At 41.4% G+C, this 133,847-nt stretch overlaps 1 protein-coding gene and 2 long non-coding RNA genes across 14 annotated transcripts; 1 reads left to right on the top strand and 2 right to left on the bottom strand.

Moving 5' to 3' along the window:
- Positions 1 to 17,720: 17,720 nt before the first annotated feature.
- On the bottom strand, positions 17,721 to 26,095 carry LOC132823799 (uncharacterized). The gene is made up of 2 exons (XR_009645591.1): positions 26,013 to 26,095; positions 17,721 to 20,090 (listed from the first exon to the last, which is right to left on the bottom strand). It is a non-coding gene; the product is annotated as an uncharacterized LOC132823799 (long non-coding RNA).
- Positions 26,096 to 26,598: 503 nt separating this feature from the next.
- LOC132824020 (uncharacterized) lies at positions 26,599 to 41,521 on the top strand. 3 transcript variants are annotated; one of them, XR_009645627.1, is made up of 8 exons: positions 26,599 to 26,689; positions 27,240 to 27,306; positions 27,416 to 27,468; positions 29,034 to 29,183; positions 32,761 to 32,885; positions 37,393 to 37,542; positions 39,303 to 39,347; positions 41,280 to 41,521. It is a non-coding gene; the product is annotated as an uncharacterized LOC132824020 (long non-coding RNA). The 3 variants fall into 3 exon arrangements; XR_009645629.1 differs by having other exon boundaries at positions 39,300 to 39,347; XR_009645628.1 differs by lacking the exon at positions 27,240 to 27,306.
- A 411-nt stretch (positions 41,522 to 41,932) lies between these two features.
- On the bottom strand, positions 41,933 to 103,366 carry LOC132824018 (anillin-like). Of its 10 annotated transcripts, none has more exons than XM_060838251.1 (26): positions 103,318 to 103,366; positions 96,961 to 97,092; positions 92,963 to 93,166; positions 92,252 to 92,352; positions 89,724 to 89,790; positions 87,881 to 88,059; positions 82,251 to 82,358; positions 80,749 to 80,865; positions 79,627 to 79,771; positions 78,848 to 78,988; positions 77,153 to 77,490; positions 72,608 to 72,750; positions 63,488 to 63,629; positions 62,620 to 62,755; positions 61,575 to 61,757; positions 58,667 to 58,793; positions 57,777 to 57,825; positions 57,633 to 57,686; positions 55,105 to 55,140; positions 54,816 to 54,837; positions 51,046 to 51,155; positions 47,510 to 47,563; positions 45,882 to 45,968; positions 45,563 to 45,670; positions 44,094 to 44,266; positions 41,933 to 42,761 (listed from the first exon to the last, which is right to left on the bottom strand). In XM_060838251.1, exons 2-26 carry the CDS (start codon positions 97,046 to 97,048, stop codon positions 42,635 to 42,637), a joined length of 3,039 nt encoding a protein of 1,012 aa, XP_060694234.1. In that variant the 5' UTR covers positions 97,049 to 97,092; positions 103,318 to 103,366; the 3' UTR covers positions 41,933 to 42,634. The 10 variants fall into 10 exon arrangements, with proteins under 10 accessions (XP_060694234.1, XP_060694233.1, XP_060694235.1 ...); XM_060838250.1 differs by having other exon boundaries at positions 103,247 to 103,327; XM_060838252.1 differs by lacking the exon at positions 103,318 to 103,366 and adding an exon at positions 103,253 to 103,314.
- Between the last annotated feature and the right edge of the window lie 30,481 nt (positions 103,367 to 133,847).

Genomic DNA, 133,847 nt, shown 5'->3' with positions numbered 1-133,847 from the left:
ATGAGTTGGGCCAAAATGTTTGTTTCCATGCTGTCTTCCAGCTGCTGAAGTTATACATGAGACAATCTATTTTACTGAACTTGCTTTTGCCAAGGGTGTGTTTATAGGATTACTGTCTTGGAACAGTCACTCTTTAGTAGTAAAATAATCCATTATTCTGTTAAGTTTTCCAATAAAGTTGTTATTCCAATTTCTTGTTTCTTTTGTTGAATGTTAATATAGTATATGAATAAAGTGTGTTTTGCTTCAAATCTGGTAGTTTGATTAATTGAATTACATCCAGAGTGCAAAGCTTAGCCCTTGTATTTAAAATAAGAAAAAGTTACCGTCTAGGCTATCTCCTTAATATATCTTGAGGGGATTGATCTGGTCCATAACATCTCAGTGTCACGATGCAGCAATGAACTGCAAACACTGTGCCCTTTGAAAATGAATCATCCTTAAACCACCCAAGCCACTTGTTAATAATGTGTCCAAGAATAGGAGAACTGCTGTGAAACTCTAAATAGATTGAGTATCAGCATTTCAAACCCACCCGCCTGGACACACTGGAGGAAGCAATAACGGATTACTTTCAGACTTACATGGGTTGGCATTCTGAGATATTGAAAGGGATTTGAAACGGAATTGAAATTTAAAGTGATTCTAGGAAGAACAATAAAATGCACGAGTTACCATTAGCTCTGAAGAAGGGTAACTGAACTCTAAAACATGAACTCTCTCTCTATAGATGCTGCCAGCTGAGCTTCTCCAACTATTTCTGTCTTTCCAAATCAAAGCTGATGAATTGAACCCTGCAGCATTAGGTAATGAAACTCTATGGACATTGGTACTATGGAACGACATGCATTGAGTTTTATTTCATCTGTAGGGCATGAGGGGCTGAAAGGCCTACCTCCTGTTCCTATATTCCAATGTTCCTCACCAACAAGTTCCTGCCTCCTTCATTCATCCTGCACCTAGTAAGATATGCTTTGTGAAGGTTTGTGAGCCAGAGGTACCTTAGAATTGTACCTTAACTCTGCGTACTCCCCGTAGATGCTGCCAGACCTGCTGAGTTTCTCCGGCAATTTCTATTTTTATTTCTGATTCCTAGTCTGTGTCTGCCAACACTCTTAGGTTTGCTCCGCTCTATGCTGCTCAAACAAAACGCAGGGCTTGCAATTATCATAGAATCCCTATAGTGTGGAAACAGGCCATTTGGCCCAACAAGTCCACACCAACCCTCTGAAGAGAACCCACCCAGACCCATTACCTATTACTCTACATTTCCCCTGATTAATGTACCTAACCTGCACACCCCTGAACACTATGGGAAATTTAGCATGGCCAATTCACATATCTAGTACATGTTTGGACTGTAGGAAGAAACCGGAAGACCCGGAGGAAACCCTCGCAGACATTGGGAGAATGTGCAAACTCCACACAGACAGTCGCCTGAGGCTGGAATCAAAACCAGGTCCCTGCCACTGTGAGGCAGCAGTGCTAACCACTTAGCCACCATGATGCAATACTACTATTCATAACCTCGTGGCATTCTGAAGTGTTTCACAGCAATTAAATGGCTTTAAATTATAATCACTGCTGACTACATGTTTCCTGCATTATGGGCAACAATGACAAAAATGCCATTTGCGATTAGTCAGTGTCCACTAAAAGCAAATGGAGACTGCATTTGAGAATGTAATTAGCCTTAGCTGTGATGCCAAGTTTAAAAGTTTGGCTGTTTAAATCCACGTGTGATGAGAGGCACAGTGGAACCGTTAGACCAGAGGGTCAGAAGTACCTGTAGAACTCTGTCCCAGCGAGAGTCATTGATTCAAGAGAAAAGGGCTAGAGTTCAATCAGCAGCATTCTATGACTGGGTGTGAAGTATTATAAATTAGCCTAATTATAAAATGCCATATTCAATATCAAAGATGTATCCTTGACTTATCCTGCACTTTTAGGTTATAATACCAATCTTTAAACATGAAGTCATACACATGTAAGATGCACGATTTCCAATTGGCGGAAATAAATTGATGGCAACTGGAACAGTGTTATGAAGAAATACTCATTTAGAATGTGTCATGTGAATTGAGGATTAAATGCAATCTAATACAGGCCATGACTGTCACTTTAATCCTGCTCGCCCTAATTAAAGTATGAATGGATTTTCATGTTGCACATTTTTTGTTGCAATGAAGGAATGTTTTTGGAATGTAGAGATTGTAACAATGTATAAATATCTACACACAACAGTGAGAGTCATGCGGTGCCTGACCGCAGAGCTGAACTATCACTCACTAGGGAATGACAGCCATACACTCTTTCTAAACAGGGACATCCATTTTGATGTATGGCTCTCCTGTTTTAATGTGCTGTTATTTGTCTGAGTCTTGTGCATCTCAGGTCTGTCCTTTGTTTTCATAATGTTTGGAGCGAACGTGCAAGTTAGGTTAATATGTTTTCATTTCACAAGGGGTGACTGGGTTAAACAATTCAATTCCCGAATTTGAAGGGGAGAGGATTGAAAATCAAAATTGTCTGGTTCTGGTTCATGAACTAATACATATTTTATGAAGCCAGCAGTAGAGAAACAGATTCTGCCAGAAAACTGTGACCTTTTAAGTACTTATGCCACTTGCCATTCAATGGCATTACCATCACTGAACATCCTACTATCAATATCCAGTGTGGCTGGATGGGCCATCTGAAATAATGAACCTATAATGGACAACAATAAACTTACCATGAAGTTACAAAAGATGGACAATGATTAAAGCATGCTGGGAAATAAAATCCAGCCTTGACTAAAGTGACTGTGTTAATCCACATAGGCTGCAGCTGCCCACAGACGGATTGCAAACAAACTTGACAGCTGCAGACCCTGTAATACACGCCTGAAGTTGGATTTGAATGGGACAACGGAATGTGGCCCTCGGGACAATCAGGAGCAGTGAGTTAATTTGCTAGACATGGAGGTGCCTTGCACTCTGATTTGGAGGTGGATACGTGCATCCAGCACATATCATAATGGACACTTCAGGGCCACTCTGCCATCAATGTGTCAACATGTGGGTAATCAAACCTGATCAACCCATTGGCAGATCCTCAAGACCCTTCCAAAAGATCATGAAGACTTGCAAAGATAAGAATTGCTGCAATTGCAGTAACTAAAGAATAACCACCCAAAGAAAAAACACCCCCAAAACTCTCAGAAGAAGAAGAAGAAGAAGAAGACACCACTAAGTGGAGCCTGACAGGTTCTAGTGTGGTGCGAAATGATCATACAAAGTTAAGTAAAAGCATAAGCATTTTGTTAGTTTGTAGTATATTTTATTGTTTTAATATTAGTTGTGTTCAATAAACAAATATTATTGTCTATAAGAATTGACTCAAGTTCTTTTGCAGAATATAAGAATTAAACACACCGTGTGGCAGGTACAACACCAGGACAAAGCTTGCTTAGTATTCTATTCATGACCTCCAATATTCTCCATTGAATGAAGTACAGTGATATCTTTAAGATGCACTGCTCTAACTCAGCAAGGTTACTTCAACATTGCCTTCCAAATCCATGACCTCAATTACCTGGAGGAACCAGGGCAAAAACATAGAAAGTCTTGCCTGTTTTCAATTGTGCCAAATCTCAAGGGAAACTAAATCTTCTCCATCTCTTCTTACTTTTTAAAAAATATGACAGAGTCATAGACTCATACAGCACAGAAACAGTCCACGCCAAACATAATCCCAAACCAAACTACTCCCACCTGCCTCCTCCTGGCCCATATCCTTCCAAACCTTTCCTATTTATGTATCTATCGAAATGTCTTTTAAACATTGTAATTGTACTCACTTCCATCATTTCCTCAGCAAGTTCATTCCACACCCAAATCATCCTCTATGTAAAACATTAGCCTTTTATGTCTTTTTTAAATCTCTCTCTTCTCACCTTAAGATTGAACCCGTCATCCTACAGAAAACTCAACTACCATTACTTCTATCTCTACCATTCATTATTTTATAAACATCTATCAGGTCACCTCTCAACCTCCCATGCTCCAGTGAAAACAGTCCCAGCCTATTCAGCCTTTCTCTATAACTCAAGCCTGCCATATCTGGCAACATTCTGGTAAATCTCTTCTGAACCCTCTCCAACTTAATAATATCCTTCTTAAAGCTGAATTGGACACAGTACTGCAGAAGCATTCTCACCAAAGTCCTGTACAACCTCATCATGACTTCCCAACTCTTACACTTAAAAGAATTATGCACCTGCACCCCTAGGACCCTCTGTTCGACAACACCACCCAAGGCCCCACCATTAATTGTATAAGCCCTACCCTTGTACGTTGAACCAAAGTGCAATATCGTGCTTTCAGAAATATCCTTCTCATTAAATCATCTGCAAGTGCATACAAAGGTTCTAAATCATACCTGAACTGTCTGCGTAAAGAAGATCAACAAATAAATTGATTGATTACAAAATCCAAATGATTTCTTGCTCAACAAAAGGTGTAACAAACACTGCTTTGGGAAATGTGTCTTTGTGATCTGGATCTTAGATTAGTTCCTCTAAATATTGTGCTGATCTTGTGTTTTGCCAATTTTCATCGTGTGTTTTAATAAAGACCGGTTGGTCTCATGTTGTTGGTTGGGAACTTACTGAAGAGAATTCGTAAGGAAAGGATTTACACGCATTTGGAAAAACATGACCTAATTAGAGACAGTCAGCATGGCATTGTGTGGGGCACGCCAAGTCTTACTAACTTGACTGAATTTTTCGAGGAGGTGATGAAGATGATTGATGAGGGTAGAACAGTGGATATTGTCCACATGAATTTTAATTGGGCTTTCGACAAGGTCCCTCATGGTAGGCTCATACAGAATATTAAGATGCATGGGAACTGCAGTGACTTGGCCACATGGATTCAGAATTGGCTTGACCATAGAACAACAGTGGGTAGTGGTGGAAGGGTCTTTTTCAGGCTGGAGGTCCATGGCCAGTGGTGTTCTGTATGGATCCGTTTTGGGACCTCTGCTGATTGTGATATATAGAAATGACTTGGATATAAATGTAGACAGATGGATCAGTAAGTCTGCAGACGACACAAAGATCAGTGGAGTTGTGAGTAGTGTAGAAGGTTGTCAAAAGATACAGCAGGATATAGATCAGTTGCAGATATGGGCAGAGAACTGGCAGATGGAGTTTAATCCTGGTAAGTATGAGGTATTGTACATTGGGGAGATCAAATGTTAAGGAAAAGTATACAGTTAATGGCAGGACTCTGAACAGCATTGATGTATAGAGGAATCTTGGGGTTCAAGTCCCTAGCTTCCTGAAAGTGGCCACACAAGTAGATAGGATGACAAAGAAGATGTATGGCATGTTTGCCTTTATTGGTTGGGGAATTGAGTACAAAAGTCAGGATGTCATGTTACAGTTTTACAAGAATTTGGTTAGGCCACTTAGATTATTGCATGCATTCCTGATCGCACATTACAGGAAAGATATGAAGGCTTTGGAGAGGGTGTAGAAGAGATTTACCAGGGTGCTGCCTGGATTAGAGGGTATGAGCTACAAGGAGAGGCAAGAAAAACTTGGGTTGTTCTCTCTAAAGGGGCAAAGGCCGAGGGGAGACTTGATAGAGTCTGTAAAATTATGAAATGCATCGATAGGGTTGACAGCCAGAATCCTTTTCCTAGAGTTAAAATGTCTAATACACGGGTAAGCATTTAAGGTGAGAGGGGGGAAATTCAAAGGAGATGTGAGGGGGAAGCTTTTTACCCAGAGAGAGGTAGGAGTCTGGAACGTGCTGCCAGGGATAGTGGTGGAGGTATGTACAACTGGGGAATTAAAGGGACTTTTAGACAAGGACATGAATGTGCAAGGAATGGAGGGATATGGACCAAGTTGAAAATGACCAAGGGCAGGCAGAAGGGATTAGTTTAATTTAATCTCATGTTCGGCACAACACTGTGGACTAAAAGGCCCATTCCTGTGCTGTACTGTTCTATGTTCTACAGTGTTGGAATCGTGGGCGTTGATTTATTGTAATTGTAAAATATGCGCACGGTGACAGATACACTGTATGCATAAATAACGTGCAGGCTTTAATTCCAAAAGGACATGTGTAATGTGGTATGTAATATTTTCTTATAACCTGAGATCACAACACTTGCTTAAAAGTGGCCACAAACAGAAGATAAGGAGTAGCCAGAATTTTGACAGTTTGTGCAACTCCTCTTTGTCAACAGTTTCTGACATGACCCTGTGTTAGTTTCCAATGGTCACTCACTTTATTTGAACATTGCAGGTTTTGACTTGCAATGAACTAACCATAGTCGAGACTGTGACGCTGGAGAAGCTCAGCAGGTCAGGCAGCATCCGAGGAGCAGGAGGATTAAACATTTCGGGCATAAGCCCTTCATCAGGAATCCTGAACTAACCATGAACAAATCGTAGCTAAAAAATGCAAAGTTTACAATTAATTTCTGAAGGGGGATAGCAGATAATCAACCAAAATGAGCAGTTGGTCAAAGTCGTTTTGTGTGGCATTCTTCATAATTTTCTCAGCTTCAATTAAATATTAATGCATGATTTGCATGATTCCAAACAATAGGACCCTCCTTACTGGTGCCTCGCATCAGCAGGTTGAATTACTGGTATCAGTAGGCTGCACAGTGATGACAACAATGTGGGTTCAACTCCCACAATGCTGAGGTCACCATGAAGGACTCTCCTTCTCAACCTCTCCCCTCGCCTGAGGCATAGTAGGAGAAAATGAGGACTGCAGATGCTGGAGACCAGAGTTGAAAAGTGTGGTGCTGGAAAAGCGCAGCAGGCCAGGCAGCATCCGAGAAGCAGGAGAATCGACATTTCGGGCATAAGCCCTTCTTCAGGAATGAGGCTGGTGTGCCAAGTGGGCTGAGATAAAAGGTGGGGGGATGGGGGGATTTCGGGTAGGGGTGCTGGGAATACGCTAGGTGGAAGGAGGTGAGGGTGAGGGTGATAGGCCGGAAAGGGGGGGGGGGGCGGAGAGGTCGGGAAGAAGATTGCAGGTCAAGAGGACGGTGCTGAATCTAGGGTTTGGGACTGAGATAAGGTGAGGGGAGGGGATATTCACCACCTAGACTGAAGAGTAGTCATCAGGATGAGATTTCATTGGGTTATTAGGAACCACGTATGAACTGGCCTGTTCAGGAGAAAATGACGGGAAAATAGAGAAGAACATTAGTGCAAAGAAATGACAGGGGAGTGGTACAAAGGTTGGAATAAGTCTCCATCAAGCCTAGGAATCCAAAACAAGCTTTGCGAGGTGGTCTCTCTTTCAGCTTTGAGAAAAATGTTGGGTATCTACCAGTAATTACATCATAGATGATACTACCATTTTAGTTAGAATTCTAATCTTACTTGAGAACTATTTTTGGCAAAATAAATAATTAGTTATGAAACAACAATTTGCCTTGACCCTAAAAAATGACCTATGCTGGAGGCAAAGAATTCTTCCAGCGCCAAAGAAGCTCACTTTCAGACAGATATCCTCAAGGTCAATAAAACAACAGACCTTAAGGAGTGATTTAAAGAAGGAAAGAGGAATGGTGAGGAAGGGGGACTTAGTGAAAGAATTTCAGAGCTGAGAGTGTCGACAACAGACCTTGAGTCATCTGCTGGAAGAATCAAAGATTAAAGGAGAAATCAGAGCCACAAATGGCAACTGCGTCAATCATTTTGACGCAAGGTCCAGCACAATTTTACACTTATTAACATATACATTTATAAGTACCTGAATCTGGACTTTTTGCGGACCTGTGTTCCAATTAACCTTCCAGTGGAAGTGTGTCACTTTGGCACAGCACAATCATTTTAGACGTTGTGTAGCTTTACATTTACAATTATTCTCCATGCAGGGAAGAATGCTAAATGTTTCCTCATGAGCAGGATATTTTAAACATGTGCTGTGGATTGAAGGTACCTGCTCATGGGTCTGCTATTGGGCGTGGTCAGGCTGGTTATAAACAGGCCCAATCAGCTTGCTATGGAGGCAGTCATCTCCACCGACTGCCCGTCTCTCTTCCATTGTTACATTCGAGCCTGGGTGTCCTTGGAGACGGAGAATATGGTGCCCATTAACGCTCTTGATGCCTTTCAAGAGAGATGGGCATCACAGGGATTCAATGCTTTATTTCCCCCTTCAACTCCATTTTGGTTTAGTCCTTTCCCTCACTTTTGATTGTTTGCATTGGTCATAATGGATTTGCATGTAAATATTGAATTGGCCACACAGATGTTTCATTGATGATGGTTTGTGTTTATGAAGGAAATAAACAAAATAAAAAGTAACACAATGATTGTGGTGGTGAGAAAGTCACTCAGTTTTGTGTGATAGCATTGCTAGATATAGAGAAAGGAAATGTGCACTGGGTTCGTGATCTTCAGTCTCACTAGACAGCCTCTCAGTTTGGTAGCAAGTGTCAAAAGCCATTTGTGGACAATTTGTACTTGTCAAAGGCGACCTTAGCTCTGGTTTGTGAACTGTTCCTGTGCCCATTCAAATAGATGCTCTCGCGTATAATTCAACCAACTGAGGCTTTTGCCTTCTGTGCAATATTTTCCCGGGTAGAACCTACTCATTCACATTCAGCCTGAAACCTGTGACCCATTGATAGTCTCTCGTTGTAGCGTGCAGGCCATTGCTTTTCACACTGTCAGTGTGGGTCACTGTGGCATCACAGTTTGTGCCTGATTCTTGTGCATTGCATACTCAACCAGACCTTAGCAGGGGGCCGAGAGTATGGTGTTGGAAAAGCACAGCGGATCAGGTAGCATCCTAGAAACAGGAAAATCGACGCTTTGGGCAAAATCCCCAATGTATCAAGATTCCTGATGAAGGGCTTTTGCTCGAAACGTCGATTGTCCTGCACCTCAGATGCTGCCTGACCTGCTGTGCTTTTCCAGCACTACACTCTCGACCCTAATCTCCAGCACCTGCAGTACTCACTTTGCCTGCCCAGACTTTCACAGGGTCCTGCTTCAGTCACATAAAGAGATGTTGGAGCATGCTGTTTGTTCTCCCTGCTCTTTCCAGAAGTAGGATGAGCTAATACATTCACAGCATGAATAAAGTTCTCCTAAAACCATACAGGAATGTAACAGCGAAGAGGTGTGGAGAGTTGAGTCTGGTTATGCTGATGTACAACGTGCTGTAAAACTGGCATTGCCCATTTTGCTCACACAGAGTTGCTGATCTTGCCTGGGACACAACAAGAGGAAAGAAAAATCTGTCATTCAGGTCGCTGTAGGGAGAGGCAGCAGTAAAATAAAGAGGAAGAAAACATTTTAAATAAAAAAGGAATAAATGGAGATGCAAATATCTATTACTAGAAAATGCTTTTAAAATTCTTTGTCACTCTCTCTCTGTTGTCCACGCATTTTCTCCACCTCGCCATCTCTTTCTGGGACTCTCTACCATTCCTCACACCCTATCTCTTTGTGTTTCTCCCCCTCTTCCTTTCTTTCTTTCTTTCTCTCTGTCTCCCTCCCTCTCTCTCTCTGTGCTTTCTCCTTCTACTTTTCTCCCCTGCCTGTCTGTCTCCTGACTCTTTCTCTGTGCCTTTCCCTGTCTTTCTCTCCCTCACCCCTTGCTCTTTCTCCCCCTCCTTCTCTCTGTGCCTTTCCCTTTTATTCTCTCCCTCACCCCTTGCTCTTTCTCCCCCTCCTTCTCTCTGTGCCTTTCTCTTTCATTCTCTCCCTCACCCCTTGCTCTTTCTCCCCCTCCTTCTCTCTGTGCCTTTCTCTTTCATTCTCTCCCTTGCCCCTTGCTCTTTCTCCCCCACTTTCTCTCTGTGCCTTTCCCTGTCTTTCTCTCCCTCTCTGCCTTGCCCCTCGATCGTTCTCTCCAGGCCACTCCCTTTCTCTATTTTCTTCCACTCCCTCTCCGTCTTTCTTCTCTCTATTGCCCCTTTTTCTTTCTTCCTGTCACCTTTTCTTTCCCCATTCTCCTTTGTTTTCTCCCTCTCTTTCTCTGGTCTTGTTTTTCTCTCGCTTCATCCCTCCCTCTTACTCACTTCAGCCTCTTTGTCTGTCTTATTTTGAGTCTCCCCCCTTTCCCTTTCTCTCCTTCACTCTCTCTCTCTCTCTCATGTTAGGTGTCTTCCATCTTTCTATCTCTTTCTGTCTCACTGTGGAGCTGCTGAACACTTTCTCTCATCAGCTCTCTATCCCTGCTGCATGTGCTTTGTGACTTGATCCCATTCATTGCCTCTCTCTCTCTGTCCTGCTGCAGGAAATGCTGAACCAGAGTAATTGACCAGATATTCCCTGTTGATAGATTCAGTTTCATCATTAGTCAGCTGGCAGCCTGCAGCTCAAGGCCCTAATACATGGACACACAACCAACCCCCCATCCATTTGCTGAAGTCCTGCCCGACTCTGGATCACTAGACAGGGACAAGGGCTTTAATTTCTCCTTCATTATCAATGGGTACAATATAACCTGTACCTGCTGACTTTTCCTCTGGGATAGAGTCAGCAGCTTTAGTACACCAGAATCACTGACATTTTCCTTCGTTAGCTTTAGCACATGATTCGGAGCTTTGTATATTTGTGTCCTTTAAAATTCAGAATCTGAAGTGAAAAGGCAGACAGTAAGGAGAAAAAGCAAACCACAATATTCTTTTCTTACAGGTGGCCAGGCGTCAAACTTCCCACTGAAAACTGGACCTGTTGACGAAGTTCTTCTGAAGTGTAAGCATTGTTCCAATGTGGGAACCATTACAGACAGTTTCCACAAATAGCGATGTGGCAAATAGGCATAATCCACTTCTATTCAGCCTCTCTCATTTTCCTTGGAGTCACCATAATGTAGATTGATTGCTCTTTTCCGTCTCCTCCTTTCAGTCACCCATTCCACTTCTAGTCCCATTGTCTTTAAGTCTCTCACTTCTTTTTCTCAGGCCTTCCTCTTCCCCACTTTCCTGGCAGCCCTCTCTCCAGCAAATACTCTCCCTCCCTCTCTCCAACACTCACCTCAGCAAATACTCTCCCTACTCACCTCAGCAAATACTCTCCCTCCCTCTCTCCAACACTCACCTCAGCAAACACTCTCCCCACTCACCTCAGGATATACTCTTCCACCCCTCTGTCTCTCCTCATCACTAACCTAACTGAACACACTTTCTTTCCACGACAGATGATCAGACTACTTCAATCTTTACTTTTAGATACTTTGCCTTTGGCAAATGTCTAAAATACAGAGCTTAATACCACTAGGGCCTTGCTTTCCCACTTGCAAGTAGAATGAGTTTAAACTTGCTCACCAGAAGCATCTTGGTCACTGAAAGCCGTCGCTTATTAATTCTTTACAGATTTTGAAGAACAAGACAAGTTGAGGATGCAATACACAGAAAAACAGACACAAACTATGACACAGTGACCCACACCGACAGTGTGAAAGATAATGGCCTGCACGCTACAATGAGAGAATATCAACGGGTCACAGGTTTCAGGCTGAATGTGAATGAGTAGGTTCTACCCGGGAAAATATTGCACAGAAGGCAAAAGCCTCAGTTTGTTGAACTATGCACGTGAAAAGCTGAATGTGAGAATGACAATGAGCAGCTATTTGAACTGGCACAGGAACAGTTCACAAACCAGTGCTAATGCCGACTTTGGCAAGCACAAATTGCTGACAAATGACTCTTGACTCTTGCTTCCGAACGGAGAGGTTGCTTAGTGAGACTCAAGATTAGGAACTCAGTGCACATTTCTCTTTTCTATACCCAGAATTGCTATCACACACAACTTTCCCACCACCAAAATCATTGTGGTTCTTTTGATTTTGTTTATTTCCTTCCTAAACACTAACCACCATCAATGAAACATCCGTGTAGCCAATTCAATAATTACATGCAAGGCCATTATGGGCAATATAAACTATCGAAGGTGAATGGGGTGGGAAGGACACACACGTAGAACCTACTCATTCACATTCAGCTTGAAACCTGTGACCCATTGATATTTTCTGATTGTAGCGTGCAGGCCATTATCTTTCACACTGTCAGTGTGGGCCACTGCGTCATTACAGTTTGTACCCTGTTTTCTGTGCATTGCATACTCAATTTCTCTTGTTGTTAAAAATCTGTAAAAAATTAATAAGTGACAGCTTTCACTGATGCTCCTGGTGAGCATGTTTAAAATCATCCCACTCCCAAATGGGAAAGCAGCATGGTGGCTCAGTGGTTAACACAGCTGCCTCACAGTGCCAGGGACGCGAGATCGAAACAAATCTTGGGCGACTGTCTGTGCGGAGTTTGCATGTTCACCACGTGTCTGCATGGGTTTCCTCCAGGTGCTCTGGTTTCCTCCCACAGTCCAAAGATGTGAGGTTTAGGTGAATTGGCCATGCTAAATTGCCCATAGTGTTTGGGGTTAGATGTAGGTGTAGGTTAGATGCATTAGTCAGGGAAAATATAGAAAATGTAGGGGAATGGGTCTGGGTGGGTTAATCTTCAGACGGTCAATGTGGATTTGTTGGGCCAAAATGGCCTGTCCCCACACTGTAGGGATTCTAGGAGAAATCAAAATGGAGTTGGAGGGGGATGTAAAGCCTTGTATTTCCCAAGGTGTGCTCCTCTCCCTAAGGGTGTCAAGAGCATTGATAGACACCGGGTGCTCCCTCCCCAGGGACACCTGGACATAAACGTAACTGCAGAAGAGGGGCATGAGTCAACAAAGTTGACTCCCTAGACAGCCCATTGCCTGGACCTGTTTACAACCAGCCTGGCCAGGGCCAGTAGCAGACTCATAAGCAGATCCCCCAATCTGCAGCACACATGTAAAATATTCTGTTCATGAGCAATCAGTAGCATGCTCTCCTGCATTGAGAATAATTGCAAATGTAAAGCAACATGACTGCACTTTTCCACTGGAAAGGTAATTGAAATACAGGAGCACAAGTTCGTAAAAAGTCCTAATCCGGATGCTTAGTCTACAAATGCATACTTTAACGGATAAAAATTTGTGCTGGAATTTGTATCAAATTGATTGAAACAGTTGTCATTTGTGACTCCCATTTTCTCCTTTCATCTTTGACTCATGGTCAGTTGTTAATGCTTTAAGTTCTGGAATTCTTTTACTAAACTCCTCTTCCTTAATATCTCTTTCCTTCCTTAAAACATTCCTTGATGTCTGTTGTTTTATTGACCATGAGGACATCTGTCTGAAAGTGAGCCACTTTGGCACTGTATAGAATTCTTTGTCTGCTGTTATGAAGTTGAAAGTGTGTACTGTACCTTTAAGAGAGAGTGAATGCTGTTCTGCACTGAGAGCTTCTAAGCAACTGTCACGTGACTAACTTGCAGTCTCAGAGCGAACTGGAAAATTGAAAGTACGTAACATTTGGCTGTGAAATGAATACCTGAGTTGGTTGCTGCTTTGACAGCAATTCAAATTTAACCAGTTTAAATTATGCCTCGGGATACTGAAACCCAATCAAATTTGAATGATTGGTTTGATGTTGGAAAAACAATGAGACGTTCCGATATTGGGAGTATAAAAAAAGCAGGCATTTTGAAAGTCAGACAGAGTAACTGCCATTGAGACAGACCTAAGACATTAGGATCACTCTCTATCAAAGGCATTTTTTTTACATGAAACATATTTGCAGTAAAAGAAAGATGATGACCCAGGGAGATCTTCAGCCGGAAGAAGAAAGACACCAAAGATGACAGCAGCTGTGGTTTTGAAATTAAGTTGATATAATTTTAAGAAGTATTTTATTGGAACAGTATACAGTTGTGGAGTTGGAGGCAGATAATAAGTAGTTAAGAGAAAGGGGGCGGCTTGGAGTTGTGAATACTTGTTGTTTAATGGTCACTTTTAGAGTCAAAGAAGAAATTATATTATTTTCTTTAGATAGTGGAATTTGGGAGTTCCATATCACTCATACTTTAACAGATTATAAGATGAGATCTGCTTTTCTGGGCTTTTTGTTCAACAGAAAGGTTCACCACCATGTCATAACACTTCAACATGGGACATCTTATTATTCTCAAGGCAAATTATTGTTTCAGAACATTCATAACAAATTATTTATTTTGTCAAGTAAGATTGGAAATCTAACTAAAATAGTTGATACCATCCACAATGGTTGATACCCAACGTATTTCTCAAAGCTACGAGTGGCCACCTAGCAAAGCTTGTTTTATATCACTGAGTTTGATGGAAGTTTACTCCCAAACTTTGCATCACTATGCCTGTCATTTCTTTGCCCCAATTTTCTTCTTTATTTTCCTATCGTTTTCTCCCAAATGGGCCAGCTCACATATGGCTCCTAATAACCCAATGAAACCTCAAGCTGGTAACTAATCTTCAGTCTAGATGGTGAATATCTCTATGATGTGGCCATGATAGGTAGCACCATGGACACAGACCTGAGTTGTACAACACTCCATTCTGGAAGGGCTACCAATGGGGAACCACAGCACGATTCAAGACCAAACTGCTTCATGATCTGGTAATAAGTCAAGAATATGTTGCAAAAAACAATTTGATGTGGATGGGGAAGATGTTTTGTAAAAGAAATTCCCTTTCCATTTGTCTAGTAATTGGTTGTAGAAAGTATACTGTAAAGACTGTTAGTTGATATTACTTTAGCTAACTTAGTGACTAATTAATCAATCAATAAATAAGGTTAGATAGACGTGATAGGGCTGGTGATGAGCTCTGGCTATAACATGCGGATATCTGTAGGAAATATTGCAATCTGCCACTACTATCTCCACAGCAAGTGTCTGTAGCTCCTCTTCTCACCCTCAAATTGTGCCTTGGAATTAAAGTTATGCATAAATTCTGACTTTGCAAAAATGTGCACATCCTTTCATTGGGTAGATTTATTTTTGAGAGACTTGTTTGAGGAAGGAATTCCAGAGCTGAGGACCTAGACCACTGCCAATGGAGAGGAAAGAAAGGAAGATGCACAAAACAAAGGCACAAATTCTCACAGGGTTGCTGGTCATTGCTAGATTCACTGGACTAATATCTTGAATGGACAGGTCGGCTTATGAAGAGAGGTATTTCAGGCTGGGTTTGTATCCATTAAACAGTAAGAGGCAACTTGACTGAAACATAAGATCCTAAGAAGACTTCAGAGTGAATGTGGAAAGGACATCACTTCTTCTAGAAAATCTAGAACTGGGGATCAGTGTTTCAAAATACAGCGTAGCCCATTTAAGACAGGGACAAGGAGAAATGTTTCTTCACAGAGTCATGTTACAGAACAATCTTGAAAAAAAGCAGAGCCCTTGAATATTTTAAAGACAGAGGTAGATTGATTCTCGATAAGCAAGGGGATGAAAGATCATCAGGAGTAAGCGGGAACATGCAGTAATCAGCTCTGCCGTGATCTTTTTGAATGGTAGCCCAGTCTTGAGTGGCCTCCTCCTCTCCCAATCCCTATGTCCATACGTTCATTACCAAGATATGTCAGCAATCCTCATTGCCAGAACTGACCAGTCAGCTGGAAAATTAGTCGCCCTGTAGGGATCTTGTTAGTAGGATTCTCCCAGTTTTGCATTATGTTCAAATCATGGCACAAGTGAGCAAGATGTTCCTGAACCGATTGGCATGGAACCAAAGGACAGATCTAAGATGTACAAGACTCAGATAGATGACAACACTTTCTTAAATCAGAGAGCCATACATTGAAATAGGTGCCCTATTTAAAAGGCCTGTATGGCTGCCCCTCCCTAGTCAGTGACTGTTCAGCTCTGCCGTCAAGTACTCTCACTATTGTGTAGATAATTATACTTTGTTGCAATCTCCACATTCCAAAAACATTCCTACATTGCTACAAAACATATGCAACATGGAAACCCACTAATTATAATGAACAGGATTAAAGTGACACTCAAGTTTAATGAACTGCATTACATTGCATTTAATCCTTAATTCACATGATACGGTCCAAATTACTTGCTCTTCATAACATTGCTCACGTTTCCAATTGCCATCAATTTGTTTCCTCCAATTGGAAATCAAACATCTTACGTTTGCTTGACTTCATCTTTACAAGCTAAAAATGCAGATTGAGCTATAAGATTATCTCTGATGTATCAGTCAATTCATAACACTTCATACCTACTAATAAAGTGTTGCTATCATAAAGCCATAAGCACAGAAACAGATCCTTCGGTCCTACTCATCTGCGCTGACCAGACATATCAATCTGATCTAGTCCCATTTGCCAGCATTTGGCCCAATTCCCTCAAAATCCTTCTTATTCATATACCCATCCAGATGTCTTTTAAATGTTGTACATACCTCCACCACTCCCTCTATAAGCTTGTTCCATACATGCAACATTCCCTGTGTGAAAACGTTACTCCTCTGGTTCCTTTTAAGTCTTTCCCCTCTCATATTTGAAGGTATATCTGGCTCACAAGCCTTTACAAGGACATCTTACTAGGTGCAAGATGAACTAAAGAGGCAGGAATTCCGACATGAGGAACATTGGAATATAGGAACAGTAGTAGGCCATTCATCCCAATGGGTGAATAAAACCCAGTGCATACTGCTCCACAGTACCAATGCTTCAGTGTTCAGTTCATCGGCTTTAATTTGGAAAGATAGAAATAGCTGGAGAAACTCAGCAGTCTGACAGCATCTGTGGAGAGAGAAACAGTTGATGTTTTAAGTCTCATGACCCTTCTTCAGAACAAATAGCAGCTAGAAAAAGGTGGTATATAAGCTGGAAATGGGGCAGGGAGGGTTAAAGGAGTAAGCAAGCATGTGGAGATCGAACCGAGAGAGAGATAGGCAGGTCAGCCGTCAAAGGATGGATGATCGTCAGTCAGGGAAGGAGAAAAGCCAATAGTGGGAACCATAAATGAGAATGGGCTGGCTGTGCCCATTCCAAGACGGCTTGCTCACTTGTTAGCTCCCACATACAATCTAGGAATTCCTAGATTATTACGTTGTCCAATCTATATTCAGACTACAGTCACCCCTAATTACAGATGGTCCTTTACTGAGTGCATTTCTGATTTCCCATGTAAAACAATTAAGTCCCAGACATTTTATCTGTTTCACTTGTTGCCTGTCTCTGTCTGAGACAACAGTTAACATCAGTGGAAGTGTGTGTAGAAAGTATAAAACACATTTTAACTTAACCAATTCTCTCATTCTCAAAGTATCAAGAATATTACCAAATATAAATTGTAATTAATTAAGTGAAACTACACTAGTCACCCTTCTGCTAATTTAATAATGAACTTAATTGAAGCATTACCCAGGAATTGTCAGCTGGCCAGGCTGAACAGTTCCTTTGATGTCTTTGCCCTGCCTCCTGGAGAGGGTTGTTCAGGCGCTGTCATTCTCCAGCGGTATGCCACAGATTTCTGGTCACGCTCCAGTTTATCTGTGATCCTCTTATCGTCTTCTTCAAATCAAGTACCAGGTCTGCATTCCCTTTCCTTATTTGGTCTGAGTAGCAGCCACTGTATACATAAGTGTAACCACATTTATCTTTTAACACTTGTTCAACCTGTGAAACTCTCAGTTTCTCCATCAAACTTTTAACAAGTTCCAACCCTGGCCAACATCTCTGCCTTTTTGATCCAAAGATTTATCTGAGGATCATCATGCTACTCTTCAGCACAATACTAAGCCGCTGCGTGGCAACCGTTAGTTTTCTTTGTTAAAAAGCATCAGGAAATAATTTCCACTCGCATGTTAGTGCATTATTTAAAATGTCATTTTAATACCTTACATGAATTCAAAAACATTACTGGTATAGTACATGCATGGTTCATAATGCCATCTTAAACTTTCTCCTATTCACAATATTCTTTGGTATCTGATCCATTCCCATTCCTTTCCATTTCTTAGCTTTCCATCTTAGCACCAAGATAAAACTGTTACCACAATAAGTATAACAAATTGTAATATAACAACAATCACATAGACACATTCCTGATCCACGATAGACCGGAGCATTCATTCCCCAGTTCCAAAGTTTATTGGAGTCTGCAACATCTTGCTGGTCTTCTGCAAGGGCTTTGATTGGTTTCTCATGTACGGACCATTCATGAATAACTTCCTTGGCTTCTTTAATAATCTTTATCCAGTCTGTAGTGGGATGGGTAGAGGCTCTGTGGCTACAAACTGTCGCAAATCTTCATATTTGTCATTTTGACGAATAGACAGTTACATACAATTTCTCATTAGGTTCAGGTTTAAAGTTTGGTGGCCAATCTTTGAAAATCATGAATTGCCACATTATGTCCATTCAAAGTACACTATTTCCATCTCTTTTGATATCCTAAGGCTGGCATGGCCATGTAATATGTGCATCCTCCTAGGGCATACTTAAATGGTTTGTTATTCACTGGCAAAATAGATCATGAACAGATTTCCTAAGAGGCAAATCCGCCTCAAGCAAGTCTTCTCTGATCATTCCTTCAGACGTGCCCAGCAGTTCCTCCCAGGTGGCTTTGGGACAAATCCACTCTCTCCCCACCCCCACCCCTTCAAAAATTTTAGTGCGGATTGGTTCAATGACACCCAAGTCCCTTCACATTTACCCACAGTATGAACTTGCATTATAAGTCAGATTATCCCCATGTCTGTGTATATGAAGGACCACTCCAGCGTACAGAAGACATTTATCGTAAGTATTCAAAACCTGATTAGCGAGGATAAGGCTTCTGAGGTGGCAGAGGTGATTCTGCCTCTACCCATGTCCTTCGTTGCTCATTTGACACCCAGTCTGGTACTGAGTCTAACTGTAGCATGTTTGTACTGACCATAAACAGGAACCTATAGTATGTGTTGTCTCATTGGCCAAACTGTCTATGATCACAGTAGAGATATTTTGAAGGGGTTTCAACACATGGATTGCATTGAATACCAATGCTGCCTTCTCTTACTTGTTTTGTCTGGATTCTTGTATTCCTGGCCCACTATTATCTTTATCTTCTCCTACAGTGAATTTTAACGGCACATCCAATTCTGCTATGTCAAGGGTTTTGATAGTGACTGTGCCTGCTGCATAGCCTTCTCCTGATAATTCAATCAATGCTGTCTTCCTCCTTTTCCTTTCTGCTTCCAAGGAAATCCACTTTGATGAATCACACTATCTGGAGTAGGTGATCAAAGAGCTGCCAGACTGTACTATCACACCAAGATGGTATCTGTGCATCCACCAGGTTAAATACTATGTTTATATCCTGGTACCAGAGTAAGTTTCTTGCGTTTCTTCCAGAACTGACCAAATCCCCCTATATCTCTCTGGGAATCACTACATTGTGGCTCTGAAGTGGTACCAGGGGTCATAGTGACAGTAGGTTGAGCGGTGATAGAACCCTACAGTGTGGATGCAGGCGATTCAGCCCATCGCATCCATACTGACCCTCCAAAGAGCATCCCACCCAGACTCACTCCTCTGCCCTGTAATCTTGCATTTCCCATGGTTAATCCACATAGCCCGTACACCACAGCCAATTTTGCACGGCCAATTCATCTCAACCTTACATCTTTGGATTGTGGGAGGAAACCCATGCTGACATGGGGAGAGCATGTAAACTCCACGCAGACAGTTGCCCAAGGGTGGAACCGAACCCAGTCCTTGGTGTTGTGAGGCAGCAGTGCTAACCACCGAGCCACCGTGCTGCCCAACTGTAGTTGTCTAAATTGTCTTCGCTCTCTCTGAACTTTGGGAGAATCCTAGACCTATATTCTATCAAATTCGCAACTACAGACAATCTCAGACCCTTAGGGAATTTTTCCTTGAGCAGGTCCTCCAAGGATTAGTTTTGTCTCAGACTCTGTTCCAGATAATTCTTCCTTCTTGGTTGCTGGGGTAAAACTGGAAAGTAGGGTAGAAACTGCTCAGGGATAGGCCATGGTGATAAAAACCCACATCCCTTCCCCACATGCAACCATTACCGTGACACTTGTTCAGTTGTGTAATATGACCTGCTCAAACAACAGGTATTATCCCCTCCCATTTATAAAAAAAGTATCATGCTATTCACCGCAGAAGGTGCCGCCATTTCAAGAAAAACGCCAATAATGATTCTCCATGTTCTCCTGGTGATTCTTCTTCCTTCAAAACAAACACAAACACAATCTGTTCTTATTTACAGTCAAAATGATTTTATTCCAATGACAGATCCTGCATCTCAGGTTACTTGGGCACCTCTCTCGACCTCATCTTGTCCCAGTCTTCCCAAATACCTTCCCAAAACCAGTCCCCTGGGGGATCTTCCCATCCAGAAATTCCTTCAACTCCAAAGGATTCTAACATAACTTGCTGATAATAGTGATCCATATCGCATTGGTTCCCCCCACCACACCAAAAGGGTTTGAATTGATTTGTATGATACCACCCACTCTTGTTCGAGGCTGTTAGAAACTTGTATACAGAAGGGTAACTCGACTGTCTTTGCCTTCAAATTCAAATGTGTTTTACTTTGTTAATTCCTTTTTTCCAATGTTATTAGCTGCGACCTAATTAGCCTCCTTTATCCTTTCGATTAACCTTTGAACCCACTTATCCCTTGTTATGTTATCAACTTCCAGTTCTGAGAGATCCAACCCTAACAAGGGCTCTAATTCTCTCATTTGTTATTCGTCTGTAAGGAGTAAATCCAATGGAGGAAGACAGTGTTTATCATCATCGGGACATAAGACCCCTTGATGACAGTGCTTCCTTATGTGGCTGCACCATTTTGGCCAACATATTCCCCAAAGTGTGACTGATCTTTTCAACTATTCCACTGGATCGGGGCCTTTGGTCATGTGGAACCTTTGTTTTATCCCAAGTAATGACCTGACATTTTGCATCACTAGGGCCACGAGTTGCGTCCTTTGATCTGACTCAATATTCCTTGGTAAACTCCAATGTGAAAAGACTTTGTCTAACTGGACCCTGGCCATTTAATTAACGGTATCAGTTAGAGTGGAGAATACTCTACCTATTTGGTGAAGGTACCCACTATGAATAGGATATGCTTATATTCACCGGTAGTTGGGGAGTGGACTCAAGATCTATCTACAATTACGTGCAAGGTTCTTTCTTAACATTCCTATCAAGATTATGTTGTGCACGTATCAATCAGTCCTTGATATAATGTTCAACATCTCCTTTCATGTGCACCCACTAGGCACACTTAAGTCTTTTGAGGGTGTTCTGTTTCTGGATGCTCATGAATGTCATGATACCAGTACATCAAGTGGTGCTTTATCTTCTCAGGTACTACAAACTTGCTATCGCACAGGGCAACACCATCTGTCGCATAACCTAATGTCGCATAACATTTTGTTCAGCATAACCTAATTTCTCTCCTTTTAGAAAAACTTTTGTTATTCCATATCCTTCCTCTGTTCTCCTAAGTCTGCGGGGTCTTTTTCTCTTTTTGTGCACCTATTTCCTCAACCTGCAGCACCCATTCTTCTCCTGCTATTGTCCCTTGTTTAATCAATTCTTCTGCTTTTCTGCTTTCATCGCTCCACAATCTTTCCCCTTCGTCTTTTCAGTAATGGGGTGGACAGTAGGACCTTTCCATCTGCGGACAAACCCTCTTGCCTCCTGTAAGGTGATATATTCCATATTGCACTTATACTCTGAGTAGATAACAAATCCTGAAGGAAATTTCTCTGGGTGGCTCACTACGTATGCCATGGCTGCCAACTCAGCTGCTGGAGCACTCATCGTTGGCAGTTGGACCCACTCAACTGGGTCTTTGGCAGTTATAGGGCTATAGTATATTTCCTGTCCATTATTCTTCTCTACACGCAGGTCACATTCTGTCTTCCATTTCCCATCTGTACAGATGAAGATCTAGCAACAATTTTTGAAAGGGTGATTTTTCATTTTGTGTTAGCTTTACCAGTAATCCCTCCTTTGTATTTTCATACGAAAGGTCCCTTGAATCATTTGCTACCACCACGTGACATTCAGGGCGTGTCCCATGGTAAATTAAATTGTCTGCTAACATGGTGGCACTTCAAACCATTTTCACCTCTCTGTTCCTCCCTTGTAACAGCATCTATCTGGCAGTCTTATTCTGGCTCACTGCGCCATGATTAATACTTCCATCCAGCAGCATCCAAAAGGGTGCACTCTGGCAAAATTGTCAACGGGTCCAATTCTACAACACAAGTAAAATGTTGAACTGCCCAGACCACCAATAGAGCTGAAAATGTGTTGCTGGAAATGCGCAGCAGGTCAGGCAGCATCCAAGGAACAGGAGAATCGGCGTTTCAGGCATCAGGAATCCTGAAGAAGGGCTTATGCCCGAAATGTTGATTCTCCTGTTCCTTGGATGCTGCCTGGCCTGCTGCGCATTTCCAGCAACATGTTTTCAGCTCTGATCTCCAGCATCTGCAGTCCTCACTTTCTCCTCGAAGACCACCAATAGATGCCTATCACACATTATATACTCCTGCTCTACTGACATGAACATGTGCAAGGCATAGGCTGCTGGTCTCAACTGACCATGTATCTCTTGTAACAAGACTGCTGATATTGTGGAATGTGTTGCAGCCACCCCAAGGAGAGTAGTTCAGCTGAGTTTGGGATTTTTAGGTCAGGAACATACATCAAGCCTGTCCAAGCCCTATTTCGAAGCTATTATCGCTTCATGTGTTCTGGCTTCCATTCCCATAGAAATTTTTCTTTAATAATGTCATTAAGCCCAAAAATGATCTTAATCTGTTCACATCTGTGGTGATGGGAAGTCCAGCTGCTGCTCCAATTTGTTGTTTGTCTATTTGTTTTTTTTCCCTTTAGTTATCACCATTCCTAAATAATTCACTTCCTACCTCATTATCTGAACCTTTTTCAGAGTCATTTTCAGTTTAATAGTTGCAACACCGCATTCAGGAGTTGAGATTGCTCCTGTTCGGTTCCAGTTTGTAAGAGCAAATCATCAACCTTATTATATCAGACAGTCTGGCCTAGAAAAACTCCATAACCCATTGCTTAACCATTGATGAGATACTGTGGAATCCCTGTGGCAAAGCTGTCCATGTGTATTGCTGTCCTTTAAGAGGTAAATGCAAATTTATACTGACACTCCTCAGTCAAAGGGATTAAGCTAAATCTATTATTGATGCCTAATACTGTAAACCATTGTGCTAACTTGCTTTGTTTAATCATAGTTTTGGGACTAGCAGCTACTTTAGGGGCTGCCAGAGGCATGACCTTCTATTTAGTTCCCTGCAGTCACTGGTTAATTGTCAACTCCCGCCTGGCTTTTTAACTGGCCAAATTGGAGAATTATTGGTGGAGGCAACATTGCAGTGCTCTAAGTGACTAGACTCTGAATTACTTTCTCAATGTCTCCTTCAGTTTGTTTGGGAAACTCAGTTTGTTTCTGTGGCTTTGAGTCTGGTCCTTGGATGCAAGCTTCCCCCTACATTCTCCCACAATTGTGTTTGGTTTTGGTGAAAGCATTTTTATTCTGTTAGTATTGCCTAGGCTGTTGGATCCCAACTCATCTGTAGGACTGACCCACATGTCTCCCACGTGCAAACTCATTCCCTGTATGAACCAACTCGTACTTTAGCGACAGACTGTTCCTCACTCATCCCTGGCATTTGCCAGATCATACAGTTTACTGGGTCAAAACAAAGACCAACTCTTATGCTACTCCTGGGGTGGTTCTAGTAGGGCCACCCATTGCTGCAAGAGTAAAGGACTAGTTACCAGCCCAACGTGTGAATGTCCCGTAAACACAGTTAGAATAATGTCTGCTTCTGTTGTCCAGGTAAATTGAAGTAAAGTAGATGTGTTTAGTGGTTCCAGATCCCTTGTATCCCAAAGAAAAAAATTAATAGGACAGCCTCCAACATTACCATCCACCAAGGGTCTTCCCATTCCATTCCTCCCAGCATCACACATCCAAGTTGGAGGTCTGATATCGTCACTCAGCTGGGGTGCAACCTGCTCATTGGCTCTACATTGTTTTGTGGCATGAGCTGGGATCCCCTAGTGGCAAGGTTCAGGTCTGCGTTTGATTGTCTAACCCCTCGCAAAGGTAAGACCAATCTCCAGCGTAATGGCCCACTCCCTCAGACATAATACCGATTATCACTTCCCATGGTTCGTCCACTGCCAACTGCAGCGAGTGGATGTGCTCTTCCCCTGTACCTGACCCTGCCCCCCCAATCTGATATGGAAAGATTGGTCCATCAGCATGTTTTCTTTTCCTTCATTTTTCTAGGACCCCACAGCCCTGTTAGCCAGTGCGATTATCATGTTAGTCTTATTTGAATTTCCCCTTCCCATTTCAATGTTCTTGTCATCCGTCTTATCTATGCTTTCCTGTGGCCTGTCAGGTCAAACATGAGTTTTTTTTTTGGGAGTCCTCCATGATACTAAGGTCCATATCATAGATTGACAGAACTCATGAGTGAAACTAAGTCCAGCTCCGAAATATTCCAAAACACTGATCGGAGCAGGGGGAAGCAAAAGCTATCGTGTGTTCCCTCTTCTGCCTGCACTTAATGATTCCATAGGAATTTTATTAGTTCCCACGGCTGTTAAAACAGCCTCCTTTAACTTAATGAGGGCTCTCTGTCCATCTTCCTCTGTGTAGGGCCACGTGGGTGTAGGCACGTTAACAATAGACAAGGAGGAGGGGAAGAAATGAATCTATCAGTCTCTAGGAGTTTGTCTTTGCGAACACCTCCAGGGGATCATTTGTGATCTGACATACCCACAAATTTGACAATGTTGGTCAGTTGAGTTTCTTCCCCTGAGCTGTTTTATATACACATTCATAGCAGTCTTCAAATCATTGCATTGCTTTTTCCAACACCTTTTTCATCTCATGATCTTGTTTAAATGCCTTGTTTATTTTTCTCCCTTTCAAATTTCTTACGCGGGTGAAAAGTTTTTTTCTGCAAGCCCGTTTATGTCCCAAGGTCACCTATCTCGGCTCGCAGGTTCAGCTTTTCCGGTTGGTTTTCTGCCTTGCCCTGCCCTGATTTGGAGATGCTGGCGTTGGACGGGGATGTACAAAGTTAAAAATCACAACACCAGGTTTAATTGGAAGCACTAGCTTTCAAAGCGTTGCTCCTTCATCAAGTGGTTGTGGAGGACACAATTGTAATAGCAATTTTTACTATAAATTGCCTTACAATTGTGTCCTCCACAATCACCTGAAGGAGTGGCACTCCTAAAGCTAGTGTATCCAATTAAACCTATTTGAAGTGATTTTAACTCTGTCCTGTTCTCCAGCTGATTGCTACAGCCTTCTGTAACTTTTTAAAAGTTCCCATTCCTCATGTTATCCTTAGCTAAACTCCAAAAAGAAAAAAGCATCCCTGTGAGTCCCAGACTGAGTACCAGCCTTTCCAGGACATTCACCATATCTTGGTCACTTCTCAGTCACATATTGATGGAGAAATCCTCTCCAGTCAGAGCTCCCTGGACTCACCACCTTATAAAGAGCACCACTGACTTGAAAAGTCATGCTTTTGAGGATTGTTCAGTTTAGCTCCTTCCACTTTGAGGACCCCTCTTGGGCTGGACGTTTCCTATTTATGGGTTAGGAAGTAGGTCAGAACAGAGAGACTGGTGTTTGCCAACACCCACCCAGGGACGCCACACTCTGGTGCCTGTGTCTACCTGGAGGCAGCAGATAACCTCAGTGGAAGCGAGGTGCAGAGGGCTCAGCCAACTCACTCACACTATATTCCCAAATATAGAAGTCTGATTTGGAGATGCCAGTGTTGGACTGGGGTGTACAAAGTTAAAAATCACACAACACCAGGTTATAGTCCAACAGGTTTAATGGGAAAATGCAAATTTTCGCTATAAATTCTGTGTTAGGATCGAGCCCTCCACAACCACCTTATGAAGGAGCGTCGCTCCGAAAGCTTGTGCTTCCAATTAAACCTGTGTGACTATAACCTGGTGTTGTGTGATTTTTAACTTCCCAAATATAAAGCACCAACACTCCAGGAGAAACCACACGAGCCAAGCTTCTGCTAAGTTAATACCGCACCCACACATTACCCAGGGGCCAATCCCAACGGTCCCTCTCTGGCCTTGTCTTCGCTCCACGTCCTAGCAACGGCTCACCAATGCGCCTCTTCCTCTGGATGTGACACAACTTCCGGTGGCGCGCTCTTTTATACCCGATCATTGGCCCCGCCCCTCCATCCAATCAAAGACGCTAACGTCATGTTGCTGGGTGCCGGATTCTCCAGTCAGGTACCAGACGAGCGCACCCCATCCTTACTTGGGCGGGCACGTGACTGTTACCGCGTTCGCCATTGGGCACGCGTTCAGCTTGAGCCAAGCAGCGGTTCCTCTGTCCGAGTTTTAACCAATTTCTCCCCCCCGTCCCGCTACGTGGTTCTAATTTTATCCTGGCGAGTCAGCTTCTGTCCCCGTCTGGATGACTCTGGTTAATCGCAGCCTAAAGCTCGCTGGGGGCGCTGATTGTCTGTCTGCCTTCCTAGACCGCGCGCGTGCGCGCAAGCCTCCCGGGAGTTGTAGTTTCTCTCTCCACATTTCGGGGGAATAGAGCGCCGCCCGAGGGACTACAGCCCCCAGACAGCACTGCGCGCTGCGCATGCGCATTATGTGCAGGTTGCTCGGACGCATGGCGGCGGTTAGGTGAGGAGGGAGAGGTGGCTGCTCCCCTTCCCCTTCCCCTTCCCCTACCGCTCCCTGGAGTCGGTGAAATGGTAAGGAACCGAGTCATTAATGCGATAGGATAGTACAACGGCCTGTTCCGATTCTGGTGAGGGGGGATTTGTAAGGGCTGGGGCAGTTAAAATCAGGCGAACTTCAGCTTGGGCCTGGGCCTGGGCCTGTGACTGGAGCCAGGAGCCAGGGCATTGACTGGGCTTCCCCAATTCAGTTTGATGGTCATGTCCAATCCAATCCTCAATTGTGTTTTTACTGGCATTGGGAAATAACGAGGGGGCAAACTGTACAGGAGAACTGACCCAGGAGCTCTGGAGCTCCTCATTGAAGGGCAGCATGGCAGGCTGACACGTGGAGCTGCAGCTGGAAGTCAATGAGCTGCTGGGAAATTAATGAGCAGCACAACTTTGGAATCACCCCTAATATTAATTAGCAGCAATAACTAACTGAGTTGGGCATATTTATGCAGTTTTAAAATCTGATGAGGGGTAAAGTTCTCTTGTTTTGTGCAAGACTGTGTAACCTCTTGAAAATTTCGGTTTTATTTAGTGCATCACTGATCAATTTTTGAATTTTATTACATAACAGGTGTTGAAGAAAAGTAATTATTATTCGGATTGTGAAATTGGAAGATCAGTTGCAATTCAAATGTTATGTAAGCTAAGTAATATTTTAACTGTGACTAATGTTCTGATTTTACGGTCCTATTCTTGTAAGTGCCCATTAGTAGTGGTCTGATGTGATCTTAAATTTGTTATTCTCAGGGCATGAAATCTTTGATTCCTGAAGTTGAATGCCCTCATGGTCTAAATAAATGGTAAGTAAATGCTGTTTTCTGATGGTTTTTAATGCAGAGCCATAGAATTTTGCAGTACAAAAACAACTTAATTTTTTTTCCAGTGAGTTTATGATTTTAGGACAGCCCATAGTGCTTTATGGCCAATTAAATGTATTTAAAATGGTTGTTGTACTGTAGGAAGCAACTTTGATGCATTTGAGATCACATTTGAGGTAAATGAATAGCTAGTCTTTTTAAAATGTTGGTTGACCAATAAATATAGGTGAGGACACTGAAGGGATTTCCCTGCTCTTCAAACTAACACCGCAAGTTGTTCTGTATCCATCTGAGAGAGCAGGGGAATCTTAGTTTAACATTTCATTTTAAAGATGGTACATCAGACACCTCATCTGTGTCCGTTGCTCTTGACGTGGTCGTCTTTACAAAAGTGAGACAGGATACCAACTTGCTGAACGTTTCAAGGGACATTTCTGGTACACTCACCAGACAATCGCACCGCCCTGTGGCTGACCATTTCAACTTCCCCTTCCACTTTGCCAAGGGCATGCAAGTCCTGGGTGGCGTCCACCACCAAATCCAAGCCACCTGACGCCTGGAAGAAGAGCACTTCATCTTCCACCTTGGGACTGTTCAACCACATGGCATCAACACCGGCTTCATCAGTTTCCAAATCTGCCCTTACGTCACCTCATCCCAGATCCAAACCTCCAATTTGGCACCGCCCTCTTGAACTGTGCTACCTGTCCACCTTCCTTCCCACTTGTCCACTCCACCCTTCCCTCTGAAGTATCATCATCACCACCACCACCACCACCACCACCTGCATGTACCTATTACCTACCTGCTACCCCTCCCCAGTCTCATCCTCCTATTTATCTCCCAGCCTCCTTCCCCACATCCACATTCCTGATTAAGGGCTTATGCCCGAAACGTTTTATATGCTGCCTAACCAGTTGAGCTTTTCCAGCGCTACACTTTTCAACTTGATCTCCAACATCTGCAGTCCTTCCATCTGACAGTACTATTTCAATACTTTACTGGATTGTCAGTCTAGATTTATATCTTTGCAGCTCTCCTGTTGAGCTCAGACCTAAAAGCCTCTAACTCAGCAAGTGAGCTACTTATTGGCACTGCACAATGAAGCCATTCCCTCTACTATGTTTGCCTTGCTCCATACCCTTTCAAGTTTTGCTTTTGCAAGTGTTTAACACTTTACTGAGAGCCTGGTTAGTTATGATGATCTGGAGAACACTGCCTGAAATGATGGTGGAAGCAGCTTAATAACTGTGTGAACTGGAAATTGAATCAGGAACCAGAAAGTGGAACATTTGTAAGACTGAGCAGAAAGATCAGGGAAGTGCATCTAACTGGACCACACTTTTGAAGAGATACAGTGGGCTCCGTGGATTTATTCTGTGCTGCATCATTCCATGATGTGAAGGTCATCATTCTGCTGATGCACAGAAGATTTTCCCACTAACTTTGCATAGGATTTTGATAAAGACAGTCTTCACTATCACTTTCTTTTTGGTCCAAACATTAGTTTATTCACTGACAGTGTTCTTTTTTTTGTCTCTGAACAGTGCACTATTCGGTGTAATCATGAGACTGTTTGTGAGATTTACTTAGTCCTGTGATGGGAAGATACTGGTTTGAAATGATGAATCAGTGAGGATGCTGATGAACTTGTTGATCGAAGGAGCAAATGTCAGATGCAGGCACAACAACTTAAGGTACAGTCCTGTCTTTTGGAATTTTGAACAATGATTTGTAATCTTACCAAAGTTCTAACCTTCTGGAATAAATAGCTATCCAGTTAATGGGTTAACTACATTAATTATTTATTTAAAAACTGTATAAAAATACTGTGCAAAGGACTTAATATGAGGGGCTTATTTTAGAAAATTTAAATATCTAGTTCTATTTGTAGTTGAATAATACTTATTGTGGCATACAATATTTTTAATTTATCCTCAAAGTTCTTCTTTATTTCCTTTCTTCTACCCCATGCCCAAGTTGAATGATGAATGATGCTTGCATGTATTATCTGAACTGTCAGTGACGAATTTCGAAATCATTCTGAGAACTTGGGATCTTCCCTTCTTGAATTTCTGTAATGCTGGATTGCATATTTAGATTAGATTAGATTACTTACAGTGTGGAAACAGGCCCTTCGGCCCAACAAGTCCACACCGACCCGCCGATGAGCAACCCACCCAGACCCATTCCCCTATATTTACCCCTTCACCTAACACTATGGGCAATTTAGCATGGCCAATTCACCTAACCTGCACATCTTTGGACTTTGGGAAGAAACCAGAGCACCCGGAGGAAATCCCCGCAGATACAGGGTGAATGTGCGAACTTGACACAGACAGTTGCCCGAGCCAGGAATTGAACCTGGGTCTCTTGCACTGTGAGGCAGCAGTGCTAACCACTGTGCTGCCCATATGTAAGACCAAAGGTTTTCCATCTCTGCCTACTATGGAGTTGGACTTCATACAATGTGCAATTATATTTAAATGTAAAATAAATTTCCATCAAAGTGGTCTTGTTTCATAAGATTTTTGGAATACTCCTATAATATTTGCCAAGTCTGTTCACTAAGTATCACATTTGGACAGTTGACATTTTTCTGATAAGTAATCAAGTCACTTTGTTAAGAGACAGCACAGTTATGCAATTAAAACTAAGTTTTTGTAACTCTGGAATCTATGATCAGCATTGATCACGGGAGGTATTAGCACCAAATTGAAGCAGGAAAGATCCTTAAAAAGGAGAGTGTTTTCAGTGAATTGCGTGAAAGAGGACAGAGTATTTTCCTAATGCAGCGATATTTGAGTTGAGAATAACCTTCCAAAGAAATGATTTATTGTACTGTGTGGAGCTTTTATGTCAAACGCCTGAGCAAAAATTCAACTTCCTTTAGTTTGAACATTGCCCTCTGGTGTGATATTAAGGAATTGCTTTGGAAGAAGTTCTGAAGCTTTGTGTAAAGTATCCAGTTGAAACAAAGCATCGAACATTAGGTATTAAAGGAATCAAGTAAGAAGGGTACAGATATTAGGGGATGATCAGCATAACCATTATTGTTATTTTCATCATAGTTTTAAACACTATTCAGCACACTATAGGTTTGAACAGTGTTTAAAACCATGATGGAAATAGCAATTATGGGTATAAACTCAATTTAAAAGGGTTTTTCTCAGTTTGTAAATACTGTTAGTTTTCTGGTGTGATTCCTAGTTCCGTAATATGATGTTTGGCAGACATAAACTGAAATGATGACTGTTAAGCTGATAAGTCGGAGAGTTCAGGATATTTCCTTCCAGTTTGTAAATGTGTTTGTAGGTCATGTAATTCTGAACAGTAAAAGTATTCATAATTTTATGTGCATGAATGCTGAATGATACTGTAAAGGAAAGCTTGAACAATGTCTGCAATCCATTTTGTTTATTAAAACTGAGCTCCCAAATGAGCTTTAGTTTCTCCTAACCATCTCCCTACTCGCTCTCTGTACTTCCGTTGAAATGAACCACAGCTGTTGTGTGCTTCAAAGGGATTGAATTTAAAGCAGGATAGGCCCATTGTCACTTCTGTTGTTGAATGAGTTTCAGTTCCTCAACTAGGACTAAGAGCTCGTCATGTAGAGTGACACTCAGGCCTGCTATTGCTTTTTAGCCAACTAGTCTTTCAGCAGATGACAAAAAGAGAGATCAATGATGAGATCATCCTGTGTCAAAAAGCTGTACTTTTTCACAAAATAAATTGTGTTCTGAGCACTTGGTGCTGTATGGAAATAAAGATGTTATATGGAGGTGCAAATGCATCCTGTCAGCGGGCTCTTCATGGTCGTTTGAGTAGCACATTGTATTTAAGCTATGATCTTGCCATTTATAAAGGAATGTATGAATTGTAAGCACGAGTTGGCCCTCAAACCTGCTCTGCTGTTTCATAAAGTTGCGAATTTAATGTGCCCTGCCAACCCTAATACACCTCAGTGCTCTTGTTAGGCAAGAATATCTATACTTCTTCCTTACAAATACTCAATGACCCTGCCTCCTCTCTTTGGGGAGCAAGTATCTGAAAGACCTGTGCATCTTTAACAGAGAGAAATACTCCTTGACTCTGATAAATAGGAGTCACTTCTAAAAATTTGTGTCCTTTTCTACTTCCTTCCACAAAGCAAAGTATACTTTCCTGTCAAGTCCACTCAGGATCTTGTATATTTCAATAAGATCAGCTCTCTGAATGTGAATAGAAACAAGCCCAACATCTCCAATTTATAATAAGAGAACTCCTCATCCCAGGAATCAGTTGGGTGAATCTTCTCTGAAATGCTTCAATTCTGTTACCTCAATTCCTAAATAACGAGGTCAAAACTATAAATGTGACAGTAGGAGTGATCTGATCGATGCCCTGTAGGAAATAAAGTGCTTGATGACGTGCAGAGAGAATGGGCTCGAGGGCCTCTTTTGTGCTGTATAATTCTTGTATGTTTTTATGTTCCATTCCCTGTTTTAGAGTCTGAATTTAGTCCAGCCCAGATGGATGGTGAGAAGTGATTGATATAGAATAATACATTTGGGTGTTTTTCATTTAGTGCAAAATACGCTTGCACACATGGCATGATTTGCTACCAGTCTCATACAGATATGCATCCTCATGCAAAAGAGTCCACTTTATTTCAGGGAATTTGCAAGCCAAAAGGCAACATGAAGGGAGAAAATATGTGCAGAGAGTTATGATCTGGATGTGATAGGGCAAGTATTTTTGTGTACCACTTCATACTTTGAGTGTGTTGGCTGTCGTTTTGTTAATACGTAATTAGGTCAAAATCTTTCCCAATGAAGTGCAGTGGGAGTTTGGTAAACAGAGGCTTGCTGTTTATAGCCAGATCATCCCTTTGACTAAGTCAGTAATATTTCTTTGACATTAGAAGTTAATAAAATCCTGAAGGGCATGGATACGATGAATAACCAAGGTCTTTTCCTGGAGGTGGCGGAGTCCAAAACCAGAGGGTACAGGTTTAAGTTGAGTGGGGAAAGGTTTAAAAGGGATCTAGGGGACAACTTTTCACACAGGGTGGTGTGTGTATGGAATGAGCTGCCAGATGAAGTGGTGGAGGCTTGTACAATTACAACATTTTAGAGGCATCTGGTTGGGTGCATGAATAGGAAGGGTCCAGAGGGGTATGGGACTAGATTTATTTAGGATATCTGGTTGGCATGCACGAATTGGACAGAAGGGTCTGTTTCCTTGCTGTACATCTCTGTGACCCTTTTTGTCTTTTTCTTTGTTTGTGAACAGTGCACTATTCCACCTCATTTGCACGATTGGCTGGAAGTTTCCTAGTTCCATCATGTGAGGATCCTTCTTCGAAATGAAGAGTCGAAGAACAATTGATAACTGAGGTGCAAGTGCAAGAAGTGGAGGTACAATTCTGTATATTGGAATTTTGAACAAAACACGCAAACCTGTCAAAGTCGTAATCTTTCTGAATAAATAGAGATTATATAATGTATCAGAGCATCACGGACTTTCAGTTTTTCTGATTAATGCACTGGGAAAGTTTTAAGGTTACCCAGTTAGCAGGTGAACTGTATTGAGCACTTGCTGACTGATTAATCACTGTTTTAAAATGATGTAAAAAAAGAGTTAGTGCACTTTTAGATAACATGAACGTAATTATATGTAACAATTTCTTTTGGTCAAAATTAAATTTTGAAGTCTTTCTTGGAAAGTCCTCTTTTCCCACAGTGCTCAAGTTCAGTGATGAATGATATTTGCATGTATTATCTGAACTGCAGGTGACGAGCATTATATTATTCTGAGAGCTTGGGCCGTACTCTTATGTTGATTCTGTATACATTATCTCATAGGGGTAGTACTGGCATTTATAATACTCTCACAATGGTCATAGACTTCATACAACACATTATTTTCTCAGCTTATTTCTCTTACTCATCCATGACATCCAGGATTTCATACAGCAGATAATCCAATCCAGTCTGTAACAGCACAACAGATTTCCAGTGAAGTGGTCTTGTCTAAAGAGATTCTTGAAACGTTCTTGTTCCTATGCTGAATCTGACTGTCGGTCATTTTATTTGGACAGGGGAGGTTTTGATAGTGTATCTGCTTTACAAACTTGCTTTGTCCACACAGGAAAACTGTGCCAATGAAAGAATATTTTGGGGTGTTGAATGTATGGCTATGATAACTTTGAGGCTATAGGCAGTCTCATCAAACTGGAACAGAAAAGGCCAGTGTCCTTTTTCATGATTGTGCACTAGTTGATTGCTGTATTTTTAAAAAAAATTACGTTGATATCTGAAATTTGAATGATTTTCCATAAACTCTTTGCACCAATTTATCCCTCATATCGAAATCTCACTGGTTGAAAATTCATTTCGAAGTTTAACTTTCTTTACCTTTAACATTGTCAATTGGTGACATCTTCGGGAAATGGTTTGGGGGAATTATTCTCAACTCACATTGTGAAGATACCCAGTTAAATTGTTGTTAGAGCAACAGGGTGAGAAGTGTACAGAGTATAAAGGGTGTAATAGATATAAATGGTGACATGACATTTGAAATAGCAACCTATAAAGGTAAGATAAAATGTTTATACCCAGTTAGTCGCCTGAAACTATCATTAGAATATTTTGTATGCTGCTATTTTATTAGGATAACGTTTCCACTTTGGTTCCATAATGAAGATTATTTTGTGTCTATTAACTAAGCAGTAATGATGTCCGTTCAACTCCTAGCTCCAAGATTTTAGGTTATTTCTTCCAGTTTATGGAATTTCTTCCTGGGTCATATTATCCTATGAACAGTTCATGTATGTATAATATCAAGCTGGAGTGTCTAATAATACAATAAAGGGCAAATACGTCTGCCTACTCCCCCATTTGTTCATTTGCTAAAAGTGAAAGCCCTAAAATTAGTATTGGTTGGTTAGCTCAGTTGGCTGGACTGCTGGTTTGTGATGCAGTGTAAGGCCAACAGTATGGGGTCAGTTCTCCCACTGGCTGGGGTCACCATGAAGGTTCTGCTTTAATAGAACATAGAACATTCCAGCGCAGGACAGGCCCTTCAGTCCTCGATGCTGTGCTGACCTGTGGAACCAATCTGAAGGCCATCTAACCCACACCATTCCATTCTTGTCGATATGCCTATCTAATGAACATTTAATTGCCCTTAAAGTTGGCGAGTCCTCTACTGTTGGAAGCACTGCGTTCCATGCTCCTGTTAGTCTGACATCTGTCTGATTTCTATCACCCCTCTATTTAAAGCTACATCTCCTCATGGTAGCCATTGCCATCCGAGGAAAACGGCTGTCACGGTCCATCCTATCTAACCCTCTGATTATCTTATATGTCTCAATTAAGCCACCTTCTTCTCTCTAACGAAAACAGCCTCAAGTCCCTCAGCCTTTCCTCGTAAGACCTTCCCTCCATACCAGGCAACATCCTAGTAAAACTCCTCTGAACCCTTTCCATAGCTTCTACATCCTTCCTGTGATGCGGTGACTAGAACTGTACGCGACACTATAAATGTAGCCTCACCACAGCTGCGGCATGACCCAATGTTTTCGAAACTCAATCCCTCCACCAATGAAAGGTCATGCACCGTATGCAGCTGTAACAACCTGATCAATCTGGGTGGCAATTTTCAGGGATCTAAGTACCTGGACACAGATCTCTCTGTTAATCTACACTATCAAGAATCTTACCATTATCCCAGTACTTTTTTTTATTCCTTCCAAAGTGAATCACCTCATGCTCTGAATTAAACTCCATCGGCCAACTACAGCACCTCTGTAACCTACAACATCCTTTGTCACTCTCCTCAACTCTACTGACCTTTGTGTCATCTGTAAATTTACTAACCCATCCTTCTATGCCCTCATCCAGGTCATTTATAAAAATGACAAACAGCAGTGGACCGAAAACAGATCCTTGCGATAAACTAGTAAGTGAGCTCTAGGATGAATATTTCCCATCAACTACCACCCTCTGTCATTTTCAGCCAGCCAACGTCTGATCCAAACAGCTAAATCACCCTCAATCCCATGCCTCTGTATTTTGTGCAATAGCTTACCGTGGGGAACCTTATCAGTCACCTTTCTGAAATCCATATGTAGCACATCAACCACTGTAACCTCCTCCAGCTGTTTGCTCACCATCTCAAAGAACTCAATAAGGTTTGTGAGGCATGACCTATCCTTCACAAAGCCATGTTGACTATCCCTAATCAACGTATTCCTTTCTAGATGATGATACATCCTATTTCTTATAACCCTTTCCAACAGTGTACCCACAGCCGAAGTAGGGTTTATAATTGCCAGGGTTGTCTCTACTCCACTCCCCTTCTTGAACAAGGGGATACCATTTGCTATCCTCCAGTCTTCTGGCGCTAGTCTTGAGGACAATGATGACATAATCAAAGTCAAAGGCTCTGCAATCTTCTCTCTGGCTTCCCAGAGAATCCTGGGATAAATGCCAGGGGACTTATCTACTTTTACATTTTCCAGAATTGCTAACATCTTGTAAACCTCAATCTCATCTAGTCTAGTAGCCTGTATTTCAGTATTCTCCTTGACAACTGACTTTTTCTAGTGTGTGTACTGATGAAAAGTGTTCCCAGCCTGTCTCCTTGCCTGAGGCGTGGTGACCCTCAGGATAAACTCCGCTTTGCCTTGATCTCTGAGATTACAGATATGTTCATTTTCATAGGCCTCTGTTCTGTATAACTTTCTCCCTTTCGAATATAATGGGATTAAATGAAATTAGGCCCAAACTAATATTATTTCAAGAGGAATGTTTACCAATATAAGAGCTGGATAGGTTTCAATATCCCTTTCATAACTGTGCTCCTCATTAGTGAGTCCAGAGGCTGTAAGTATGATCTCTACTCCAGGATTGTAACTCAATGTAGACTTCCAATTTAGTAATTGATCTTTGTCACTTAACTAGATTGGTGTTTGATATCTTTGTGTCAACAAATTTCTCTATTTGGCTGTTTGTAATTATTTTTCAAATTAATTTTATGTCAAGCTCAATGGAAAGAACTGCATGCACCATGTCAGCATGCTATTTTAGTGGATTGGTGGCACAGTACTGAAGAATTGATCTTGGCATCTTGATGCCTACTTTCAATCTAGTCCAGAAAGATGGCTAAAACATGGCCAAGAGCAATGTGTTTGCATCGCCTCCTCTCAGTGAATTATGGATTTAGGTCTATGACACAAGGTTAACTCTCATTTAGTCCCAATTAGGACTGCCACTCAAGTCAACCTCCAGGATACCCAATGGGGAGTTTATTAAAGGGAGTTGGCAGAAGAACCCAAAGTAGACTGAAAGGGAAGAATTATATGAATCCAGTTATGATCTGGAATGTACAATTTGAAATAATTATTGAATAAGATTGAATAATTCAAAATTTAGGATTTGATCAATAATCGAAAGGCAAATGTGTTCAGATCATAGAATCCTTAGTGTGGAAAGAGGCTATTAGGCCCATCAAGTCCCCACTGACCCCCAAAGAGCATCGCATGCAGCCCCACAACTTCACACGTTACCGTGGCTAATCCATCCCTGTACACTCTGGGTAATTTCACATAGCCAATCCACCTAACCTCTGCATGTTTGAACTGATACTATGGAAGATTAGGAATCTGGGACTAATTCAATAACTCTTTAAAATAGGTAATATGGATGTAATGGGGCTGGATAGCTTTATAACATGTGTTGTTTCATTTTATAATTCACTGATGTGAAGGCTGCCGTTAGGTTGATGCAGAGATGGATCAGAACCTTTCCTAATTACGTTCCAGGGTGTTTGATGAAATAAGCCAGGGCTTGCAGCCGAAACATCGACTTAAACACGGACGTCTGTTAAGCTGTTAATGTTTCTTTCTTTGCCTCTGAACAGTGCATCGTGTTGGCATCAGTCTGAGACTATGTTTGGGAGGAGTTTCTTGGTCTCATTTTGTGAAGCTGTTTGAAGTGAAGAATTGAGAATGATAACTGCGCCAGTTAATAAAGGAAGAAGTACTGGGAGCTGCAGGCACATTTCTTGGAGGTACATTTCTATCTGTATTGAAACTTTGAACAACAGTTTGTGATTTTGTCAAAGCAGCAAACTTTCAGAATAAATAGCCTTTGGTGTTTCATATGAATATCTTCCTAAGGTTTTAGTTAATCATTTAGTGCCCTGCTTATTACATTTGAAAAACTACTCTGGTTAACAGATTGGCCATATTAAATACCAGTATAATAGATAATTGTATTAAAATAGAGATTTAGTGTAAATGCACCTTTCAGATGATGAGCTCATTGCTCCATGACTAAGACTAGCTTTCTGAATTTTCCCTGGGTTATGCCTTCTTTCCATCTCTTACTTTCTCCTCAAGGTTCAGTGATGAATAGTGGTTGCATGTATTATCTGAATACTGTGACGAACATTAAAATGATTCTGAGAGCTTGGGGTTTTCCTTCCTTTTATCCAATTGTACATACATGTTGTCTAATAGAGTTTTGATGTGTTCATAATACTGTTGTAATAGTTCTTGAGCGGAGCGGAGAAGGAGGCAGTGTGCAAATGTGGATATTCTGTTTTTAGGATTCTCTGCACTCTAGTTGGCTTCTTCAAAAAAGTGTTTGTGTAGTCTTTGGGTCATAATCTGTCTGAGCAAGCTTCCACTTATCAATTCAGTTTCCTTTAGTTTTAACTGTACTCTCCAGTGAAGCCATTGGGGATTGGTTGAGAGGTTAATGGTTGTACTGGTGTTAAATGAACTATGTGAAAGGCTTATGTAGTTGAGAGGGAACAAGCACTGACTGTAGATTTAAATGTGTTTAGGATATATCTTTTCAGTCTGTGGAAACTGTTCATAAGTCATGTTATCCTGCACAATAAAAATAGTAAAATCACTCTAATAAAGCTGCAAGGTGGAAATATGTCGACTGCTGTTTTATTCACAACTAAAATTGAAAGCTCTCAAATGTAATATAGGTTTCTGTTTTTCCTTTCCTGTTGCCCTACTGAGGGGAAATAGTTGCCAGTTTAGACCTAGCACATTTAGTCTGGGCTGATAAACCAAGATCAGGATAGATCCTGAACTAACAGTTATCTGTCAATGAATGCCAGCAAAATGGATCTTTTTGTGAGGATAATCCTACATAAGTCATTTTTTCTCCAAGTAATTGATTGGCAAGTGCATGGAGATTTTTGTGATGGTGTTTCATGTTATTGATAAAGGTCAAGTGGATTGCGCAGTGCATTTAAGCATTTGTCATTCCTACAATGGCAGAACCTGTGGTGAATCCAGAGCAGATAAATGGCTAGAAAGTTGCTGTAGGAATAAATGAGATTGGACAGTCTCCATTCAGTGGCCATTGGAGTTGGGCCTACCATATCAGATCAGCTTTCATTTGATATCAGGTGGTAGTAGTATATGTTGTAAGGTATTTGCCAAATGAACCAGAAGCAGCATGGTGGGGGGAGAATATGTGCAATGAATTGTCACAACTTGGGAACCACTAAAAATGTCAGTAAAAGCAGATTATACAGTAACTTCCAAATGGGAAATTATACATACCCACAATGAAACATCAGGAGAGTAGATGAAATGGTTACCACTTAAAAACAAAAAGATCTGCACACATAATGGGTTGAGTTGTCTCCTTCTATGCTTTATCAAACACTGACTGTTGATACACTGACCTCAAGCTTTCTGACATTTCTTTGGTGATGTTGGTTTGAGTATCTTCCTGCTCCCAATATCTAATCTCTAGATGTCTCATTAATCTTCTCTATTTTATTTTGTCTCCGACCAGTAGACCATCCTGACTACAGACTGGAGAGCAGAACCTTGTGGTCTGAAGGTGAAGATAATTGTTTGAAATTTTAAAAATTAACATGAAAAAAAAATCAGTTGAAACCTAAGGGGAGGCAGGTAGTGACTTCAGTTGCAATATTGTCTGTATTCTAGAAACTTTGAGCAAGTCTTGGCATAGCAGGAACCTGCTGACATAAATATCAGCAGTTGTACTGTACTTTCAATTTAGCTAATATCACATGCTTAACATGCAATTTTTGTCATTGAGCAACACAAAGATGTCAGGACAGAAGATCACAAACTTGGTCAGATGTATGTATTTTTGGAGGAGGGAGAACTTGGTCAGCATGGACAAGTTGGACCGAAGGGTCTGTTTCCGTGCTGTACATCTGACTCTGGAGAGGTTTAGGGGAAAAAAAATTTAGAACTTCGAATATGGTTGCTAAAGTCCCTAATTAGGAGCAACTAAAATTGATGATGCTCAAGAGGCTGGAATTAGAGGACTACAGATATCTTGGGAGGAATGTGGATTTGGTGGAGGTCACACAATTAGAAAGGAACTAAGCCATAGAGAGATTTGAAAACTAGGATGGTGATTATGTAATTGAGGCTTTTTGACTGGAAGCCATATGATCCTGTTCTGAAATGATGCTTGGAGTGAGTTAAGTTACAAGCAGCAGAGACTTGGATGAACATAAATTTATGTTGGGTAATTAAGTCAGAATAAGATGAAGGAATGAGATGGATGTCCTGGAAAAGGTGAACTTGAAGACAGTGAGATGGAACAGAATGTAAAGAACGATTGGAGTTCATGCTTTAATTTACCACATAGGGCTTTGCTTTTTCTGCCAGTGCGCTGGTTAAAGCAGACAAGAACATATTCATTTAACAAACAAGACTTCAAATACCTATTAATAAATTGACTATTAAAACACAATACAAGCAATTTAATAGGTGCTTATGTCTACTTAGAATTTATTTTCATAAATATCTAAATCTAACCTTGGCCATATCTCCCCCCCCCTCCTGTGCCCAGTTCAGTGAGGAGTAATGTTTGCATGTATTATCTGAACAGCCAGTGCAAGCATTAAAGTTACTCAGCTTTAGATTATCTTTCTTGCTGATTTTACAGCTGCTGCAAGAGGATATGCACATGATAGAGATGAATGCTGCAAGAACCACTAACTTTACCACTTATTATCCCATACCTCCTAGTTTTCAGTCTGATGAACATATACCCATCCAGATGCCTTTTAAATGTTGATATCAATGAGGGTTTGGAGAAATATGGGCCAGATTAGATTGGGATAAGGACTAGTTGGACAGAAAGTTGTTTCCATACTGTACATGAATCATTATGGTTTCACTATTGGAATGTACCCTGCTTGACTTTTATGTACATCTGTAATTGAAACAGGTCTGGTGCTAATTCATTGGATAACTGCAATGAGATTTGGTAACAGGCCCAGTAATTAAGTCCTAAAATTAGGAATCCAGCTGAATAATTTCTTATCCACATTATTTGGCACAAATAGTATTGTCTATTAAGAGGAAAGAATGACCTGGATGTAGGTTTGTCACCCTACTAAGTAACCTCTTCAGTGGGCCTCCAGGTGAAGCCCTGCTGCTGATTCTTGCTTTTTATTTATGTTTAGGTTTCTTTGGGTAGATGTCATTGCCTGTTCTTTTTCACAGGGGGTGGTAGATTGGCCAAACAGACAATTCCTGGAAGCATGGAATTCCAACCAGAACTATCTACTGTCCCCTTAGAAAAAGGACATGAAATGATGACAGTCAACCCAAACAGTTGCCTGGAGGCCCACTGAAAATGTTACCAAGTAGGGTGACAAAACATCTGGAAATGAACCTTCCAGCAAATCTATATCCAGAACCTCAACCTGAATTACTAACCTTACTGTGTTAGGAAAGAATGATCATTTGAAGAAATGTTGACTGGTTATTGATTTCGTTCTTTCAGGTTACAGAACCTACCATTCACAAGCAACACCGTCATTCAGATACAATAATGAAAACTCATCTGTGGGTGAAAATTTTAGTCAGTTGCTGAATGTTCTGAAAAGCCATGGACTGGTTCTGCAGAATATTGCTGAATTTGAATTCTCAAGTGCAGGGCTCCAATCTAGTCTTACTCAACCATGAATTAAGCAATCTTCTTACTTTGTAATTATGTGAAATAAATACAATAAACCTGCTTTAAAAGAGGTGTAGCATCAGTATATGCCTGTTTCCACTTAATTTCACCTTGACTGATACTGCACTGTAAAACAATATTTGACTTCAGAATAAAGACAGCAAATCATACAAGTTAAATTCTGTAGAGGTCATATTTTTGTGCCTGGCCTAGAGAGTTCTTGAAGCTCAGTAACAAGAGCCACAGTGCATCCAGTATCCTTCAGTTTCTTAATATCATATAGCATGAATAAAATTGACTGGAGAGTGGATTAGGATACCTGAACAAAATTTATGAACAGAGGCTTTAGTGTTCAGGCAGTAATTTGAGAACACAAAAAGTAGTCAGTCTTCAAATGATTTATGATGTGCTGAACTTTTGTCAGCTTTGTACACACCTTTGTTTGTGTTTCTGATGTATGCTTTTGAGAAAATAAAACAAATTATTTAAATGTTTATTCTTTGAACTAGTTTCAGAGTACAAGACAGTTATAAGTGATATATGGTACACAGACTATAAATATAATAAATGTGCAAGATAAGCCCTTTGTAATTTTGACTTGATACAAAAAGGTACAGAAATAAAGTATGGTTTTAGAATTAGATTAGATAAGAGTGTGGAATTAAAGGGTAGTTGTATAGCCATTTTGAGGAATGGCTCCTTTCCCCTCTCCCAGGGGAACGATAGAGCAAGATAATATTTGGAATCTTGCAAACACAAGTACCAGGCAAAACAAAGCTCTATTCTCAGGATTAAAATGTAAAGAGTAATGAGATCCAAGTGAATTTGCTACAAGAAAAAAAAAAGTCCCTCCTGTAAAACAGGAAGGATGAATCCCAATTTGTAGACTTTAGTTGGGTCTGCTTTCCATTAACAAATGAAATAGCATGTCAATAGGGCAAAGACTAACTCCAGAAGTTTCTACTTAGAAATGAAAAATGGGGAGAAGGGGAAATTCAATAAAAATAACTACTTGATCCTTCGATTCTTTGGATTGACATTTGTTAGGCAAGGGTTATGTTTAGCAGCAATTCAAAATGATTATATATACACAATGAACTACTTGCAAGGCACTTGTATCAAAAACTACCTTCTCAAAATGAGAAGTTGCACGGAGGCATTTGACTTTTGAAAAGTCAACTTCAGATTCCATCCTTGGACATGGAGGAGTGTGTTGTTAGTTGCCAGGTTCTGAGATTGAGCAGAACCTGGTTAAGTTTTTCCATCCACAGGTTTCGCTCTTCTTTTGCGTCAGCCGACAGCCAGTTCCTACAAAATAATTGACAAGTATAACGTTAACAAATCACACTTTTTCCCAGTTTGCTGAAATCAGATGTATTAAAAATTTATGGTTAAAACCATTATATATAGACTGTATCAAGAACACCTTAAAATTTCTGGTTCTTGTGCCTTCAAAATGATATAGCAACAGCCATGTAGAATTTGGCATTGGTTTACTTGATGCTCAATAGTTTGCATGAGAAATACTTGACAACTTCTCATTGATGTACTTTTACAGTAATGACAGGCTAAGTATTTACAGTATTTTCTATTTCCAGCATGCACAATGTTTTGCTTTAGTAAAATGGCCAGACTGTTACATATTGAAACTTCACTCCAAGAGCTGAGCCGTCTGCTTCAGTCTCGAATGGTTAATGAGCTGAAAGGATTGTTTTAAAGAGCAGACAATTCTTGGGTTAACAATCAAAACCACCAAAAAAAAAGAGGAGATGAACATACAAAATAATTGTGGCATTTGACTGCACATAAGTATCACTAAATTAATAAATAAGACAAGTAAAAGATTTTGCATTTATAATATGTCAATCAGAATTCCCCAAAGATTTTACAACCAATTTTAAATAGTTTTTGGTTTGGAGATTAAATAACTATTTTACAATTTTTACTTGGTAGCATCAGTTGAAGGGCAAATGTTTTCTTTTGGCACCCAGGGAACTCATTACACCAAGTATTACCAGAGGTCGGAGGAGGCCTCCGTTTAAAATTTGACCTTAAAAAGATGGAACCGCCGAACAACGGAGTGAGAGCCTACATTATGCTGCTCAAATCTGAACACATCCTCCAACTCAGAAACCAGCATGCTATCACCCAAGCCAAACTATTAACCAAAAAGTTATTCAAAGATGTTGAAGACATGCAATATGAAAAGTCTCTTTTTCTTCTATTAAACAATATTGCGGAGTTGAAAAATCAGAAACCAATGGCAGAAGCCTAATCACAACCATGTGCTAAGGTTAAAGGACTTGGTAATTGAAGAGATATCAACAGAAAAAGGGTTCAGAAAAAGGGTTGAAGGATTTGAGCTTTAGGGAGAGAGGTTGACTAGGCTAGGGCTATTTTCCCTGGAGCGTTGGAGGATGAGTTGGACTGAAGGGTCTGTTTCCATGCTGTACATCTGACTCTTAATAACCAGATCAATTTAAGGGCAGTAACTTGACAGTGGTCAGAATTTGGAAGAGTTGCCCCCTCCTCTACCACCAAGAGAAGTAGGGATAAACCAGCACATCGACACACTTTAAATGAAGAAGCTTAATCCACATTTTCAAATCTATTTGAAAGTAACAGGTTAATGAGACTTACTTGGTAAAGCACATTTTGTTTCTACACTGAACAACAAGTGTGTCAGAATCTGATTCCTTCTGTGGCCGTACTGTAATCAGCTCAAATGTTTTGGGTCGGGAACAGAACTCCCGGCTGGCAGGTTCAATCTTGTCTTTACTGCAGCTGGCCAAGTCAATAGACCCAATAGGTTTCTAAACAAAGAAATGAGTTAGTGCATTAACGCTAGTTTTGAAAGGTGGTCAGAACCCAGTCACCACCAGGGTTTCTGAAATAAAATCATATCCTGCATAAAAAGAAATTATATAAATAGCGTTGTAAGAAAACAGGTGAAATTTGAGTTGGGACTGCAGGCAACAAAACATTGTCTAAAATACTATTGAAGGACAGACTAAGTTTTAGTGAAAAGATAAATATTGTACCGTTGGTAGGTTTTCTCTAAATGCAAGTGGTGTTTTGACAAGCACTAGCATTTACAATTACGGACAATGTCTAGGAAATGTGACTGACATCTTTCATTAACACAAGATGTAGAAAATCACAAATCAATTCCTTAGAAAGGTGTAGCATTGGTTCATACCAGAGGGAACCAAATCATTAGTATTAACAACTCATTTGATGCAATAAATTAACTCCACTCTTCATAGATGTTGCTAGACCAGCTGGAGTAGTTCTTGTTTCCATTCCAAATTTCCAAAATCTGCACAATTTTGCTTCTAAACAATTACCCTTGGGATCAGTGGACTTGAGATTGAAGTCTGCTGGGATCCTGTCTGGATCACTTACCATCAACTAGTTTGGAATGTACAGATATGAAGAGGAGACCACACTGTACAACAATTACCCCCATGGTTGGATTTACAGACGGTCATGGAGTGTGTTAAGAATTTCAAAATAGATAAGTTATTGTGCAGTTCTAGTACTTTGAGCTGCACTTTAGCAAAAGTTACAGTCAAGGTCTTAGGATATGGAGAATGTCATTTAGGACTGGGATAAGGAAATATTTCTTCACTCAAAAGGGTAGTGAACCTATCAAATTGTGTCACAATAGGCTGTAAAGGTCAAGTCACTGAATCTGTTCAAGAAAGAGCAAGATAGCATTTAGATTTGAAAAAGCACCAAGGGATGTGGACAGGAAGCAGGAATACGGCATTGATATAAAACAGTTGAATTGAATGGTGGAGCAGGCTTGAAGGGTCAAGTGACCTACTCCTGTTTCTAGTTTCCATGTTAATTCCAGTATAGACAAGACTAAAATTCAAATTAGAATCTTAGCCACAACATTTAATTTTGTTTGCAGGTTTTAACACCGATTCAACTAGCTTGATAAAAGCTGATGTGAATAAACCAGGAACCCACATATTAAGTGTTAGTTTTCAGCAGAACAATTTTGTTTTTAAATACAAGCTTGCAATTGGCTACAAAAGTTCAGCAAAAATGTCCATTTGTATAAGAAATTCAAATTGTGAAATTGCATATTGTTAATTCACCTTGTGCTTCTCTTCGTTGGGATAGGTCCAATAGGAAAGGATATTGCCAGACAATACAAACCAGCGACGGTGCCATGCACCAAATCCACTCACATCCTCAAACATAGTCTGCAAAAACAGAACCAGAATTCTTAACCTTGCCAGAATATGGAGGTCAAATAGAAAGTTTTTGAAAACCTATTTATGTACATTAGTGCACGTGCTTGGCCAACAATGCAGCTAAATTGTGCAAGTTCTGTGCACAAATGATATGCACAAGGAAGATAATTATCACACCATTGGTTCTTTGTAATGAATTATGACAAAAATGGACAAATACCAAGAATCCTGAATGCTGAGCCGAGGAGTGAAAATGGCATTGGAGTTTCAGATAGATGGCACCTTCAAGAGGAGACAGGAAAGGAACCTAAAGTTGGTCAAAAAGAAAATGCATTAGTACTACCAAGGAAATAATTTCACAGGAGAAGTTCCAGATACTAGGCCAATAGTAATGAAACTTTATTCTAGTAAACCAGATGTGATAGTTCTAAATGCAGAGCAGGGATTCAAATTGGCAAAACTTAAAAATTTGTAAAGCTTATCCCCATGAGCATCAATAATTAGAAAGCCAATAGATAATTTACAAAAGTGCCTGCAGCAAGCGTTTCTACACTACAGATATGTTATAATGTAAAGCTCTAACAGGCAGAACCATGCAAAGAGCAAGCCAAAAGTTAAAAAAAGTCAGCGAGCCTTATGCATCAACTAATTAAACTACATAAAGCTGTAGTTTGGACTAGAGAATATGGTTCAAAATGCAATCACATCAATTTAATGTAGATGATTTGGAGTTGGGGGGGCCACGTGTAGCATGTCTAAGTTTGCAGGTGACATTAAGATGAGTGGCAGAGCAAAGTGTGCAGAGGACTGAAATTTTGCAGAAAAACATATTTTAGGTGAATGGGCAATGGTCTGACAGATGGAATACAATGTTAATGTGAAGTCATCCATTTTGGTAAGAGTACCAGTAAACAAAAAAAAACCAACTTGAATGGTAAAAGGTTGCAGCATGCTGCTATGCAGGGGAACCTGGGTATCCTTGTACATGAATCACAGAGGGTTGGTCTGCAGGTACAACAGGTAATTTGAAGGACAAAAATTGTATTTGCTAAAAAATCCTTTGCTAAAAAAGGATTGAGTTTAAAAGCAGGGAGGTTATGTTGCTGCTGTACAGGATGCTGTTGAGGCCACACCTGGAGTACACAGTGGAGGGGGTTGGCTTATGAGGAGAGACTGAGTAGACTGGGATTATATTCATTGGAATTTAGAAGAATTGGAGGGGTGGGGTTAGAATCTTATAGAAAGATATAAAATTATGAAAGGAATAGACAAGATAGGCAGAGAGGATTTTTCCAATGGCAGGTGAAACTAGGACAAGAGGGCATTGCTTCAAAATTAGGGGGGAGTAGATTTAGGACTGAACTGGGAAGGAAAGTCTTCACCCAGAGGGTCGTAAATTTATGGAATTCCTTGCCCAGGGAAGTAATTGATGCTACTTCAGCAATGTTTTACTGCTAAGGTCATTATTTTATTGAACAAAGAAAGAATTAAGGATTACTGAGAGAGCACAGTTAAATGGAGCTGAGGCCATGAAAACATCAGCCATGATTTTATTGAAATAACAGAGCAGGTTCCAAGGGTCAGATGGCCAATACCTGCTCCTAGTTTTTGCGTTATGTAACATGTAACAAAATGAAAAGTTCTGCAAACTTTTGACTGGTTTAACCACCACTGCGGTACTTGTTTGAATCAATCCCTGGAGTAAAGATTTCTTCACTCTTAGAGAAATAATGTAACGCATATGAGCATCCATTTCCAACTGGACATTGCAGAAGTACTGTTTTCTAGTTCCAAACTAAAGCGGAGAAATGATTTAGTTTTATAGAGACATTAGTTAACTATATAAACCTTGTCCTGAAACTCATCTCCAAGTAGTTGCCTGACTTTTCCATCAAACTTCATCTACAGTAAAAACAAGTTAAAATTAATACATATTTAAGTATTAAAATAACAGAGTCTAGAAACTTCATTGATCGACCTACAACTCAAAAAAATTGTTGTGCGATTAGGCTGAGCAGTGGGTATGTCCTGAAGCTAATTGCCTATGCTTCCAAGATGAACAGTGGCCTATGGAGAGGGGTCATTTTCACCAGGAACAAAGCAATTGTAGGACCAAAAACTCACTTTTATTAAAATGTTTCATTTTTTCATAAGCTCAGAACATTGTTAGCTTCCAATTCTAAATTTGTAAGTTAAATTCCATAAATTGGATCATGTTCAGAAAATGGGAACAGTGAACAAATTTAAACACTGCTTACGAATCCTGCTTAATTAGTGCTTTCTAAGTCCAAATTCACACTGTACCATGAAAAAAAAAACTAAACTACTTACCTTGTTCAACACGATCTTCTTTATACAAAGATCAAGAATGTGTGGGTTAGGTGCATTGGTCAGGGGTAAATATAGAGTAATGGCTCTGAGTGGGTTACTCTTCAGAGGGAGAGTGTGGACTTGCTGTGCCAAATTGGCCTGTTTCCAGTGTAGGGATTATATGATTATAGATGTGGAGCACAAAAACCCTGATTGTTCAGGTGAAGCATAGTTATTTCAAAATACTCAATTGCTTGGGAATAAAATCAACAGTGAAGACTCAAATGTCAAAAGAGTATTTTATGCAGCCCAAATGTGATTCAAGAACATACTCCTGGTAATCCCCATAATCTATTGTTTCATTCAATTACTTTAATCCAAAAATGACCAAGATTTCAAGCAGTCAAACAACTCAGTATGAGCAAATGGTGTTTAATCACTGCATTGGCATTTTGTAAAGACTACACTTAAAATAATCCCACCACAAAAAAGGTATAGGTACACATCCATCAAAACATTTGCAAAAATGCCACAGTTAATCAGAACCACTACCTGTTCGGTACTATATTCTGTTTACTGAAGAGGAAATTGCAGCTGACACTTGTTCACAAGGTGGCACAAGTAACAAGTGTTGGGAGTTCACAAACCTAGTGCCATTCTTTGAAATAATATTTCACAATATTCAATTAGACTACTGTGCCCTCAATACAGTAAGTACACTGTATCTTCAAGACCCTCATTACCTTTCTCTACCTCAACAGTCCAGTTCACTATTCAAAAGTCCAAAGAATTCAACATTAAAATGAAGTGTGAACAGACAAAATTGGCAAAGTCCATTTCACAGAAGTTACCCCATAAATCACAAGAAGGTTTGAGAGAATCTCTCCTTTTGCAAGAAAGCATATAGATTAAACAAGTGTAGCCGCACCAACTGTAGCTGCGATTTCATTGAGTGACAAAACAGGCAATCTTTGCGTTGAACTCACTCTCCTGCCTGGTCTAATATCCCTCGATTCTCTGCAACACCAAATCTGCACATCTTAGCCTTCAATTTACCCAAAAATGGAGCAGTGAAATCCTTTGGGGTTAAAAATTGTTGAGATTGTGCCCCACATTTTAGACTCCACAGCCACGAGACAGCTTCTGTGTATCAAGCCCAATTCAGAAATTTGGATATTTCAATAAGTTCACCTTTTGTTCTTCTGAACTCCAGAGAGCACAGGAGAAGAGTGCTGACCAGCCCCTACTGGAGTTTGAAAAAATGAGTAAGAAACAAAAATAAACTGAAATACTGGAGAAGAAAGTGATAAAGGGAGTAGCCGGGAGAAAGTAAAAAAGTCTCAAACATGGTTATTGTGGAATTATGTGAATCCACATAATGTGAGAAATAAGATTGAGGAACTGAGTGTATAGATAGGCACAAGGAAATAATAATGAGTTTTGAGAAGATTTGTAGCTCAGGTTGAGCTACATGGAAATAATGATGTTGTGGTGATAATGGAAACCTGGCTCAAAGACAGGCAGGAATGGGACCTGCATACAAGGTGTTCACAGAGAGAAAAAAAAAGGGAGGTGGTAACGGATTAAGGAGAACATTGCCAAGCTGGAGAAAGATGTCCCAGAAGGGGTCAAGAACAGAAATCAACTGGGTTAAAGCCAAGGAAAAAAAAAAGATGCAATTACATTTCTTGGTGTAGTCTTTAGATTTAAAATAGAGGGGGGGAAAATACATAGCAATCTTGCAATTTATAGAGGTGCAATAATTTTTGGGAACTTGAATTATCTAAATACAGACTGAGATAGTAGTCCAATAAAAGAAGTTCAATGATTACCAGACCAATGAGTCTAAATTTATCTGAGTCAGGTCCAAAGGTTGGCAGAAAAATCATAACTGAACAATGGGCTGCATTTAGAGGTTGGTGCTTTTTAGATACAGTCAACAGATATTTCCACAAAGGGGAAAAAAGGTAGACAAACAAATCCTAAATTCGCTGGATGAGAAGAAGATTAGGAAAAAAGAGCACTCTTGACAGACACCAAAAAGTAATGTAACTAACAATCAAGCTAAAATTATAGACAGCTCAAAAGGGGAATTTTGTACTGAGGCAGGGGCATGGCTTAAATTAAAAGCAAATTAATACTCTGAACTGGTCTTTCAGGGAATATGCTGTCAAAGGTGGAAAAAAAAAGCAGTAGAGACACAGGAGTTTAAAAATTAATAGAAAGGGGTTATTGGAAAGACTAGCTATACTTAAAAGTTGTTAAGGCACCAGGGCCAGTTAAGATTCATCGAAGGATATGAAGGGAAGAGAGTTGCAAATGCACCTTTTTGTTCCTTAGCTCCAGTCAATTGATTGTTTACTGAATTCACTGCAGTGCATTGATGTTAATTTTCCAGCATAATAGACTCCTGTGTGTGTCAGAGAATTGGGGAATTGTAACAGTCTTGTTTAAGAACGTGATGTAGAAGATAGGTCCAGCAACTACAAACCAGTCAAATTATCTTGCAAAGTCCAGTCACTTCCATAAAAGGGACAAAATTAATGATCATTTGGAAAACCTGCATTGATTTGTTAGGGCAAATCGTACTCAACTATGGTATCTTTTGAGGAAGGCTAGTCTGGAGAATACTAGATAGAGGTATTCAACCAAAATCAATAGGTAGAAGCTTTTCCTGGTGGAAGGATCAAGAACCAGAGAGGACACTTTAGATAGTTGGCAAGAGAAGCCATGGCAGCAAAACGGAGAAACCTTTTCACAGTTAGAAAGACACTGCCTGACGATATGGTGGAGACAGTTTCAACTGAGGCATCCAAGAGCATTTGGATCATCTGAAAACAAAAGTGCGCGCACAGGGTTAGGTGTAGAAAACAAGGGAACTACTCCTTACATGAGCCTGCTCAGATTTGGCACATTAAATAGCCTCTTTCTGTGTTGCAACCATTCTGTGGATGAAAGGATTAGGAGTTAACTTCAAGTGGAAGTTAAAGTTCACCATTAGTCTGCACCACAATCACAAACTTTAAAAGCAATTAGATTGGTCATAGTCTATTTATTAAAATTCCAAGACTTACTTTGTCAAGTGGAAACTTGTCTTTTCCCAAGGATGCCAAGGTGATTTTATGTGACCCAACCAATACAAATTTACTGTTGCGTACAGAATTACTAACAGCAGGACTGGCAGCTGCAAAGTATAAAATCAAACATTATTCAAACAAACAATTTGGAACCAAACTGAATATATGGCAATGGACCCACCATGATCCAATTTCAAGGTATGACAGACTTCTGGGAGTGAATGACTGGCTCCCACTCCTCTGGTTATTGCACTTGACAATTTAGGTGGATAACATGGCTTTAGATTGGAGGTCAGGGACATCACTGTTCATGTAAAGTTCAGAACTCAGTCAGGAGGTCAAAGAATTTATTTCATCTTGCGTTATGTTACGTTACCATTATAGTTTTAAAAAAAGTCCTGTAATACAAGTTCTGGCATAGACTACAAGTTCACATCCATCAAGGACTAGGGAATTGGATTGGAGGGACTCCCCATTCAAGAGCACATACATAACAAGCAAGTTATCAGAAAGCCATAAAGGCCAAGGAAATTTGTTGCATTCATTAAGCCAAAAGACTAACTTTTTTTAAAACATTAGTACAATGGGTACATTTTCATTACAGTTAATGGGAATACCAAATCGGTTGTATTTTTTCTAATTTTATTTAAAAACCAAACTAAATTGAAGTATTATACTTATGAAAGCTATAGTAGCACACCCCATTAATGCAGCTAAAGATTCACCATGCCAAATTGAATCCCAGCTCAAAACCTCAGTGGAGGTCTACAGCAAAACAAAAGAATCTTGCTTTGCCATATACATTAAAAGATATACATTGGTGCACAGGATATCATTCCAAAATGTTTATGATACAAACCTTGAAAGCACTGTAAATGGTGAAGAGAACAACGTACAAGATATTAGTTTGATTTGGAGCCTCACAGTCATTTGCTGGCACCACACTAAAGCATTTGAAGGTGTTGGGGAGGATGCAGAAAAGATCTAGGAGAATGAAATTATTTATCCATGGAACCAGTTATGAACATCGTTTGGGACTCTCTTCCTGAAAGTCAGAAAGGAGCTTTGAAATCCTGAGCTGCCTGGACAGAGAAAACATTTCCCCACAAGGAATGGAGAAGGAGGAGGCATTTATTTAAACTGACTGACAAAAACAGCAGTGACAGAGTCAGAGATGTACAGACACTTTGGTCCAACTTGCCCATGCCACTCAGATAGGCGAAATCCCATTTGCCAGCAGTTGGCCCATATCCCTCAGAACCCTTCTTATTCACATACTCATCTAGATGCTTTTTAAAATATTGCAATTGTACCAGCTTCCACCACTTCCTTTGGAAGTCATTCTATAGGTCACTGGCCTCTGCGTGAAAACGTTGACCCTAAGGTGCTTTTTAAATCTTTCCCCCCTCATCCTACACCTATGCCCTCAAGTTCTGGACTTGCCCACCCCAGGGAAAATAGTTGGCCTGTTTATCCTATCAATGCCTCTGATGATTTTAAAAATCTTAAAGATCACCCCTCAGCTCCCAATGCTCTGGGGCAAACAGCCCCAGCCTGTTCAACCTGTCCTGACAGCTCAAACTCCCCAACCCTGGCAATATTCTCATATATAGTTTCTGAACCTTTTCAATTTTCTCCTATAGGAGGGAGACCAGAATTGCACACAATATTCCAACAATGGTCTAACCAATGTCCTCTACAATTGCAACATGACCGCTCAACTCCTATACTCCATGCTCTGACCATTAAAAGGAAAGCATACCAAACACCACCTTCACTATCCAATCTACCCGTGACTCTACTTTCAAGGAGCTTTGAACTTGCACTCCAAGGTATTTGTTCAGTAACACTCCCCAGGACCTTACCATTAAAAAAAGTGTATAAATTCTGCTCTGATTTACCTTTCCAAAAAGTAGCACCTCCCATTTATGTAAATTGAATTCCATCTGCCACTCCTTGGCCCATTGGCCCTTCTGATAAAGATCCCGTTGCACTGAGAAACTTTTTCATTGTCCACTACATCTCTAATTTTGGTGTAATCTGCAAACTTACTATGTCTGTAATCACATCCAAATCATTTATATAAAAGTGACCAAAAGCAGTGCACCCAGCACCGATCATTTTGGTACATCAGACAGGCCTCCAGTCAGAAAAGCAACCCTTCACCACCACCCTCTGTCTACCTTCAAAACAGTTCTCCCTGTATTCCATGAGAAATAACCTTGCTAACCAGTCTCACAGGGAACCTTGTCAAATGCCTTACTAAAGTCCATATAGATCTCATTCACCACTCTGTCCTCATCGATCCTCTTTGTTACTTCAATCAAGTTTGAGAGACGTGATTTCCCACGCACAAAGCCATGGTGACAATCTCTAATCAGTCCATGCCAATCCAAATACATATAAATCCTGACCTTCAGGATTCCCTTCAACAACCTGCCCATCAATGTCAGGCTCACCAGTCTATAGTTCCCTGGCTTTGCCTTACCACCCTTCTTAAATAGTGGCACCACTTTAGCCAACCTCCAGTCCTTTTTACAAGGTTTGTGAAGGCTTGTAGTTCAGGTTGAGGTTTACTCGCTGAGCTGTAGGTTTGATATCTAGATGTTTCATTACCTGGCTAGGTAACATCATCAGTGGCGACCTCCAGGTGAAGCGAAGTTGTTGTCTCCCGCTCTCTATTTGTATGTTTGGACGGGGTTCCTGGGGTTTGTGGTGATGTCATTTCCTGTTCGTTTTCTGAGGGGTTGATATATGGTATCTAGATCTATGTGTTTGCTTATGGTGTTGCGGATGGAGTGATGGTCTCTAGGAAATCTCTGGCATGTCTTTACTTAGCCTGTCCCAGGATAGATGTGGTTTTTCTCCCCTCCGTGTGTAGGGCTACGAGGGAGAGAGGGTCGTGCTAGCTAATGTTAGTGTATCCTGGTGGCTAACTTGCTTCCTGTTTGTCCTATGTAGTGTTTCTGGCAGCCCTTGCATGGAATTTTGTAGACGACGTTGGTTTTGTCCATGGGTTGTACTGGTTCTTCTAAGTTTGTCAGTTTTTGTTTGAGTGTGTTGGTGGGTTTGTGTGCTACTAGGATTCCGAGAGGGTCTTAGTAGTCTGGCTGCCATTTCTGAAACTTCTTTGATGTATGGTAAGGTGGTTTGGGTTTCTGGCTGTGTTTGGTCTGCTTGTCGTGGTTTGTTCTTGAGGAATCTGCAGAATGTATTTTTTGAGCATTCGTTCTTCTTGAATACATTGTATAGGTGGTCCTCCTCTGGTTTTCCGAAGTTCATCTGTGCTGCAGTGTGATGTGGCTTGTTGGAACAGTGTTCTGATACAGCTTCATTTGTGGGTGTTGGGATGGTTGCTGGTGTAGTTAAGTATTTGGTCAGTGTTTGTCGGCTTTCTGTATACGCAGGTTTGTAGTTCTCCGTTGTCCGTTCTTTTGACTGTGACAAACCACTACAAATGCCGGAGGAAAGATCACAGAAGTGCTTCACAGGAGGCTCCCAAGCACTGAGGATGTCACCTAGACAGGGGACAAAACATCTGCAACACAATTCCCAGCTCGGCGACGGAACCACAACAGATATGTATTCTTGTGTGCAAACCTTACTTGACAATTAGGGTGCCTCCAGAAAGAGAACAGTTGTTGTGCGAGAAGTAGCACAAAAGTCACATTCAGCATCTGGTAGTACACTATAAATCATATGCTTGACATTTTTCTTTAAAAAGGATTCTTGATAAAAAATTGAAAAGGAAGTTTGTATTAACTCACCAGGCGACTGTAGGCTTGATTTCTGAAAAGGGGGGGATTAAAAAAAAACAAAAAGTGATCTATTTTCTTCTAGTATATCCTAAAAACAAATCTCAATTAGATTCCTGTGAAATCACTCACAAAGCTCCTTTCAATGCATATCATGACATCGCAACCCAATTTAAATATGGCTCTTAATCAACTGCAAGATTTCCAAACTGGTCTAGGAGCTATTTGGCCAAGTACAATTAATAGTGGTAACCTAATATTTGCAGCATTTCAGACCATCGCTTAAAAAGAAAACACTTACAGTAATGGAGTTCAGCAGTTTCTTTGGAGTGATGACCTGTGCAGTAGTACAAAAGGAAGATTAATCCTTCATTGCTTTTAACATACAGATCATTAGCAAGAATAAAAGAAAGTAGGACGCAGGACAAGAGAAATTTGATATCACTGCAGCCGCGTATTTTCATTAAAGTATTGCTTTATAGCACAATTAAAATTTGGATAACTTTCCACCATTCAACCCAGTTGAATTATCCAAAGCAATAAGCCAATGCTTGCTCGTGCTCTTACATGCGCCACACACACACGCACAAAATGTATTATTTACCTTTTTATTGTTGTATTAAAAATTTAATAACTATATTTTTTATTTTTTCCCCATTAATAAGTGGATTGTGGTAAAATCCCATACACTGGGTTTGTCTCGTTGTGATGGAGTGGGCAAAGTAGTAGACTTTGGCACCTGACCAAAGAATTGCATTGTTGGTATGAGAACAAAGGCAGAATGGGAAGATAGTTTGCAATTTGAGAAGATTTGTAGTTCAGGTTATAAGCTTGCTCACTGAGCTGGTAGACTGGGTTCGCAAGACATTTTGTTGCCTTGCATGGTGACATCAGTGAAGCACTTGCGTGGTGTCTCACTTTCTATTCAGGAGTCTTTTAAGGTGGGCAATATCATTTCTGCTTCTTTCTCTCAGAGGCTGGTAAATGGGGTACAAGTCGACAGGTTTATCGATAGAGTTCTGGTTAGAATGCCAGGCCTCCGGGTATTGCTGAGCACATCTGTTTAACCTGTCCTAGGAAGGATGTGTTGTCCAAAGTGGTGTCCTTCATCTGTATGAAAAGATTCTAGTGGTAGCTGGTCATGTCTTTTGGTGACTAGTTTCCTGCCTGTCTGATGTAGTGTTTGTTACAGTCCTTGCATGGTATTTTGTAAATGACATCGGTTTTGCTGGTTGCTGGTACAGAGTCCTTTAGGTTCACTAGTAGCTGTTTCAGTGTTGGTAGGTTTGTGGGCTACCTCGATGCCAAAGGGTTGGAGTAATTTGGGATCATCAATAATCAGGATTCTTAGAAGCACGTATGCAATGACTAAGAACAAACAGCCCTGCCCACGATCCAACCCAAGCTTTAGGTCCACAATGTGGATGATACTTTTACCATGAAATGGAACAAGTTAGAGGAAACCTACAATATCACCAACACCCTTACTGGCACAAGTTTCATTAAAAGAGGAAGAGAACAGACTCCCCTTCCGAGATGGGACAGTGGAATGGAATAGAAGAGCTTCTGCCCGAAACGTCGAATCTCCTGCTCCTTGGATGCTGCCTGACCTGCTGCGCTTTTCCAGCAACACATTTTCAGCCATGGAATGGAATAGTCAGTGGAGAACTGCAGACCAGCATCTACAGGAAAGCAACTCAGACCAGATACTTATCTATAGGAGCAACCATCCGAACACCCACGAACAGACTTCATCAGGACATAATTCAAAACAGGCCACACACAGGAACTAAGAGCAGAAGGAAAATATCTAAGCAGCATATTAAAGAACAACTGGTAACCAATGAATATAGTCCGCTGATTCTTAAACAACAAACCAAGCAAGATGACAATACGCCCAGAGACTCTAGCCATATCATCGTATGTCAAAAACATTGGCGACGACTACCAGACTACTCTAACCTAAAGGACCCTATATCAACAGCTAGAAAACCTATTTACAAAATACCCTGCAAGGACAGCAACAAACACTACATTGGACAGATGGGGCAGGAAACTAGCCATCAGGATACACGAGCACCAATTAGCCATGAAAAGCTCTTGATGTTAGGGGCATGGCAGCATGGTATTGGCTGACTGGCAGAAAGCAGGTGGGAAAAGGGGTCTTTCAGGATAACAGCCAGTGACTAGTGGAGTTCCGCAGGGGTCAGCATGAGGACTAGAGTTACTAATCCTGTAATACATTAACCGCCTGCACAAACAAATCAAAGGCATTGTTGGCAAGGTTTTTTTTTAAGTTGATGGTAGTTTCCTTCCCAAAAAAAGGATAATGAAGTAGATTCTCCCAATGATGGACAATAGTTTCATGGTCATTAGTTTGCTAATTGCGGAACATTATTGAGCAAGTTTTGGAGAGGATTTGTAGCTCAGGTTGTAGGTTTGCTCACTGACCTGGAAGGTTCATTTTTTGAATTCAACTATTTGATTTGATTTGAACACAGGTCCCCACAATGTTACCTGGACCTCTGGATTAATATTCTAGCTATACTACCGCTGGGCCATTACTTCCCCCTGACGACAGAGGCACAAAAGATAGGTGGAGGAACAGGAAGGATGTGGACAGGCCAGCAAAGAAGTGGCCGATGATATACTAGAGTTTAGTGATTATAACATTCACCTTTCAACCTCAAGACTTGAAATAGCAAATCCAATAGCGATTGTCAAATAGAAATTAAAGCATAAAGTATCGTGGAGGAAAAATCAAATCAACTGCACATAGCAAGTTAGCAGATCAGATTACATGCTTTAAAAGCACATTACTAAAGTCACCTTAGATCTTGAGACTCTCCGCTTCTCAGAGGTGGCTACATTTGCTGTCTGAGCCTGCAAGAACAAAAAATTAAAACGGTCTGCAATTGTGAAAAGGGAATAGTTTTAAAAACAAACATGAAAGAAGCTTGAAGATTAACTTACCAGGCTGTACACTTCCACATCAATTTCAAATTTGTAATGAATATCACGCCTAGAGATTGCAAGATCAAGATCAGTTATAATTTTTATGATTTAGGTTATTTTATTTTGTCTAGCGTACTACTGTGGTTTTAAGGCAAACAGTGTCATACAAGGAATCTTTGGCATTTACTTCACTTCCTCTTGACAGGTAAAGCAGGATATTAACACAGATGGATTCTGGGCTTTATACCAGAGAGATTATAAAAAAGGAAACAACTTCAAGTTGTAGAGGACATTAGATATGTCATAGTTGGCATACTATGCCTAGTGCTGTTCACCCTACTGTTGGAAACATACTAAAGCTCTGGAAAGGATACAGCAAAACTTAAAAATAAAATCTAACTATATTTGTGATGTGCTGAAAATATGTAGCTGCCCTACCTCCCATAGCTTCAGGAAAAAACTAAAAAAGCTGAAGATTTTAGTGGTGAATAAATATTTACTTTCATAGATCAGTGTTACAGTCAGGATATATTCATTAAAAAAGATAGCAGGATGTCAAAAGAAGCTGGGAACTGCAGAAGATTTTTATGATAAATTTATTTTCTAGATGTTGCAATTTAGACAAACTTAAAATTATCCCCTAGGCAGAGACTTAAAAAGGAAGATTAAATTAGGGTTCAGATCAGAGAGCTCCAGTTAAAGTGACATGACAGCTTTGATGGGTCAAACACCTGCTCCCTGCGCTGAAATTACATCAAATCACGCATTTCTGATAGCTAGGTTGGAAAATGACTTACTTAGATGGCTGCATCATTTATTTAACAGTTTAACAAATGCTATTAGCTGATATTTTCCTAAACTTTGAAATTATTTCCAGAAACAGTAGTCCATAAGAGATGATAACTCACAGTGTGATGGTGGTTGGGAAAGTAATGGTATCACCATGTTGAGCATCTTCTGCGGTTGCTAGTGGAGTCGTCACAATGTTATGTGGACCATATCGGATCATCAGTAAGAAATAGTGACTTGGTTTTCCTGAAGAACAAGAAAATTCAAGTGAAGGTAAAAGATAATTGTCACAAAGTTACTGATATTTTCAGCTCTGCATCCAACTGTATGGAACATTCCAGCACAATTAATTATTTTTCAAATAGTTGTTTACATTCCAGATATTATTTGAATGGAAGAAGTCCCTTCTTGCATTTTTTTCTAGTACTTAAATTGAAGGACACCAATGCTTGGCAATGAAAGTTTTCCCAGAGTTCAGTTATAGCGTATCAATCTTTCTCATACAGGTATGGAATATGACTGAACTCAGCTTCAATCCAAAGACTACGCTTTACCGCAGCATCCAGTGTCTGTAGGAGGAGATTGTCAACTCGTATTTCATTACAGGAAGTTTATTTTGTGGTTGATCATAACCTTGGTCTTAATGATTAAAATCTAACCCACCATTCTCCAGTTAAAAATATATTTCATCTACTATATAATTAGCTAAATTTCAAGAAAAAAGTATTTTGCCTGCTTTGCAGAAGCAAGAGCGAATGTTAACCTAAAATAAGCTGTCTTTTCCTGGCTGGAACTGAAAGTCTTAATCTTGTATCAGTTCATATCAACCCTAACCTTAGCTACTTTGATCTTAATGCTGTAAAACACAGATTTATTTCAAATCTTATACAGTGGGCTCTGACCATCTTGATTTCATTAACTTGATATTCTGCTGCCAGCAGAACACTAATGCACTAAACCAAGTACACTAGCATTTAATTCAATCAGGCAACATCTTACAAATGTTAGTGTTTTGACCTCACCAGCTTGAGGAATTATTTCAATTCCTGCACTAATAGTTAACATTATACCAGCATTTACTACAAACTTTAGAAACAGAAACATTGATGTAGTCCATCATAAGTTACTGCCCTGTGACAAATCAATAAACACAACAATATTTGATGTTCATGGAAGAAATGCACATACGGAATGAGATTTAAGCGTTGGTCTGGGGTCCAGCCTACTAAACTGTCCTTTTAAAATGGTTATCAAATTACTTTAGGTAATGACAGCCTAGAATGGGTGCTATGAATTTCTTTTTTTAGACGAATTAGTGTCTAAAATGATATTATAATGTCAGTTTATAAAAATAAACTGGTTACAAATAGCTACCACAAACTTTAAAAAAAAAGGGGTGAATCTCAGGTTCCTTCCAAGAAAGACAGGCATGGAAGATGGGGAAAATGCAGAGCTCAGTATATGTGACGTTAGGATATTGAAGCTTCAGATCAGGTATAAATATTCATTGAGGTACAATGTGGGGAAAGATAGTAGAAATACAAGACAGGAAAAAAAAGGGAGCTTCCATGTACAGCCAATCCCCACCACAACTAAACAAGATGTCAGAAAGTGCTTAAAAATTAGAAAGGATTAGGACATTGATTGAGGGGTGAGATAGAAGCAAAAAAAAAAAAGAGGAGCTACCGAATGAAGGAAGGGTCTACAATGAGGAGCCATTGGTACAAAATTGAAATCAGTTTTTGTGGTTGAGGCATAAACAGTGAATATCGGCTGGAGAAGTGAAGTGGAGGTAGGAATGGCATGAAGGAAAGAGAATAAAAGGACAGAGAGGGGTAGAGTAAATATTGTTAGATCATCTTGTTCACGGAGAGCAAGGAAGAGTTGCAGTAACGACCACTTTTTGTGCATAAGTGATTAACTTCTGCCTGTTGAAATATATTCAATGGCTTTAGGATGTTTGGTTTATAATTTTTCTTAATACAAGCAAACATTTAAAGGTATGAATCACACTATTGACTGCACAATTCACTCAGTTTAGAGATATGGGAAAGTAGCTCTGAAAGTTCATTTTTGCATTTTTGTAATGCAATGTGCCTTTTCTTGTTTAATTTTTATTTTACTTGAATTTTAATCTGTGATTAGAGCTGTGCTGTTACAGGTCATGATGATTCTGACAGCTTGGATGTGGCGGGAAAATAGAAGTTTTAGAAACAGCACACGAGTTAGCCAATTATCAAAACAGAAATTACTTTGTAAAAGGCTGGGCGTTCCATGGGTTTAAGGAAAAGGAAAATGTTTTGAGTTTAAGCTTGAGACAACATTTACTCTAGCTTTTCTAATAATCAGTGTTCCATTTTTGATTGCATTTTTGGATCACTCATTTACTGGAGCTACAGTCAATAGTTTAAAAGTTGAGACAAATGTTGAAGATGACAAACATTACACCTCCATTGGTGCAGGCTTTTCCACACAAATGTTGCTGCAAGTGTTATATACAAAATACACCAAAAACTTTGTTCGTTTCTGGTTACATATAGAACTTGGTTCAGTTTAGAGCTTAACTGTAACGACTGAGAGGCCACTGCTGTCAAAGGGCAGTAGCTTGATGATTGAAAACAATAGGTATTGGTACAAACTAGGGTGTTTTACCTCTGGGGACAAAGCTGGATTACAAAGGCAAATTTAATCTCACACAACATTTGACCTGTAGAGTAATCGAGAATAGTAAACAAGCTACGGTTGTTTATTCACAGATTTTATTATACAAGTTGTCATGATCTTCAAGTACTGACAAAGCAGCAGAATCATTGTCCACCTAGGAAGTTCTGCATCATAGGGCTCTAGGATCTATAACCTATCTCTGACAATGCACAACAAATACTTGAACAGGGGAGATCTGTGCCACAACCATGCTAGCTCTTGAGCAACAAAACACCTTTGCTTCATACAGAACCAATTGCCAGTACAGTAAACTGAGCAACAGGTTCTTCACACTAATAATTTGCCCACCTTTAGCTTCCCTACCTTGATTATGTAGGGCTGAACATACAAATTCAGCTTTCAAAGGAAGGCGGAGCTCAGAGATGGAGACGGCACCTCGACATGGCTCAAGCTCTTTCGTCGACTTTGTTGGCCTGCCCAGGGGTCCAGCATTGCCCTCTACTTTCAGATTGTTGAGTTCAGTCAGCAAAGCAGTACGCTTCTCAGCTTTAAAAATAGAAAAGGACAAAAATATTTGTTGACTGTGCAATACCATGTGAATTTCCACTCAGATGAAATTAATACAATGTCATTTGTCATTAAAAGTTTAACCAATTTACATCATTAACAGCAATTTTCATATAACACCTCTAAGCGAGAAATTACTCAAAGTGCTTTATAGGATCATTTTCAAATAAAATTGGTCGTGGCTGTCAGGTGAATTTGGGAGAGAAACCTGGTCAAGAGAAACCCATTGTTAGAAGTGTGAATCCCCTGCTTCCTGCAAGGGTTCCATTCCAGTTTCTCTGTTCTTATGATGCTACCTTCCATTGGAAGGCCTCAGACATCCTCTTTTTCCTCAACTGAGGATTCTCCCACTTCATGGTTGATTGAAAACAATAGGTATTGGTACAAACTAGGGTCCTTTACCCCGGAGACAAAGGTGGATTACAAAGGCAAGTTTCCGATAACACACCATTTGACCTGCAGAGTAATCGAGAATAGTAGACAAGCTAACAGCACTGTGGGTTGATCTGCACTATTGACTGCAGAATTTCACGATCACTTTGTCAAGACAATTAGGGACAGGCTACAAGTGGTGGCCTTGTCGGCAACACCCATAGTTAATGTGGCGTAAATTGGTAGCAGGGACATTGAGGTAATCAATTCAAAAAACACAGTCACCAAACAAAAAATGTTTGCATCAAAATAGGAGTGATTGACTCAATTTCAGTCACGATCAGGTAGAAGCTCATTAAAACATCAAGTCATTCCACCATTGGTTAGTTCCGAACTATGGAGGGGGAAACCCTCCTATAAATCTCACTTCTGCTAGTGTTGGTTTTCCCACTGTTCCCTTATTACTCACAAGCAATAAGTAGGTGACGCTCTGCTTCTGCTTCCTCTCGTGAGCCTTTGCCATGCTCTTCATCGATGCAGCAATTTAGTGCCTGGCTGGCCTGATGCATGATGCTATTCAATTTGATAACCTCATCATTAAGTATCTGGAAGATTAAAAGTATAATTTTGCATCTGCTTTTTTGTGCAAATAGGTTTATACTATAACTGCTATTTTTAAAGAACATGCAAGAGTTGCACTTTAAATTGGCTTCCAGTAAGTTTTTAAAGTGGACAAGGACTTCTTTAGCTACCCAAGAATTCTAAAAGTGATGCCAATCAGCTCTCCAGCCTCAAAAGGGACAATTTAAACAAAGCAGCTTCATTTCTTTACATAGTGAACTGCTCTGAAGACATTTAAAGCACTTAAAAACTACTTTCCCTTTCCAGATTTGTCATCCTTTCTGTAAGGAATTTGAAATCATTTTTTCTATTGCTCTCATTATTTCAGTCTTTGAATCAGATTGAACAACAGGACCAGTAGTCCTGAACCAAAGGTTCCAGATGCCTCATTGCCCTTTTAAATCAAATTATAGCAGAAGATGAGCTCAATGTGTCAATAAAGTCTAATTATTGGTACTCCAACAGGGTGCAGTACAATGTCTCATCATCTAAACGCCTTACTTAGGATAGTTAACCTAGGATACTTACTACACAGCAATATTCAAAAACGTCAGAAAAAGATTTTCCTGGTTTCCAATATTTTACCTTTGATATTCTTAATAAAGTAAAACTGAAAACATTTGCAATAAAAGTTCATTTAAAAAAACTCATCTTTTATAAATTTTCCTACATTTTACAAAACTTTTGGAAACAAGTTTTAATAACTTGCTCCACACCTTTACTTTCTCTTTTGTGGTCACTTGCTGTGCTGCCAACCAAGATCCTTCTGCTGGTTTTTGCTTATCGGTTTTATCAGCTCCTTCATTTTTCTTTCCTTGCAGCCGAGCACTACGCCGTTGAGTTCGATACAAGTCAATACTGGAGAGAAAAGGAAAAGGGACCACTCACTCAGGTTTGGATGGTTTCAGTACTTAGGTATATGCACAGAAAGCACATTTATACATGAATTTTAAAATGATAGTAAATAGTAGCTTTGAATAAAGGCACTGTGTCTCAGTGACATGATTGCCAAAACACAGGGAAATCAAAAGGAAGTGGAGGCTGTGACTAGAATTTTTCAAGTGAGCGTGGAAGTTGTGCCAGCTATGGGAAGCTTTGTAAAGCAATGCTTCTGTTCAAAAACTACACAAGCAACGTAACTGCGGATGAGGCAGCTTAACCTCAGGCAAACTGCCAGGGACATCAATAAAACAAACCAATTATTCTATTAAAGCCACGGTCAAACAGCCCCACCATTGTTTAAAAACTAGTTTAAACAGCATCCAAGTAAATTTACAAATGCTGAGGATGCAGCAGTGAATTTTCAAAAAAACATGCCAAAATGCCGTTCAGGAGACTTGCTCAAATTACACATTAAAATGACAACATTAAAATGAGAATGTGGTTAGATCTGAAGGCAACAAGACAGGCTTGGACACTGGAAAGACAGTAGACAGATAATTAGAATTTCAAATAAGGTTCAAATTTCATAGTGTTAAGGCTTTGAAATGAGAAACTTAGCTAAAAATACACCACATGATTTTGGTAATGTTAATTTTAACAGGATGAAATAGAATCTAGTACAATAAACTGATCAAAACTTCAGGTAAAACTATATACAGACTAGATTTGTTTATTAAAAAGAGAAAGAAAGAATATATAATGCCAAGTTGCAAATGCTTTACCGGCCAAAAAACAAGTCAGCTTTGACAAAATCGTTAAGGTAACAAGCTAAAGGAAAAGCAGAAAGGTGCAAATAAAAATGCAAATTCAGACAATGGGAGAAAAATAAGAGAATGAAAAAGACAAAAAGGATAGTGGAAGCTGCAGAAACAGCAAAACGTCAAGGCACATTAAGAAGGGGAGTAGAGACAAGTGAACCTTACTATGGGTACAGTGTTGGAAAGGGTTATAAGAAATCGGATGTATAATTTAGAAAGGAATAAGTTGATTAGGGATAGTCAACACAGTTTTGCAAAAGGTAGGTCATGCCTCAACCATATGGAGTTCTTTGAGAAGGTCATCAAACAGGTGGATGAAAGTAAAGCAATTGATGTGGCATACATGGATTTCAGTAAGGTGTTTGGTGAGGTTCCCCACGGTAGGCTATTGCACAAAAACACAGGCATGGGATTGAGGGCAATTTAGCGGTTTGGATCAGAAGTTGACCAGCTGAAAGATGACAGAAGGTGGTGGTTGATGGGAAATAGTCATCTTGGAGCTCACTTACTAGTGGTGGACCGCAAGGATGTGTTTTGGGTCCACTACTGTTTGCCATTTTTATAAGTGACCTGGATGGGGGCATAGAAGATGGGTTAGTAAATTTGCAGATGACAAAAGGTTGCTAGAGTTGTGGATAGTGATGAAGGAGGTTACAGATTACAGAGGGACATAGATAAGCTGCAGAGCTGGGCTGAGAAGTGGCGAATGGGGTTTAATGCAGAAAAGTGTGAGGTGATTCATAGTAGTGTAAATCTCAGTGTCCAGATACATACATCACTGAAAGTTGCCACCCAGATTGATAAAGGTCGTTAAGAAGGCATAAGATGCGTAAGCTTTAATTGGTAGAGGGATTGAGTTTTGCAACCATGAGGTCATGCTGCAGCTGTACAAAATCCTGCTGCGGCTGCACTAGGAGTATTGTATACAGTTCTGACAACTGCATTATAGGAAGGATGTAGAAGCTTTGGAAAGGATTCAGAGGAGTTTTACTAGGATGTTGCCTGGCATGGAGAGAAGGTTTTACGAGGAAATGCTGAGGGACTTGAGGCTGTTTTCGTTAGAGAGAAGAAGATGATCGAGAGGTGACTTAATTGAGACACAAGATCAGAGGGTTAGATAAGGTGGACAGTGACAGCCTTTTTCCTTGGATGGCGATGGCTAGCTCGGGGGACATATCTTTAAACTGAGAGATGGTAGATATAGGACAGATGTCAGATAGTTTCTTTACTCAGTAATAGGAGCGTAGAATGCACTGCCTGAAATAGTAGATTCGGCTGCCTTAAGGGAATTTAAATTGTCATTGGATAGGCATATGGACAAGAATGGAATGGTGTTGGTTAGATGGGCTTCAGATTGGTTTCACAGGTTGGCACAGCATCGAAGGCCAAAGAGCCTGTACTGCGCTGTATTGTTCTATCAATCATTTTCTAAATGGAAGTTAAAAAGAATAACATGTGGTAATATCAAGATGAATATTGGAAATCTTAACTATTTGTATTACTCTTCAGTCAAAGAAGCTTATGTACCTGATATTCTAACAAAATCAGAAAGGAATCAAAGGACTGCAACGCACGAAAGTGAGTGCAAGAAAGAAATCAGAACTCAAATCAAAATAATAGTAATAGAAGACGACAAATACCAAGGCACAATGGTTTACCACATCAGGTTTTTAAAGTCGTGAGAAAATTGCAAATACTTCAGCTATAGTCTTCAACCATTGGTACAGGAATTACCCCCTTTTGATTGGCAATTTGCAAATGTAACTTTTTAAGATGAGAGTGAAAACACAGCAAATTACAGACCCTTTAGATGAACATCTGTTGAGAAAAGGTTAGTAAAAACTCAGTTAAAGCAACTTGAATTCAGATACTATTGGACATGGGCTCCTTAAACCTATGGACATTAGCAGCCTTGTAGGGCATTTTTTTTTTTCAAACTTCCACAGCCTTCAAAGCAACAGGAATTTTTTTCGCTAGTACTGACTGTATGACTGCTAAAAATTCCTCCACTTTGAACTGGTTTCTGTCCAAATAATTCTTCAGCTGGATCACAACCTCAAGTCAGCAAAGATCTTAGCAATTATCTCCATGGGGGCTTGCCAAAATTTTGATTTCTTGGAAAGGTTCGTCTATAGCACTTTGTTCAAAAACTTATTTTCTGACCTCTTAAAAGATTACATTGTCAGAACAAAAATCCATTATTACTCTTTAAAATCCAAGCTCTCAAATAATAACACTACATAAGGAGCCTTCAATCCACAATCTCAGTGGATTACATCCAACAAACCTAAATGACTAAGTGAAGCAGTCGTCAGGAGAATGTCTAAGGATGCAATTTGTATGACTTCTGGAAGGTATTTAATTTGTTAAACCTCAGGGGAAAAATAAAGGGACCTCGGATTAAAACTGGTCATTTTTATTTAATCTCAATCTGCCCATAGTTACCTCACTTCCAGATGCCCTGGCTCTTCACATTAGATGATGAGAGCTTACATAGTAGCATTGGTTTCAATTCCCTGGCTTGTATATAGTTAGGAGGTGGTTTGATTGAAATGGATAGATGGGAAAAGAAACCTTTGCTGGTTTGACAGTTCAGGACAGGGCTTCACAAATTTCTAACAATCTCCCAGTGGAACTGAGTGTTCAGAAGCAGCAATGGCTGCCCTGGAGCTTGCAATAAATGCCAATAGCTTTTTGCTGACCCAGTCTGGCCTACATGTGACTCCAGATCCATTGCAACGTGGTTGAATCTCAGGTGCCTGCCCAGGCAATTAGGGATGGGCCTAGCCAGTGATAGCCTCATCATTAATGAATTTTATAAAGGCCTCCTTATTTCTTCATTTACCCCACCCCACCCCAATGAAGAGTGTAGCTTGATGGAACAATCTTTGAAGCTCACTTCCTGATGCAAAGAAAAAAAAAATTGCCTGTGAAATATTAGACACATTTTCAAAAGTAGCAAAAAAAAACCCCATAACTGTCCAGCCAACAACTAAAAACCGTACTCTTTTGCTCAGGAACCGATTCAAGATATGGCCTTAAATAGCAAAACAAGGGCATCCAGAAGTTAGGAAGACTAGTCAGCATAGAAACCGACCCTTTGGCCCAACTAGTCCACACTGACCATGCCGTCAAACTAACTGGTCCCACCTGCTGGTATTTGGCCTGTATCCCTCTAAACTTTTCCCATTCACGTACTTATCCAAATGGCTTTTAAACATAGCGGCTGCAGGTGCAATTACAATTTCCCCTGGGAGTTCATTCTACACTAACCACCCTATGTAAAAAGGTTGCCCCTCATGCCCTTTCTAAAAACCTTCCTCCTTTCACAAAATATACCTCCCAATTTTGAACTTCCTTACCTTAGGGAACTAAAAAGGCGTTTGCTATTCACCTTATCTCAGCCTCTCATGATTTTATAAACCTCTGTCAAGCTCAACCCTCAACCACTTACACAACAGTGAAAGTTCCAGCCTATTTTTAATAACTCAAACCCTCCATTTCCAGCAACATCCTGATACAGTTTCAACCCTCTACAGTTTAATATCCTTCCTATAACAGGGCCACCAGAAATGCACACAGTACTTCAGAAGAGACCTCACCAATATTTTGTACAACCTCAACATGACATCCAAACTCCTATACTCAAAAGGACTCAGCAATGAAGGCAAACATGCTAAACGCCGTAAGCACCCTGTGTCACGAATTTCAAGGAATTATGTAGCTGAACCCATAGGTCACTGGTCTATAACATGACCCAGGCCCTACCATTAATTGTACAAGTACCGCCCTGGTTTGTTTTCCCAAAATGTAAAACCTTGCATTAATCTAAATCAAACTCCACCTGCAGCGCCTTAGTCTGTCAGCCCAATGATAAAGACCTCTCTAATCTCAGATGAACTTCTCCACTATCCACATTACTGTCAATTTTGATGCCTTCCACAAGCTTACTAACCAAACCTTCTACATTCTCACCCTAAACCTATAGGGTGTAGATGTATATTTCCTTAAAAGGAGTCATAGGAAGACAGGGTAATGAAGGTGGCATTTGGTATGCTTGCTTTTATTGGTTAGTGCATTAATAGGAATTGGGATGCTGCAGTTGGACAGGATATTGGTTAGGTCACTTTTGGAATACGGTGTTCAATTCTGGTCTCCCTGCTATAGGAGAGCTATTGTTAAACTTGAAAGGGTTCAGAAAAGCTTTACAATGATGTTGCCAGGGTTGGGGGTGGTTGGGAGGTTGGAAGGGAGAAGTTGATATAGTCTGGGACATTTTCCCTAGATCTTTGGACGTCGAGGGGTGACCATATAGGAGGTTTATAAAATCATGAGGGGAATTGATAGGATCAATAGCAAAGGTCTTTTTCCCATGGAATTGGTGGGGGGTGCAGTGGGAAAAAAAAAGTTCAAAACTGGGGGCATAGTTTAAAAGGTGAGAGTGGCAAGATTTAAAAGGCACCTAAGTGGCAACCTTTTCATGCAGGGGGTGATGTATGCGTAGAATGAACTACCAGGGAAAGTGGAGGAGGCTGGTACAATTACAACATTTAAAAGACATCTGGATGGGTCTATGAACAGAAAGGGTTGAGCGTGATGTGAGCCAAATACTGGCTAATGGGACTGTTTAATTTAGGATATCTGGTCAGCATGGACAAGTTGGACCAAAGGATCTATTTTTGTGCTGTACAACTCTAGGACTCTGTAGAAATGACACTCAAAAGTGAACCCAGTAGCAGTCCCTGTGGAACACCACTACTACAGATATGTAGTCCGACAAAAAAAAACCCGAGCCCATTCTCTTCAACTGTAAAGCTAATTTTGCATCCAAATGGAAAGTTCATCCGAATCCCATGTGATCGACCTAGTAAATTAGATCTAATTAGTAAATTAGTCTCCCATATGGAACCTTATCAAAGGCTTGACTAAAATCCAAGTAAACAACACTACTGCTCTGCGCTCAATATTTTTGGTTACTTCAAAAAAGTTTGACAATTTTTCTTGCATTCCTTGCCTCTGCAAATACATGGAGAAAGTGAGGTCTGCAGATGCTGGAGATCAGAACTGAAAATGTGTTGCTGGAAAAGCACAGGTCAGGCAGCATCCACGGAACAGGAAATTCGACGTTTCGGGCATAAGCCCTTCATCAGGAATGAGGAAAGTGTGTCCAGCAGGCTAAGATAAAAGGTAGGGAGGAGGGACTTGGGGGAGGGGCGATGGAAATGTGATAGGTGGAAGGAGGTCAAGGTGAGGGTGATACGCCGGAGTGGGGTGGGGGCGGAGAGGTCAGGAAGAAGATTGCAGGTTAGGAGGGCGGTGCTGAGTTTGAGGGATTCGACTGAGACAAGGTGGGGGGAGGGGAAATGAGGAAACTGGAGAAATCTGAGTTCATCCCTTGTGGTTGAAGGGTTCCCAGGCGGAAGATAAGGTGCTCTTCCTCCAACCGTCGTGTTGTTATGTTCTGGCGATGGAGGAGTCCAAGGACCTGCGTGTTCTTGGTGGAGTGGGAGGGGGAGTTAAAGTGTTGAGCCACGGGGCGGTTGGGTTGGTTGGTCCGGGTGTCCCAGAGGTGTTCTCTGAAACGTTCCACAAGTAGGCGGCCTGTCTCCCCAATATAGAGGAGGCCACATTGGGTGCAGCGGATGCAATAGATGATGTGTGTGGAGGTGCAGGTGAATTTGTGGCGGATATGGAAGAATCCCTTGGGGCCTTGGAGAGAAAAGTAAGGGAGGTGGTGTGGGCGCAAGTTTTGCATTTCTTGCAGTTGCAAGGGAAGGTGCCGGGAGTGGAGGTTGGGTTGGTGGGGGGTGTGGACCTGACGAGGGAGTCACGGAGGGAGTAGTCTTTTCGGAACGCTGATAGGGAGGGGAGGGAAATATCTTTCTGGTGGTGGAGTCCGTTTGGAGATGGCGGAAATGACAGTGGATGATACGCTGTATATGGAGGTTGGTGGGGTGGTAGGTGAGAACCAGTGGGGTTCTGTCCTGGTGGCGGTTGGAGGGACGGGGCTCAACGGCGGAGGAGTGGGAAGTGGAGGAGATGCAGTGGAGGGCATCGTCGATCACGTCTGGGGGGAACCTGCGGTCGTTGAAGAAGGAGGCCATCTGGGCTGTACAGTCTTGGAACTGGTCCTCCTGGGAGCAGATGCGGCGGAGACGAAGGAATTGGGAATATGGGATGGCATTTTTACAGGGGGCAGGTTGGGAGGAGGTGTAGTCTAGGTAGCTGTAGGAGTCAGTCAGTTTATAGTAGATGTCTGTGTTGATTCGGTCACCCGAGATAGAAATGGAAAGGTCTAGGAAGGGAAAGGAGTCTGAGACGGTCCAGGTGAATTTGAGGTCGGGGTGGAAGGTGTTGGTAAAATGGATGAACTGTTCAACCTCCTCATGGGAGCACGAGGCAGCACCGATACAGTCATCGATGTAGCGGAGGAAAAGGTGGGGGGTGGTGCCAGTGTAGTTGCGGAAGGTGGACTGTTCCACATATCCTACAAAGATACAGGCATAGCTGGGGCCCATGCGGGTGCCCATGGCAACTCCTTTAGTTTGGAGGAAGTGGGAGGATTGGAAAGAGAAGTTGTTCAGGGTGAGGACCAGTTCAGTCAGTAGAAGGAGGGTGTCAGTGGAAGGGTGCTGGTTGGTAAGGCGGGAAAAGGAAGAAGCGGATACATCTGCAAATACAAGTAAATCCTACTTTTCAGAATCCCCAACAACTTACCCACCATTGGTGTCAGACTCACCAGTCTATAGTTTCCAGGCTACACCTTACATCTCTTTTTAAAGGGACAACATGAGCCACCCTCAGGTCCTCCTGCACCTCACCCATGGTTATAGATGTTCCAAGTACTTCTGCTAGAGGCCCCACAATTTCCTCCCTAACTTCCTACATCATCCCGAGATACGCTTGATTGGGTCCTGGAGATTTATCCACCCATTAGTGAAATCGCCAGCACTTTATCTTCTGTAATGTGAACGGTTTTCAAAACATCTATATTTATTTCCCCAGAGTGGTCTCGCCTCCATTTCTTTCTCTGCCGTAAAAACTGATGTTAAATGAATATTTTACATCTCTCCCACCTCCTGAGGCTCAACACAAAGCTGGCCCTCATTGACCTTTAAAGAGGCCCTACTCTGCCTCTAGTGGCTCTCTAACTCAATGTATTTGCAGAATCTCTTTGGATCAACTTTAACCTTATCTGCCAAGGCGCTCCCCTATCCCCACTTGGCCTTTCGGATTTCCCTCTTAAGAACTCCACTACACTCTTTATACTCAAGAGGTCCATTTTATTCTTGACTAGAACCCTCAATATCTTTATTCATCCATTGTTTCCTAATCTTACCAGCATTACCTTTCACTAACAGGAACATAACGCCGTGGGGCGGCACGGTGGCAGTGGTTAGCACTGCTGCCTCACAGCGCCAGGGACCTGGGTTCAATTCCTGCCTCAGGCGACTGACTGTGTGGAGTTTGCACGTTCTCCCAGTGTCTGCGTGGGTTTCCTCTGGGTGCTCCGGTTTCTTCCCACAGTCCAAAGATGTACGGGTCAGGCGAATTGGCCATGCTAAATTGCCTGTAGTGTTAGGTAAGGGGTATATGTAAGGCTATCGGTGGGTCGTGCTTCGGTGGGTCGGTGTGGACTTGTTGGGCCGAAGGGCCTGTTTCCACACTAAGTAATCTAATCTAATAATGCCTCTTTCCACAATGGATGATAGGATTCTAAAAATCACCCTCAAAAATATACTGACTCCAGTAATTAAATCCAAGTGATAGAATGTTTGGTCAAGGGTTTCACATGATGTGGAACTAAAATGGGTAGTTGGAGTTGAGATACAGTCAGCCCAAATGCGAAAGGATGGCTGAGCAGGCTCAGGGGCCTAATCCTGTTCTTATGCACAACCAATGACTTTGAAAAGAAGCAACCAAAGTCCAAAATGAGTTTTAAAAAGGAATCTAAATCAGTCTTTTAAAACTTGACCAAACAGGTACCAATCTAAGCCAAGAGATTTCTTGCACGATTCCTTTTTGAAAACAGGTACTGTCACAAAAAAACGATTAAACATTTTAAAGGGCTCAACCTTTGAAATTGCTGTTCGTCAGGATACTTCAATAATCAAGAGTTCGTAGGGATAAAGTTACCTGTACAATGGTGCATTTTCCACTGCTCGTAGAAGATTTCCAGCTGGTTCTTGGTCCTGCCCAGGAGTATTAAGTTCGAGTGACGAATAGAGTGAGCAGCAGGATTCAGTCAGACCATTATTTAGTGATGCAACTACTGCAGCCTACCAGATACAAGAAAAAAAGCCCTTAAGACATGTTACAAGAGAGTATCCCAACTTATTGGGCATTGTCAAAGGCATATTAAAATGATTATGTAAAACCAACTATTGAAATTACAGACTCAACTAACAGGATCAATAGCCAAGTCAATGAATATACTTATTACAAGCAGCCTGACAGCTCATCGCTAAGGCTAAAATTTTTACAAATGGTTGAACTATAATAGACCTCTGCCGAGGGTGAAATTATATTTTTTTAAAAATCAGTAAGCTTGTTTTTTAAAAAAAGCTGACTAATCTACATTAATAATCCAGTTCAATAGGCAACTGCTCCTTGCTCCTTCAAGCTTTATTTTAATAAAAAGTGGACACTGTCAAGCAGTAATGCTGTGTTCTCCTTACCCATTCTTTAAGGATGTGAAAGACACTTCCGCACCCCTATTTTATTTGTTGTTGACTGTTTCCTAGAGTTCAGTTTCCTTTTCAAAAGGAAGATTACCAGAAAGTAAGCTATTTCTGAACTTTTAAAAGCTCATCCCAGATAGATAATATTTATGGCTTGGGCTCAAGATTTTTAACACATTGCTCATTAAGTTGAATAATTTTTGGTTATCTACGTTAATGACATGGCTCAGGGTCAGAAAGTGGAGGTTGAAGAGAGAGATGTAATGAGTTTCATGAAACCCCTATTCTCAAACCCCTCTTATTAGGAAAATGGTTGGAGCAAATATTTGTCAAGAAATAAAATGCAAATGTTATTACTAAAGATGGTTTATACAGGCACAGAAAGCTAAAACCAACTCTACTTGAAGCATGATCTGGATTGACAGTTTTTAGGAAGCAGTGATCATAATAGCATTGAATTTACACTGCAATTTGAGTGGGAGAAGATAGAATCAGATGCAAGGTATTACAGCTGAATAAAGGCAACTATGGAGGCATGAAGGAAGAACTGGGTGGAATTGACTGGGAGAGGAGCCTAGCAAGAAAGACAACAGAACAGCAATGGTAGGGGTTTCTGGGAGAAATTCAGAGACACAGCAGAGATTCATCCTGAGAGAAAAGCAGCATGGAACAGAAAGAATGAGGCAACCATGGCTGACAAGTCAGGGATAGCATAAAAGCAAAGACAAAGCATAATTTGGGGAAGGGCAGTAGGAAATCAGAGGATTGGGAAACTTACAAAGACCAGAGGTTAAAAGAAATAAGGATGGAGAAGATTAAATATGAGGATAAGCTAGCCAATAATATAAAAGGAAAACTGTGAGCTTGTTTTGATGTATCAAAGGCAAAAGTGGATACTGGGCACTGGAAAATGACGCTGGAGAGATAGTAGTGAGGAACAAAAATGGCTGAGGAACTGACTTAATTTGCGTCAGTTTTCACAGTAGAAGACATAAATAATATCCCAAAAATTCAAGAGAGGGCAGAGCTGAGTCCATCACCAAGGAGAAAGTGCTAGAAAAACTGAATGGCGTGAAGATGGATAAGTCACCTGGACCAGATAGACTACTCCTCAGGAGTTCGAAGGGAGATAGCTGAAGAGATAGCAGAGGCATTCATGGTGATCTTTCAGGAATTGCTAGAATCAGGGAGGGTCCCTGAGGACTGGAAAAACGTTAATGTGCTTCCCATGTTTAAAAAGGGAGCAAGGCAAAAGACAAAAATTACAGACCTTTTGGCTAACCTCTGTTGTGGGCAAGATCCTGGAATCCACTGTGGAGGAGATTTCTGAATACTTGGAAGCATGTGGTAAAATAGGACAAAGTCAGCATGGTTTCATTAAGGAGAGGTCACATCTGACAAATCTGTTCGAATTCTTTGAAAAAGTAATGAGGCAGAGAGCCAGGACAGCCATTGGATGTTGTTATCGGCCTGGACTTTAAGGCAGCCTTTGACAAGTTGTCGCACAGAAAACTACTGAGTAAGGGAAGGGCTTATGGTATCAGAGGCAAGGTGCTAGCATGAATAGAAGCTTGGCTGCCTGGTAGAAAGCAGGGATAAATGGGTCCTTCTCAGGATGGCAGCTGGTGACAAGTGGTCCACAAGTCTCAGTATTGGGACCACAACTTTTCACTTTATACATTAACAATTTAGATGAAGGAACAGAGGACATTCTGACTAAGTTTGCAGATGATACAAAGATACATAGAGGGTAGCATTGAGACAGAGAGACTGCAGAAGAATTGGACAGATTAGGAGTGGGGGCAAAGTAGCAGCAGATGGAGTACAACATGGGAAAGTATGATGTTATGCATTTTGATAAGAAGAGAGGCATGAACTAGTTTCTAAATGGGAAGAAAATTCATAAGTCTGAAGTGCAAAGAGACTTGGGAGTTCCAGTACAGGATTCTCTCAAGATAAACTTGCAGGTTCAGTCAGTAGTTAGGAAGGCAAATGCAATTACGGCATTTATTTTGAGGGGACCTGAATACAAAAGCAGGGATGTACTTCGAGGTTCCAAGACTCTGGTCAGACCACATTTGGAGCATTGTGCGCAGTACTAGGCCCCATATCTCAGGAAAGATGTATTGGCCCTGGAGCAGGTTCACAAGAATGGTTCCAGGAATTAAAAGCTTAACACATGAGGAACGTTTTAAAGATGTTAGGTCTGCACTCAATTGAGTTTAGGAGATGGCAGCAAGAGGGTCTAATTGAAACATACAGAATACTGAATAGATGTGAGGAAGAGGCTTTCATTGGTAGGAAAGATTAGGAATAGGGAGCATAGCCTTAGAATAAAGGGAAAACTTTAAGAACATTGATAAAGGATAAACCTCTTCAGCCAGAGAGTGGTGAATCTATGGAATTCACTGCTACAGAAGGTTGTGGAGGCCAGGTCATGGAATGTACTGAGATAGATTGGATGTTGGTTAGCAAAATTAAAGCACATAGAATAAGAAATAATGTGCTGTCATAGATTAAAGGATTAGCTAACAGTCAGAGAACAGATTGGCATGAACAGGTCAGTCTTGCGTTGGCAGGCTGGGACGAGTGATGTACCACAAGGATCGGTATTTGGATCCCAGCTGTTCAAATGGGTGAACCAGAGCTAATTCACCAAGTTTATTTTAACCAGCACCTTAAACTGGCACTCTTGATAAACTGTCAAAAAAAATTGTACATCAAATACCAGAAGTTTACCATATTATTGCAATCCCCATGATGTCTGAGTAGTCAGCTGAGATTGTGTATGAGAAGACGAAGTTTATTTACAAAGTTGCATCAAGTGGTTTATGCTGTAAATAAAGTATAACAGTGGTGTGTATACCCCCCTGCACTGCGTTTCTATTACTGCACTTTTACATTGAACATACGGATTTGTCAATCAATTGGAGTATTTAAAATCAACCAACATGCCCCAGGTCCCACATGTGCCAGTTAATAAAACCATTATCTATACTACAAATTTACAGATAAAGTAAAGCTAAATGGGTATGGGCGTTGATGAAGAGGATTTAGACAAGCTTAAAGAATGGGCAAGAACTTGGCAGATGGAATATAAATGTAGAAAAATGAGATTATCCACTCTGGTAAAAAGGAACAAACCTGCAAAACAGTCCTTCAATGGGAAGTGGTAGCCAGTCTCGATGTAATATGTCAGAATCAAACTGCAACCTTCAGCTGCAGCGTGCCATTAGAATGGCGCTGTAGCCAGTGCAGTTTTTAAAAATTAAAACCAGTTTTAGTTGAAAAGAGTAAGCTGTGAATTAAAAGGTTATCGTTGGACTAAGAGCAGCAGTTTGTTTTTGTTTATAAAACAAAAAATAACTTGTTTATAGGACCAGCCTGCAAGTTGATTCTGGCTCAAAGAATGCTATAGACATTTCAGCCCGAGATTGGTTATGCAAAAGCATTGGCAGACATTAACAGAGGCCATCACAGGAAAGCCAGTACCGGTCTACAAGGTGATCTACAAAATACTTAAGGGTTACACATGACAGATGCAGATAAAATGTTTCAACTGATTGCGAAGTCTAAAACAATAAAGGGGATGCTATGTAGGATTAAAGAATTTGATTTACTTAGAAGGTTGTGAATTTTTTGGAATTCTCTACCCCAGAAAATTGTGGAAGCTCAGTCTTTGAGCATACCTAAGGTATAATAATTAAACAAATGGTTTAAAGTATTGTGGGGACAATCTGGGTGAAAGACTTTGAACAATTCAATCAGCCATAATCTTATTATATAGTAAATCAGGCCGATACTCCCATATCTGTTGGAGCTTTCCACATCCAGTACCTATTCTAGTGAATTACCAGCTTGGCAAACAAACTGTATATAGTACACAGTGATCTAATCTCATATCCCTTCTCAACCACGCTAAAATATACTTCAAAAGATTTGGATTTGATTTCTATTGAACAGAATAACCACCATTGAAAATCCAGGAGAGCACACTCACAAGAGGAGATGCAGCATCCAACTTGATGGATTTAGCAAGAGGAGACAATATTGAGATGCTGGGTAAGGTCAGCTCATCATTCTCTTTTTGATCTTCTGCCTCAGCGTTAGACTTTATCTCATCACACTGATCCACAGCTTTGGAGTTGTTCAACTCTGCTTCAGCTTCAGACTTCACTTCCTCATTGTGATCCTCAGCTTTAGATGTGTTCAATTCTGCTTTTGCTGGTTCTTTAGTCTCAGGTTCAATTCCTTCTTCCATCCTGTCTGCATCAAGCACACCTTCAAACAGTTTATCAATTAGTTCAGAGTTGTTCAGTTCTTCCTGGGAGCTTGATTCTAGTTTGAAGACAGACAGCAACAATGAAACAAGGTCCGACTTATACAAATGCCAACTAGAAAGTAAAAATGGAGAAAACAAAAAGTGCTGGAAATCACAGCCAGTCAGGCAGCATCCATGGAGAGACAGCAGGCTAACATTGAGTCATGGTGACTCACCGATACTCAAAATGTTAACCTGCTCATCTCCATGGATGTTGCCTGATCTGATGCAATTCCCAGCACTTCGTTTTCAATACAGACTCCAGCATTTACAGTAATTTGCCCCTAAGAGATAGGAGACTGGCTTTTGTTTGGCAATTTCTGCAAAATTGGAAAGTTATTTTCGAAGTAGCAAAAAATTTGTTGTTTTTAAAGTGAAGTCAAACAAAAGATATACACAATGAAAGCGGTTCAAGCCCAATAGTTTTAAAATCAGCACTGTTAGCAGCAGTCTGACTCAGGAAATTAGTCATATCATATTTCAAGCAAAGCATACATGCATTCGGGAGGCTTGTGGAAAAAAATTCAGAGGCTGTAAACTTGACTTTAACTACTTAAAAGGGTAAAGTGCCAGAATGGTGTGCCAATCAGCACAGGATGACTGAGCTCCCCTTTGTCAATGTAGTCCAGTGACATTTCATCTTAAAGTTAAAAGTTGCACGACACAAGGTTATAGTCCACCAGGTTCTTTGTAATCACAAGCTTTTGGAGCGCTGCTCTCATCAGGTGAAGTGGAGGATGTGCTTCCCTCCACTTCTGATGTGGAAGGAGCAGCACTCCAAAAGCTTGAGATTTCAAAGAAACCTGTTGGACTAGAACCTGGTGTCATGTGACTTTTGACTGCCTTCAATATTAACCTAATTTAATAACTTTTTATACCAACATGATATCGAACATAGATATTCAGGAAGTTTAAAGTGTGGGAATTGCCAGAATAAGTTTAAGTCACTTATTTCCCAAAGATTCAATTAATAACATACTGAACTCAACTTGTTGGCTACGCTACTTATTCTGCAATGTGTTTCTGGAGTAGGATTGTAATCAAGAGAGACAAGTATACACATACTACACTATGCTCAGGAAAAGGTTTGCTTCAGTAAATCAAAATCATCCACTTTCCTTCTTCTGCCTCTACCCACCCGTTCCAAACATAGCTAACACTGCTCTACGACAAGCTAGAAGGGAGGAATCTAACTGCTTTTCTTTGTTACTGGCCGAATTAGGAAGGGCAATTCTTGATAACTCACTACAATTCTCATTTGAAAACAACACAAAAAACAGGGACAAGCTTTCTGTCCATTCGTCCAACTGCAAATCAGTATTTAAAGTTATACAAACAACTTGACAATCAAGGGGCATTACAAAATTCTCATACCCGTCTCAGAGATGCACTTCTCATTTTCATTGCTCTCAGTTTCTACATACTCTGGCGATGGAATAGTTTGCGGTTCTAATGCAAAAGTAACCTTCCTGAGAGGAGTCGACCAATCCAAAGGTGCTTCTACCTTGCAATCATCTAAATTTGGGAAGATATTTCGTGATTGTTGCACATTATTGAATACATGCAAACTTATCAGCATCTCTCATTATAAATTTTGCATTTCCTGCAGCTTTAAGACAGTACACCAGAGTGTTGAAATTAATGAATAACCCATCATTTCTCTCCACTTTGGTTGATCACTATGGACTTTATCAATGCACATCTGTCAGTCGTGAATTTTTCTATGATGGAACATAAAAGTGAGAAGGAAGAATAAAAGATATGACTATCTAGCTTCATTCCTGTTGCGTATTTAACTCAAATCAGTAAAAGAAGCAGAGCCTTGCTTATGTACAAGAACACTGCTATCTAAAAACTCAGGTCCTTTATCTTCAATGACCTTCCCAACACCAATCCAAATTTCAGGACAAAAAAATATCTGAGCTAAGGTTAAAAAAAAACACTAAATTGAATGAAATCTCAGTTTGAAGCTCAATGTTAACAGCACAAAGTAGCAAGACAGAGGCCTCACGATAGTAAATATTCTTGCAATATGAAAGCAGCATAAGGAATTAGTTCTTAACAAGTAGCTTACAAGCAGTATATTGAATAATTGTGACTGGAGCTTATTACTGACAATAATTGATAAGAATGCATAGTATTCAGACCTTTACCTTCAGTAATGTGCAGTACCTCTTCATGCATTTCATTGTGTTCTGAATATGTAATAGTGTTTTTGTCACCAATAGCATTCTCTTGAGCTTTTGTACTCCCCATCAGCTGCTCCTGGATCATAGAGAATGAAACACTTTTGGGAACCTGATGCAGACAGTTAAAAATTCACTACAGAAACCAAATTGGCATATCTAAGCAGGGAATCAAAATCTAAGTTTTTGTTCCCCACATTAATGTCCACAGGACACTGCTTTATTGAAGAACAGAGTGTCATGGTGTAGAGAAATGCTTAGTCAATTTGTGCATAACAAAAAGGAGTCTCACAAAAAGACAAGGAACTAGATATTGTACTTGAACTGCAGTCAATGTAAATATAGGCTAGACTACTGGTTGGAACTCCCCGTTCTGAGACCCAAACGATTAAGAATTACTACAGAACACTGGACACACTAAGAAAAAAAAACAAATCATGGTTTTAATCCAATGTTTCGGGCAAATAAAGGTCGTGATTTCACCCAGTTTGAAGCCCAGTTAAGAACATCACTCAAATTACTACATAAATTGATCTTGAACTGGGATATTAGGAGACTACTGCTTCTTTTATCATAATGAAGGTTCACAGCTACAAACTGGATTAATGAAAGTTCAAGATTTGTAATTGCACAATAACATTGATTCTGAATCAATTAATCTGCACCCCTTCAAGTTGTGTACACATGTGGTAAGGTATTCTTTTTATCTACTGATCTACATAATCATCACTAGGTGGTCAAAACAAATGATCTGCAAATCAATTAGTGTAATCATCTTACGAAAAGCGAGGAGATTTTAAAATATCAGGATAATTGCTTGATAACCATGGCTGGGAAAAAAAAAGTCCTTATTAATTCAGCACAATTTAAAAGGTTTAAAATCAAGTCTTAAAAGTGATGACAAATTTCTGCTTTAGTGAAGTGATAGTTTAAATGATCAACTTGCACCAAACATGCAGATGCAGTCAGTAATTAAAATTACAGCCCAAAAGCAGCTAGTCACAATATTGGTGCATCAATAAAATGGTATAGTTTTCAATTACAAGCATAATTTCAAACCTAGGTTTTCAAATCCATAAATCAACTTACTGGGACTTTTTCATTGGTATCTGGAAGTTGCTTAGAGTTCCCTTCTGCCACTGGCATGCTGACGTGGCCCAGACCTGCCCTGATCTTCGTTCCTATGCATGTCTCCCTAGATGCTTCCTGCAACAAGCCATACTCAGCATACTCAATATCACTTCCACCGCATTAAGTGTTGGTGTATTTTCTATGGTGAACCCTCACCAAGCAAGATGCAGCTCACTTCCAAATTAAAATGCATTTAGCACCATGTAAAATACGCAGGAACCTTTTTCCTGCAAATCTGCTTATTTGTGTAGTCCAATTATTAATAGCAAGTTCAATGTTTTAACGAGTGCTTAAAAACCCAAAAGTCAGGTGAATCAAATGCATCCACCCAACTGCTATAAACTAGCTATAAACTAGCATCAACTTGAAGACATTCCCTTATTGAACGCAGAGTACTTAACTGAAGATGGACATTTAATGGTTTTGTTCCTGAAAAAAAATGGAGAGGCTCGTTTAAATTGTTAATAAAGTAATATCTCAGGAGCAAGGACTTTAGTAACAGCTGTACACCAGAAGTATATGGATAAAACCCTTAAGGTGTCATTTGAAGTTGAGAAAGTTTAAAAACTCAGTTGCGTGAAGGCTTCAGGAGAAGCTCTCCGATTTCCCAGATTGGGTGTTGAAGTCACAGTTAAATTAAACATAAGGAGACACAGAATGAGATTCTCTTAGTGTGAACACTGTAAAGCTTTGATATCAAGTTTTGGAATGAATGGGATTATATTTGTGTCATGAATTTTGCAATCCTTAACTGTGTTATGTATAAAGCTTGAATCATTCAGTTCTCTCCTTTTTCTTTTCCCACTTCTGTTTTACTGCTTAAAAACCATGTCTTCAATACTTAGTTCTTATGCTTCAGTGAGAGATGACTCCTTAAAAAAAAATTAAGCCAAAATTTCTGCCAGAGATCTGGCTTGCCCAGTAATATCAGGTGGGCTCTTCAGTGGGTCTTAGATTTTGGAAATGGAGTTGCAGCACTTGGTTTAAAAAAGCCTAGATATTAGAATCTAGGAAAAATACTTGTACAAGCAATGTGAATTACTTTATTTTAAAACTTGCTCATTTTAAAATGTTTTTCCTGCCCAAAGCACTAAGATTCTTGTCAGCACTAGATATTGCCACAATCTGGTTGTTGGAAGATCTGATTTTCATGTTCTCTGAAATCTAAAATTTTTAAAGTTAACAGGAATTCAACTTGATTTATCAGAGACATTATGAAGAGGAAAAACATTTTAAAAATCTATTTTAGATCATTTTGGAAAATATTTATTCCAAGTAAATATCTCAGAGCCAAAATTGCACTCATTAAAATGTTCACAACTCAAGACAGTTATGCCAGAAACTGATGCTGACTATAAGTGAAAAGGAGATTTCAACTATCTTTAAACTGAAAGCCAAGTTTTCTGCAAGATGCTATTATCCAAGTGATTTGAGGGGGGAGAAATAATGTCCCGCTTTACCCTAGTGGATTCCTCTGGTCCTGTGCTTGACTTGAATGCCTTCTTTTCCACCCAGGGATTGTTTCCTTCAGTCTTACCTCGAAGCATCGCAAGCTCCAGCTCCCGCTCCTGGAAATGCAAAAGCAGAACATTCAGTCAACCTGCTAATCACACAGGAAGTTAATCACCGATCAGAAGTTTTTCTTCTCAATTGATGGTTAGCAAACTTCAATACTTGGAATTAAAACAAACCCAAGGTAAGTTGGAAAGATATGTCCAGTTTTGTCAGGTTTACTTTGGAAATGAACACCCCCCCCCAAAAAAAAAATAAATCCATGCTATCACAAACTTAATTAGACCTGAAAGCAAATATATTTGAAGTTATCTGGCATAACCACAAAACCACCAGGCAAGAGCCAGTTCAAAAAATGATTAGTTCCATTACATACATAGAAAAACACATTTTTAATTACCTCAAATTATGCGAGATTTCTTGGTCTAAGCAGTTATGCTTGGCACATGAACCTATTCCTGATGAAGGGCTTCTGCCCGAAATGTTGGTTTTACTGCTCCTTGGATGCTGCCTGAACTGCTGTGCTCTTCCAGCACAACTAATCCAGAACATGAACACCCAGCCCACTCCTCACCAGCTGTTCCTATCTAAATTGCCTTAAACATGAATACAAACCATATATAATTAAATATTCTGAACAATTATTTCACCATGATCCAAATGACAACATATCCCACAGTCTAATCCTGACAGCTGTAGCAGGTTTAGTACATAGTTTGCATAACTTAGTAAAAATTTGCATTGTATGCTACATTTTGTTGACATAGTATTTGAATAAAGAATTTCATCCCCATTCCTCAATAACAAGATTCATAGGAGTCAGCCACACTTTTTCCACAGAATCAGAAGTGATGGATGGAAAAGCATACAGAACTGTGCCAAGGAAATTCTTCTGCAAACAAAAAAAATAGAATTGATCACTGAATGGAAAGAGTGACCTTGAGTAGCAGTGCTCTAGATTTAGATACAAAGATATAATTATGAGTACACTTACAATAGCTTTCACTACTTAGAATAAAACAGTACCTGGGTGATTTCAATGGTGACATTTGTTTTGCTCAGCTCCCTGCGAATGTCAGGAAGTTATGTTGTTGGGGGTGGGGAAAATAGTGGAAAGAGAAGAGAAGAGGAGTGTTTCAGTTTCCAAACCTTCCACATGTCAACAACTGCATTTTCAAGCTTTCGTCGTTTCCTGACATCACCACTGGAAAGCTCAGCAAGTGACCAGATCACATGTCTGCTGGCAAAGTAGCAATTCACTTAACCTCTTCAAGACTGCAGGGTTTCCTCAGTATTTACAGGGATCATTATTAATGCAGACATTTCCACTTACAATATGCACCTTCACAAAACTAAAGGATAGGATAGCACAACAACCCATTCACCCAATGTTCAATGTTTGAAAGCAACAAGGAAAAAAGCATAAATGCTTCAAGCATACGATTGGACTGTTGCAAAAACTGTGACAGTCTCAAGCATTGGAAACAAAAAAGGTGAAAGGAAGCTGGGGGTGGGCACAGCAGTCAGGAGGGGCAGAGTGTAGGTGCCTTTCACTTTACTAAAGGAGTCAATACTAGAAACCGAAATCCTCAAAATTTCAGCACCCTCAAATCCACCATATTTAAACACAAAAGTAATGTGACTGGAACTTGGAAGCATGACATTCCAAGAGTACACACTCACTTTTGAAGTTAACTTAGGTGGTCCAACTGATGTATTCAATGCTTCATGTGGAAGGTTAGCAACCAGCTTTCCATTATGAATGATATTTATATAGCAACACTTTATTCACATTTTCACGATCATTGACCTCTCTTCAGGAATGATTTATTTATTTCAGTGACAGAAGTCACAATACCAGATTATAGTCTAACAGGTTTATTTGAAATCACAAGCTTCAGTGCGCTGCTCCTTCATCAGGCACCTGACAAAGGAACAGCGCACTAAAAGTTTGTACTTTCAAATAAACCTATTGGACGATAACTTGGTGTTGACAGATTTCTGACTTTGTCCACCCAAATCCAACACCGGCATCTCCACATCATTTCAAAGAGTCATTGACATTTACAGCAAAAGGCCCTTCAGCCCAACACATCTGCACCAGATTCAAGTGGCCACCGACCTCATCTCATTTTTCTAGGTCCTTGCCCATAGCCTTACAGGTTACTGCATTTCAATTGAATATTCAATTACAATTTAAATGGTATGCATTTTTAATGGTGTCCATCTTTCAGGCAGTGAGCTCGACATCTCTACTCTGGGTAAACACGCATCTCCTTGAAACTTCTCTAAACCACATGCCTCAAGTATATGCTCCCTGGTTGTGTGCTCCTCGACCAAAGAATATTGTTTTCCTATTAGCACCATTTAGACCTGTCCATTTCATACAAAGCTCTGTTGAATATTGACTTACTTTTTTTAAACATTGATAAACTAGTGTCAACATATCCATTTAATACAGAGTTCCAGTTCAATGTGATTTGCTTTCGGGCTCATGTATGCTTTCCCCCACATCTGCTTCTAATCCTGAAGCTCCTCTCACCCATCCCTAGCTCACATTCTAGTCTCCATTCTTAGTTGAAAAACACTCTGCAGTGTCATTTACAACCTCTTTCAGCTTCAATTGAATCTATCCTGATTCCATGGTTCTACAGAATAGTAACACGCCTATTCAATTTTTCTTTAACCAAAATTCTCCAGTTCAGGCAATGTTCTATCAATCTCAGGCATCCACAACTTTCATAGTGTGCTGACCAGAACTGCACATATATTCCAGTTGCAGCATAACATGGGTCTTATATAGTGCCAATATAAATTTTACAACTTTTAAAAATCTTCATCACAGGATGTGGCCACCACTGATTATTTCAGTAGACATAAACTACCTCAAATTGCTCCCAAGGTGATGAGAGCTGCCTCTTGAATAGCTTAAGAATTTTGGGGTAGGTACACTTACAATTCCACTAGGATGGGGAGTACCAGGCTTTATGATTCAGCAACACTGAAGGAATGATAATAGATTGCCAAATCGGAGATTAGGAGGTGGATCTTGCAGTATTGAAGTTGCAAAGTATCTCAGAATCCCTTGTGTGGAAACAGGCCAAATGTCCCAACAAAACTACACTGACTACCCAAAGAGTACCCCACCCAGTTCCCTACCCTATTAATCTACATTTACCCTTGACTAATGCACCTAACCTAGACAACCCTGAACACTATGGGACAATTTAGCATGGCCAATTCACCCTCACCTGCACATCTTTGGACTGAGAGGAAACCAGAGCACCCAGAGGAAACCCACACAGACAGGGTGTGGGTTTGCACAGTTTCCAGAGCTGGAATTGAGCCCAGATCGCTGGCACTAAGGCAGCATTGCTAACCATTGAGCCACCATGCTGCCCTGATGTCTTTGTCCATCTAGATGGTACCAATCATAGGTTTGAAGATAGTGTACTTCAACGATCTTTGGTGAATTTCTGCAGTGCATTGCTGTTACTGAGTTTTTGGAGGGGATGCTGATCAAACAGGCTTCTTTGTGCTGGATGGTTTTGACCATCCTGAGTGTTATTGGATCTACACTCATCCAGGCAAGTGATGTGTATTCGATCACATTTCTGAGTCGCATCTCAGATGGTGCTCAGGCTTTGGAAAGTCAGGAGGAGCATTAGGAATCTTGCAGGGAGTAACCTCCGATACACTCTGGTCTCGTCAACTCAGTTTCTGGTCAATGCTAACTGCCAAGATATTAATGGTGGGGAATTCAGTGATGGTGATGTCAAACATCATAGGGCAACGATGAGATTTGCTCTTGATGGAGGTGGTCATTACTGCACTTGTGGGGTGAGAGTGTTGTTATTTACTTGTTGCCTGTCCAAACCTAAATATTTTCTGGTTTTTGTTGCATTTAGAACGGACAGTTTCAGTATCCAAGAGGTTAGAAACAGAGCTAATATTATGTTGTCAGTCATACTATGCCAAGCTTCAATTAAAAGATACACCCAGTCGGTCTTTATCACCTTATTCACCTATCTGCAGGTATCTGTGGATATTCATTGCCAGGCATCTCTGGTCCTCTCCACTCTAGCACCCTACAATTTATTCACTTGCCTTCCTGCCTGGTGAGAACTGCCTATACCACTGTTTCACCTCACTGACTAGTTCATTGAAAACTTTCCTACAAATAGCATTTAACCACAGCCCCAACTTTTTTTAAAAAACTCATCTCCAAACTTTAGTCAATGGTCTCAGCCCCATGGAAAACGTTCTTCCATTTACAAAAACATCCAAACAATAATCTGTCTTCTGCCTCAACTTTGAATCCAAAATTGTCATTTTCCCTGGAATTCTGTGGTTTTTTACTTTTCTGACCAGCCTATGTAGAACCTCAAAAAGCCATTTAAAAAAAAATTGAACTTTGGCTGCTTTGACCTTTAAGCCCCAGATCCTAAATTCCAGAAGGCACCACAATATCCATTCCATGTGGAATGATCCTTGCAATCAGGTTTCCATTTTATCCACAAAATTAGAATCATCCTGATCAAAGATGCTAACATTTTGCATATTTCAATTTAGCAATACTCATTTTTGCTTTCATTACAGTTAAACCTATGGCTATGATACTGTCATTTTTGTCACACACTTGCTTTCTTAAAAACACAACGAAGTCCTCAGTTTGTGCATGCTCAAATTGTCACATTAGATTCTAGAATAGAACAAAATAGTACAGCACAGTATAGGCCCTTCAGCACACAATGTAGTTCTAAGCGTTTATCTTAAAATGCAAGATCAACCTAACCTAAACACTCCTCAGTTTACTGCTGTCCATATGTTTGTTCAGCAGTTACTTAGAATGTTCCTAATGTCTCTGACTCTACCACATACCCACCATTCTTACCAAGGGCATCTATGACCTTACAGCTCCAACTTAAACTTCACTATTAAAAAATGTTTCATCGCTTGGTAAACTGAAGCCTTCCGTTATTTCTCGTTTTACCCACACTAAGAAAAATCTCCCAATACCCTCTTCCTTAATGCAATTTGACTGAGCATTTTGAACCATTCTGTATCTCACTTTAAAAAAGGTCCAATACAAATTGGCATTCAAATCAATACCCCTAACTTTGCTGACCTACGCCAAATCCCAATTCTTCAACAACAAAAAAAAACTTCACCCCAATTCTGCAACACTCACTGTTCCATCGGCTTGTTCATACCCAAATCACTAATTCTAGTTCAATATGCAATCCTTTTTCTTCAGCTATTGATGACCCATCTTCAAGCCACTCATCCAAATCAATGCAATTTACTTGGCTTTATTTCTCCACTTAAAAGAATCTTGCTAAAAATACACATCTTTGACTATTTCACCTGTACTAATTCCAACAATATTCCTGCACAGTTTGACCCTGACTCATAAAAGTTATCAAAGGCTATCATAATACACACATAATAGCCACATTAGTGTTTCAGAAAGTCTGGCAGAGCAGGTTTGAGGCGAATGGTTTACTCCTGCTCCTATTTATCATCTGTTCATCCTCATGTCCCCAATTCTAAGAAAAAAGTGCAGTCTGCAATTTACCTTTTTTATCCAAATGACATGAGATGCACTGGCAGTAGACTTCTGAAGCAGCATTTCCTGGATGGCTTTTGTACTTTGGGTTGTTTCAGTTATCTTAGAGCAGCTTCCCCTTTCCTCCTGGTTCGGTTTCTCATGACTCAATTCTTCAAATTTCTCTCGAACGGATTGCACAACAACACCTATTGTGTTTTTAATAAGTAAGCCATAGTATCAATTACAATTAGACATATTTGAAATGAATAAATCATGGAGTAAAGAAAAATCAGCAGCCGCAGGTACAGGAAATTTATCTGCATTCTTTGAACTGTTAAGTGACAATCCAAAGCTAGTACTTCACAAGTTTACAGTTACATTTCAAAAATGTCTTCAACTCAAAGTATTCATGTTAAAAATAATGTTTTTTGAAGTGTAGCCAATGATATTCAACAAGAGATTGCCCACCCAAGACAAATGAGGAAGAATTTCTTCAGGAGGACGGGACTGCAGAGTGCTACATAGGTTTGGCCGTTAAGCATATTCAGCACGGAGGTGGACAAAATCCTAAACTGTTAAAGGGAATTAACAGTTCTGGGCATACGGCAGGAAAGTGGAGTGGAGGATCAGATCAACCATAATCATTTCTTATTCCAAGAATCTACCTAGTTTTTTTTTGCTTAAACCGCAGTCTTGACCAATTAGACAGAATATTAATAAGAAAGAGTTCACGTTTCTGTTTAGGAGCTCTGACCCACCGAATGTTGCCACTTCTCACAGTTTGTGGTATACTTCACAGGGGAGAGCACCTCTCAGTAAGTAGTAATTAGATTTGCGAGCAGAAGATCCGGAGCATTGCTTGACTGATACAGATAGACAACCCTTTATCCAAAATTCGAAAAGCTCCAAAGTCAGATTTTTTTTTTGTGAAGTTTTTCCCCCCTTATTAAGAAGGTAGTTTGGCATGCAAACAGTTAACCCAAGTCCTGCCCACTCAATGCATGTCACTCACCCAGCACTGGCAGACCTCAAATTTTGTTTCAGGGCCAGTTTTACTCAAGTCTGTTTTTCGGGAAGATTATTTAAAATTTCACCAAATTGCAACTTACTCTGAAATTCAAAAAACTCAGAATGCTGAAAGCCAGCTGATCCCGACCATTTTGGATAAAGGATTGTGCACCTGTACGTACAAGTACTTTTACAGTTTAATCATGGAAATAAGACAAAACAGTTCAAATGCTATTTGACATTAACACTGGACCAAAGAAATGAATCTGGGGGAGGGGAGGGGAGGAACAAGCAGAAAAAAAAAGGTAGAATGCCAACATAGTTCCAATACAATAACCTTCAAAATGTATTGGTGACTCGTGAAATATTGAAAAGTTATATAGTTTAATGCTCTTCACACCTAACTTCGATGCTCAAAATCTGCCATTTTTTAATATTAGATTTAGGCTGAAAATGGAAGACTTAAAATCACAAAAGCAATTCTCAAATACTGCAATAATGCCAGTCTGTAATGTACTGTCCATATTAAAAAAAATGTTACAAAAACTGAAATTCACAAATGGGAAGGTAGCAAAAATAGAATGAAAATGCAAGGCAAAATGGAGAGAAAACAGATGGCAAAATGAAAAACATTCTGAAAGGAAGGGAAACAATGATCAAGCATGTGAGCAAGGGAAAAGAATTAATGCAAGGGAGTAATAGGAAGTTAAATCATAGTTTTCAATACCTTTTGCACCAATTTTGATGTTGACATAAGTTAGTTTACAATAGTTTCAGGAAGTTACCCAGTCACACTTTTGATAGTTACTAATAATATGCACAATCACCACATGAATTGAAGATTAATACAGATTACACTTACTAGAAATCGTTATAGTTTTCTCTTTTGTGCAAATCAAGTTAGTTCTTGATTCAGTCTCCTGTCTGGCCTGCTCCAACAGAAAATGGAAAATTTACATATCAAGTGTTGTTCACTGTGGGATCCAACTTGGATGATGCAACATGCAAGTAACACAAGTCAGCTACCAAGCATAGATCAGAAATTTAAAAAAATACTGAAACTCTCCTCTAGCAGCCCCAGATTCCTCCCTCACAAAAAAGGTGTCTCATATGAAATTTTATTAGGAAAGGATTAATAGTCAGTCCCAATCAGATGAACAATTTTCATCAGACACTGTATGCTCAGTACCTTTCAAGTGATTAGCAATCACATAGGTAGCTGGAGAGAGAACAAGGTATTTAAATTGATGAGGATCTCACTGGATCATAATCATAGGGTATCATTTGTCAATAGGTTTTAATCGGACAGTCAGAAGTCAGAGTGAGTTGTACAGCAGGGAAACAGACCCTTCAGTCCAAATGATCTCTGCTGACTAGATAACTAAACTGATCTAGTTCAATTTACCATATCCCTTTAAACCTTTCCTATAAAACGCACCCATCCTTTTAAATGTTGAAATTGTACTAGCCCCCCCATCACTTCGTTTGGCAGGTCATTCCATACACATACCACCCTCTGTGGGGAAAAAGGTGCCTGGATTAATAAAAGGTAAGACATAGGAGGAGGATTTCTGCTTTGCCTCCAGAAAATGGTTTCAAATTTGACAACATTAACAAATATTAAGGAGCCAAGTGGATTTGACAGAGTACAAAATCTGCCACTTTGTTCGTCATTAATATTTAGATATTTAACCACCTCTGAAGTGGCCTAGTGAGTTAAATAATTAAATTGTATTTCTGTCCAACATTGTCCAGTTCAGTGTCTAACTGTTACACTAAATTATTACACAGTTAATATCACAACACCTTTGTGGTGTGGAGCTACCCAGCTTTCAGGGGAACACCAACCGCAACACTACACAACGCTGCTAGGGCAAACTTTCCAAGACACGTCAGAACAACATGGGTACTACCATCATACATGGGACACCAGGTACACACAGTATATATTCATACGACCCAGCCAATGTTTTCCCAACTCATACGCTGCAGGAAAGGATGTCCTAAGGCATGGTATCTCAAGGAGACCATTCAGGTGCTATGACAACGGACGAACAGACACTGCAATGATTGCCAGGCAGGAACGTTCACTCCCAGTTGAACAACACTTCACTGATCAAGGACATTCAGCCTTAGATCTTCGGGTAAGCATCCTCCAAGGCGTCCTTCAAGATACACAACAACGCAGAATGGCCGAGCAGAAACTAATAGCCAAGCTCTGTACTTATAGGGACGGCTTCAACAGTGATCTCTGGTTCATGTCATGCTCCATGCTGTACTGTGCTTGTAAAAATATTCTCACTGGTCTGTTTTGACACAGTTACCTTAATTCTCTCTCTACCTTGTTTTTGATTACTTGTTACTCTGTTAGCCCCTCGTTATGAGACTCTTGTTATTCCAGCTGTTTGGAATGTCTCTAACATCATCTAATTTTTGATTTGTAGTTATCCCTCTGCTTTAATTAAATCAGCTCATATATTAACCCATCATTGTTATTCAGCCTGTCACTGTGCTTATTGGTTAACACTCCATTTTCTGAATTTGTTATCCTTCTGCCTATATATTCTGTGCCGGTGCACCTCCCTCCACTTAACAAAAAGAACAGTGCTCCAAAAGCTTACGATTTTAAATAAACCTATTGGACTATAACCTGGGATTGTGTAATTTCTAACTTTGAACACGTTTATAGACAGAGTCTGCCAGCATATGAACATAGATGAGAAGATAGGAATAACTGTTGATCTAAAACATTGCAGCAATTTGACAAAATGAAAGAAAGTCTTCAGCATTGAAAGATTTGATCAGAGGGAGACAATTGAGATGTATATACATTCTATGCTGTGAAAGCAGCAATAATCCCCATAGAGATATACATAAAATCTGCAGTTCCATTTTAGATTTTCTTTACTCGAGTTTAATAACTGCAACACAGCCTTACTGCCCCCCATTTGTTAGTCTACACTTCCTTCAGTAGAAAATGTTGGAGTAAACTTTGCAGTTAGAAATACAATTCATTTTGCAGATCAGCTCAGGTGTATAGTTGTCATCTATAACTGGACAAAAGGAGCAGTTTTAAAAAAAAAGCCAGGAAAATTGAACTTTGTTGACAGCCAGCATTCTGATTCAACCCTGTTAAATAAGACCATTCAGACAATATCACTTACTCCTGACATTGAGTACACTTCACAAGAGCACATCACCAAGAAAACAACATGAAAGATATGCTTAAGGCTCAGTTTGATGAGAATGGACAGGGTGTAGGTGAAAGCATTCAAAACAATGCCAAAAAAAGTGATTTTAAGTCCTAAAATCTTCCTTCTTCATGGCATGTATGATAGATACAAAAGTAACATTCTTGTCAGGGCTCAGATCATGAGCAGATTCATATACCTTCTTAATAGCAGGTCTGGCTAATTCATCCTTCCAAGATCCAGTTGCTTCTGGACGGACCAGCCCATTTTTCAAAGACACCTGCGTATCAGGAGTAAATTCTAAAGAGGTAGAACATTAATTACTGAAAGCATTCTCATTCCTTACTGTACATTATGAAGAAAGGTCGCTTGACCAGAAAACATTAACTCAGATTTCTCTCGACAGATGCTGCCATAATTTGCTTTATAGATTATGAATATTAATCTCAGAATTTTAACTGGTGCCTGTGTGTCTTTAAGCATTGTTTGTTTTGAAAACATGTAGGTAAAGATAGAATGCCACCCTAACAAATTTGTACAAGCAGTAAAGTTTAGATTCCCAAATTATTTAAATGCTTGTGTGGGACAGTTATGCCCAAGGGAATAGTGCAAGTGAACCAATAATTAAAAAGTGACAAAAGCAATTCATTCAGTAGATAATGATGCAGAATTAAGCTACATAAATTTCAAATTCCTAGTTTCTATGCTATCGGTTCACCCCAGCTGTTTCAGCTCCAGGTACAATAAGTTGCAGCCACTGGCCTCCGGGAAGAACCAGACTTCCCACTACCACAGCTACATAAGCTACAAGAAGGCTGCTAGTGCCTACAGTGATGTCCCTATCAGCTGGTTGTACTAAGTTTAAAAACAGCATGGAAACTTGAATCATACTGCGAGAAAAAGATCATACCATCAGAATCCCAAGCTTTCCTCTCTGCAGCAAGTCTGTGAAGCCTCGATTTTACTGATGGAACCACAGGAGTGTCTGGTTTGATCTCTTGCTCTAGGGCTCGAAATGTCTTGGAGGAAGTAAAAACAGAGTCCATAGGATTTACGTTTTCTCTTTCTTCATCCAAGGAAGATTTCTGCATCTTTAGAGGGGCTTGTGGTAGCACTGTAAATCAGAACTCTATTAATGAATCAGAGAATATACTTAATCTCAAAATAAAAAAGATTTTCCACATGCAATTTTAAAAACAAAATACAAATTTTGTCTTTGGTCAACTATTAATGTTATTTGTTAAAATAGCAAGAAGGGCACTAGTTTGGAAGAGTTATTCTCAATGAATGTGGTAGCTTGTGGGAAATTGCACACATCACATTATAGAGATCAATACAATCAAAAGGATAAATATTGGACACCAAAATCACAGGCAATCTGTTTTTGCACCTCTGATTTATTCAAGTTGAATCACAGCACATTTACTAAATACCAAGACATGAAGAATTTTAACTTGTGAAATTTAAGCTAAAATAGTAAAAACAGGAAAATGTCTCATTAAGTATCAGGAAACTACTGGACTGTTGTTGGAATTCACCAATATCTGGTAGAGGATTATATTTATTCATATCTTATTTGGCCTATGAGAGCCAGATCCACAGCAATGTGGTTGACTGAAATATCCCGACATAGCCCAGCAAGCCATTCAGTTCAACTGTAGGTGCTGGTCTCATCACATACAAAAATAAATTAAAACAAATAAGAGATTTGCTGGCAAGGCCAACATTTTCTATCGCCAGTTACCCAAGGAAATGATAGCAAACCAGCCTTTGATTAGATGTGGCTTAAGAGGTAATTGTGATCTGGTACAGACCATTCCAAGATTTTAACCACCTGATAATAAAGGAATAAAAAGAGTGCACCTTAAAGTCACGATACATGCAATTTGAAGGAAGAGTTGCAATTGTTGGAGCTCCATGCTTGTTCGAATAGTAAAAGTTGTAAATATGGAAATTGCTACCAAAAGTGCCGTGACAAGTAGCTGCAGTGAATCTTGTGGTTAGAATTGCACACTGCTGCTATTGTGCACCAGTGGTTCATGTGACAAACAAGTGGCCTGCTTTGAGTTGGTTGGTCTTGAAGTCAATGTTGCTGGAACAGCACTCATCCAGGCAGCAGAGAATATTTTGTCACACTCCAAAATAGTGTCTTGTAGGTGGTAAACATGCTTAGTGGAGGGATTTTTGGGGGGGTGGGGGGGCTGGTATTTGCCAAACGACATCCAACCTATTATAGGAATGACTTGCTAATGTGATTGAAAGGGACCCTAGGATGTTCATGGTGGGACATTCAACTATGATAATGTCAAGTAAAAGTAGCTTACTCTTTTGCTGATGTTAATTGCCACTTATTAGCCCAAGTTTGAATGCTGCCTAGCTATTGCTACACATGCAAAAGTCTGCCTCATTGCCCAAGGAATTGTAAATAGTACCAAACATAGCATTTCAACAAATATCCTTACTTCTGACCTTAGGTAAGGTCTACAGTAAAGATGCTGGCCAATCTAGGACATTGACCAAACAGACGTCAGTCAATAGGTCATTGGCTGAGTAAATGGCACTTGGTAGTATGACAGACGTCTTTCACTTTGCTGATTAGACCAGCTTGTTGAGGTGGATTGGATTTGTCCTACTGCATTAATCCAGGGATGCCTGGACGGTTTGAAATTGAATGATTATGAAAGGACTAGAATATGCCACATTGATGAACTATTTGACCAGAGAGATGTTATGTTAGGAGAATGAAATAACATATTTACAAGCAAGGAAGTAGTGTAGACATCAAGAAGTTATTGTACAAGCAGAAAATTTAGACCTAGAATAAAAAGTCAAGTTGGGAAATGCAAGCATCCAGAAAGGGAGCAAGGAAAGGCTCCTGGCAGAGATTAAATGTTTTGGTTTAGAAAATTCAGCTCATCACCAAAACATCTTTTTGATCACTTTGGAAGGCTGTAAAACAAAATATCAAAATTTTATTTCTGCAGAAAAAGACTAGGTCTTATTACAACCACAGTATTGTAACTTGCAGCATAGATGTGTTGCAACTAAGCAACCCATAAGCAGGCCCATGTGTAAAATGTGACTTGATAAGTAGCAAAGGTGGCAAGTGTTTGGATTTCAAGGATTTTGATTGCAGTTCTGGAGCAATAAATTTATAGACAAGTGAGTGCTGATGTATACTAATAAGCTTAGTTAGTGGGCATGTACTACAGGAGAGAAAACAGGTAAGTAATAATAGATCTAACATTACATCGTCTCCACCGACAGACAGAAATATTGATATAATGGGTGGAGCTCAGAGTCCTATACACACCTTTATACAGACCAGATGTATTCAGTACAACTTCAGAGAATCCTCATTAAAATTGCCTGACTTGTAAAGTAGTTATAGTTGTTGCTATCATACAATAAAACATATTAAGAACAGTACCTGCTCTAAAGACTCTGCATGGCGTATTGTCTACCACAGATCATTAGATAGGTCTCAGGCAAAGTACAGATAAAGTAGTTTATAGCCACCAATCCTACTTTAAGCAATCCTCATTCTGGACCCCATGCAGGTAGAATGGCAGTGGTGACAATCTAACCTTGTCAATGCGTCTAGAATGAACCAGCAACTGCTGTATCCTATACAAACACACAATTCCTTTAAAAAACGTCCCAGAAGAATTCCACAAGTATTATGGAAAATAAGGAACACTAAAGCATGGGAAGGGTTAAAGCATGAAGACCACTGGCAATCTGTGGAAGGCAGGATGGGATAAGAACAGTGGAATGCTCTTACACCAATTAGCAGCGTAAGGTTAAGGCTGAAAGGTCACTATGGCGAGATAAGATAACAAGTCATAATGCATGTTCCTCTGTCAAGTGTTTTTATGACAGGATTGGGACAATAGATATTTGGAACACGACATTAAAATATCTAATTAATAGTTAGTACAGTCAGCTTGATTCAGGAGACTATTGTAACAGATGGAATAGCTAAATATCTATCATGACAGGCTAGTCTGGAACTGAAAATCACTGTAGCAGAGAGTTAGCAATAAATATCTAACCATGACATTAGAATAACATTAAGTAGAATATACAACTAAAGAGATAGTGGAAATTAACATCAGTGGTTTACTGCGTAGCTAGAGTGAGGTACTTTGATTAATATAGTTGGACATGCTGATAAGCTAACAGAAACAGGATTAAAAAAATAAAAATCCACAGACCTAGAGGTTCGTGGGCATTCAAGAATCTGCTTTCAGTGTCATGGCTTTTTGTTTGCAAATAAAAGACCTACTTCTTGAAGAACTCTCTGCATCTCCTGGTGATTCTCTATTTTCTCAACAGTATGTGGTACCTCAAGAGGATGCAGAATATTGTAAACATCAGCTCTTTCACATTCCAAACAAATTTCAATTTTGAATGACAACCTGACCCACCATGTCAGTAGAGTAAAATAAATTCCATCACAAAGAGCGAGTGGGCAAAAACACACAAGAAGATTCTCTCCATCCAATTTTGACAGCTCAGAAGCATCAAATCTTTTCCCCAGGATAGGAAGAGTCCAAAACCTTAGGGGAATAGGTTTAAGGTGAGCAAAGTAGTAAAGAAAGATTTAAAAGCAACCCAAGGGGTGACGTTTTCTACACAGAGGGAGGCATGTGTATAGAATGATCTGCCAGAGGAAGTGGTGGAGGCAGATACAGTTACAAGATTTAAAAGGCACCTGTACGGATATATGAATAGGAGGGGTTGAGGGGAATATGGTCCAAATGCTGGCAAATGGAACTAGATTAATTTAGGATATCTGGTCAGCATGGATGAGTTAGACCAAAGGGTGTGTTTCTGTGCTGTACAGTTTTATGAATGGGAGCAATTTCAGGGAGGAACGGCTTGTAGTTTAACATTGCAACTCACCATTGTCACTTCCATTACTCTCAGAAGGCTGCTGTCTCAGGCGTTTTAAAGGGCCTCGCAGCATTGCTTCCACACTATGAAGAGACATTTTCTCCTTTATCCTTCTCTTTTGGACAATTTGCTATCTGTAACCTAAAAGAAAATGAAGCAGCAAATAAATCATCATGAACTGTTGTATTTATACTCGAGAGATTGGAGCAATCTTTCCCCAATTAGACTAAGGGGAAAAAGGATGTTGTGGTGATGAGGTTCAAAACAGCAAACAGATTGGGTTCTAGTAGCAACAAGCACTGCTTACACCTTTTGGCAATTTGTATCAAAATGCAAGAGCATAGATTTTAAAAACAGGTGTCAAACGTATAACCATCTATAAATGTGTTAGGAGCCAGTGTCCCCTTCAGTCCGGAGTCTAGTCCGCCAGAGAGTCATGACTGATCATCTACAGCAACTCCCTATTCTCATATGCCTATAAATCTCTCAAACTTAGTGAGTTTTCAGTCTTTCCGGTAAAGCATTCCAAAGGTTCACTATTCTTTAAGTGAAGAGGTTCTTCTTTATCTCAGTCCTAAATGGCTCAGCTTTTATCCTGAGACTATCCCCATTGTTCAGGACAAGGGAAACATCCTTTCTACAGCTACTGTATTTACAAGTATCCATCAGTAATAAAGTTTCAAAACCTCTAGAACAGTCTTCCTTCAAGTCAGTCATGACTGACTTGGTAGTATTGACACCGGAATCTAAAGTTTGTGGGTATAAGCCCCACACGAGATGATTGAGCATGACTATCTATATTGACATTCTGTGGCACTGAAGGCCTTTTAAAAATTATTCATGGGATGCAAAAATTGACCATCCCTAACAGCTCTGGAGATGCTTATAAGCTGCCTTCCTAAATAGCTGCAGACCTCTGGGTAGAGACTTACTTACAATGCTATTAGAAAGCAATTTAGACCTGGTGATGACGAAGGAACAGTTCAAAGTCAGAAAGGTGTGCAGTTTGTAGAGGAACTTGCAGGCGGTGGCATTCATGTCCTTGCATGTGCTACACTTACTCTTCTCGGTGATAGAGGCCTCAGGTTTGCAAGGTGTTGTCAAAAGAAGCCTTGAAGAGAGAGAGTTGCAGTAGATGGTAACCACCACTGCATTGATGAAGGAAATGAATATTGAAAATGGGAGTTTAAATCAAGAAGGCAGCTTGACATCATCCAAAGCAAAGCATCGTGTGGTGCTGGGAGTTGTACTCATCTTGACAAGCAAAGATTATTCCATCACAACCCTGTAGACTGTAGGTGGTGGACATGTTTTGGGAAGACAGAGGGGAATTACTTGCTGCAGAATTCCTAGCTTCTGACACACTTGTAGCCAGCATGTAGCTCCTGGGTACTGGCAACAGTCAGGATGTTGATGAGGGATTCAGGTGTGATAACGCCTTTGAATGTTATGTGGCAATGGCTAGACGGTCTCTTGCTGGAGGTGGTTATTGCCTAGCACTTGAGACATAAATAGTTGCACTGTTGGACACAGGCACTGCCTTTCAGATGAATCATTACATGGAGTAACATCTGCTCTCTCAGAAAGATGTAAACAGGCACCATGGCATTATTTTGAAAATCAGAGAAATTTATCTCATTGTCCTGGTCAACATTTATTCTTCTAAAAGCACTAGTATTCAAACTGTGTTTTTTTTCCAAACTAATACAACCATGAATGCATTTAAAGGGTTGTTTTTCAGACTGGAGGCCTGTGACCAGTGGAGTGCCACAAGGATCGGTGCTGGGTCCTCTACTTTTTGTCATTTACATAAATGATTCGGATGTGAGCATAAGAGGTACAGTTAGTAAGTTTGCATATGACACCAAAATTGGAGGTGTAGTGGACAGCGAAGAGGGTTACCTCAGATTACAACAGGATCTGGACCAGATGGGCCAATGGGCTGAGAAGTGGCGGATGGTGTTTAATTCAAATTAATGCAAGGTGCTGCATTTTGGGAAAGCAAATCTTAGCAGGACTTGTACACTTAATGGTAAGGTCCTATGGAGTGTTGCTAAACAGAGACCTTGGAGTGCAGGTTCATAGCTCCTTGAAAGTGGAGTCGCAAATAGATAGGATAGTGAAGGCGGCATTTGGTATGCTTTCTTTTATTGGTCAGAGTATTGAGTACAGGAGTTGGGAGGTCATGTTGCAGCTGTATAGGACATTGGTTAGGCCATTGTTGGAAATATTGCGTGCAATTCTGGTCTCCTTCCTATCGGAAAGATGTTGTGAAACTTGAAAATGTTCAGAAAAGATTTACAAGGATGTTGCCAGGGTTGGAGGATCTGAGCTACAGGGAGAGGCTGAACAGGCTGGGGCTATTTTCCCTGGAGCGTCGGAGACGGAGGGGTGACCTTATAGAGGCTTACAATATTATGAGGGGCATGGATAGGATAAACAGACAAAGTCTTTTCCCTGGGGTCAGGGAGTCCAGAACTAGAGGGCATAGGTTTAGGGTGAGGGAAAAGATATAAAAGACACCCAAGGGGCAACTTTTTCACGCAGAGGGTGGTACGTGTATGGAATGAGCTGCCAGAGGATGTGGTGGAGGCTGGTACAATTGCAACATTTAAGAGGCATTTGGATGGGTATATAAATAGGAAGGGTTTGGAGGGATATGTGCTGGGTGCTGGCAGATGGGACTAGATGGGGCTGGGATATCTGGTCGCCATGGATTGGTTGGACAGAAGGATCTGTTTCCATGCTGTACATCTCTGACTCTAAATGGTTTGAAAGAGAGCATGTTAAAGACTTATACCCATTCCAAGTCTTATGCTGCATCCACTTGGTGTTTTCCAATCAATGAAAGTAACAAAACATTTTCCACTGTTGTAGTGAACACCACAGACAAAAGAACAAAATCAATGTCACAAAAGGACAACATAAAATCACTAATTACTTCTGAAAATCCAACCATATTTGCACACAGCAAGGCCACAAAGAAAATTAAGTTATGTGGTGTCAATTATAAAACAAAAATAAAATAGAAGCAGCATTAGGTCAACTGTTCTGCCATTTGCTAAAATGATAGCTGGTCTTTCACATCCAGTCCATCTAAGATTCCTTACCTCTGGATTTTCTGAAATCCCCAAAAAGACCTGTTAATTTCAGGCTTAACTACACTCAATGAATCATTCAGATAAACTATAAGCCAGTTAACTTAGCAGTCATTGAAAAAAAAATACAAACATCTGCTAGCAACAGTAGTAGTACCTATAGAAAACCAAACCATGCTGATTCTGCTCGTGAAAATGAAATATTACCTGAAAAAAAAGTACAGTCCTCTGAAAATTTAACAAGGGTGGATAAAGCTGTACCCAAGAATTCATCATACATGCTTTCTGACAGAAATTAGCCAGAAAAACAAACTGACCACTTTCTGTTTGATAAACTGTAATGATAGGCGTTCCATAGGGAACCACATTTGAGATCCAACTATTTGCAATCTTTACTAATGACTTGAATGTTGGCAACTGTTCTATTACAGCCAAATTTGCCGCTGTTATAAAGATAACTAGTAAAGCAAGTTATGAAAGTGACAGACTCTGCTAAACATCTGTAGACAGATAAAGTGAATGGGCAAAAAGTTGGTAGACAGTATAATATGGTAGAACAGATGAGGACTTTCTAATTAGGGTCTTTTAATTTTGGAAATTTTCACCCAGAGAACACTGACTATATACAATGCTGCAGTTAGAGGAGGCCTTTTACTGGAAGACTGTCAATGTGGTAAACAAGTGCAAAAAATAGACTTGATGACAATAGCTATCTTATTGAATACTGAACAGTCTCAGCAGACTGACTAGACCACACTCTCTTAGCAGCAGCGAATCTTTACATTAACCATCAACTGTAAGTTTATCCATTTTATGTAAGATTAAACTATATACAGTACTCCATAGCTGGAGCCTCAACTACACATATTATCAAGACATTCTTATTCATTCCATTTTAATAAAGCCTAGCAGGCCTTTTGCCTTCCTATTTGATGGATGTACCTGCACTTAACTTTATGATTTGTGTACAAGGAGCCCAAATTCATCTGCATTGTTATACCCCACCATGATCTTATTGAACAGACTTGGTGCACCCTTGGGATATGATGAAAGGGATATTGGCTCTAAAACAAACAAGTGGGATTAGACTGGGTTGGGATATCTAGTCAGCATGGGTAGGTTGGACCGAAGGGTCCGTTTCCATGCTGTACATCGCTATGACTCTAATGCTTTGAGGACTTGGATTCAAATTCAACCATGGCAGAAAGTCAATTTTAAATTTTCAAAGTCTGGAACTGAAAGTCTAACAATGACCAAAATATTTCAACAATTGTAAAAATTCACATGGTTCATTAATGATCTTTTGAGAAGGATCTCTCACCTGGACTGACTTACAGATAACTCCAGATTCACAGTATTGTGGTTAATTCTTAAATGTCCATTGAAATGGTGAAGCAAGTCACTCAAGTAGTTAGCAGTTTAAATAAAGGGTCTCAAAAGCAGAATGAAATCACTGACATCAACTATTCTATTACCTCTTTTCTAGATGTTAAAGAGTGCTCTACCCATAAACATATTACACCAACCCCATAGCTTGTGCAAGGAGGGAATGTTGCCACTGCAATTCCAATTACCTTTATACGGGAGACGTCAAATGGTCTACTTCTACCAGAGCAAGAGGATTGATCAAATCTTATCAGAGTTAAGTGCAGATGCAATATTGTGGCATCCCAGTGTTCTGTGAAATGTTAGCTTAAAATTGTGTACTTGGATAGGAGTTTGAACTTAATTTTCCACTTAGTCCACCTGATAAGTTCCAGGCAGATTTTTCCATTCATGTAGGGTTAGACAAGTCATAAGTTTCCTTGCCTATATCTGACCTCATGCTATTAAACTTTGACGTCTGGAACCAACATTAAAAGACATCCAGGGCAACACCCTCCCAAATGCATATCACTGTTTCAACATCTATACTGGGTCTGTCTTGCTGGTAGATCACCCAGAGATGGTAGTGGTAGTGTCTAGCATATTTTGTGACTACTTATTACTGTGGCAACTCCAGCCCCAGGTGCTAATTGGAAGTAGTTTGCAGGGTCAGTACTGCTGTGTTTGCTGCAGTCACTGGCCTCATTGTTGATGAAGGCCTTTTGCCCGAAACGTCAATTTTTCTGCTCCTCCGATGCTGTCAGACCTGCTGCGCTTTTCCAGCACCTAGACTCTGATCTCCAGCATCTGCAGTCCTCACTTTTGCCTTGCTGTTGTCATTTCCAAGACCTGGGATAATGCCAGGCGGTCAGTTTGGTTTCATTCCTTTTGTCAGACTTTGTTGTGACAAGTGGGCTTGCTTACTGAGTTAGTTGATTGCAGTTTAAATGACAACCGACCTCTGTTTTTGAAAAAAAGGCAAGAAAAATTGTAGCATATCCAGCGTCCCTAATCATACATGATGCAAGTGTGTACCGAGAAGTCAGATTACAGGAGACTAAACTGTAACAGCTCCACAGCCAGGTTGAAAGCTCAGTCACAACACAGAAAAATGGGAACAGAGGAGCATAATGAAAGTCATAAACCACTTGGAACTGCAGTCACTGAAGAGAATGTGCAAAATAAAAACCCTTTGAAGACTGCAAAGATGATTGCACAGTGGCCACCAGCAGCCTGACAGTTGCTGCTAATTTTAACCTGTCCCAGAGCCTAAACGAGCAGACTGGCTGATGCAGGAATGTACAAACTGGGCGGGAGCTGGCAAACTTCCCACTGGGCAAATTCCACTCAGATGAGAAATGCAGCTTCCAGCACAATTTCGTTTTGGGTGGGGGAAGAAAAAAAAAAGAGAGAGGGAGGTTAAGGAAAGGAAGATCACAACAACAGAAGGTTAAGGATTAAACAAAAATAATTGTCCTCAAAAGGAGTAAGTTTTTGGCCGTTTGCCTTATGTTCTGTTGCAGAGTTTCTCCCTCAGAACGCGATTTATCATGTTTTTGGGGGAAGGGGTAGTCGTTTACCATATTCCGCACTTAAACAAAACAAAATACAATAAGCAGGACTTTCTTTTTCTGGAAAAAGGATTCGGCAACTGTCAGACATTGAAACACTTTTTTAAAAAACAGACATATTTAACAGCCCTAACACCAGCGAACCGCCGCGCTTCAGAAGAAACGCGAGCAAAGCAGCAATTGCCCCGCCAGCCCGGGTTAACGAGCACCCCGTTCCCCGCCATCCTCCCGGTGACTGACTGACCGAGCTCGCTCACTCACCCTCACCCGCTTCTGGCGATAGCGCCAACAACCGCTCCCGCCGTTTAAACTCCGCGCCCTTTCCCACTCACCAACCGTCACTCGCCGCCTCCTTCACCTGCTCACTGCGCATGTCAGCCCTCTCCTGGAAGAAAGATGGTGCGCAAACAATGGCTGACTGTCCCTCTTCCTCCTTGGCTATCGCCTCCTCTCGGCAGAAAGCTGTATAATCCGAAAACTATCATGTACTGTATACTGGTGTATACATTTTTTAAACTTCATTAATAAATTATCTACAACAGTTCTTTACAGACTCTGCAGATCATATATATTTATTTCATTAATAAATGATCTACAAGTGGAAAACACGGCACGGTGGCACAGTGGTTAGCACTGCTGCCTCACAGCGCCTGAGACCCGGGTTCAATTCCCGACTCAGGCAACTGACTGTGTGGAGTTTGCACGTTCTCCCCGTGTCTGCGTGGGTTTCCTCCGGGTGCTCCGGTTTCCTCCCACAGTCCAAAGATGTGTGGGTCAGGTGAATTGGCCATGCTAAATTGCCCGTAGTGTTAGGTAAGGGGTAAATGTAGGGGTATGGGTGGGTTGCGCTCCAGCGGGTTGGTGTGGACTTGTTGGGCCGAAGGGCCTGTTTTCCACACTGTAAGTAATCTAATCTAAACAGTTCTTTACAGAGTCTGCAGATCATATATATTTATTTCATTAATAAATTATCTACAAGTAGAAAACAATTGTAGAGTCATAGAGATGTGCAGCATGGAAACAGACCCTTCAGTCCAACCTGTCCATGCCGGCGAGATATCCCAACCCAATCTAGTACCACCTGCCAGCACCCGGCACATATGCCTCCAAAACCCTTCCTATTCATATATCCATCCAAATGCCTCTTAAATGTTACAATTGTACCAGCCTCCACCACTTCCTCTGGCAGCTCATTCCATACACGTACCACCCTCTGCGTGAAAAAGTTGCCCCTTAGATCTCTTTTAAATCTTTCCCCTCTCACTCTAAACCTATGCCCTCTCGTTCTGGACTCCCTGACCCCAGAGAAAAGACTTGGTCTATTTATCCTATCCATGCCCCTCATAATTTTGTAAACCTCTATAAGGTCACCTCTGCGTCTCCGACACCGCAGGGAAAACAGCCCCAGCCTGTTCAGCCTCTCCCTGTAGTTCAAATCCTCCAACCCTGGCAACATCCTTGTAAATCTTTTCTGAACTCTTTCAAGTTTCACAACATCTTTCCAATAGGAAGGAGACCAGAATTGCATGCAATATTCCAACAGTGGCCCAACTAATGTCCTGTACAGCCACAACATGACCTCCCAACTCCTGTACTCAATATTCTGACCAATAAAACAAAGCATACCAGATGCCTTCTTCACTATCCTACCTACCTGCGATTCCATTTTTAAGGAGCTATGAACCTGCACTCCAAGGTCTCTTTGTTCAGCAACACTCCCTAGGACCTTACCATTAAGTGTAGAAGTCCTGCTAAGATTTGCTTTCCCAAAATGCAGCACCTCGCATTTATTTGAATTAAACTCCATCTGCCACTTTTCAGCCCATTGGCCCACCTGGTCCTAATCCGATTGTAATCTGAGGTAACCCTCTTCGCTGTCCACTACACCTCCAATTATGGTGTCATCTGCAAACTTACTAACTGTACCTCTTATGCTGGCATCCAAATCATTTATATAAATGACAAAAAACAGAGGACCCAACACCGATTCTTGTGGCACTCCACTGGTCACAGGCCTCCAGTCTGAAAAACAACCCTCCACCACCATCCTCTGTCTTCTACCTTTGAGCCAGTTCTGTATCCAAACGGCTAGTTCTCCCTGTATTCCGTGAGATCTAACCTTGCTAATCAGTCTCCCATGGGGAACCTTGCCGAACGCCTTACTGAAGTCCATATAGATCACATCTACTGCTCTGCCCTCATCAATCTTCTTTGTTACTTATTCAAAAAACTCAATCAAGTTTGTGAGACATGATTTCCCAAGCACAAAGCCATGTTGACTATCCATAATCAAGCCTTGCTTTTCTAAATACATTTACATCTTGTCCCTCAGGATTCCAGTTCTTTCCATACTTTGCAGAACATACAGTGGGATTTTGACATTTGTCAATAAATTTTCGATCTGTTTGTAACAAAAAATTGCTTTCTAAGCATGAGAGGGAACCATCCATGAACAAACAGAGAGTGGTGGTGGAGGGTTGCTTTCCAAACCAGAGGCTGTGACCAGTGGTGGGCTACATGGATCAATAGATAATAGACAATTGGTGCAGGAGTAGGCCATTCTGCCCTTCGAGCCTGCACCACCATTCAATATGATCATGGCTGATCATCCTTAATCAGTATCCGCTTCCTGCCTTATCTCCATAACCCTTGATTCCACTATCCTTGAGAGCTCTATCCAACACTTTCTTAAATGAATCCAGAGACTGGGCCTCCACTGCCCTCTGGGGCAGAGCATTCCACACAGCCACCACTCTCTGGGTGAAGAAGTTTCTCCTCATCTCTGTTCTAAATGGTCTACCCCGTATTTTTAAGCTGTGTCCTCTGGTTCGGCACTCACCCATCAGTGGAAACATGTTTCCTGCCTCCAGAGTGTCCAGATCAGTGCTGGGTCCACTGCTTTTCATCATTTATATGAATGATTTGGATTTGAATGTAGGAGGTGTAGTTATTAAGCTTGCAGATGACACCAAAATTGGAGGTGTCATGGATAGCGAAGAAGGTTACCTCAGCTTAAAATGGAATCTTGATCAGATGGGCCAATGGGCTGAAGAGTGGCCGATGGAGTTTAATTTAGATAAATGCGAGGTGTTGCATTTTGGAAAGTCAAATCAGGGCAGCACTTATACACTTAATTGTAAGGTTTCGGGGAGTGTTGCTGAACAAAGAGACCTTGGAGTGTAGGTTCATCGTTCCTTGAAAGTGGAGTCACAGGTAGGTAAGAGAGAGAGGAAAGCATTTGGTTTTCCTTATTGGTCAGAGCAATGACTTCAGGTGTTGGGAGGTCATGTTGCAGCTGTAGAGGACATTGTGCAATTGTGGTCTCTCTCCTATTGGAAGGATGTTGTGAAAAGTATTCTGAAAAGATTATAAGGATGTTGCCAGGGTTGGAGGATTTGAGCTACAGGGAGAGGCTGAACAGGCTGGGGCTGTCTTGCCTGGAGCACCAGAAGCTGAGGGGTGACTTTATAGAGGTTTATAAAATCATGATGGGCATGGATAGGATAAATAGACAAGGTCTTTTCCCTGGGGTGGGGGAGTCCAGAACTAAAGGGCATAGTTTTGGGGTGAGAGGGGAAAAATTTAAAAGGGACCTAAGCAACATTTTTTCACACAGATGGTAGTGTATATATGGAATGAGCTGCCAGAGGAAGTGGTGGAGGCTGATGCAATCACAACATTTAAAAGGCATATGGATGGGTATATGAATAGGAAGGGTTTTGAGGAACACAGGCCAAGTGCTGGCAAATGGGATTAGATTAGGTTAGGATATCTGGTCGGCATGAACGAGTTGGACCGGAGGGTTTATTTCCATGCTGTACATCTCGATGACTCTATGATTCTAATTGTTTTAAGGGGCAGAGGTGGCTTTTAGTAGGGAGATGTGCTCTTTCTGTCAGATGTGAGGGATTAGGGAGAATTTCAGTGTTCCTGGAGATTATCTCTGCACGATGTATGTTTGGATGTGAATCCTATTGGAGCACTGATGGGCTGGAGCAACAGTTAGAGACAATGAGGAATTTACAGGAGCCGGGGATATAATGGATGGCAGTTTCAGGAAAGTAGAAAAACTGCAGGTACAATCAGGTATATGGTTTACCATTAGGAAAGGTAGGAGAGGTAGGCAGATAGTGTAGGAGTCTTCTGTGGCTATCCCCATCTCAAACAGGTAAGTGTAGAGAATGATGGCTTCACAGAGCAAGATCGCACTGACAGCCAGGTTTATGGTACCGAGGCTGGCTCTGTTATAGTAAGGGATTTTTTTTTTAAAGTGACAAGAAGCGCCCTGCACATCAAAGGGCAATGCTATCTCCTGTTTATTATTTTTTTCTCTTTTTTTCTTTTTCTTTAACCCCCACACTCCCGCCTAACTGTGGTAGTGCTTATTTTTCCCTAGCACCCATGTTGTGTGTGCAGTTGTAAGACACAGTGAGAGACACAAAGTGCACGAATCTTTATTCAATTTCCACCACCAGGAAGATAGGAAAACACCCGAGTGGCCTGTGACAAGCAGTGCCCTTCACGTCAAAGGGCAATGCTGTGTGATCAAACAGTGAAGGGGAGGGCAGGGACTAAATCAAAATAGCATTGAAGGGGGAAATGATGCACTCCACTCCCTGCGGCGCCCACCTCTCCCTGAACAACTCCAGGGTGTTGGTGGACACCGCGTGCTCCTTCTCCAAGGATACCCGGGCCCTAACGTAACCGCGGAAGAGGGGCAGGCAGTCGGCCCTAACGACCCCCTCCACGGCCCGCTGCCTGGACCTGTTTATGGCCAGTCTGGCTAGGCCCAGGAGCAGACCCATGAGGAGGTCTTCAGACCTGCCCTCCCTCCTCCGTACCAGGTGCCTGAAGATCAGGAGCGTGGGACTGAAGTGCAACCAAAAGCAGAGGAGGAGGTTTTTAAGAAAATCAAAAAGGGAGTGCAAATGGCCACACCCAATATACTCGCGCGACAGAACAAGCAGTTGGGCTGGGAGTCCGTGAACCACCGCAATCTGCGGTTGCAGGGGACTGCTGCGTGCAGCACCCTCCACCCCAGATCCCCGAGAGAAAGGGGGAGGACTCCTGCGTAGAGAGCCCTCCAGTGGGGATCCCCACCGCCCGGTGGCAAATGGGCACGCCAAGGCATGTCCGGACGGTGGATGAGGGAGAAGAGGTGGACTGTATGCAGCAGCAGTCGATACAGGGCCCGCCTGTTCACCCCCTGAAAGGAAACAAAATTAAAATTCCGGAGGCGGCTCAGGTTGTGGGGCGCAGGCTCCCCCGGGAAGTACGGGACCTTGGGGCCAATGTGAAATTCCGTCCGGGCCGGGGTGAGCAGTAAGTGATTTGTTAGGTTCCAAGTGTTTGATTGTGATTGGGGACTCTCTAATCAGCACAGATCGATTTTTCTGTGCCAAGAGCAAGATATCAGAATGGTGTGTTGCCTTCCTCTGCCAGGGTCGAGAATGTCTAAGAGAGGGTGCAGGACATTCTCAATGGAAAGAGTAATCAGCAGAAGGCTGTAGTTAGCACTGCTGCTTCACAGCGCTAAGGATCCACGTTCAATTCCAGCCTCGGGCAGCTGTCTGTGTGGAGTTTGCACGTCCCCCTGTGTCTCATGGGTTTTCTCTGGGTGCTCTGGTTTCCTCCCACAGCCAAAAAATGTGCAGGTTAGCTGGACTGGCCATGCTGGGTGGGTTAGCAGTGGGGAATACAGGGTTACAGGATACTGGGGTGTGTCTTGGTGGGATGTTTTGAGAGGGGTGGCACGATGGCTGAGTGGCTCAGTGGTTAGCACTGCTGCCTCAGAGTGCCAGGGACCTGGGATCGATTCCCACCTTTGACAACTGTCTGTGTGGAGTTTGCACATTCTCCCTATGTCTGTGTGGATTTCCTCTGGGTGCTCCGGTTTGCTCCCACAATGTAAAGATGTTCAGGTCAGGTGGATTGGCCATGCTAAACTGCCTATAGTGTTCAGGGATGTGTGGGTTACTCTTCAGAGGGACGGTGTGGACTTGTTGGGCCAAATGACCCCCCCTGTTTACACACTGTAGGGACTCTATGGTTCTATGAAGGTTGTCATACGTGTTGAATCAATGACACAGGAAGAGAAAGGGATGAGGTTCAGCAGAGAGGATATAGGAAGTTAGACAGACAATTAAAATGTAGGTCCTCAAGGGTAATAATATCTGGATAACTCCTGGTGTTATGAGCTAGTGGGAGTAGGAATAGGACGAGAGAGCAGATGAATGCATGGCTGAGGGGCGGGGGCAGGGATTTACATTTTTGGATCTTTGGTTGACTCTTCTGAGTAGAAATGACCTATATAAGGAGTTGGAACTGGATCAATATCTTGGCAGGGAGATTTGCTAGACCTGCTTGACAAGCTTTAAACTAGTGAGGTGGGCAAACCCAAAGAGATAATGAGAAAAGACATAAACCTAAGGCTGATACAGTCGAGAGAAAGGGCAAGTTAAGTAGTGAAGGCCCGACAGCATGGCAGAGACCAAGATAAAGTAAGACTGATAAATTAAACTGTGTTTATTTCAATGCAAGAGGCCTCTCAAGTAAGACAGATGAACTCAGAGAATGGTTGAGAACATGGGACTGCAATATCATAGCCATTACAAAACGTGGCTCCAGGATGGATAAGCCTGGCAGTTTAATGTTCCAGTGTTTAGATGCTATACGAAAGATAGAAAGTGGGGGGGGGGGCAAGAGAGGAGAGGGAGTAACATTTTTTGTTAAGGATAATATTACGGCTGTACTGAGGGAGGATAATGTCCCGGACAATGTCCAGTAAAGTTATATGGGTAGAACTGAGAAATAATAAAGAGATGATCACTTGATTGAGATTGTACTCTGCGTCCCCCCAACCATTAGCAGGAAATTGAGAAGCAAATGTGTGAAGAGAACTCAGACATCTGTGAGAATGATAGGATTATAATGGTAGGGGATTTTAACTTTCCAAACATAGACTGGGGACTGCCATATAGTGTTAAAGGCTTGGATGGAGAAAAACTTGTTAAAAATGTTCAAGAAAATTTTTCTTATTCAGTATGTGGATGTACCTACCAGAGATGGAGCAAAATGTGACCTTCTCAGAGGAAATAAGGCAGGGCAGGTGACCGAGACATGAGTGCGGGAGCACTCTGGGACCAGTGAATGTAATTTTAAAATATTTATGTAAAAGGATAGGCCTGATCTCAAGTTAGATTTCTAAATCGAAGAGAGGCCAATTTTGACGGTATTAGGCAGGAACTTTCACAAGTTGATTGGGAGAGGCTATTCGCAGGAAAAGGGACGGATGGAAACTTGGAGGCCCTCAAAAATAGGAGTTCAGAGACAGTGTGTTGCTACGAGTGCAAAGGGCTAGGCTGGTAGGTGCAGGGGATGATTGGAGAAATTGAGACCCTGATCAAGAAAAAGGAGACTAATGTAAGGTATAGACGCCTGGGATCGAGCAAATCCCTAGAGGAGATAGGGGCAATAGGAATATGCCTAAGAGGAAAATCAGGAGGGCAAAAAGGGGACATAAGATAGCTTTGGCAACTAGGTTTAAGGAAAATCCAAAGGGATTCTATAAATACATTAAGGACAAAAGAGATACTAGGGAGAGAATAGGGCCCCTTAAAGATCAACAAGCCCATCTATGTGTGAAACCATAGGAGATAGGGGAGATACTAAGCAAGTATTTTGCATTAGTGTGTAGAACTTGGGGAAATAAATAGTGATATCTTGAAAAGTATTCATATTACACAAGAGGAGGTGCTGGATGTCTTAAAATGCACAAGATTAGATTCCCTATGTGTGGAAATGGCTAAATAAGTCATCAGAACCCAAACAGGCGTATCCCAGAACTTTGAGGGAAGCTGGGGAAGTGATTGCTGGGCTCCTTGCTGAGATGTTTGTATCATCGATAGCCACAAGTGAGGTGCTGGAAAACCAGAGGTTGGCTGATATGGTGCCATTAGTTAAGAAAGGTGGTAAGGACAAGCCAAGGAAGTATAGACTGGTGAGCCCGGCGTCTATGTTCCTGGCTGGAGAATGATATGAGGTAAGACTCAAAACAAGTCATTGAATTTCCCAATTTCCACCTCATGCTACTGAGTTTCTGAGTGGCTGGCAAAGATTGAGTCTCTATGGCTCAATCAAAAACCCTCCTAAAACTATGGGGACTTTATAAAATTAAGGAGAAATCTCCCACAGTGGCAGATTATTAATAAAATGAGCTTCTATCCAAGTGCTGTGAGCTCAGTTCCTGCCTCCCAATACTGGAAATGTTTTTTTATGGATGCTTAGACTTAGCCCAGTTGGTTGCATCAAAATTCAATTGTATCTATTCTCACCCATGAACAACAGGGACTTGAGGGGTAGAGCAAAAAAAAAAGTAACACACGTAGGCTAGCAAGAAAATGTAAAATTCTTTTTGGGGTGCTGGGGTAGCTGCATGTGTTCACGTACACATCCCATTCTGGGATGAAAGCACTGGGCGGCACGGTGGCACAGTGGTTAGCACTGCTGCCTCACAGCGCCAGAGACCCGGGTTCAATTCCCGACTCAGGCGACTGACTGTGTGGAGTTTGCACATTCTCCCCGTGTCTGCGTGGGTTTCCTCCGGGTGCTCCGGTTTCCTCCCACAGTCCAAAGATGTGCGGGTCAGGTGAATTGGCCATGCTAAATTGCCCGTAGTGTTAGGTAGGGGTAAATGTAGGGGTATGGGTGGGTTGCGCTTCGGCGGGTCGGTGTGGACTTGTTGGGCCGAAGGGCCTGTTTCCACACTGTAAGTAATCTAATCTAATCACTGACATTGAAGAGAGCCTGAATTGATTAGGACCATATTCACCGGAGTTTAGAAGAATAAGATTCTAAGAGTAAACACAAAACTGATGTTCCTGATGACCAGGGGCGACAGTCACAGTCTAAGGATATAGGATAGGCCATTTAGGACAGAGGTGAGGGGAAACTTCTTCATCAAAAGAATGCTGAGCCTGTGGAATTCTCTGTCACTGAAATTGGCGGAGGCCAAAACATTTAAGGTTTTTAAGAATGAGTAAGAAACCTTGCTGCACTTATACAGGGCCTTGGTGAGGCCACACCTTGAGTATTGTGTGCAGTTTTGGTCTCTCAGTCTGAGTCCTTGCTATTGAGGGAGTCCAGTGGGTTCATCAGACTGATTCCTGGGATGGCAGGACTGGCGTATGAAGAAAGATTGGGATTGACTGAGCTTGTATTCACTGGAAATTTGGAAGAATGATGGAGGTATCTCGTAGAAACATATAAAGTCCTGATGGGACTGGACAGGCTAGATGTGGGAAGAATGTTTTGATGTTGGGCAAGTCTAGAACTGGGAGGGGAGGGGGGGGGGAGATGGAGAGAAAGTGAGAATGGGGATACTGAGATTGCATGATCAGTCACAATCATATTGAATGGTGGTGCTGGCTCAAAAGGCTGAATGGCCTCCTCCTGCACCTGTTTTCCACATTTCTATATTTCTACATAGTTCTTAGGGTGGGAGGGATTGGTGAGAAAGTGAGAACATTGCATGATCCAATGTGGTCATATTGACTGGCAAAGTTGGATCGAAGGGTTGAAGGGCCTATTTCTGTTGCTATTTTCTATGACAAAAAGAGATAAATATCATTTTATTTCCTAGCTAAGTTCATAGCCTTAACCACAATGCCATTTCTTATTCAATTGGGAAGTTAAGTGACTGGTTCCCAATCTTACCTAATACCATTCTTCAGCCAGAAAGATAGAACTCTTTCCTTATTTACAAAGATATGTCACCACTCAGGCCAAATGAAGCCAAAAGGAATTTGAGGCAAATCATTAAGCTATCTTTTGGTGAGGACCAGCTTGGGTTTAAATTCCTGTAGGTTCAAGGAAGGTTCAGGGAGGTAAGGAGTTCTACGACTATAGGTGATGGACACTTTTGAGTTCAACTAGGGATAGTACAACACGTCTTGAACTTATCCCAGGGTGGATTTGGATGAAAACTGTGAATGTAAGTGAAGGAAGCAGAGTGAATGGTCAACTGAGCTAAATGAGACCACATTACTGACCCATCTGTTTGTGCCTCAATTACTTTATTCACAGGCGAATCTGGTTTTGGAAGTGGAGCAACAGGAGTAATTTTTTTACTGTGAAATGGCACTGGCTTGTACGCTCATGTATAATTCACACAGGACTGTATACAGTGTGCATTCACAGAAATAATGATGGCACAGTCAGTGTTGTGTGACTACAGATATGGCATCACAATTAGTGATGTTGGGAAGTTTCAGCTAGGCAAGCTGTTGCAGAGTTCGGTAAAGGGATGGCATTCACCAGCTAGTAGTAGATCGGATGTGCTTCCTGTACAATGGAACTGCCCTATCTGTTACCAGGACTCAATGTGCTTCTGGTGTACAAAAAGGAACTTAGTTGCACGTCGGAGAATTTGCAGATCAGGAGACACTGCAAGAAAAGATCAGGTACGGTGCAACCTCTACAGAAACAAGTGTCAATGAAAGACAGGTTTTGTAATTAGCTTTCCTCTTTAAAAATGATAGGAAGATTGTGATAAAATCTAACACCTTGAACTTTATTTTACTCCATTTATTTTCTCAATCCCATCACATTGTGTATCCGTTTTCTGAAGACGACAATTCCCCATTTAGGTTTAGTTCCCATCCTGAAGACAACATGGGTGGCACAGTGGTTAGCACTGCTGCCTCATAGCACCAGAGAACTGGGTTCAATTCCCGCCTCAGGCAACTTTCTGTGTGGAGTTTCCACATTCTCCTTGGGTGCTCAGGTTTCCTCCCACAGTCCAAAAATGTGCAGGTTAGGGGAATTGGCCATGCTAAGTTGTCTGTAGTGTTAGATGTAGGGGAATGGGTCTGGGTGAGTCGCTCTTCGGAGGGGTCAGTGTGGAGTTGTTGGGCTGAAGGGCCTGTTTCCACACTGTAAGTAGTCTAATCTAAAACAGACCACGTGAAGTGTATCCATTCATCTCCTGAAGAGACCAGCCGGTATTCAGCCCTCGGTGCTTTGTTTAAGTCACCATCCTTTACAACTGAGTTTAGACCATAGCAAAACCTGCTCCTGTTTTACATAGAACTTACGATATGGGACCACATCATTCAATCCAACTTTACTCAGTCCATGTTAGTGCATCACACAAGCCTTTCCCATTTCAGTCCATCCTGGTCCACGTTCAGATAATTACAATCTTGCATTGTCATTACACGATAGTTCATGCATTTCTCTGTAATATCCTTGCAGATTTGCTCCCCTATATCTTTTCTGGTGAGTGGACAATCAATAGTCTACCAGTGCCTGTGTCGTCTCAAGAAAGAGGTTCAGTCCATGATCCTCCTGGGACATAGTCTCCTCCTCCTCATCCTTTCCTGTCTTTCCTGAAAATCTTTTATTCAAAACATTTAACAGAATTACTCAAATACATTGTTGAATCTCAGTTACAGACATGCTTCCTTTTAGGAACATAGGAGCGGGCACAGGACCTCCCAATTGCAGGAACCTATCCCATTATTCAATTAGAAGATAATTGATGGGTATTTGGTTCATCTTTTCATTTTTGTCTGTCTCTGTTACTTAAAGAGATAGCTATCTATGCTGGGGAATAAAATATAGTTCCAAAATCAATCTAACACAGTCAACCACAGAAGAAATTCATACTATTTTGGCCTAACAACATGTCTCTGCTCCAGCTTCAGACAAACAACCCCTTCTGGATCAATGTGGAATGTTTTTACTTGGTCATTTATTTTCAGGTTCGTTCCATTTGCTGAGCGTTCAGAGCCATATTGCTGAATTGTAATCCATTCCCATTGCCTCCTGATTGCCTATGAGGGAGCTTCAGCTAGAAATTCTATGTCTTCCTCAGCTCCTTTTAGTAATGATGTGCTCCGTGTATGTATTTAATTACATGGTCAAAATCATGCAATTATCCACTCTTCATGATGTCTCTTGTGCTTTTTCTGGATTCCATCTTTCTCAGGATCGTAGAGTCATAGAATCCGTACAGTGTGGATGCAGGCCATTCTGTCCATTGAGTCCACACTGGCCCTCCAAAATCAAATCCACCCACCTACTCTATCCCTGTAATCCTGCATTTCCCATGACTGATTCACCTAACCTACACATCACTAGGTACTATGGACAACTTAGCATAGCTAATTCACCTAACCTGCACATCTTTGGACTCGTCAATGTTTACTCTCTCTTTCCAAGATATCCTGAGCGTTCTTCCATATCCGCACATTGCAAAGGCTTTGGGTCTTTTAGTCAGTTGGTTGCTTGCGCATTCAATTTCATAGCCCCAATGAAACATTGATCAAATACAATATTTAAGCAAGTGTTTTCTCGTACGTTGGATTCTCCTCTCTGTTGTTAAATCTAACTCATTCGGTGGAAAGCTTGTCTTGCTATTTCAATTCTTCTGATTTTTCTTAGTGCTGCATTTAGCATCTTCTGTAATGATTGAACTGAGATACAAAAATCTGCCCACTTGTTCTACATTGGTGCAGTCAATTGAATTTCCTTGTGTGAGTGAGACCAGTTGGAGTGAAACTGAGAAGGTAACAGAGGAATAGTTAATTCGGGAGTGAGGAACATAAGTCGTGTGCTGTTGACTTGAGAAAACAGATTGCCAACTCAGTTATACATTTCTGCCTCATGCCCTACATAATCTTGACAGCAGAGTTACAGGAAAGCTTTTTAATCTTAATGATTAGTAACAGCCCTCGACATCAAGGCCACATTTAACAGAACATAGCATCAAGGACCCCTAGCAAAACTCGGATTAATAGGTATTGGGGGCAAACTCCCTGCTGATTGGAGTCATATCTGGTAGAAAGGAGGTTCATTGTCGTTGTTGGAGGTCAGTCATCTCAGCTCCAGGACATCTCTGCAGGAGTTCCTCAGCTAGGCCCAACCATCTTCCCTCCATCATAAGGACAGAAGTGAGGATGTTTGTCGATGGTTGCAAAATATTTAACACCTTTCGCAACCTCTCAGATATTGAAGCAGTCCATGTTTAAATGCAGTTTAAAAGCTTGTCAGCCCAAGCTTGGACAATATCCAAGCTTGGGCTGACAAGTGGCAAACAACATTCGCACCACACAAATGCCAGGCAATGACCATCTCCAGTTAGAAACACTCTACATTCAATGGTGTTACCGTCACTGAATCCCCCACTATTAACATCCTTGGGCTTACCATTGATCAGAAACTCAACTGGACTCACCCCATTCTGGCAAGATGGTGGCAGAATAAGACCCTCCAACAGAGCTCCACTGATCTGCCTGTTCTTTTTCAGTCATTTTCTCTTCTTTTCTCTCCGCCCGTTGAGTGGAGAAGCTGGCAAGTCCCAGAGGTGAATCCCGCAGTAGTGGCTTGTGCTGGGGAAACAGTCCAGAGGAAACTTACCTTGGAGCAGCCGAGGGCCTGTGCAGAGCAGACTGGAGGCTGTTGGACTGGGGTCTGATACGGGCGGTCAGTCCACATGGGGTGGGCCCTGCGCTGAGCTACTGCAATGTAATGTTGTTTGAATTTTTTTGAATGTGACTGTAATGTCAATCCTTTAACGGAGCCTTATTTCTAACTTACTCTATAAACACTGCAAAGTAATGCAATTACTTTTATTTTCCATTCCTCTTTTCTATCTCAGATTTGTATCGAGGTACTTGTACCTGAGATGGCGCCATAAGAGGCAGTCATTGTAAAAGCTTTTCACTGTACTTCTGTACTTGAGTGCTCATGACAATAAAGGATATTCTGTTCTGTAAGCACAGTGGCTACAAGAGCAGGTCAGAGGGTGGGAATACTGCATCGCCTGACTTCCCAAAGCCTATCCAACATCTACAAGACACAAGTTGGGAGTATTAGGATTTGAGAAGTTTTGTAGCTCAGGTTGAGGTTCTGGGTGTAGGTTTACCCACTGAGCTGGAAGGTTCATTTCCAGACGTTTTGTCACCCTACTAGGTGACATCTTCAGTGGGCCTCAGGCAAAGCACTGCTCATAATTCCTGCTTTCTATTTATATGTTTGGGTTTCTTTGGTTGGGGATGTCATTTCCTGTGGTGACGCCACTTTCTTTCTTTCAGGGGTAGTAGACGGGGTTTAACTCGATGTGTTTGTTGATAGAGTTCCGGTTGGAATGCCATGCTTCTAGGAATTCTCATGCATGTCTTTGTTTGGCTGGAACACATCCATCCTAAGACTAAGGAAAAAAGCTGTTACCTAATAGGGTGACAAACGTCTGGAAATGAACCTTCCAACTCAGTGAGCAAACTTACATCCATTAGGATTAGAATTAGAATTAGGTTTATTGTCACATGTACTCAAATGAACACAGTGAAAAGTTTACAAGTCACCACTGACACCACCATCTTATGTAGAAAGGTGCCTAGGCACAGGATCTTAGGAGCAAATTAGAAAAGTAAAGAAACAAGAAGGTGAGCATTACAATCCTTCAAGCAGACCATGCTGGGAATATACGTCACTTGTCTGGATGAGCGCAGCTCCAGCAACACTCAAGAAGCTTGTCCAGCATCCAGGACAAAGCAGCCCGTGTGATTGACACACCACATCCACTCCCTCCACCCTCGACACTCAGTAGCAGCAGTGTGTGCAAGATGCGTTGCAGAGATTCACCAAAGATCCCCAGACAGCACCTTCCAAACCCAGGACCACTTCCCCCTAGAAGGACAAGTGCAGCAGAAACGTGGCAACATCTGAAGGTTCCACTCCAAGCCGCTCATCATCCTGAATTGGAAATCTATCCCATCGCTACGTCAAAATCCTGGAATTCCCTCCCTTTGAGTATTGAGGGTGAATCCACAACAGGTGGGCCGACAAGATGGCAGCTCACCATCACCTTACAAAGGGCAACGAGGGAGGAGCAATAAGAAATGCTGACCAGCCAGTGACATTCAGGCCTCACAAGGGAATAAAAGAAAAATGAGCCAGATTGATCTTCCAACACAAGATCATTTCCGATAAAAGCCCAAAAATGCTCTGTTCTAACATCAATATTATTCTGAAGTATTTCAGGTCAGTGAAATGATGATTATCATGGATAACCTAAATGCGATTGGAGGGATTGAGAAAGAAATCCAGTCACATTTAGTTTAGGTACAAGAACCACAATGTAGGTTGAAACTTTTACCAGTTGAATCATTTGGTGATATCAGAAATTCCTTTTCAATAACTTAAAAGAAGGCTGTGTGTATGGAAGAATCCAGAACAGCCAAACAGTTTCTACCATTGTGAACTTAAGACTTTAAAACTACATACCCATATATCAAGCAAAAACCTGAGCCAAGTTGCTGAAATTAAATCTGACCACAACCCAATAATGATGTCATTAGCTGTAAAACACAAGAAAGAAAAGGCAAGAAGTCAGACTTAAAGGCATAGCTTCATTTAGATCTTTTAAAGACTGCAGAAGAAAATAGCATTGAAAATACACGGAATAATTATCCTGCTCTTCTTATGCGTCATATACTGCTCCACCAGTAGATGGCAATGTTACACCACAGACATCATTTTCTCAGTCCCATGGAGGCCAAAAATATGATAATTTTGCACATCACAACTTTCCCAGAATAATAGCAGCTTAAACAGACACTTTGTACCCATGCTAGACATAATTCTTTACTCAAGCCTGCAATTTAGACTGACCACGTAGCTGCTTTGTTAGCTTTGACCTGCAGAATCCGAACAACCTAATGTGGCAGTCTCTATGTGACACAACCTACGCTTCTAATATAAAGATATTAAAACCTACTTCAATGATGCTCAGTTGGTTCTCCTGATATATCTTGCCAGAGGGGTCATAGTTTTAAGCTGGTTGGAGGAAAGTATAGAGGGAATGTCAGAGGCGGGTTCTTTACACAGAGAGTTGTGAGAGCATGGAATGCATTGCCAGCAGCAGTTGTGGAGGCAGGGTCATTGGGGACATTTAAGAGACTCCTGGACATGCATATGGTTACAGAAATTTGAGGGTGCATATATGAGGATCAATGGTCGGCACAACATCGTGGGCTGAAGGGCCTGTACTGTTCTATGTTCTAATGTTCAATGAATCATGTCCAAGTTCACATGTTATATCTTCTTTTTTACTTCAGCCCTTTATGTTATCTTGTGAAAACCTTTTCCTATGCATTAGTTTGCTAACCATTAACATTAATCATTATGCTCCATTAATCTCCACAACATCCACCAGCAAAGAAAGAGGCCAATTGGCCCATCAGTAGGACAGTAAGGTGCCATTCAGCGTAACCTTCCAACATCAAGGCCTCAAGTTCTGGAAATCCCTCCCTCAAGCTATCTGCCTCACTGACTTTGTTTGAAACACTTCTTAAAACTCAGCTCTTTCCTCAAAGCTTCTTGGACTCTTTCTGAAATTATTTCCCAAAAAAGTGTTTGATTACACTTGTGAGGTGCAGGGGGATAGTTTCTAGATTAAATGTGTGATGTAAACACAAGTTGTCCTATAAAACTCACTCTAGCCATCCCTCCAATTCTGGCCTCTTGGCTATCCCCAATTTTATTCACTCCACCATGTCGTGTTTCCTCCTATCTGGCAATTAGCCTTGGATCTCCCTCTCTACAACTCTCAGATTCTTGACCTCTGCCAAGAATTAATGCTTCAAAACTTAGTCATAGAGTCCTACAGCGCAGAGACAAATCCTTTGACCAAACTGGTATATGCCGAGCAATAAGTCCGTCCACGCGAGCACCACTTCCCTGCACTTGACCTATATCCTTCTAATCCTTTCCTATCCATGTATTTATCCAAATTCCTTGCAAGCGTTGATAATATACTGGCCTCAAATACTTCTGTTGGTAGCTTGTTCCAAATGTGTACCACTCTCTGTGTAAAAAAACGCTGCCCCTGAGGTTCCCTTTTATTCTTTCCCCATTAACCTTAAACTGATGCCCCCTCATCCTTGATTCCCCAATCCTGGGAAAAAAACTGAGTACATTCACCCTATCCATGCCTCTCATGATCTTATACCCTTCTATAAGGTCACCCCTCAGTCTTCTACGCTCTAAACAAAAACGTCCTAACTTGTCCAACCTCTCCTTATAACTCAGACTACTGAGCCCAGGTAACATCCTTGTAAATTTCTTCTGCACTCTTTCCAGTTTAATAACATCCTTCCTATAGCGAGATGATAAAAACTGAACACAATACTCCAAGTGTGGCCTCACCAACATCCTGTACAACTGCAGCATAACTTCCCAACTTCTATACTCGATGTCCTGACTGATGAAGGCCTGTGTGCCCAAATCCTTCTTCCCTGCCCTGTCTATCTGTGATTCCACGTTCAGAGAACCGTGCACTTGAACTCCAAGGTCCCTCGGTTCCGCTAATCCCCTAAAGGCCCTATCTTGTTTTGGTCATTTGTCCTAATATTGTCCAATGGTTCTTGGTGTGTGACACTTTGCTTTGTATCATTTCTGAGCAGGAGCTTTGAACATTTACTACATTAGAGGTGCTGTAAAATATAACTTGTTGTTATTGGTGCAATATTTTGTGCTTTTGCTAAGATTAATGCAACAGTCTAGCATTACATTCACCAAATAAAAGTACACCCATTAGGTACTCGGATGATCATCTGTGTTTCACCAACACCGGCCTCTTGTCATGACTTCCTTTGGGCTGTGACTGGCGGGTCTTCAGCTGTGTGGATATTAAACTCTGGAATTAAAGTCTCTTGGTGCCTCTAGCAGCTTCCCTAGTGTTAGCCACAAATTGCAGAAGTTTACCAGCCTTTTGGGGACAGGTTAGGAGATAGGGAAATGTGTGAAGTGTATGTTGTCAGGCTGGAGGGGGTGTCTTCACCCAATGTGTTCCTGAAGCCATGCCATCTTGCCATTGGAGGGAAAAATGGCACAAGACCCACCTGTCTGCAGACCAATTGGACCCTTTAAATGGTCAAATAGCAGCATCCTGACAGACACCAAGCTTATAGAATCATGGAGTAACACAGTACAGAAACAGACTCCTTGGTCCAACCTGTCCTTGCTGAACATAATCCCAAACTAAACTAATCCCACCTACCTGCCTCTGGCCCATATCCCTTCAAACCTTTCCTATTAATGTACTTACCGAAGTGTCTTTTAAACGTTGTAACTGTTCTCACATCCATGACTTCCTCAGGAGGTTCATTCCACATGCAAACCACCCTCGGTGTAAAACAATGACCCTTGTGTCTTTTTAAAATCTTTCTCCTTAAAAACATGCCCCCCACCCCTGCCAAGTCTTGTGGGATGTTTGTCAATAAATTTGACTGGCCTTCCCAGTGGGCTGTGGGATTGTGCGTGAGATGGGCTGGTCTTCCACTTTGGCCACCCTTAGGCCCAAATGAGCCAAGGACTGTTACTCTTCACCAGAGTCGGAGCAGGGCCATTAGAATGGCCATGAAGGACGTCACATTCACCAACTCACACCTTGAACTACTGTGGGAGTGCTCAAAACTAATCCCGAACAATCGGTATTTCCAGATTTGAACGCCTAGACTGGAGAGGTTGCAGCCTACTCAGTTCTCAACAATGCTTTTGTATACCCTTCTGTTGGTGGAGGAGAGAACACAGGCCGATAGACTTCCATTGCCTCGAACATTCTGTACTTGTTTGAGGGTCCACCCCTTGGAAATTGATGGTAAGCTCTGGGAAGTGACATTAACTAGTTAAAAGGAACAGCTAACCCAGTACTCACAACAATAAGACTGCGAAAACGCTCTGTTGGTTACAAAGCAGTTTTGTGTCCCTGATCATGACAGGCACTATATAAAAGACCTTGCTCCTTTCACCCTGATAGCAATGTGCGACATTGACATTCTAGGTGGCAAGAATAAAGAGATTCAGCGTTCTCCTTGTGGAAGGTCCAAACTGAAGCCCAAATAGGTCAACAGTGGGGAGACCTTCAGAGGGAGAGGGGGGGACAAGCCAATCTTTCCTGGAGATGGCTGGCAGTAAGGAGGGGAATCAGGGCCCACCTCCTCACTGCTATTCACAAATGCCAATGGGGACAGAGAAACCAGGTCAACTGCAGCTTCAGGGGAACAGAGAAACTGTGGAAAGGAAAAGGTTTAATATACAGCAAGAAATGGGGAGCTAGAGGTAATTCATTGAAGTGAATTGTGTTTGTTTACATGAAAGGCCTTGCTTGTTCTTAAAACCTCTTACATTCTTAACATAGGCCCGAACAGAGTCAAAGAGATGTACAGATGTTTGGTCCAACCCGTCCATGCTGACCAGATATCCCAACCCAATCTAGTCCCACCTGTCAGCACCAGTGCATATCCCTCCAAACCCTTCCTATTCATATACCCATCCAAATGCCTCTTAAATGTTGCAATTGTACCAGCCTCCACCACATCCTCTGGCAGCTCATTCCATACACGTACCACCCTCTGCATGAAAAAGTTGCCCCTTAGGTCTCTTTTATATCTTTCCCCTCTCACCCTAAACCTATGCCCTCTAGTTCTGGACTCCCCGATCCCAGAAATGATTTTGTCTACTTATCCTACCCATGCCCCTCATAATTTTGTAAACCTCTATAATGTCACCCCTCAGCCTCCAACGCTCCAGGGAAAACAGCCTGTTCAGCCTCTCCCTGTAGCTCAGACCCTCCAACCCTGGCAACATCCTTGTAAATCTTTTCTGAACCCTTTCAAGTTTCACAACATCTTTCCGATAGGAAAGAGACCAGAATTGCACACAATATTCCAACAGTGGCCCAACCAATGTCCTGTATAGCCGTAACATGACCTCCTGAATTTGTTTCTTCTAAAATACAGTATATTCATAACAGAACAAAAATCATAATAGAATTCTTCTGAACTCTCTGAGTCCCTGGGCCCTGCTAAAATACTGGCCCTGCACTGGGCCACCCTTTTCTATATCACTGATCCTTTCTACATGGGTCATTCAGACCAAAGGGGTAGCTCTTTGTCAGGTACATGGAACAGTCTATCTTCCACAGTTTACACCAGCACCATCCCCCATCTTTACCTCCGCTGCATCGATGACTGCATCGGTGCTGCCTCATCCTCCCACTAGAAGATTGAATAGTTCATCAACTTCACCCACACTTTCCACCCTGACCTTAAGTTCACATGACCACCTTGGACACCTCCCCTCCCCTTTCTGGACCTCTCCGTCTCCATTTCCAGTGACCAACTCCACATGGGCACATACTTCAAACCCATCGACTCCCACAGCTACCTGGCTACACCTTCTCCCCCCAACCCTCCTGTAAAAACATTTTTCCTTACTCCCAATTCCTCCACTTCTGGTATTTCTGCTCCCAAGAGGAGCAATTCCATTCCAGGACATCCCAGGTGGCCTCCTATTTCCAGGACCACAATTCTCCCTCCCATGTGATCAACAATGTCCCACAGCACATCTCCTCCAGTTCCTACACCTTCGCACTTGAACCCAACCCCTCCAACCACAACAAGAATAGAGCACTCTCGTCCTCACCTTCCACCCCATCAATCTCCGGATACGATGCATCATCGTCTGCCATTTCCACCACCTACAGTCAACCCCACCCCACCCCACCCCTCCCCTATCAGCATTCTGCAAAGACCATTTCCTCCATGACTCTCTTGTGAGTTCCACGCCTCATCACCAACACACCCTCCACTCCCGGCACCATCCCTTGCCACCACAAGAGGCGTAAAATTGGCGCCCACACCTCCCTCCTCACCTCCATCCAGTGCCCCAAAGGATGCTCCCATATCCGGCAGAGATTTTCCTGCACATACATCCACCTCATCTACTCTCGATGTGGTCTCCTCTACATCACGGAGACAGGATGCCAACTCACAGAGTTTTCCAGAGAACATTTCTGGGACACGCGCATCAAGCAATCCCACTACCCAATGGTCAACTCCCCCTCCCACTCTGCCAAGAACATGCAAGTCCTGAGCCTCCTCCACTGCCAAACCCAAGTCACCCGATGCCTGGAGGAAGCACGCCTCATCTTCTTCTTAGGACCCTTCAACCACACAACAGCGACATCAACTTCACTAGTTTCCAAATCTCCCCTCCCTCCACCTCATCCCAGATCTAACCCTCCAACTCGACACGCACTCTTAACCTGTCCTACCTGTCCATCTACCTTCCATCTATCCTCACCACCCTCTCCACCGAATCTATCACAATCACCTCCCACCTGCATATACCTATCGCCTTCCCAGTTACCTTCCCCTCAGCCCCACCTCGACCACCCCTAGTTATCTCTCAGCCCCCTTCCCCCTCAACATTCCTGATGAAGGTCTTATTCTCGAAACGTCGACTCTCCTGCTCTTCAGATGCAGCCTGACCTGCCGTGCTTTTCCAGCATCACACTTTACAACATTGAGCTGTCCAACTAAAGGATCTATCACACCCAATCCTGATTTCTTTCCCGCATTGGATGGTTAATTGGTCAATGGATACTGGTCATCACCAGAGCTAGGTGTTGGAGAATGATGTTAGAATCAGCTTTCAGTTTTATCATCATTGCATTGTTGGCTGTCAGAAGGTCAACCAGATGCACTTGGCATTTATTTTGTCTAGCATAAATAGCAGGTGACTTTTCTCACCATTTCATCTGATGCTTATGCACTTACTGGGATTTTGCAGTCATCGATTTTAATCACGCTGTGTTCCTGGCAATGGTCAGTTTGGAAGTAGATAGTTTACAGGTTTTACAGAGACCATTCCCTCATAAGGCAATGATGTCATGAATGGGATGTGTAATCCAGCTTGCCACGATCTATTCATGAGGTCACTGGGCTGCAACAATGCGAGATTTACATGGTTAAAAGTCTCCTTTCAGGGGAAAATGCAGGTTGCTCAATTGTCCCAGAATCCTAAGTGCCAGCGAGGGCTGGAGGAGATTGTGTGATGTCTTCATAAGGGCTGTTTGTATCTGGGAAGTAGTTGAAAACAAGTCATTTCCAATGATTGAGGGCTGTAGGACATTGGGCATAAAGTTGATCATTAGGACAGAGAAATGAAATATCTTTTAATCACAGGCTGTAAGGTGGATAAATGATTGAAGCAGGGACCTGACCTAGAAGTTCCTGGAGGTGATTTACATCATTGTTGCCTCTTTAAAAAAGCCGTATATCAACCACTAGCCTCTAGAGAGTGTGACATAAGTAGGAGTCTTGCGTACGTTTATTTTCATACCCATTGGCATAAGCATTGAAAATCTCTCAGCAGGTGGAGACAAGGAGGTAAGGCCAAAACATTTCTTGGCTTTTTAACTTCTCCCTGTATGCCTTACCATTCCTTTTATTGCAGTCAGACAGGATCGTGGACATTCAAATGCCCAGAGGGGAGCAGGACAAAATCCACCTTCACCCCTTCAAACCCTCCTCTGTTCCCCATACAACTGGCAGCCAGACTCATTCACCCATCGCACTGGCACTACATCAAGCCCATGTCAGCCACTTCCAACCTTCTAATTCTCATTCTTTCATTCAAACCCCACCCCCCCCAACAATCTCTCTGTTTTCCTACCTCCAGCCTCCCAACCCTGTCCACTTTTCCAATTCCAGCCCTATTTTTTGACATTAATGATTTTAATCCCTCTGTCTGCGGTGAATGTCTCTTCAGATACCTGGTACCTGAACACTGCAATTCTCTCCCTAAACTTCTTTGTGTTTCTAACTCATTGCCTTCACTGAAGGCACCCCTTGAAACGTATTGCTTGGACCCATCTTCCTTGATATCCCTGAATGTGGCTCAATGTCAGTTTTTATTGGGAACATTGGTGAGGTGCCACGGGATATTTTTATTATGCTGTTGTTGAGGGTTTTGAGGGCAGGACAATGAACTTCAGAGTAATTGAGATAATTACTAGAGGAAGGTGGCATCACTTCTGATCTTCCCAGATCCCCCATTTCCTTACCCCGTGCAGAGCAGAGATCCATCAGCTGTGTGCACGTCAGTGATCAACTGTACATCTCTCTCCCGTCTTCCCCAGGGGTCAACAAATCCTCTTAAAACTCCCACAAGGAACCCTTTGCTGTCCCCTCTGGTGAACAGTGTCTCCTACTCTCTGTCTCTCTCTACAGGACTACATGGCTCTCTCAATGTATCCAATGCTGCCTTTCCGCACTCTCACTCTGCCACATCTGCTCCTTCTTCTCTATTGCGGTACAAGCCGTAATAAACCTCTCAACAGCACCAGACCTTACTCCTCTGCTATGTATCTACTTGCAGGCTTCCCACCAAAGAGCAGAGTGCCACTGAAACTGACTTCTCCTCCATGCCATCCATGGGGCAGTGCCGGCCAAGGCGTTCCCAAGATATTGGTGGGTTTGGCAATGCCTGAGTGATACCAACATCCTTCCAGAGCGATGCGTGTTTCCTCCTTCCCTTCCTGCAGGATGAGGCAGTTCAGGAGGAAGAACGCTGATGATGATGATATGGAGGAAGAGAAGGATTCAGCCGCCCAGGAGCCTCCACTGCCTCAGAACAGCAGCCCATACCAAGCTGCATGCAACCCCACAAACCACGCCAGCTTGCAGAGTACCGTGTCCATGGAATATTGGAGGTGAGGCCGGGCTGCCTAGGGTTACTTTCCTGTTCAGGCAGTCAGCAGTGTCTTCAGACTGGCACCCAACTGCCATGGACATAGGCTCTGCCAGGGCTCAGCGGGTAGCCCTGGCACCATTAGGCAGAAAACTATTGGATCCAAGCCGTGAGACTTGAGTACCTAACCCAAGCTGACATTTGCATACAGATCAGAAGGTTGTGTGTACCTCCACTGGAAGTGTTTCTGGTGAGATATTAAACTGGGGCCCTCTTCTGCCCTCTCAGTTGCATGTGAGCGATTCCATGGCAGTAGACAACCTTAAGCGTGGGTGTTCACACAAACAACGGTATTACAAGACATTATCTGGTCATTATGTGGTGTTGGGGGAGGACCTTATTGTGCACAAAGGGACTCCCATGTTTCCTAAACTTTAACAATGGCTCTCCCTCAAAATGACTTCACTGGCAGTCAGCCGCTGTTTGGATTGAAATGCAATCAGGTACAAATGTCTGTCCTCCTCTGCCGTAGTCATGTGACCTCGACTATGAGGTACACACCCTTTGGAAAGACATCTTCAGCTTCTTGCTTCTTGTCAATATAGCCCTTGTGTTGAACACACTGCTATGTTGTACACTTAAAACAAGTGTTTTGAGATATTCCGCGGTTGTGAAAGTAGATTTATAAATTCAAGTAGATTCTGTCTTTCTTCTTATGCATGAGGAGCTAACTGACATTTCCTGTCACAATAGCCCTCAGATGCCAGCCAGAGAAGACACAGGGATGGGTCACCATGGGGAAGCAAATTAATGGGCAGATTTCAAAACATTCTACCCCTACACCAGATTATTCAAACTATTCAGATTATTACGGTGGCTCAGTGGTTAGCACTGCTGCCTCACAGGACCAGGGACCCAGGTTTGATTCCAGCCTTGAGCGACTGGCTGTGTGGAGTTTGCACGTTCTCCCAGTGCAAGGTTTCCCGGTTTCCTCCGGGTGCTCCGGTTTCCTCCCACAATCCAAAGATGTTAGGTGAATTGGCCTTACTAAATCGCCCCATAGTGTTCAGGGATGGGTGGGCTGGGTAGATTAGCCAGGGGAAAATGCAGAGTTACAAGGATGGCGTAGGGGCCAGTGTTGGATGCTTTTCGGAGGGACAGCATGGCCTCGACGGGCTGAATGGCCTGCTTCCACACAGGGATTGTGTTTTTCTCCCCGGAGCGACGATCTTTAGGCGAGATTTAAAGGAGCTATTCAAGATTTCTTTGGGGCAGGGCATCTTGATAGAGTAAAAGGAGAGAAACTTTTTCACTTGGTGATGGATTCAGGAGCCAGACGAGACTGATTGAGGAGAATTGGCAAAAGAATGAGAGAGAAACCTAAGTGATTTTACGAGACATGTTGATTTGATCTGGAATCTGTAGGAAATAATCTGAATAAGAGCTTTCAGAAGGGACTGTATGAGTAATTTAAATGAACAATGTTTTGGGACTATGCAAAGCAAAAGGCCAAGGAATAGGATTAATTAATTCGGCCTTTCAGTAAGCTGCCCAGACACAATGAAAGCAATTATTTTATGGAACATACATATGTGGAATCTGGATACAGTTCCCAGACACTTCTGCGTTTGCTGCTGAATCTGCTGCAGCTGTGTCTCTTTAAAACTGGTGTTACATTTCCCAAATGGAATTTCTTCTCCATGGGATCATGTCTGAGTGCTGAGGTCAAGCGAGGATCAGCAGCCCAGCAGCGAATGATCCTAGTATAGGATCCCGACAGTGTGGAAGCAGACCCTTCGGCCCAATACATCCACACTGACGCTCTGAAGAGTCACCCAACCAGACCCATTTCCCTACATTTACCCCTGACTAATGCACCTAACCTGAGTAGTTTGGCCTGGCCAATTAACCTGCACATCTATGGATTGTGGGAGGAAACTGGGGCACCTGGAGGAAACCCATGCAGACACGGGGAGAATGTACAAACTCCACACAAACAGTCACCCACGGTTGGAATTGAACCGTGGTCCCTGGTGCTGTGAGGCAGCAGTGTTAGCCACTAAGCCACTGTGTTACCCCTATGAGGCTGGGAATGGAGAGGACTTGCAGCTATGTGGGTTGGTGGAGTTAAAGGCACAGACATGTTGGCAATGGTTTCCCTAGCTATACCTTCACAATTTCTGTGCAGTTCCAATGTCACTGTGCTAGCCATGGAGAAAAGCTTCCTCTCTCAGATCAACATTTCGGAATAAAAAGGAGGTACTAGGATGTAATAATCCACTGGATTAGGCCAATGCCTCTTACAGGAAATAAGCAGCAATGTGGCTTGTGAACCTGTTTTCATTTTGTATCTCTCTACATACCATGTCTAGCAGAACTTTAGATTAAAGATTTTAGTAATAGAGTGCAGGCTTCACCAGTTTATTATTAGAGCCATAGAGTTGTACAACACGGAAACAGACCCTTTGATCTAACTCGTCCATGCTGACTAGATATCCTAAATTAATCTGGTCCCATTTGTCAGCAGTTGGGCTATATCCCTTCAAACCCTTCCTATTCATATACCCATCCAGATGCCTTTTAAATGTTGTAATTGTACTAGCCTCCACCACTTCCTCTGGCAGCTCATTCCATACACGCACCACCCTCTGTGTGAAAAAGTTGCCCCTTAGGTCTCTTTTAAATCCTTCTCCTCTCACCTTAAACCTATGCTCTTGAATTCTGGATTTGGGTAAATGTGAAACAAAACAAGCATCTTTCACAACTCTGAATGTCTAGAAATACTTCACCATCCATGAAGTCATTTGCTGAGGTATCATCACTGTTGCTTGGTAGAAACTATCACTGGCAATTTACCCACGGCAAGGTCCCATTACGACCTCTATGTTAGTGATGCTGGATGAGGGTTATGTTTTGGCTAAGACACCGGGGAAAACATACCTGTCCTGTTTGGTTTGGCACCGTGGGATCTTTCATGCTCAGCTGGGAAAGTAGACAGGGCCTCTCATTTCATCCAACAGTGCGGCCCTCCTTCATTACTGCGCAGGTGTCTCTGCTGAACATGTGGGCTATAGTCTCTGGGCTGGAACTAGAAGCTGTGACCACTGAGATGGATACACCATGACTGATAGTGAATGGTATCAATAAACCAGGATAGTCCTGAACTTGATGGCCTCATATGTATTGGGCATGAGGCCTGTACAATTGGCTCCAGAATCCCAGGTTGTACAGGTGGGATCAGTCATCTAGATCACTAGGCCATGCCCCTGCTGTTGGTAGCTGAAGGAAGGACTAGACTGAGCTGTGATGGCTCTCATAGAACATAGAATATAGAACAATACAGTGCAGAACAGGCCCTTCAACCCTGGATGTTGCACCGACCTGTGAACTAATCTAAGCCCATCACCCTACACTATCCTATCTTCATCCGTATGCTTATCCAAGGATAAATGCCCCTAATGTGGCTGAATTAACTATATTGGCAGGCAGGGCATTCCACACCCTTACCACTCTCTGAGTAAAGAACCTGCTTCTGACATCTGTCTTAATGCTATCACCCATCATACAAGCAGATATCATCATCCTAGGAAAAAGACTTCCACTGTCTATCTTATCTAATCCTCTGATCATCTTGTATGTCTCTATTAAATCCCCTCTGAGCCTTTTTCTGTCCAATGAGAACAGATCCAAGTCCCTCAGCCTTTCCTCATAAGGCCTTCACTCCAGACCAGGCAACATCCAGGTAAATTTCCTCTGCACCTTTTCCAATGCTTCCACATCCTTGCTGTAATAAGGTGACCAGAATTGCACACAATATTCCAGGGGAGGCTGCACTAGCATTTTGTGCAGTTGCAATATGACATCACAGTTCCAGAACTCAATCTCTCCATCAATAAAACCTAACACATGGTATGCCTTCTTAACAGCACTATCAACTTTGGTGGCAACTTTCAGGGGTCTATGTACATGGACTCCAAGATCCCTCTGCATATCCACACTACCAAGAATCTTTCCATTTACCCAGTATTCTGCCTTCCTGATATTCTTCCCAAAGTGAATCACCTCACATTTAGCTGCATTAAACTCCATTTGCCACCTGTCAACCCAATCCTGCAGTTTATCCAAGTCCCCCTGCAACCTGCAACATTCTCCCACAATGTCCACCACTCCACCGACTTTAGTGTCATCTGCAAACTTACTGACCCATCCACCTATGTCTGCTTCTGAGTCATTTATAAAAATGACAAACAGCAGTGGTCCCAAAACAGATCCTTGTGGCAAACCACGAGTAACCAGACTCCAGGCTGAATATATTCCATCAGTTACCACTGCTACCATCTTGCAGAAAGTCAGTTTCTAATCCAAACTGCGAAATCACCCTCAATCCCTGCCTCTGATTTTCTCCAACGGCCTAACATGTGGAACCTTATAAAAGGCTTGTCTGAAGTCCATGTATATCACATCAACTGCCCTACTCTCACCTACATGCTTGATCACTTTCTCAAAAACTCAATGAGGTTTGTGAGACACGACCTGTCCTCGACGATTCTATGTTGACTATTTCCAATCAATAGTGCTGCTTGCCAGATGATTATAAATCCTACCTCTTATAATCCTTTCCAAAACTTTTCCTACAACAGATGTAAGGCTCACTGGTCTATATATACCTGAGTCACCTCTACCTCCCTTCTTGAAAAAGGGCACAACAGTTGCAATCCTCCAGTTCACTGGTACTAAACCTGTAGACAGTGATGGCTCAAATATCAAGGCCAAAGTCTTAGCCATCTCCTCCCTATCTTCCCAGAGAATTTTCATGGTAAAAAAGCCTTGTGATATTCTCCTTCTGAGCTTCCAGTAACCACCATGATGGAGAGTATGGAGATACTGCCAAACCCAGGGACTTGCAGCTAGAACAGAGCCACCACAGCTATGGAGAGGAATAAGGAATAAAGATTTTACTGAATGAAATCTCAAGAAGAAAACATCAGTTCCACAAGTAATTCAATTTTTCTGGGTGCATTGGTAGCTATACTCCTTTAGAGAAAACCTGTCTGCACCACTGTAGAGCTATAGGTATTCCGAATGATGCATTCCTCCATTGCACAGGGGCTTGGCATTGAATGTTTTCTTTGTTTCTTACTGAAGTTTCCTGCAGCTGTTTATATGATTCACCTCGCATGGCAAAGCCTTACAATGACAGCTGATGAAACATTCTGTCAATACTCCCGGTCCCACATTCACACGCGGCCCCCAGTCTGCACCAGCTGCTGTGCTGCACCCAGCTGCATGAGCAACACCGGCTGTTGCCTTTCTGAGGTGGAAAGGTCTCATGCTGAATTACAACAGGCAACGGCTGCAACCCTTCAACTGCCCAAGGTCATAGGGCACTGGCCGTCTTCCTGGGGAAGTCAGTTTGTATGGTCATACTGAGGCACAAACACCCATATGATATTAACACAAAATAAAGGCTCAAATAACAAATTCAAAGGAGAATTTTACCTCCTTCCTTTTGCTTTCTCCATTTTTTCTCATTCAGTCCCTATCCATGTCTTTACACAATTTAATAATTTCAAACTATATGTCATCCCATTTTACTAAATGGCTTTCTTTTCTCGATCTCACTTTTTAAAATCCTTTCTTCCACAAAAATGCTCTTTTTCTAAAGTACATTGCAACCTGTCTTTGTTACTCCAACCTCAATTACACGAATGCTCTCCCATCCCATCTTTCACCTTCCATAACCATTCAAAGGTTATCCACTAATCTACGTTACCGTTGGGTTTTCATTTGCATTGTGAATAGTGCTGTGAGATCTCTAACATATGAGAGGTCAAATGAAGCCTCGTTCAGTATTGCACTGGAGCATAAGCTTAGATTCTGCGCTTAAACCCTAGAACGGGTCTGACACATTGTCAGGGCTATCCACAGAGCCACAGCCGACACCTTAATACGTCCTGAATGGTATAGCCATCAAGCAGTATGAGGTAACTATGAGGTGATTTGGAACTATATCATTACTCCTTCACTATCACTGCATCAAACACTTAGAACCTCCTCTTGAAAAGGACTGTGGGTATGTGTCACTGCATCCCAGTAGTTTCAAAAAGCACCTCGCTATCTCCTACTCCTGGGCAATTAGGGATGAACAGTAAATACTGGCCTAGTCAGTGATGCCCACACCCAATGAATGGAAAATAAAACCAGATTTCCTTTTTGTGTTAAAACTCTAAAACATCATGTATCAACACCAAAATCTCAAAAACCTAAAATTTTTTTTTAATCTCAAGTAAACTTTAGACTTCGTTTTATCAGTCTGTTCACCACCACACAATCGTCCCCAGCACTTTCCCAAGTGATAAGAGATTTTTAAGACATTTTCAGAAATGTCTGGTAATATTGCAGGTCTTACAAATGACCATTTTGAAACATGAAACACAGTTGAAATTGAATGTTTGAACTTTCCGTTAGATTCTAGAAGGAATGCAGTGTATATGTAGAAACTGGTAATGCTCAGAAGATTGAGGCTAAAATCCCACAACATCCTGAAGGTGGATATACACACAAAAACAATCATTTGTGTTTTGCATTGACAGATTCTCTTAATCATTTTAGTTTTGATCTGACTCTGCTATTCAGTTGTGTCATGGTTGGTCTGCCACTTAAATCCACAAACCCGCCTTATTTCCCTGACCCTGAATGCCCTTGCCTGACAAAAATCTATCAGCAAAAGAAGGGAATAATGTGAAGGTTGGAAATAACTTGCTGGAAATCAGTAGGTCTGGCAGCTTCTGTGGAGACAGAAAGAAAGTTAATGTTTCAGGTCAGTAATATTTCATTCCTAACCGGGATGTCATTTTGTAAGTTTGCATTTTGACACCTGCAGTCTCTTATCTTGTACTTGTAACCCAAGGCATCACCTGATCTCATAGCACTGCTTGTCTGAACACCCTGCCCTATCAATCCATCATGGCCCCCAAAACATGCTCCCTCTACCCCAATGGAGGGGTCATGAATCCCTTAGGCTTCCAACAATTGACCTTCCCACCTCATCCCCTCCATACATCCCAGTCGGTCTTTGATCACTCTGCTTCTTTTCTCCACTCCCTGACTCCCTGATTTCGAAGCCCTACCTAACCTAAAGTCAGACATCTCTCGACCTGCTGTTAAATTTGGCAGGATCCAAGTTTAAATCTGTCAGTCTGGGCATCGCTGCTTTTGAGTAAATCTCTTCTCAAACTGCTGTCAAAATTCTTTCAATAGAAAGGTACACTCCTGCCTCATTTCCACAATCCGGTGACATCCTTCCACACTGAATAACCAA

This window comes from Hemiscyllium ocellatum, chromosome 17 (genome assembly GCF_020745735.1).
Source record: "Hemiscyllium ocellatum isolate sHemOce1 chromosome 17, sHemOce1.pat.X.cur, whole genome shotgun sequence".
Classification (NCBI taxonomy): Eukaryota; Metazoa; Chordata; class Chondrichthyes; order Orectolobiformes; family Hemiscylliidae; genus Hemiscyllium; species Hemiscyllium ocellatum.
Note: the sequence above shows the minus strand (reverse complement) of the source record. Positions and strands in the feature narration are given on the sequence as shown.

Bases quoted from the DNA above. Each gene is read 5' to 3' on its own strand.
- LOC132824018 (XM_060838251.1), bottom strand. From the start codon at position 97,048: ATGTCTCTTCATAGTGTGGAAGCAATGCTGCGAGGCCCTTTAAAACGC. The intron at 89,791-92,251 runs GTATATGAATCT...CTGTTGGAGCAG, and splicing joins CCAGACCTGCTATTAAGAAG to GCCAGACAGGAGACTGAATC. The intron at 62,756-63,487 runs GTGTGGAGCAAG...TTAATCTTCCAG, and splicing joins CCACAAAAGAGAAAGTAAAG to ATACTTAATGATGAGGTTAT.